The 136,753-nt window shown below is 51.3% G+C and overlaps 9 protein-coding genes, 2 long non-coding RNA genes and 1 other non-coding gene across 23 annotated transcripts in view; 4 read left to right on the plus strand and 8 right to left on the minus strand.

The window, feature by feature from the left end:
* Positions 1 to 14,389: 14,389 nt before the first annotated feature.
* Positions 14,390 to 20,457, minus strand: TBL2 (transducin beta like 2). The gene is made up of 7 exons (XM_033110415.1): positions 20,211 to 20,457; positions 18,624 to 18,754; positions 18,180 to 18,364; positions 17,542 to 17,693; positions 17,074 to 17,200; positions 16,564 to 16,716; positions 14,390 to 16,338 (listed from the first exon to the last, which is right to left on the minus strand). The coding sequence occupies exons 1-7, from the start codon at positions 20,332 to 20,334 to the stop codon at positions 15,876 to 15,878; spliced, it is 1,335 nt and encodes a 444-aa protein (XP_032966306.1). The 5' UTR covers positions 20,335 to 20,457; the 3' UTR covers positions 14,390 to 15,875.
* A 5,468-nt stretch (positions 20,458 to 25,925) lies between these two features.
* Positions 25,926 to 43,569, minus strand: MLXIPL (MLX interacting protein like). Of its 9 annotated transcripts, none has more exons than XM_033110919.1 (17): positions 43,204 to 43,568; positions 39,356 to 39,462; positions 35,619 to 35,701; positions 35,374 to 35,463; positions 35,020 to 35,064; positions 34,273 to 34,474; positions 34,068 to 34,148; positions 30,969 to 31,138; positions 29,169 to 29,697; positions 28,888 to 28,943; positions 28,662 to 28,809; positions 28,401 to 28,510; positions 28,190 to 28,309; positions 27,891 to 28,081; positions 27,687 to 27,810; positions 26,970 to 27,099; positions 25,926 to 26,697 (listed from the first exon to the last, which is right to left on the minus strand). In XM_033110919.1, exons 1-17 carry the CDS (start codon positions 43,500 to 43,502, stop codon positions 26,579 to 26,581), a joined length of 2,604 nt encoding a protein of 867 aa, XP_032966810.1. In that variant the 5' UTR covers positions 43,503 to 43,568; the 3' UTR covers positions 25,926 to 26,578. The 9 variants fall into 9 exon arrangements, with proteins under 9 accessions (XP_032966810.1, XP_032966809.1, XP_032966813.1 ...); XM_033110918.1 differs by having other exon boundaries at positions 28,662 to 28,812; XM_033110922.1 differs by having other exon boundaries at positions 27,891 to 28,018; positions 43,204 to 43,567.
* A 703-nt stretch (positions 43,570 to 44,272) lies between these two features.
* LOC117024679 (uncharacterized) lies at positions 44,273 to 47,966 on the minus strand. Its single transcript, XR_004423493.1, has 3 exons — positions 47,851 to 47,966; positions 46,875 to 47,015; positions 44,273 to 44,367 (listed from the first exon to the last, which is right to left on the minus strand). It is a non-coding gene; the product is annotated as an uncharacterized LOC117024679 (long non-coding RNA).
* A 16,590-nt stretch (positions 47,967 to 64,556) lies between these two features.
* On the plus strand, positions 64,557 to 68,557 carry VPS37D (VPS37D subunit of ESCRT-I). Its single transcript, XM_033110623.1, has 4 exons — positions 64,557 to 64,813; positions 66,149 to 66,320; positions 66,804 to 66,886; positions 67,488 to 68,557. The coding sequence occupies exons 1-4, from the start codon at positions 64,676 to 64,678 to the stop codon at positions 67,848 to 67,850; spliced, it is 756 nt and encodes a 251-aa protein (XP_032966514.1). The 5' UTR covers positions 64,557 to 64,675; the 3' UTR covers positions 67,851 to 68,557.
* A 4,227-nt stretch (positions 68,558 to 72,784) lies between these two features.
* DNAJC30 (DnaJ heat shock protein family (Hsp40) member C30) lies at positions 72,785 to 76,409 on the minus strand. Its single transcript, XM_033110147.1, has one exon. The coding sequence runs from the start codon at positions 76,373 to 76,375 to the stop codon at positions 75,695 to 75,697; it is 681 nt and encodes a 226-aa protein (XP_032966038.1). The 5' UTR covers positions 76,376 to 76,409; the 3' UTR covers positions 72,785 to 75,694.
* Positions 76,410 to 76,498: 89 nt separating this feature from the next.
* BUD23 (BUD23 rRNA methyltransferase and ribosome maturation factor) lies at positions 76,499 to 85,727 on the plus strand. Its single transcript, XM_033110146.1, has 12 exons — positions 76,499 to 76,645; positions 76,742 to 76,779; positions 77,955 to 78,050; positions 78,142 to 78,224; positions 78,324 to 78,420; positions 80,422 to 80,518; positions 81,596 to 81,646; positions 82,383 to 82,468; positions 82,667 to 82,712; positions 82,890 to 82,948; positions 85,235 to 85,324; positions 85,461 to 85,727. Exons 1-12 carry the CDS (start codon positions 76,598 to 76,600, stop codon positions 85,513 to 85,515), a joined length of 846 nt encoding a protein of 281 aa, XP_032966037.1. The 5' UTR covers positions 76,499 to 76,597; the 3' UTR covers positions 85,516 to 85,727.
* On the plus strand, positions 84,686 to 84,816 carry LOC117025372 (small Cajal body-specific RNA 20). The gene has a single exon (XR_004423586.1). It is a non-coding gene; the product is annotated as a small Cajal body-specific RNA 20 (non-coding RNA).
* Positions 85,728 to 86,448: 721 nt separating the features above from the next.
* On the minus strand, positions 86,449 to 103,709 carry STX1A (syntaxin 1A). 2 transcript variants are annotated; one of them, XR_004423495.1, is made up of 10 exons: positions 103,597 to 103,709; positions 95,055 to 95,132; positions 94,597 to 94,696; positions 91,920 to 91,994; positions 91,104 to 91,177; positions 90,903 to 91,011; positions 90,727 to 90,800; positions 89,758 to 89,895; positions 88,122 to 88,314; positions 86,449 to 87,790 (listed from the first exon to the last, which is right to left on the minus strand). XR_004423495.1 is itself a non-coding variant. In XM_033110145.1 (10 exons), exons 1-10 carry the CDS (start codon positions 103,624 to 103,626, stop codon positions 87,713 to 87,715), a joined length of 867 nt encoding a protein of 288 aa, XP_032966036.1. In that variant the 5' UTR covers positions 103,627 to 103,709; the 3' UTR covers positions 86,449 to 87,712. The 2 variants fall into 2 exon arrangements, 1 of the variants encoding a protein (XP_032966036.1); XM_033110145.1 differs by having other exon boundaries at positions 88,122 to 88,232.
* A 4,043-nt stretch (positions 103,710 to 107,752) lies between these two features.
* On the minus strand, positions 107,753 to 111,596 carry LOC117024466 (uncharacterized). The gene is made up of 3 exons (XR_004423458.1): positions 111,546 to 111,596; positions 109,146 to 109,236; positions 107,753 to 107,953 (listed from the first exon to the last, which is right to left on the minus strand). It is a non-coding gene; the product is annotated as an uncharacterized LOC117024466 (long non-coding RNA).
* A 92-nt stretch (positions 111,597 to 111,688) lies between these two features.
* Positions 111,689 to 112,870, plus strand: LOC117024465 (bicaudal D-related protein homolog). 2 transcript variants are annotated; one of them, XR_004423457.1, is made up of 4 exons: positions 111,689 to 111,825; positions 111,994 to 112,228; positions 112,452 to 112,572; positions 112,657 to 112,870. XR_004423457.1 is itself a non-coding variant. In XM_033109806.1 (4 exons), the coding sequence occupies exons 2-4, from the start codon at positions 111,963 to 111,965 to the stop codon at positions 112,801 to 112,803; spliced, it is 534 nt and encodes a 177-aa protein (XP_032965697.1). In that variant the 5' UTR covers positions 111,758 to 111,825; positions 111,930 to 111,962; the 3' UTR covers positions 112,804 to 112,870. The 2 variants fall into 2 exon arrangements, 1 of the variants encoding a protein (XP_032965697.1); XM_033109806.1 differs by having other exon boundaries at positions 111,758 to 111,825; positions 111,930 to 112,228.
* ABHD11 (abhydrolase domain containing 11) lies at positions 112,823 to 115,415 on the minus strand. Of its 2 annotated transcripts, none has more exons than XM_033109805.1 (6): positions 115,397 to 115,415; positions 114,822 to 114,957; positions 113,979 to 114,152; positions 113,635 to 113,805; positions 113,351 to 113,532; positions 112,823 to 113,114 (listed from the first exon to the last, which is right to left on the minus strand). In XM_033109805.1, the coding sequence occupies exons 3-6, from the start codon at positions 114,099 to 114,101 to the stop codon at positions 112,982 to 112,984; spliced, it is 609 nt and encodes a 202-aa protein (XP_032965696.1). In that variant the 5' UTR covers positions 114,102 to 114,152; positions 114,822 to 114,957; positions 115,397 to 115,415; the 3' UTR covers positions 112,823 to 112,981. The 2 variants fall into 2 exon arrangements, with proteins under 2 accessions (XP_032965696.1, XP_032965695.1); XM_033109804.1 differs by lacking the exon at positions 115,397 to 115,415 and adding an exon at positions 115,125 to 115,351.
* A 20,598-nt stretch (positions 115,416 to 136,013) lies between these two features.
* Positions 136,014 to 136,753, minus strand: part of CLDN3 (claudin 3) — a 1,316-nt gene continuing 576 nt past the window's right edge. Inside the window, exon 1 of the mRNA XM_033109752.1 lies at positions 136,014 to 136,753. This exon is cut by the window's right edge and continues 576 nt beyond it. Within this exon, the coding sequence (XP_032965643.1) occupies positions 136,381 to 136,753 (373 nt within the window). The 3' untranslated portion in view covers positions 136,014 to 136,380.

Raw genomic sequence — 136,753 nt, forward strand, 5'->3', positions numbered from 1 at the left:
GGTGATGTGGCTCTCTAACATGGTCACCAACCCAGGAGCAGTGATGACAGTGACCTGGAAAGAATGCTAGGCCATAAAGATTGTAATCAGCAAGCATGGGGGGGTGGGTATTGGGACTAGTAAGCAAGCGTGAGTTTCAGGGTAATTATCTAAAGCAGGGAACTGGGACAGGGGACAACCTAAGCTCAAGAACGGGGACAGGGGACATTCCAAGCTCAAACCACAGGGAGGGGTTTGATCAACTGTTAAGCTCTAGGGCAGGGAGAGGCAAGGCCAGGGACATTGCAAGGCCTCTTTTGTGGGGGTCCCAACGGACCCTGTTTCAAGTTGTGACTGTATTCCTCTGTTGCAGCTGTGACAAAGTATAACAAACTCAGTGCCTTAAAACAGCACAAGTGTAGTATCTTGTAGATCAGAAATCTGACATGGATCTCACTGGACTAAGGTCAAGATACATTCCTTCTGGAGTGTAGGGAAGATGGTGAAGAAAATTTGCCTTCATTGGTTCATGTGAGCTTTTGTCTGTTAGCTTTTATCTGTTCCTGTATGTGAAGTGATTTCTGTGCTGTGATCAGGGGTTGAGTAAATTCCCCCTTTGGTCTCAATCTCCCGAGCAGGGGAGACATGAGATGATGTTTGTTGTTCTGTCTGTGCTGTGAGGTGATAGTTAGCTTAGGGTTAAAGAAATTCTTGATCAGGGGTTGAGAGAATTCCCTCTTTGTTCTGTCTGTTTCGCCCACATCAGCAGAGGAAGTGAAGAAGTAGCTAAGTTATATCAGGACGATGTGACAGGCCGTTGCCAGGCCTTGTTGCTTATCTGGATGAATTGGCCCTTTGGCCGAATGAACAACATTCATATCAGCAACTGCCAGACCCTCCCGGAACTGGCCATCCCGGAGGGGGAGGCAGGAACAGGGAGCTTGGCTCTGGGGTGCATCTAAAGAGATATATAAGATAGACCTCAGTTGGCGGTATAATTATTATTATTATTTCATCATTTGGTCATTTATCATTGGTGATTTTTCATCTTTCTAACATTTGGAAGACTTCCAGCAACATACAGTTTACACCAGGGGATGTCCTGACTTCCAGCCGCGAACCTGGTGAGGCCTGGCGGGTTCCCGGCCTCTCCAGTGTTGTTCCCCACGGTTAGCCTTCTTGAGAACTTGTGAGCATCTAGAAAACTTGTGCGCAGCTTGCAGCTTACAACATCAGAAGACGTTCTAACTTCTAATAACAACAACAACGCCAACAGCAGCAGCATTCTTGGGAACTTGCAAGCAGCAGTGTGGGAGACGCCTGAGTTTCTCTCAGCTACAGACGTGACAAGGGTTTGATTTATGATTTTCCAGTGCTGTTCTCCCCCAGTTTGGTGAGCTTTTGGCATCTACTGTAATAGTTGCTATCCTATAGAACTTATTACTGTTTTTGGATACTCCTTACTGATGTTATTTGTGTATTTAGCCAAGTGATTTGTGATCAATAATAAACGTGTTGGGATCTCTTAAACTTATATGTATGTGTACTCCTTTGACATGACATTGTTATCAATGTATATAGTTTAGTCTTAACCACCTCTACTTTCTGTCATTAGCACATTCTATTAACTGCCTTTGTCTTTTGCTATTGCATATTGCTAAATAAACTGGTTAGATGTTGCTTAATAAATTCATTAGCCCCATTCTAGCGTGTTTCCCTCTTCCTTCTTTTCCCCGCTTGTCATTACGTGGAGGCTGTAGGGGAGAATCCTTTTCCTTTCTTTTTCAGCTTCTAGAAGCTGCCCGCTTTCTTCAGTTCATGACCCCTTCCTCCATCTTCAAAGCCAACAACATCAGGTTGAGTCCTTCTCATGCTGCTATCTCTCTGGTTCTCTCTTCTGCTTCCCTCTCCTACTTTTGAGGACATTGTGTCTCTGTAATTACATTGGGCCCACCCAGATAATCCAGGATAGTCTCTGTTTTAAAGCCAGCTAATTAGCGACCTTAAATCTTCCTTCTGCATGTGCAGTGGACTGAATGTTTGTGTCCCCACAAACTTCATATGCTGAAATCTTACCCCCCAGTGTGATGGGAGTAGGAGGTGGGGCCTTTGGGGTTAAATAGGTCATGAGGATGGGGCCCTCACAAATGGGATTAGTGCCCTTGTAAAAGGGATCTGAGAGCGCTTTCTCGCCCTCTTTCTGCCATGTCAGGACACAGCGTGAAGAGGACCGTCTATGAACCAGGAAGGGACCCTCACCAGAGACCAAATTTACCAGCATGTTAATCTCAGACTTCCCAGCCTCCAGAACTGTGAGAAATACATTTGTGTTGTTTAAACTGCCCAGACTACGGTACTTTGTTAAAGCAGCCTGAACTGACTAAGGCAGCATGTAAACTAACAAATTCACAGGTTCCAGAGATTAGGACACGGATGTCTTTGGGGGTCCATTATTCTGTTACCACATCATAGAGATTTGTCCACACCAGGGGAAATTTAATTTAATGTGTTTTGAAAAAGATGATCTGATGTGTAGCCCAGTTTGATAGCCAAAGCTAGGGTCCTGCTCAAAAAGAATATGCAAAGATGAGTAAGGAGTTCTGACTTGATTTTGCTGTTTGTTTAAATATTCTCCTTACATTTAAATAAATAAATAAATATTTCTTTGTTTGTTTTAATATTCTGTGTTTGAGATTTGTAACCTAGGCACATACAGCCAGGCCTGCTTTCTCCCCAGTCACAGGGAGGAAACATCTTGTATGCTCTACACACACCACATGGAAGGTGCTCAGCAACTTTTTGTAGAAGGAGGGAAAGAAGGGAAAAGGAGGAAAGGAAGAGAGGAAGGAGGGAGGAAAAGAGGGAGCTCTCCTGACACTGGGTCGGTCCAGCTTCCCACCTACCTCTCTGAGAGAGTTTGTTCTCTCTTCTCCTCCAGTCCCTGTTGTTACTTCCAAACCCCTCCAAACAAGGGTCCTTTAATACTCTGTAATACTTTGGCGGTCTTCATTTCTTCATTTCTGAGTACCAGGCACTGTACTTGGCACAGGACGTTGCCTTGCTGACGGCAGGTCACCACATTCTGGCCTATGTTCTGGGTACAGGCACAGCTGGGAGCCAGCATAACAGAGTGGGTTAAGAGCACAATGCTGGATCCAAGTTCATATCCTAATTCTGCCACTTAGGGAAGTCCCTTAACCTCTTTGGTTCTTAGTTTCAGCATTTGTAAAACAGAAATAGCAATACTATCTACCCAACAGGGTTGTGGTGAAGTTTACGGAGCCTAATGTGTATCAGGCACTGGGAACCTCACCTACCACATAATCAGTATTCACTATTGCTACTATTATTGCCATATTCCCGAGGCCTCATCAAGCGCCTTCTGGATGGAAAGAATGCCATCCACCCCCCATCTTGTCTTCCCAGTGGCAAGCACTGAGTATTGGGTGCAGAAACTATGCAAAAGATGGCGTTTGAATTAACGTAACAGAGGAGCACACTTACTTACGTACATTCCACAAACTGAGTCTTTAGATAATAATCATCAAAAGAGTTCCCATTTGTCATTTGTATGTAGGCAACTCTGAGTTTTGGTCATTTGATGCTTTTGAAGCATCAAAAGAAGTAAGCAGCATCCTTACTTCTGAAACCAAACTTCGCTTTTGGTTGGGAAACAACCTCCCCCCAAGCCTCAGTCCATGGGGTTTGGGCAAGACTGACTCCACCCTCTGTCTCCGATGGAGACATGACCCAGATCCGGCCAATCAGAGCACTGTATATCATTAGTTACAGCAATTGGCTCAGGGATGCATATGTGAATTAAGGAGGGTCCTTCTCAGGACTTTGGCTGGAAGTCTTTAGAAAGAGACACTCTCTCCACCAGTGGCTAAGCTGCAAGACTGTAAAACTGGAGCTCCTGGAGCCATATTAATCATCACCTGAGGATAACCTTCCTGATACCGAAGTCAGCAGACAGGAAAACAGAATTCAGACATTGATTTAGGCAGATTCCCGATGTCTCTGCTGAGCACCAGGATCTAGCTATGCCTGAACTCCTAAAATTTTCATTACATGAACCAACAAGCTCCCTTTCTTTTTTTGGCTAATACAAGATGAGTCAGGTTTCTGACACTTGAAACTGAAAGAATCCTGATATAATTCTGATTAACTTATCAAATCAAAACTTATTTATTGAGTGCCCCTTGGATATAAAGAACTATACAAAGTCCTATAATGAATGAAAGCAAGATTGGTTTTTAAAAATAGAATTAATTTTTCCCTATTTTACTTACATTATGATTTTAGAAATGCAGTATCTCCTGTTTCGCTGACTCCCCTAAGGGCTACGGGCAGGTCTCTGTGACAGGCACTGGGGCAGCGGGAAATCCGGAAAATGGAAGACCTTTCTTGAGAAGCATAAACAAGACAGAGGGAACATAATTTGGGCAACATTTTAGAGGGCAGAGATACTAGTTTTCTATGCTGATAATAAACTGCTACAAATTTAGAGACTCAAAACAACACACATCTATTATGTCAGTTTCTGTGGGTCAAGAATCCAGATCTGGCTTACCTGGGTCTTGTGCCAGGCTATAATCGATGTGTTGGCCAGGGCCCAGGTCTCATCTACAGGTGGTACTGGCGAGGGACCCACTTTTAGGCTCACTTTGGTTGTTGGCAGAACAAACTCCTTGCACTTGTAAAACTAAAGGCCTCAGGCCTCAACTCCTACAGGCTAATCACATGGCCCATTCATAGGCCCTCTTACAATAAGCCTGCAAGGGATAAAGGGAGCCCGCTAGCAAGGAGTCCTATATGACATAATGTAATCAACAGTGACACCCCAGCCCCTTTGGCAGATTCTATTGGTTAGAAGCAAGTCACAGGTCCTACTCACACTTAAAGGGGGGGATTAGATAAGAGGCAGGGATTGTAGAAAGTACCTTAGAGCCAAGTCTGCCGAGATAAGAGAGGAGACAATGCAGCTGAGCTGGTGGGCGAAGGCCCAAGCATTAGTCTCCATTGTGTGACAACTCACTGGATCACTTTGGGCAAGTACCTCCAACAATCTAAGCCTCTGTTCCATAAGATGAGCACTTTGGGCCCCAAGTTCTCAAAAAAGATAGAGACACGCAGATGTGTGGGGCATGGGGAGGTGAGAGTCCCCAAAAAGTGGAAAGCAGGAAGGGGCTGAGAAGTTAAGAGAATTGTGGGGCACCCTTGAGAGCAAAGCAGGAGGTTCCTGGTACCCCAAGTTCCCAGACTAGGGACTAGGGGAAGGACATTTGATCTCAGTACAGGCTTGAGTGGGGAAAAAACTCCTGAAGGCATCACGAGGAAGGGAGAGGTTCCTAGAGGTAGCTCTGGGTCCCTGAGGTTACCAGCCAGAGACGATCAAACCTCCTGGGCCATGCATGCCCCTTACTTCTCCCCATATGGGCTGCCAGCTTTGTATAGACAAGTAACAGGTCTTTAACACTTCCAGTTAGTTGGCTTTCACTTCTGTTTATCACAATTCTCAGGAGGAATGTAGGCATTATTATTATTTCCACTTTTCAAGATGAAGCCAGAAAGGTTAAATGAGTTGCAGAAGATTGCATATAACTTGTGTGTGGCCAAGCCAGGATAGAATCCAAGACTTCTGACTCCAGGTTCCATGGTCTTTCCTCTAGTCCAGCTGCCTGTAGGTAAAATTGGAAGAGAAGTGTAACACCACCACCATTGGGGTGGGGTGGAGTAAGGTGTTTACATCCCGTGGGAGGACTTACAAGAACTTTAATATCATAACTGGCAGTCCAACATTTGGATTTTTTTACAGCTTGAGCTCTGAAGCTGCTTGCAAAGAATAACTTTGTCCTTTTGGGCTCAGGAACTGCCCGCAGAGCAAGCAGCCCCTCTGTGCTGATTGTACTTTCTAGTGCATTGTACTCCCTGCATCGCTGTTAAATAATAGGGCCTGTAATATAATTGTGTGATCAAAGCTTTTTTTGTTCTACAGGCCGGAGCTGAAACTAGGACTTCATCTCTGCTTAATCATATATTACCTGTCGTTCTCATCTCCCAAACCCACTTGCTTGACCACTGAGCCAGTTGACTGTTGAAAGTCCAGTTACCCCCACCAATCAGAAAACGAATGATTTAAGTTTATGGTCTTGTTTCCCCTATCAATCCATCTCTCTCTGATTATCGACTCCTTGCAACTTTTGCCTTTATAAACGCGGCCTTTTCCCCTCCATTTTGGAACATGTCTTTGGTTCACACCAAGGGGTACGTCCCTGATTTGCAAATCATATATGAATAAAACTCTTTTCGTTTCTTTTGGAATTTTTGTTAACACGTGGTTCAGATTTCCAGAAAGCTGGCTGCCACACTAGTTCCAGTGCCCCCAAACTCAGAGGTGGTTTAAGAAAAACACTCCTGTTTCTTCCTCCAGTATTCTGAATTCTGGTCACCAAACGTGTGGGCTTTCCCCATACCAACTAATTCTCTGAAACCAGCTGGATGTCCTACAGTTCAATTCAGTTCTGACACTACCTACCTGGAGTAAACAACGGATCCCATAGGCTCAGTCCCACAAAACTGCCTCTCCCACCCCCAGTTCAGGAGCTTCTCACTTACCAGCCGTAAAACGAGGGTTCCCATGACTTCGTCCTCAAGTTTGATTAACTTGCTAGAAGAGCTCACAGAACTCAGGAAAACAGTTTACTTACTTGATTACCAGTTTATTATGAAAGGATACAACTGAGAACAGCCAGATGGAAGAGACGCATAGGGCAAGGGATGGAGAAAGGGGCACCGAGCTTCCATGCCCTCGCTGGGTGCAGCAACCTCACTATCACCTCCACGTGTTCAGCCTCCAGGAAGCCCTGGGAACTCCTGCTGGACTTTCATGGAGACTTCATTATGCAGGCATTATTAATTAAGTCTTTGGCCTTGGTGATTAAGTTCATCTCCACAACCTCCCCGATCTCTGGAGGTGGGGTCAGGTGGGGCTGAAAGTGCCAACTCTCTAATCACTTGCTTGGTTCCTTTGGCAACCAGCCTCCATCAGTGGTTATCTAGGGGCTTTCCAAAAACCGCATTAAATAAACCCAAGTGTGGTCGAAGGGGCTTGCTGGAATTACAAAACACACCCATTTCCCCTTTATTTCACCTCTGGAGCTATTTATGGAGCCAAAAACAAAAAACAAATATTATTTTTAAAAGTTGCTCCTATTGATCTAATCACTTAAGAAATTATAAGGGTTATGGGAGCTGTGAGCCAGGAACATATATTTCTTATTATAAAGCACAACATTCACTGGGGTAAGTGAAGAGACGTTCGGTACCAAGAATGTTAGGATAAGCTAACTGCTGTGACAACCCCCACACGTTCCATGGCTTTAACACAATTCAAATTTATTTCTTGTTCATGGCATTGGGGGTGGCCTGCTCCACATAGTCATCCAGGGGCCCAGGTTCGCTCCATCTACTGGCTCATCCATTTACAGCCTCAGCAATGTCCGCTGAGTTCTCTGCCCCCAGGTAGTTGAGAAGAGAGAGCATGGAGAACTGTAGGAGGGTTTCTGGTGGTCCCAGATTAAACAGAGCACTCCTGCACAAAGTCCAGGACTCATCCTAGGGCTTCACCTAATTGCAAGAGAGGCTGGAAAATGTCTAGCCTTGTAGCCAGGAGAAAGAAGCTGGATGCTGGCGAGCACTGGCAATCTCTGCCACAGTGGGCAAGTCGCTGGCCGTCCTGCCACTCTCATTAAATGAACACAGGTGCGGAAATTGGGGGTGCAGCACATTCACATGTGCCCTAGGCCCCAGCTCGCAGAAGGCTCAGGGGTGCGCTGGTTAGGATGAAATAAGCACTCAAGGACCAGACACCATCACAGCCACCATCATCACCTTTCACATCATCATCTTTCATTTTACCGTTTTTCCTGTCTCTGTGCTCCCAAAGCCTCTGAAACCAAAACCTGGGCTGTCAAACCTACTGGCTGCATGGGGATGGCTTGTATGCATACCTATGTACACACCTAAATATACTATAACCTGCAAACATCGAGGCAGAGGACTTAGCAGTCGTTTGCGATCTGATACATTAGCTGGATCTGAAAGACCTGACAGAGGTGAGAAGGGGCACATCTTCCTAGCCACAGGGAAAAGCGATGACGCCGCCCAGCGAACACCAGGGCGCAGGCTGCTGCGTCACGCAACACCACAATGGCCTCTGAATGTCTGTCATCGATCCCGTCAGCTGATTCCCTGGAATCACTACGGGGAGACAATGGCTCTGGATTCCAGGGATCCCAGAAAGTCTTGCAGAGCCCAGGGGAACAAGCAGGTCTTAGGGGTCTGGTGAACTCCAGACACCCACCCCTCATGGATGGGCATGAAGACTTCTTTGTAGCTGCTGCTTTTTCTTGCCTATCTGGAGAGTTCAAATCATCTCGTTGTGATGGAGGTGAGCTCAAGTCCTGGAAGGCGCTCAGGTGTCTGTAGCCTCCAAACCTCAGGGTTTGGCCTTCCATTTCTGCAGCCTTAATGATCTCCTCATTAGGGAGCTACGAGTCCCTGGGAGAATCATGCTCCAGTGTGCGATCTCACAAGACGTAGTGACCCGAGAAAGTAATGGAATTTCTACTGGCAGCACAATTACATGGTGGATGAGGAAAGGGTGGCCATAGTGAGCTCATTTACTGTTGAACAAAAAGTTATGTGTTTATCATGTTAACCAACAAATATAAAGTGCATACTGTGTGCTCACTTGTTTGGGTGCACTAGGGCTAGAACTAGGCACAGGATAGACTCCTAAGACTATAAAGTCCCTGCCCTCAAGGAACTGAGGCAACTCAGAGTCCATGTGGGGTAACCCCAAGAACAAGCTTGAACTGTATGCTCAGTCCCAGGGTTGAATTCTTGCTTGTCACTTAACATTACTCCACAAGCCTCAGTTTTCTCATCTGCAATATGGGGATAGTAATTGATCCCTCACAAGAGCTGCTATGAAGCTTGTGAGAAAATGTATGTAATGAGAGGTTATTAGTCTTACCATATATCACGTGATGATCTTACTGATTTTTATAAAAGCACATGTTCATTGTAGAAAACAGACAACACAGAAGCAAAACTTAATGCGCTTTTCCCCAAGATATGAGTCTCTGAAACACGACTTCTGGAAGGAGTAGCTATAATTATGAAAGCACACCCACACACAACACACTGTCCAGGGCTTCAGTATCACAGGAAGATCAGCCAAGGAAGAAACTGGTTTCCCTGATGCCCCTGAGGGGCTGGGTGCAGGCAGTGGGAAGATCGCCCTGCTCCTGGGAAAGTAGTGAGAATGAGGGAGGGGGAAGGGAAGTCCCTGCAACGGAACAGCCCGCTGTCAGCATGAGAATGCCATCTTCATCTTTCCATGTATTATGCGCTTTGAAGCCCACAAGCCAAGCCTGTCCCTGCCCCTTACCTTAAGTCAGCCTCTGGGAGTGTAAAGCATGTGCTCGAAATCACATGCTGGGGAGAGGCTGCAGGATCCCTGGGTTAGGTGTTGGAAACGGGCCCTTCAGAGGGAGGTGTCCAGAATGAGTATCCGAGGGGGCACCCAACAATTGTGACGCCCGGGGCAGCTGGGGAAGGTCCCAGGGAGGTGAAAGCTCTTTTATGTGAGGGACTGGCCTTATGTTATGCTGTAAGGATACTAAAATTAATCAGACATGTCACTTGCCTTCCAGACAATCACAGCATAGATCAATGACAATACAACATGGGACAGAGATGGAGGAATGTGGAGGCTTGTGAAAGCACGGAGAAGCCATTAAGTTAGGCTGAGGTAATGGGGGGAAGGTATTTTCCAAAGAGAGGTTCCTGAGGGAGCTGAGGTGATAGCCGTGGGTCAGGGACAAGAGTTGAGGGATTTCCGGTGTCAAGCAGGGAGTGGGACAGCCCTCTAGAGGGTCCCTGGATGGCTCCCCTGCAGTTCCTCCTCCACGAGGCATAAGTAAGAAAATGCTTGCAGGGATAGGAACACACCCTCAGGTAGGGCAGTAGCATCTGAATAACATTCAAAGTCAAGGCAGAAGAACACGGCGCAATGGTTCCCAAAGTTTGGTATCTAAATCACCTGAGAGCTAAGAAAGAATGCAGAGGTCCAGGCCTGTTGAAGCAGGATAGGGCCCGGACCTTTGTAGTTATGCCTAGGTCCCAGGGGATCTGATACCTGCCACAGCTTGAGAACAGTTAGGAACCTGAGCGCTGGGCCCCGACTCCGTGGGTTTGAATCCCAGCTCAGCCACGTGACTTCTAAGTGACTTGGGCAATGCTGTAGATTCCCCATTGGTAATATGGACGTGATAATAGTACATATATCATAGAACCTCTGGGAGGATGAAATGAGTTATCATTACAGCACTGAGAACGGTGTCTGGACGCTAGTGAGTACTCCATGAACGCGTGCCATTATCAAATGTTTCAGCTCTGGCTGAAAGGTGCCATTAGGAAGAAAAAAAAGTAAAGGAGAGGATGAGAGGATAACACAGGATATTCAATAAATTTAACTGAGATTATTTACAAAAACAAATAAAACCCTACTCAATTAGATAGCATAATTTACAAGCCGGTAAGCACTTTGAAATGTTTCAGCGTGGTAACGCTGGGTTCACTTGCTGCAGTAATAGCGCCTACCATGAAAGCAGGAGGAAAAGCTATCCGTGTACCAGGGAGAAAGCTGGTGTGCTCAGCTCCCCATGGCTTCCTTCCTAACACTGTCAGATTGATTCTGGGATGTGACGAAGGAATGAACAAGGTGTGAATGGTTCCTCTACTGGCATCCTGGCTGCAGCTAGTCTACGGGATACTTGGAAAAACTTAAAGGTGAGAAAGTCAGTAATCAGGCCACAGATACCCGTTAAAAAATTCATCTGAGGCTACTTCCACATGTCCAGAACTTTTAGAACTCTTGAGATATACCTGGCTGAACCCCCAGGAACACACAATAAAATACTCACAGCATTCCATTCCTAATGTGTTAAGAGAGTTTAGTAACAGTGAACTAGGAACTGCAGGGAAATAATGAAGTGTGGTTAACACAGAGGTTAATAGTGTTAGACGTGGGCAAGAGGACTCCTGGGGGGACTTATCCTGGCCCCCCTCCTGCTATGTCCCTCCTCATGAGGAACAGAGCTTGCAGGACTCAGAGCTTGTGTCCCCATGTCATCCACCAAACCACAGTCCAGCTACCCAAAACCCTGCCCAGAGGCAAGCCTGCATCCAGGGCCTGCAAGAGCCTCTCCCCTCGGTCCATTCTCACAAAGGCTGAGCTGCCACGGTGCACCCCTAAGGCCCAACTGGTGGGTGGCCAAGGGATGGTGATTCTCACGGATACGATGGCACGTGGAGGTGTGGGCTTGGGTATCCCTTGCAATGTGGGAAAGAACCAGATGGGAAGAAAAGAGGAACAGGTCTTACCCATGGGATGGCCTGCTTTGACACATTGTGGCACAGACCTGAGTCTGAGAATTCTAAATTCAAACTTGACCTTCCAGAGTGTTGAAACTATCATGATCGGATAGAGTGTATTTGAGCTGTTTGATTTATAACTTTTAAATATTAAGACATGGCATGTGGGCTTCCATTTGTGTTCTTGCCTCTGGCTTTACAACTGTTAGGGATGGGCCTGGTAGTTAAAGGTATGTACCTTAGTACCAGAGAGGGTTAAATTTAAATATCTGGGCATGACATTTATTGGTTATGTGCCCTGAGCAATTTACTTGGACTCTGTAGTAATATTGATGTTAAGGCTTTCTCGGTTCCAAGTCAAGAGTAGCCCAACTCGAATTGGTTTAATCACAGACAGGAACTTCGTGGCTTTTCTAACAAGTCCAGTGGTGGAAACTTCGGGTGTATCTGTGTTGCCAGTTGAAGTAGCGTCCTCACTACATGATCTCTCTACATCTTTGGCCCTGGTTTCCTGTGTTACCTTCATTCTTGGACACGACTGACTACACACAGTAACAAGCCTACATCCTACTTACTAAGCAATCCCAGCAGAAAAACAAAGTTATTTTCGTTTTTTTAAAGTTCTGGCAAAGTCCAGGGATCGGCTGATGGGTTACATGCGCACTACGGAGCGCCTGGGTCTATCTCCTGTAAATCTATGGGTCCAGTCAGGGAAGCGGTAGTGTAGCAAATGAAAACGAAGATGTGTTTACTGGGAGAATGGCTGAGGCAAAAACAGCAGCAAGTTCGTAGGAATTAAATTCTTGGCACTCACTATTAGCCAGTATTAATGGGATCAAGCAAATGCAAATGGGCTCAAACTGGGTGTGTATACCGAATAGAAAGCAAGTGGAAACTACTCATTTTCTAACTGCCCTGCACTCTAGAAGCTGGAAGCTTGAAGAAACGAAGACTTGGAAATGCAGGCACAATCTCAGAAGACAGTCACAATTTTGTGTGTATGAATCATGCTTTCAGATGCTGTGGGTGCTTCTGCAATGCCAACCTGTGCCCTTCAGTGGATTTCAGCTTGAAGAGCTGTGGGCTGAAACCAAGCCATGTTCACCAGAAGACGTGTATTTCTGGAATTTTGTAGAGGAGTACATGAATCCCCAAATTATTAAGTTTCTAAATAAAAGGCCAACTTGGGAGTGTTGCATCTCTCTAACGCCGTATGAAATAACCATCACGATAACTCATCACAACAGTGTTTCCTGTGTACCTCCTATCATCTCCAACTACAGAACAATCTTTTAAATATACATATTATTACCTTGATGAAAACTGACTAAGACTATCAATAGGCCTTTAAACAAGTATTTTTGTGGTTTAAATATTTTTTCTATTTTTCATAACTGATAAAAAGAGGTTATAGACTACCATTTTTAGTATTTCCCCAACTTTTTATTTTGAAAAATTTAAAACCCACAGAAGTTGAAATAGCAATATTAAAATATTAATGCTGCTTGCACACACAAGGATTTTTGATGGAAAAAAAAACAGAGCGGCTTCTGCTCTACATTAATATCCAGATACCTTCTCCATTCTTACGAGAGAAGCATCCTCATCTTTAGCGAGAACTTTCTGTCCTCAGGAAGCCTGCATGACTTTTTTTGGTAGTGATTTCACTCAGCTCATTAGAAACACAGGACAGGATTTACTCCTATTTTACAGAGGAGGAAACAAACTCAGCGGTCAAACGATCTACCCGCTCAAGGTCTCAAGTCAGTAAATTATCCAGCTGAACCAGACTTCTGACTTCAGTAACTCAACATTCTATACGGTCACTTCCTCTCCTAGATATACAATGAGAGGAAGGCCAGAGCCAAGTAGACATGCACAGAACGTCATTCTGCTGGCAATCCGAAAGCAAACATGCATCAGGACCCCTGTGCAGGGTTATTGTCAATCAGGAGCCCGTTACTAGGAATGTAAAACCAAAGTGGAAAGCGGGAGTGAGAAGATACACCCAGTACTGAAATTTCTGTCAGCTGCAAATCCCGGTTGTAATTTACTGAGAGCTTACGCTGTCCCAGGTACCGTGCTTGAAAGACAGAACAAATCAGACAGGCAAGGATTCTGCCTTTGTGGAGCTCACATTCCAGTGGGTTAATGAACAACCCAGAAGCTGCCAATCAGAGACTGGTGCGCCACCGCTGGCCCACGTTAGTGTTTTGTTTTGCCCATACAGGCTTAACTTTTTCTTTTTATAATAAATTGCCAACTGTAGCTTCTCTGAAACAGGCAACTTCTGTACTCCAGAATAATAAGTAGCAGCCACCCCGGCTCCCTGTCTAGGACACACGCCCGTTAGAGATTGCTTTAGTCCCTACCATTTCCTGCTGTCTTACACCATTAGACTGGCCCGAATCAAGTATTATGTTACCCACTTGACATCCATAAGCATTTAAGCTGAAACCCCTGAAGCAAACAAATATCCAAACAAGATAATTTCAGATAGCATTAAGTAAAACAAAATAAATAAAACAAGCAAATATGATGGATGCGATTTGACTGGTGGAACGGGCTACTTCAGATGGGTGGTTAGGGAGGGTCTCTGAAGTGTAACTAAAACGGAGACCTGAATTATGACCAGCATGACAAGTGAGCCAACAGAAAAGAAAAATGCCTGCAAGGCGAGGGAACAGCAGGGTCACAAGTCCACCTTGAGGCTGGAAATAACGTGGCGTGGTGGAGTAACAGCAAACTTGGGGTGGTGGGGTGAGTGGTAACGAGATCACAGAGGAAGGAAGAAGCCAGATTCCATAGGACGTTGTGGTCCTAGTGAGAATTTTGGATTTTATTCCAAGTGTGATAGGAAGCCTCTGGAGAGTTTTAACTGGAGAACAAGGTGATCTGATTTACATTTTCTCAAGATCACTCTGCTATGTAGAAAAGTGATTTAATGAGGCAAGAGAATCAGGGAGACCACTGAGGACACTATATTATAGTCCGGTAGGTGCCAGGGGCTAGGACCAGGCTTGTAAGAGAAGATGGAGAGAAGCAGTACATTCAGGATATCATACAATCTGGAGTATAACCAAGAATGTTTTGGAGGGGTGGATGGTGGTAGTGGTAGTGGGGCGGAGGGAGTACTGAAAGGCTGTGGCTTGTTCAAACACTGCCAGTGCAGAAGGGAGGTCCCAGTTTTAGGGAGAGGGAGAAGAACCTGATTTGACTGAATCAATGTTGCCTACACTCAAGCCTTCCTGGATTCTTCATTTCCTTTATCTCCCACACCCCGGCAGTCCTCAAGTCCAAAAAGCCGAACTTCTAAGTACCTCCTCTCGTATCAAATCTATCCCTTCAACTTCAACTTCATATCTACTGCCTCTGTCCTGGTTCAGTCCTCTCCTGCCTTGACTTTTACAACAACCTTCTACAGCTGTAGGTAAGCTAACAAAAAGCACTTAGCAGGCATGCGTACCTCTCTCCCACCAGCCATCTTTGATGGCAGAGAACATGTCCCATTTATATCTATGTCCAGTGCTGTGCTGGGCACAGTAGGCACTCAAATGTTTGTTGAACCGAAAATGGGTCTCCTCCAACAGGATACAACCTCCTGGAAGAGAGGACCCCATTTGCGGATTCTATGACTCTACCACACCACTTACAGCAGAACCAGATATGAAATGTATGATCCCAGACACTTCACCTTCCCAAGGGATATGTTTGTTTCTTTCTAATTTAGTTTCAAACTACAGAGTATGAAACCCCACTTTTACCCAGTAGTTAATAAATGATATTGGATAACAGATGACATATTAATACTCTTTTCCATTTTCCTTCCAAATCTCGGGACTTATACTCTCATATTCTCAAATCTTTGTTAAGGAAGTCAAGACGAGATTATTCTCCATTTTCCAAATAAGAAAACTGAGGCACAGAATGGAATTCCTTAAAAACTTTTGGATGAGGTTAGGGGCTTTGCCTGGATCAAGACTAGCCTTTCCCTGACCCACAGCACCGTTCTGTAATTGGAAGAGATCGCAGTCTCTCAGCCTCTGCGACACTGCTGAGTAGTACTCAGGCGTTCTGCAGGTTTTGCCTCCACAATTACAAACTTCTTTGGATACCAGGGTGTGTTGCCACAAGGTCAAAGACCATGTTCTCTCTCTCTCTCTCCTGTTACCACCCTCCTCAGTGCTCAGTGAAAACAGATTCCACCCGTTGGGCCCAGGAAAAAGAGAAGCACCTTGGTCATTAGCCTGGGAGGTCAAGTAAAGCCAGGAGTCACAACCAGAAAGAAGAGAGAGAGATCTAAGTAGGCAAGAACAGTTTCAATGGGAAAAAGGAAGGGGCCATCATTTTAAAAAATCAGGATACTCCTTTCAAAAGGTTTCCAGCTGTAGCGTACCTGGGAGACAAGCGGCAGCAGAAGGCCCGATCCTGCCTGCTGCCCCCTCCCAGAGTCATTTCTTCAAGGCGCCCAGGCTCTTCAGGGCCTCCTGGGCCTGGGTCAGCTGCTGTTGCAGCCTCTGGCGGGTGCTCTCATTGGAGGCCCGCTTCAGGAGGCCCTGCATTTCTTCCACCACTGCCCGGTAGCCAGGGGTGTTGTGGAAGAGCCGCACTGCCCGGTCCCCACAGGACGCCAGCAGCCGGCCAGTGATGTCAAAGGCCAAGTCAGAGATACACTCCCCATGGACCTGCTTGAAGCACTCCTCCTTCTCACCCCGCCGGCTATTGTAGACGTGAATACTGCTGCCACTGGCCAAGGCCAGGACCTGGGCGTCGGGGGACAGTGCCAGGCGGCACGGCATGCTGCTCGCCTCTTCAAAGCGGCCAGTCCTCAGCAAGTAGGGGTCCTGCTGCTTCTTATACTCCACATCTGTGTCCCACAGTTTCCACGTGCCATCCTTGGAGACAGAGGCCATCCTGCAGCATGAAAAAAATCACAGCTCCAGTCCCAACACACCCTGGAGGGGAGAGCACTGAGACAGCACCAGGGCTTCAGCTAGAAAGCCGACTCCACTGCGAAATCTCCTTCCCGCTGAGGGTCAGGTAACCCCCCCAGTTTGGAGCTGCTGCAGGGAGGCAGGAGGACCCTGGTTGCCAAGCGGGGTTCAGAGCCACTGGTAAAAAATCAGAGGATTCACTCACCTTCGGGAGTCATTGGAGAAAGCAAAGAAGTGGACAGCGGCAGAGTGGCCCTTCAGTTCAAAGGCTCGTACGACCTCCTGGAAGTCGCCTTTTTTCCCAAAGCAAACTTCCCAAACTTTGACATCTGGGGTGAAGCCACACGAGGCCACAAACCTGCCATACAACCCAGGTTCCTTTAAAACTTCATTTTAAGGGCATCTTGTTTCTGCAAACCCACTAAGCCTCTTCCTTGAGGAAGTTCATAATCTTATGTCTAAGTAACACTGTATTTTTAAAGTGCTTTTATACACGTGACCTCATTCACCCTCATAGCCATGCTGTAAGATATGTAGTACCCCCACACCAACCTTTTACAAACTACAGATGAAGAAACAGAGACTACAGACTTGAGTCTCGGTGTCCTGATTCCACATGATGCTCCTTTCACTGTTTTTAGCTGGCTCACTGCTGTCCCTGGCCCCCAGCCCCAACCTCTGCCCGCTGCAGACGCCCAAGTCCCTCGGCCTTCACCTGCTACAAGGGGATATAGCAGCATGGGTATTGTTCATCTGGTTGGTGTTAATGGTAGACAACACTTGACCTTTCAGATTCCAGATGAGGACAGCTGTGTCACTGGAAGCAGTCATGATGAACTTTCCTGAGGAGGGAGGGGAGTGACATAAGCTGAAGTCAATGACCTAACCAACCGTCAGTCTCCAAGGAGACACTATGAAGGCCTCTGCTGCCCAGAGCATCCATGCCCCCCTCCCGGGCCACGCGTCACCACAGATAAGGACTTGGCTGCAGACTGTGGCTCTTACCAGCCTTCCCTGGAGACTTGCTATGGCTCCTCGACTCCAGGGGAAGAAGAGCCAAAGCCCGTTTATCATGCTGGGGCTGAGCATAACGCTGAGAGAGGCAGCATTAACTCATTCACCGCGTCTCACTGGGGCCACTGCCTCCTGCCTGGGCAAGCTCCGCCCTCTGAATGCCTCTTACCTGTGTCAGCAATGCCAATGTCAATGACGGGTGCCTTGTGCTTTTTAGGAAAGTCCTCTGGGGTGGCTGTGAAGGTATAGCCCCCATCCTCTCGCTTGGTCATCTTGAAGACACGGAGGGTGTCTCCATTGGCCAGCCAGACAATGAAGGCTCTAAAGACAGGCAGCAAACAAGTACGTCCTTCACTCATTTGGACATGGAGGCCTATGGGTGCCAGGCCCCGCGCCAGGCACTGAGGAAAATCAAGATCTCCTCTCATGGCCTACAGTCCCGCCTTACGACTTAACCCCTTGTTTCAAAATCTCTTAAAGCTCCTTGGAAGATAGGACTCCCATAGGTTGGCTCCCTTAGTTTCTCTCTAGGGCTTAGAAAATCATTACAGCTTCCAAGACTGGCCTGGAAGCCAGGCTTTGGTACTTCCCAAATTGGAACAGACCTTCCCCTCTCTGCTGCCTTGCTGTGTAGCTGCATAGCCCTCTAGGCAGCCCCAGGCAGGGCTCAAGGTGTCTAGATGCTTTCTTTCTGCTACCCCAAGGGAGACCCTGGGTCCCCCTTCACTATCCCAAACTCGGGATGGGAAGGCCATAAATCTGGGGCTGGGCTCCTGTAGGCAAACCCGAGGCTCCATCTTGCCCCACCTGCAGTCAGGGCTGAAGCGCACCAGGGTGGCATGGTCCAGCTCCACATTGGCTCTCATGCTGCGGTGCTCCCGCTGCAGGAAGTCCTTGGTGCTCCAGATGCGGACAGTGCGATCGTCGGCACAGGTGGCCAGGTACTTGCCGTTGCTGCTAAAGTCCATGCAAGATATGTTCCCACTGTGGCTCTAGGGGAAGGGTTGGAGGAAGTGTGAACAGGAACCTCTTGGGCAGATGGGGAACCCCAATGTACAGCTCTAACTCCAGGGCTCTGTTTCCTGGATTAACAGCAAGTTCCGGATGGGACGTGAAGAGAAGGGATAGGATGGGGCGTCCAAACTGACTTTGGTCAGAGGCAGAGGGGTCTATAACATGTATAGAACACTACAAAGGAAAATGTCTGTGGGGACATGTCTTTGTTGTGTGTCATACATGGTACCTATGTACCTTCAGCGCAGCAGCCAGGAGGCGGTGGGTGAAGTTGTGTTGTTGAGGCTTCTCCTTACGAGTTCGCTGTTGCTGTTTCTGCTTCTTGGATCTCAAGGACTTGTCAAGTGGAACTCCATTTGCTTTTTGGCCTGTAAGAAAGGGCCATGTCATCCATCCATTACTCACTCAATAAGCATTTACATCATCTATTATTGGCCAGGCATTGAGAGGAGCAGCAAGAGATGACCAGATATGGCCCCTGTTCTCAACAAGAGTGATGTGGGCCAAAACAGGCTTTGGAATCAGACCTGAGTTTTGGATTGTGAGGAGGTTGCTTACTGTTAGGTCATACAACATCTCAATATAAATTAGAAAAGGTGCCCTTTGGGGGCTGGCACACTAAGTGGGCACAAAGCACAGCCAGTGGAGTGCAAATCCTTGGCTAGATACCCCTATATAGAGAATAATGTGCACAACCGAATCTGGTAGCCCTGGCCTTGGGTAAGTTACTCAATTGCTCTGGGCCTTGGTTTCCTTAAAGAGAAGCTGTCAGAATAACATATACAAAATGACAAGCAGAGTACCCAACACAAGCATTAAAGGCAAAAAGGACTAAGAGAGAGCTGATGGATGAGAGGCAGTCCACATGTGTTGAGTTACCCTGCACCAGAAATGGTGCCAGGCACTTTTGCATAAAACGGCAAATTTAATTGAGAATCAGGCCAGGCACAAAGTTGGCATGGGTTACATTACTGCCAACACTCCTCAATTCCTCAGGAAAAAACTCCAAAGACGGCCAGCCCCAGTGTGCCCGCTACTTACCTCTCCAGCCTCCTCTGACAGGTGTCTCTCCCCTCACACTAGTCCTACCAAACGCTGTTTGGGGCTCCTTACCTTCGTGCATGCTGCCAGTGCCAGGAATGTTCTTCCTTGGCCAGCCGGCGAACTCTTACACGTCTATTCTTCAAGACCATACATCATGTGTTCCCAGTTCTCAGGGAAGATTTTCTTGACCCCTCCCCCCAAAAAAGCAGGGCTGACCACTCTCACCCCTCGGTTTCCTGTTTCTAGTACTGACCTCTTCTAGAACACCTATTACATTATACTTTTCACTTACGTTTTTACTTTTTAGATGCTCTTCTCCATTACCCGACAGTGGACTCCCTAAAGTAACAGACCCCAAAGCCTACTGAGGTAGTAGGTACTCAATAAATCCGGTAACTAGTCTGAGTGCTTACAACTGAATGTCCGTCCGTCCCCCACCGCGGCGCCCATTTTCATAAAAGAACCAACAAGTAGCGCGCTTGGGAGTTTCTCGCAGCAACCTCGGAGAGAAGCTGAGGCTCAGAAGGCAAAGTGGCTTAGCCTTGGCCACCGAGAAAGCGGCAGCGCGGGACCCAGATTCTAACTAGTCCTCCCGAAGGGGCGCGACCAGCCCGGCGAGGCGGCACCTCTTGTTAGGAACCAAGGCTCATTCCACAAGAGGAGAAACTGAGGCCCAGGGGGAGCCCGGCCCACCCGCGGGCCCAGACGGCAAGTCGGACCACGGGGAGGCCGGGAGCGAGGTCCCCTTGGGTCGCCCCTACCCGCCCCGACCCCACTGACCCGCGGACCGGATCTCCTCCTCCGCGCGCCGCCACCCCCGCGCTACCGCCGCCGTCGCCATCAGGGCCAGCAGCCCGAGCAGCAGCGACAACCCCATCAGCTCCGGCATCTGCGGCAGTTCCATGTTGGCCCGGCTGCTGCCACCTCAGCCTCGGGCTACGCGGGAGCCTGCACGTCTCCGCGGGGCCGCGCACGCACGCAGAACGGGGCCTGGCTGTTAAAGTATCTCGCGGGGCGGGCCTGACCGCTGAAGCGTTCGGAGAGGCGGAACCTGGCTGTTAGACAGTCTCGTGGGGCGGAACCTGGCTGCTGGCGAGTCCTGAGGGGCGGGGCTTGGCGGTCGGCGAGTCCTGAGGGGCGGGGCTTGGCGGTCGGCGAGTCCTGAGGGGCGGGGCCCGGACCTTAGCCCGCCCCAGGGACGGGGCTTGGTTATTAGGGAGGCCTGGTCGTTGAGACTGTTGTGGCGGCTGCAGGGGAAAGACATGCAGGCCCTGTCTAGGCTTCCCCTTAATTTACTGATAATCGTTTATTAAAGGCGTTATTCCAGCCATCACCACACTGGATCCTTTCAAGGAGACAAGGCGGGAATTATTATTCCCATTTAACAGGTGGGAAACTCTTAGCATTGGAGGAAATTCAGATAGGCTTTTACTATTAATGGAGAAAGGGAAAGGATAGTTCTGAAATTGGAGTGTGGGACAGCCTTAGCAAAGACCGGAGAAGGACACATACTGTTAGGGAGGCGGGACATGAGCAAAATAAAAAGTAGTAGATAAGATTGGAAAGGTCTGGAGGGCGGTGAGTACCAGTTCAATCCAACAAGCAGAGATGAGACTCCACTGGTATTACATGGCGAGATAGGGCAAAATCGGTGTCTGGGAGATTCTGCCTGGATGGACTAGTGTGTGCCAAGACTAAAGACGTCCGGAAAACCAGGAGGTGTTTACTAGGATCCAAGGGTGGCCTGGGAGCAGAAAGGAAGTTGAAAAGGAGATTTTTAACAAGACATTTCTTATTTTGAAATAATTCACAGAGAGTTGAGAAAAGTGAACAGTAAGGTTCCATGTACCCTTCCCCCAGTTTCCCCAGTGGTAACATCTTCTATAACTACAGTGCAATATTAAAATCTGGAAATTGGCATTGGTACAATCTACAGAGCTTATTCAGATTTCACCAAAAAGGAGATATTCTGATACAATACTAATTGATAGAGTTTGCATTAGACTCACTTGGCTGAAGAGGGAACAGTCTTAGAGCAGGCATGCCCCATAGGCCTCCTAGCCCTGCCACCCGGAGCAAGTTGAAGTACCGGGGTTGGGAATTCCAGATTCAAACGTTTCCATGCCCACCAGGGAGCCTCTCCTGACAGCCCCTCTGAGGAAAAAGGCTGCTGCAGAGACTGGATGACAGACAGACATACCCACAACCTCGGGTGAGGAAGCAGATCCAGTCAGAGAGCAAACCAAGTGGCCTCATTTCCTTCCCTTTTGTCCTTTGTGTGTGTGTGTGTAGGGGGGGTACTGGCATTGACTGAGCTGTGGGTAGTGGGGTGGGGAGGGAGTGTCCAGAACATCCTGAGGCTTTTCCTCATTAATTTGTTATTTAGAACTGTAGACCATTCATGAACCACTTTTTCTACCACCTGGAGACGAAGCTGTACTTTTAAGAATTTCATTCACCAAGCATTTTGCATATGGTATTTATTGATCCAGTAGCTTGGCATTTTATTAATCTTCTCACATTCCTATCCCACAGATTGAGATTGATGTTCTAGGAGGTGCTTGCTAAGTGACTTTCCAGAGGTCACATAGGTGAAGAGTGAACCTGGGGACACATGCAGATCTGTCAGGGGGAGAAGCAAGAGTAAGGCTCAGCTGTGTATAGCTCAGTCAAGGATACAAGATTCTTTCACATCATGCGTTCAGTTGATCTTTATAGTGACCTTTAAGACAGGTGATGCTACAAAAATAACTTGAAACAGATGGAAAAAACTAGGCTCAATTCAAGTAACTTACCCAAGGTCAACAAGGAAGCCAGGGCTAGAGCCCAGAGTCAAACTTGGGTCCACTACACTCTTAATCTATACTCCTCCCACCGCCCTACTGGGCTGTGGTAAGTAAGGTCTTACTCTGACCCTCAAGTGTTGTAAGCCCAATTGGTAGCCAAGGCCACAGAGGACAACTGATGACACACAGCAGGATTTGGCAAAGCTGGGCAGGTCAAGGAGGGAGATCTGTCGATGAACTCTGAGGGGCAGCAAGACCCGGCTGTAGCTTAAGGGGTGGGCATTTAGACAGATGAAGCAGAGGCTAGGAGGGGATTCTAGGTGGGAAGCAAGGCATGAACAAAGGTATGGAGGAAGAAGTAACCGATTCCGGTGCAGAAGGGAGTGACTATGCCAGGCTGTCTGGGTGAGTGTTGCAGATGGGGTGGCAGGAAATTGTGCGGTGGGAAGGGCCATGTGCAGGGAGACAGGAACGTCTAAGCCTGCCTTCTCATGGGTGGATTAGGCCTTGCAAAGGCAAACCAGAATGATGTATCCCAGGAACCACTGACTCCTTGGAATGTGAAGGGAGGGAGGCTGTGGAGAGAGATGAGCCTGCAGGGGTAGCAAGGCCCAGTTACAAAGCACCTTGAACATCTGTCCAGAAACCCAGCCTCATCAGGGGGAAGCAGAAGCCAAAAAAGTAATGGAGGCATCACTTCAATTTGCAATAGAAGATCTACCTTACATTGATTGCAGTCCTCCCTACCGCTGGCCTGTGTTAGGTGAAACAACAAATTTCCTCATTGTTTAAGCACTGGTACTGGGCCCTGGACTCAGCATAAGTAGAAATGCAAATTGTTAGACTCCATCCCAGACTTGCTGACTCAGAAACTCTGGAGGGGGGGCCTGGCTATCAGTATGTTAACAAGCCCACTTAGTGATGTCTGATGCACACTGAAGTTTAAGAACCACTGATTTAAACTAATTTGAATCCCAGACATTTATAATTTGCAGCTCAGTGCCTCTATCATAGTGGTTTTTAACCTTGGCTGCATTATTGGAATCACCTTAAAAAATGATGATATCTAAACCCCACAGCCAGAGATTCTGATTTAATTGGTTCAGACTGGACCTGGTTGTGAAGATTTTTAACAGCCACCCCCTGCCCCCACCAAGTTACTCAAATGCACAATTAAGTTTGAAGAGCAGCTGTAAGGGACACAGAAGTTTCATGCAAAAGTACTTTAAAAGGTAATGTTCTGTTGTCCAGGGCAGTGGTCATAGAGGTGTATGCTTACAAGGTTAATGGGCTAGGCCTTGGAAACAGGTACCATAAGGTACTGGGGTGTGCGGAGGAGCCAAAGATAACTGCAGCTTGCCCAAGTGTGTGAATAGTGGCAGCCTTCTGGGGTATGGGGCGCATAGGGAGGACTAGGTTTGAGGGGGAAGACCGCAGGGTACAGTCTGGGAAAGGATGAGATCTGTTTTGACTCCTTCAAAGTTGAAGGAGCTATGGAACACGGAAAGGGATGGGTCAGGGTGGCAGTCAGATATGTGCTTATGTAGCTCTTGGGGGACAGCAAGACAGATACACGTAGAGGGTCCTCAGGAGAGAGGCTGAAGGGAGTGGCATTACCCAGGGTTTGCCATAGAAAGAGGGGGAAGTGGGCCAGGGAAAGGGACAGGCAGAGGAAGAGGCTCCCCCCCCAGCAGGAACTGCGAAGGCACTGTCAGAAAGGAGCAATGAGAGCTTGGCAAGAATCTGGGATTCCAAGGGAAAGAGGGCTTCAAGAAAAGTGTCTGAGGGCCCTGGGGAAGACAAGAACATGCAAAGTGGCCACTGGACTTGACAACGAGGGAGTCAGGGGACTTCTGTGAAAGCAGTCAGTGCAGGGGTGAGGCTGGGGTGGAAGGCAGGAGGAGGAGCCCAAAGGCAGGAAGCTGGGGTAAGTGGGAGGGGAGAAGGGAGAGATGGCGGGGTGTGAGTAGGTGAAAACAGCACCAACTACCAGGATTTTACCTTTCAAGGGGCCACTTCAACCTTTGTCTGAAGCAGCAAATGGCGCTTAAAGGTTGGGTGCACCTGTCACTGCACAGTAAAGAGAAGTGGCGGAAAGCAGAGACTACAGTCAGACAATGTGAGTGAGCGCCTCAGTAACCATGCAACCTGGGCTGGTCACCTCTCTGGGCCTCAGTTTTTCACCTGTAAAATGGAGATGATGATGATATTATGCTAACTCTTACATGGTGTTCTTTGCCACACACTGTTTTAAGTACTTTATATATATTTACTCTTAAAGCCTCACAACAGGCCTGTATAGATGTTGTGGGGGTTAATATACATAAAGCACCTAGAATACAGGCCAGACTATTAAGTTCGTGAACTCCTAGAAAACGTGCTCCATACCTCATTGCTGAATGTCACTACGGTCACCATCGAAGTGCTCCCCTTGGGAAGCTATGCACCGACGCCAGCACCTAGTCCACCCTTTAAAGCAATTTTGGAGCTTTTTCTGGAATGGCCATCAGAGCTGTCGTCATATTACCCTCGATGTCCTGAATGTCATCAACATGTCTTACTTTCAATATTTCCTTGATCTTCAGGTAAAGAAAGAAGTCATTGGGGGCCAGATCAGGTGAGTAGGGAGGGTGTTCCAATACAGCTATTTGTTTACTGGCTAAAAACTCCCTTATAGACAGTGCTGTGTGAGCTGGTGCATTGTCGTGATGCAAGAACCATGAATTGTTGGTGAAAAATTCAGGTTGTTTTGTCTAACTTTTTCACGCAGCCTTTTCAGCACTTCTAAATAGTCGACTTGGTTAACTGTTTGTCCAGTTGGTACAAATTCATAATAAATAATTCCTCTGATATCAAATAAGGTTACAACATTGCTGAAAACAAGTTCGCGAACTCAATTGTCAGACCCCGTAGTGCCGGGCATGTAGTAAACATTGGATAGGTGTGCAGTTATCGTTATTAGTCTACATGAGTGAGGGAAGGGCAAAGCCCACGAAGACGTCTTATATCCTGCAAATGCCTCCAGAACTTTTGAGAAGACATGAGGGGATTCAGACTCGCCAGGCCTGAACGGTCAGCTCTATGAAGACAGAGCTATAGCAGCGAACAGAAACCCCAGAGCACAGGCCATCGCCTGGTCCACGGTAGGCCCTCAGGGAGTATTTGCTAAATGGATCAATGAAAGGGTCAATGAAGTATTGGGGCCTTGTACCCCAACTCCCATCTGAAGTATTAGTTCCTTCTAAGACATCCCAACCAAGTGGCCATCCAGTCTGTTTGCACATCTCGCACGGGGGAACATTACTAGTCCTGAAGTAGCACGTTTTCCTTCTGGATGGTTCTGATGGATGGCCCTGTCACTTCCACTCCTGGGTACTAGCTCTTCCATCTTCTAACTTGGAAGGTGGTGAGCCTCTCTGAATCCCCTCCTGGCCATGGAGGGAGGATTTCCAGGACCATCTTGTCTTGTCATCTCTGCCTGGATGACAGCAACAGCCTAAAACTGTTCCTTCTGTTTCTACCCTTGCCCCACTGCGGCCTATTCTCAACTCAACACCCAGTAGGATCCTTTTTAGAAGTTACCTCTGATCTTGTCCCAACTGTAGTCAAAACCCTCCAGGGGCTTTTCAGCTCAGGGGAAGAGCTTTCAAGACCACCTCCCATTGACGACCGACTCTCTCCATCCCAGAGCAAGATATGCTGACAGTTCCCAACAGTTTTTGTTTTTATTGGTCAAGAATTTTTTTTACAAAATCCACACACACATATCCACACACACACAAGATGTCTGCCCTGGTTTGGCTACCCTCTGCCCTGCTGTCTCCTGGGATGAGAACTTCCTGGACTCATCCACCCAGGGACCTATCCTATAAACACCCCCAGGTTACCAGTGAAGGGGCAAAGAGAGGGAACCTCCTTTTCTGCTTCTCTGCTCAGAAAGAGGCCTGTGTCCCACCTGTGGGGGAGCAGGTGAGAGTGACAGGGAAATAGGATTATCCCCTTCCGTCTTCAAGCTCTCTGAGTTGCTAGTTTAGACCCCCAAGTGACAAAGCTGCTAAGGCCTTGGGATCATCTTCTGCTTGAAGATTCCCCACCCCCATTTTGCAGACTGGAAAATGGAGGTCCAAAGAGGGATTATGAGTCCCCTAAGTCACAGTGTTAGTCAGTAGTAGAGCAGGGCCTGGAACTCAGCTCTCCCTGGCTTTCAAGAGGTGGGAAGAAGCTTGGGTCTTGCTTAATTCTCAGGAAAGGGGACATCCAGGGCCTGGGGTAGGAGGGGAGTGCCCAGAAGTTGTCCCTGGAGCCGACGCCCAGAGAAGGTAGCTCCAGGACAGCTGAGTGAGTAGCAGGGTCTGGCCAGCACTATAACGGTTTGCCAAGGGTGCCCTCTGTGACTGCCCGTGTGGCTTGCTCGGGTATACAGCCTGGGTCTGTCAGTATACTGGTAGATGTGCTCAGCTGGCGGAGGGAGTTCAGGACAGCTGGGGAAAGAGAGAGAGAAAGATACCTCCTGGGGCCAGGGCCCTGCCCTTGGCTGCTGAAGACAAAGGGCGGGGGGAATTGGCAAGACTGTCAGCCCCTCCTAGGACCTCTGTCTACCAGTGTCCTGGTGGCGGGGGAGGGGTGGGGACCCACCAGGGGGCATGGTGGGATGGCCAAAACCCTAGGCTATATTGAAGGCAGGCTGAATCTGGGATCTGAGCAGAGTAGAACCCTCTGCCCTGAGGCCTGGAGAGACAGGTGGCTCACGTACTTGGCCGGAGAGCGGGCAGGGAACAGTACTGGTCCAGCCAGGCCAGCGAGGTCTGGCGGAGGCTCTCCAAGCTTGCCGTGGACACCATCCCGTTGAAGGACTCGAAGAGAGGTCGGATGAGGATGCTGAACTAGGCTCAGGTCAAGGAGCAGGCCTGTTAGTCCAGCCAGTATCCTCACCCCCCTCACATGTAGCCCTGACATCTGGCTCAAACCAGGGGAAAGGCCTGGTCAGTGTGAAGCCGTGGACTCCCAGGCCTCCCATCCTGCCACGGCCTGCCCAGCTAACTGGCTCTCAGCTCTACCCTAGCCCTCGCTCCTCCATGGCCCTTCTGGGTTAGACCATCTCCCATCCCTGGGCTTCCTGCCCTGGCTCAGTCAAGGCCTTGACCAGGGAAGGGGGTAAGCAATTTCTTGTCTTTCCTAGGGCCCAGCCCACTCACGCCCCTCAGAGTTCACGTTTTCGCAAACTGCCCTTGGGACTTTCTGTGAGCAGGGCTGTGGTCCCCCCACCCAGTTTCCCTCTGCTCCCAGCCCATCACTGGGCAGTCCTGCTGGCAAAGATGCCAAGGTGCGTGCGGAAGGAGGGGGCAGAACTGGAGCCCCTTCCCCTGGGAGCAGCTCTGAGACCCTGCCTGGCCTATGGAGCTGAGCCTGCAGCCAAGCACAGCCTGGTCTGGCTGCAGCACTCACTCCGCTGCTGGCCAAATGAGGATACCACCCAGAACTTCCAGTTGTGCAGTGTGCGGGTCCGGACATAATCATCAAACATGTCTCGCATCTGGTCGAAACGCTGGTGTGTGATGGGCACCCCGGTAGCTGGCAGTTGCTGCTGGCACCGGCTGGGGGCATGGGGCGGGTCAGGGGTTGGGAGTCAGGTGGCAGGGCTCTTGCCCAGGCCCGCAGGTCCCCATCTACTTACTTAATGGCAGCGTTCAGCTCCTCGATCTGGTCCCGCAGCTGCTGGGCCTCCTCCTGCAAGGCCGCCCGCTCCTGCTGCAGCATGGTGATGTACTCGGCGGTCTTCTGCAGCGTCATTGCTTTGCTGACCTGCAGGCATCGCCAGTGTGGACTCAGGTGCTGGAGCCCTCCAGCCTGGGACCCACTGAAGCACTGAGGGGGTGGAAAGAGGCAACTGGGTGTTCTGGGGTTTGGTTTTGGGTAGGGGGTCCACAAAGTGCCCTGTGGTTCTGGGGGTGCCAGATTGGATTGCGGGCTCACCTTGAGGCTGGGCTGGGCACTGAGCGTGCTCACCAGCCCATGCAGGGTGTCAAACCCCAGCTTGATATTGAAGCGCCGCTTCTGCTCTGCAGAGATGTGGGTGATGCGACGGTTCTCAGTCTTGGGGGGCAGAAAGTGGGGTGAGCATAGGAAAGAGTGTGGGAGGGTTTAGGGGTAGCAAACACCTCTTGGGGTAAGGGGGTAGTTCCACCTTGTCCAGACGGCTCCGGTTTAGAACGGGTTGAGGGGAAGAGACTCGGACACTCAGAGTCCCCAAGCCTGGCATGGAGTTGAGCTCCCCAGACAGCCGCCGCTCACCACCTGTGGCAGGGATAGACAGACCCACAGACAGACCAACACAGGGGAGACGGCCCTTGCTCCGTCCCTCTCATCCTGGCCCCAGACGTAGTTCCACTTTCTTCCTTCTCCCTCCCTCCCCTGGAGTCCCCCAATTCCTGCAAACCCTGTTTACCACTGAGTGCTGGGGGCGAAAGCCGCTCTGCTTTGGGGACAATCAGGGGCCTGGGAGAGGCCAGAGTGGCTGGGCCTGGAGGTGGCCGGGGTGGTGTCGGGGCTGGGGTCGGGGGAAAGAAGGTGCAGGGGAATTCAGGGACCATCTCCTGCTGGGGTGAAGAAGGGTGAAGAGTTGGGGTGAAGCTCGGAGGCTCCCCCCCCACTCCCAGTGCCCACCATCTTACCGGGGTCTCTGGGGGCCGCAGGAGCGTGCTGGACATGAGTGGTGGCTCAGGCTTGGCTGTGCACAGGCAGAACGGTGAGGGCCACTGGGACTGGCCCCAAACCCTCATCTCCAAAGACCTCCTCCGTCCACTCCGAATAGCCCACACCCCTTTCAGGGCAGTCCCTTGTCCTTAATTCCTCCCCACCCTGTCCCCAGCTGAGCCTGTCCCTTAACCTTCACCCTCTACTCCCACATTTGTCCCCATCTCACCCTCAGTCAACCCTACCCCTCCCATCTCACCTGTTGTGAGCAGCTGTGTGAGGCAGGGGTTATTGCCCCCAACAGTGACAGGGGCCAAGGTGGGGGAGCTGGGTTTCTGCCCCCTTGGGGATGGTGTGGGGGGCTTGCCTCTGGACTGCAGGCCTTGGGGCACTGTGAAGTGAGGCCCAAATGGGGTCTCTGGATACCCCGAGGGTAGACGGTCCATGGGGAAGTGGGAAGGGTCAGGGCCTGGGCCAGGCTGTGGGCTGGGTGGAAATGCTGTGGGAGCAGGCAGTGGGGACACTCCCTGTGTGGGAGGGACAGTAGGGAAGGAGAATCTGGGAGGGAAGAGAGGCTCTTCCTGTAGCATCGTAGGCGGTGGAGCCATAGGAGGGAAGAGGGATGGGGGACAGGGCTCCAGGCCAGGCCCCTTGGCAGGAGCAGGGTATTGAAGGAGGGGTAGGGGTGTGGGAAGCGGGGGGAGCTTGGGCTTGGGGTCTTCAGGAAGAAGGAAATCAGAGCCCAGGAAGGCACTGGAGTCCACGGAACCAGGGCAGCTGCTCCGAGCCTGGTTGGGGGGACAGACAGATAGCAGGGGAGAAGGCTAGCCTTTGCAGCCACCCAGGCAGCCTCCTGCCCTGGCTGAGCTCTGGACTGGGCACTGGGAAAGATAAGAGACATGATCCCTGTCCTTCAACACACACACAAGGGAAATTATAACCTAATGAGAGGAGGGAGTGGAACGCATTTATGCACAAATTAGGCACGAGAAAGAGCATCAATCTTCCTGCCCACCCATTCATTCACCAAATAATTTATCCATCCATCCATCCATCCATCTACCTATTTATTCTCTCACCTATGAGCTGACTCATCTATCTCTCCATCAGCCCACTAGGTACTAATACATTCACCAATCCACCCAACCATCTATACTTCCTTCATTCATCCACCACCCCTACATTCACCACTTATGCACCCACCACGCCATCCATTGATCTGCTAAACTATTGATTCATCTATGGATTCATTCATCAGCCCCTCCATCCATCCAACCACTCACTCACCTATATATACATCAATTCATATAAGCATCTACTCCCATCTACAATCCATCTGTCCATTCATCAACATACCCATCCATCCAGACACTCATTTATTCATTCACTTGCTCAATCATTTACCCAGTACTGTCAATGTGCTTGAACTGCGCTAGGTATGGAAGATGCAGTGGTGAGCAAAACATAACCTTTCCAGCAAGGAGCTCACTGCCCAATCCAGGAGAGAGACCCTCAACAATGAACTATGATAATGCCTGAAATGTCTGAGGAGGGAGGGAAAGGCATCGAACCCAGCAGCAGGTGACAACATCCGATTTAGGTCTGGGATTTCTTGAGCCAAAATGGTAGATTCACTGTTTCCCAAACACACTTTCTCAGCTTTCTGCCTCCATGCACTCATTTGAGCTTCTCCCATCCGACTTGCCCTCTACTGGTTTCTTCTGCCCAAATCCAACAAGTTCAGTAAGGCCCAGAACTCCCCCTCCTCCAGGAAGCCTTCCACAAGCAACCCAGCCCTCGGTGGTGCCTGCTCCATGCTCCCCCTGCCCTCAGCCTAACTCCCCCATAGCCATCTTGTCAATTCTATTTCATGGGGGGGTCTTTCCTCCACAGCTGAATTACACCCTCCCGGAGAGGAGAGCAGAAATGTGGTCATTCGCCCCCGCCAGTGTCTCTCGGTGGACCAAGAACAGGACTAGTCACTCAGAAAGTGCCCGGAATACCTCCTGGATATGGGCAGGTGAGCTTGGTAAGGCTGGGTGGGGTGGGGGGAACTCACCTGCAGGCGGTCATGCCCTGAGAGGTGGGTCATGCCTGAGGAGGCTGGGGGTACCTCCACACCCAGGACCCCACTGCTGAAAAGAGGGTCAGCCATGGGGCTAACGCTGGGGGGCTCCAGGAAGTCTGAAGGCGTGGGCGTCTGTGGGAGGCGGTTGTTGGTGAAGAAATCTGTAATTCAGATACACAGGGTGGCAGCAGTTAGGGCTAAGGCCATGGCTAGAAGCTGTGGGAGGAGAGCGGACCTCGTGCCCTGTCCCCAGGCTGGGCTGGGGAGGGGGGGCTTCCACAGGAGATTGTGAAACTGGGAGAGTTTCTGTCTCACTCAGGGGAAGCAGCAAGAGGCTCGGGTGGGATGGGCCTGAGTGGAAGACAGCAGGGAACTGTGTGGCAGGGTGAGCAGGACCCCAGAAGTAGCTTTCCCACTGAGCCCCACACTTGGCTCATGAGGCCCCTTCCCCGTCCCCAGGCCTACACCCTCCCCTTGCTGCTCCTGTTACCAGGCCTGCTGGGATGTAGAAGGCAGGGGGAAGGGTAATAGAGTGTGCCAGGGAGGGAAAGGGGTGAGGTCCAAGGGAGGAGGTCTGGGTGACACGAGTTCAAGGGGTGAGAGGGGTCAGGAGGTCAGTGGGTCTGGGACAAGTTGGTTTGTTGGAAGGTCAACAAGTGGGGCCTCAAGAGTAGAGCCCAGGAGTGGGTTGAAGGGGCTAAGGGGGTGATACAGGTCAGAGATGGGCTCAGGGTTGGGGCTGGAGTATAGAGGGTGCTGGAAAACCAAGACGACTTGGTGGGGAGGGGGCAATCAGATTTTGTGAGGTGCGGGTTGTGTAAGCCCCAGGCTATTCTGGTTTTGGGAAGCAGCTGCCTGCGGCCTAACCACATCCCGGGCCTGGGTGCTGCCCGCCCACCCGCTCCCTTCCGGGCACCTTTCTCTGACCCTGACCAGCCTTCAGTCTGCACCAGCTCCCAAGGCCTCCTGGTCTGGTCAGACGCAGCCCTACCCCCTTGCATGGGCCCCGGCCCCCCAGCCAAGACAGCTGGTCAGGTCTCTCCCCCAGGGGCCACCTGAAAGGAGACCCAGGAGTGGGACAGAGAAGGCCACACTAAACCTTGAGACTGACGGGGTCAAACCTGTGTGTACACCTTTTGTGACTCGGGCCCACATGTCACTCGGGCCCACGTGTCAGTGTGTGATGTCATGCAGCATCTGCCTGTCTGCCTCGCTGTGTGTCTGTCCCACTGTCTGTAGCTCTGAGTCTGCGTGCACCTGCCCTGATGTGAGCTACTCGATGTGTGTATGTCTGCCCTGTGCCCGTGTGTGTGTGTGTGTGTGTGTGTGTGTGTGTGTGTGAGTGTTCTTGGCCACACTGTCGGAAGGGATCTTCTTGTCCTGTCTCCCTTTAACGAAGGAACTGGGTGGCAGGGTGAGCAGCCTGATTCTCCATTCTCCGGAGACGGGGGCCTCCTCACAAGGCCCCTGAAGCCTGAGCTCTAGAACCAGCCACATTCTGGGCCTGGCCCCAGGTGCCAAGAGCCACGGAGCAGCTGCCTGCGCCCTGCTGCGGGCAGCCCTGTCCCCAGGGCTCAGCAGGCCTCGTGGGGCAGAGAGCCCAGCTCATCACTAAGCCACCACCACCCTCTTAGAGTGCAGGCTTGTCCCCACCCGGGCTTGAGAGAAGCCGCTTCCTAGCCCGAGTCACCCACTGAGTCCCTCCCTAGTGTGCTCCCCACACTGACCTACCGTCCCCTCCCCAGCCCCCTCCCATCTGTAAGCACCCCTCACTGAACCCTCTCCTCACCAGCCCCCTCACTGGGTTTCCTTTCCAGCGAGGACCTCTTGGGGACAATCACAGCAGTAGCCCTGGCAGCCCCAGTGCTTCCTGCCCTCCCGGTGCACGGAGCACTTCAGGGGGCTACACTAGCCACCTCTTCTGCATGACACCCCCACCATAGGTTGCCCACATGCACCACCCACCCCAGCAGCCACCCTGGGTTGAGAGAAGTCATTCACTTCCTAGCCCCAGGTTTTGCCCAGAGCCCAGGGTGGGGGCGGCTGAGCTCCTACCTGTGGCAGGGGTTTGTGTGCCCAGACAGGGCCACTGTCCTCCCAGGCTGGTCTGCTCCCAGGTCACTGCCATCAACACTTCTGCCCCCTCACCCCCCACGCCCGCCAAAGGCTGAGGCAGAGGTGGGGGTGGTTCCTCATTCCCTAGTCCCCGCCCCATAGGCCTCCACCTCTTGACTGACAGGCCCCGGACCCTGTGGGGAAGGTGTGAAGGGGTCACTGAAACTAAGCCTTTATCCCAGGAACCCACTTTCTGCCCCCTAGGCCTCGGCTGAGATAGGCTGAGCCCCAATGTCTACCTGACCCCCAGAATAGCTCTGGAGTCCTCTAAATGTAGGAATATCAGGGCTGTCTCCAAGATCTACAGCTAAGTGAAGCAAGCAATGTGGGGAAGCGTGTACCCTGAAAACAAAAGCAGACGTTTATCCCTGTGTGCTTATTTTACACAGATATGAGTATCTCTGGAAGTACATGAGAAACCAGTGACCTTGTGGCCCTGGAGATCAGGACAGGGAGTCAGGAAAATATATTACTTAAAGCAAAAAGCTTTACCAGATATAGTTCCTGGGATTTTCTTAAAAATAACATAAGAGGGGAGCAGTGGGTGAGTTCTATATGAAACAAGACTGGCCAAGAGTTGCTGAATGTTGAGGTTGGTAACGGTTACATGAGGGCTCCTTCAACTCTCTACTTGCGTGTATGTCAAATGTTCTTTAATAAATAGCTTTTTAAATGAATTATGTAAATAAATAGACCCAAACAAATCACAGGCCCTTTCCTTCCTGAGAGAGTCCCAGCATCCACTGCTTTCCTGGGAGCTCCCAGGGTCTGCGGCTTCAAAGCCCCTGTCCCATCCCCTGCCCAGGTACTCGGTCTGGCCCTGCTCTCCCCTGAGGCCACCCCAGCTTCATCCCAAGGCCAGACAAAGAGACACCAGGAAGATCTCTCAGAAGTTACCCGGACCATCCACCCTCCCCAGGAGTGTAGCAATGGCCTGAGGTCAGCCTTGGGCTCTCCTCACACTGCCTGCCCCACCTGAGATCTCCATTAAGTCATCCAGGCTGGGCTGCAGAGGCGTCAGTTCGGGCTGGATCATGTCAGCATTATTGACGTAGGCTGGAGGCGACAGTGGTGACATCAGAAGCAGCAGGCAGGATGGAATGGGGGCACTGGTCCCCGGCCATCCTCCCTTGGCTGCCTGGGTTCTCAAAGGCCTTCTTTCCCGGGTACAGGCCCTCACCGGCCTCGGGGGGCAGCTGCAGGGGTGTGGGGCTGGGCTGAGTCATGGTGAAGAGCGTGTCGGAGATGTCGGACAAGAAACAATCCAGGTCCAGAAGCTGCCGCCCAACGGGCTCCTCCTCCGGGCCCCCCAGCAACACAGGCACCACGCTGGAGAAGAGCTGCTCGCACCATCGGTCTGGTGGCTGCCATCCCGCTTCCGCCTAGGGACACAGAGCTATTAGTAGCAACCCAAGGGCTCCAATGCTCCCACTCTCCCCTAGCCTGAGGACACAGGGGTCTCCCGCTGCCCCTGGTCCTTCCACGTCACCCCCCCCCCAAAGGGATGAAGGGGTCAGCTAGTGTGAGGGCCTCTCTGCACACAGCCCTTCCTCACCTCTCTCTGATGGACCCAGTTTGCGGCCTGGAAGGCTAGGGCCATCCCATTGGCCTCTGACAACTACCCCCAGGAAAGAGGCAGGGATGGCCTACTGAGGAGATCAGGGTCCCCTTTCTGCCCCATACTTTTTCCTGCCGGGGACCTCAAGTTTTTAGGACCCTTTGTTCCCCCATCCCTCCCCACCACTTGCTCAGTCATCCAGAAGGGTTAGGGTCTTCCCACCACTGCGTTCCAAGGGCTCAATTAATCAGAGGACCAGGGCCACGCCCACTCCCCTGATGTCCCGATATCACCAAATCCCACAAACCACCACTGCCTCCGCCCACCCAAAGGGAAGCTGTCAATTCTCTTGGTCCAGAGATCACTCACCTGCTTTGGGGCCAGGAGATCCCCTTCCCTGCTGGACTTACGGAGCTGCAGGAACACACAGAGGTGGACACTGGATTCCTTGGCCCTCCTCCATCACTCCATGCCAAGGCCTCCCCTACTCACAAGCTCCCCCAAATCAACGGGATCCCCCATTTCCCCTCAGGAGCTACTCCTCCCTGGAAGGTAAGGAGGCTGCGAGGAGGCCCTATGGCCACACGGTGGCGATGTCAACCTGGGTCTTAATGGCGGGAGGGGCTGGGGGTCGAGGGAGCCCCTCCAGGGCCCTTCCAAGAGAAGCAGTGGCCAGCAGCCTCAGAGGAAAGGTCTGGGGCTTCTCCCGGGGCCCCCACTGACCCGCTTTTTGTAGTAGATGCGCCACTTGTGGTACTCGCGCATCACCACCTCAATGCGCCGCTTCCAGTAATTTCCCTCCAGGACCACCGCCTGGGAAGGGTCGGGAAGGGATCAGTGCGGGGTGGGGTGGGGGTAGGGGGGCAACACTGACTCCACCCCTCAATCCGCATCTGGGCCGGCCCTTCATGCCGAGCCAGGGGAGAGACCGGAGGCAGGTGGGTGGTGGTCCCTTCAGTCTCAGCTACCTCAGGTTTCCCGTGCTCGTCAGCCTCAGGTCCCTGCAGGGGGGTCACGAAGCCACACACTGGACTCCTCCTCCGCTCCACATCTGAGAGAAGGGCGCTCGGTCAGTGGTGCCCAACTCCCTCATCTCCCACCCCAAGGGGACTGGGACTCAAGTGCCACACTACAAAATCCTGCCTGGCTTTCCATGCGCAGATTAAGTGCCACCTCCTCCAGGAAGCCTTCCTACCTTTCTCCTTTAGCCCTACCAGATTTCCCTTTTCTATGCGACCCTGTGAAATGAACCCAGCCTAGTAGGTAGGCAGGCAATGCTTGCAGAACGGGATTTGGGGGTCACAGGGAGTGAGCTGCCCTAAGAACATCCTGGCCAAGGGCGTCCAGATAGCTCAGCTGGTTAGAACACAGTGCTCTTAAAAACAAGGTTGCCGGTTTGATCCCCACATGGGCCACTGTGAGCTGCGCCCTCCACAACTAGATTGAAACAACCACTTGACTTGGAGCCGATGGGTCCTGGAAAAACACACTTAAATAAATAAAAGATTTTTCTTTTTTCTTTTAAAGAACATCCTGGCCAGACTGGCAGGCCAGGGGCCCAGAGCCCTCAGTTTCCTGCCTCAGACTCTTTGTCGCTGCCCACGCTGATCTCAGAGAACCACCCCTTGTCTACTTCAGGCCACCTACCTGAGCTCTTTTTCCACCTCCTTTACTCCTTTCCCTGTCTCCAATTCTGATCTCTCTCCAGGCTCTTTCCTTCTGGCCTATAAACACATTCCAGGTTCTCCTTTACCTCCCAAACTTTTCCCTTCCCTGTGCTACCAAACAAGCTAATGCTTTTGTTTTCCTCCCAAACTCTAGAAGAGTTATCACTTCTACCTCCATTTTTGCACCTTCCAGATTCATCTTCACCTCTTATAACTCAGCATTTGCCCCAACGCCCACCTCCCAACCGCTTTCACCCTGCCCCTTTCCAGCTTCAGACTCATTTCCCAGTTTCCTAGGGACCCTCCACTAGGATGTCCCAAAACCTGTCACTCTCAGATGTTTGGGTGGGGCCAGAGCAAGCACAGGGTGGGACTGAAACCTGGGGGTGGGACGTGGGTCAGGGACAGGAAGGTTTGAAGTCCTCAGCCAGAGGTCTGGCCTTCAAAACCCTGGAACCCCCAGGCAGTGACTTTCTGGCAGTCCTGAGAAAGAGGGCTTCAGGGGTGTCCATGAGGGTCTGTCCTGCCCGAGCCCTCAGCCAACTTCCTCTGGGACAATTGACAAAGAGGAGAGGGACCACCCCAACATGAAATTTCTTGGGAACTTCAGCATCATTTACAAAGTTCTGTCCTAAAGGACATTCTCCAAAACGACCTCCATGGGATTGCAGTGGGGTTGGGGTGGGGGGTTTCCTGGTTGCTGAGCGTGGCTTGGACAGAAAACAAAGGGAGAGGCCCTTAGGTGTGTGGACTCCCAGGGGTTACAGCAAGGAGAGTCTCAAACAGTATCTGCCCCTGGCTTCCCAGATGAGGAAATGAGTACCAGGAAAGAATAAGTTTGCCCAGAGCCCCCCGAGAATCAGGGCTGAGCAGACCTGGCCGAATCACCTGCCCCCCCCCTCCGCTCACCCCCCCCAAGCTCTGGATGGAAGAGCAATGACCATGTGGCTGCCTGGGATGGGGCAGGCTTTATATACCAATGAGAAGTTCATCCTTTCATGCAGCCACCTAGCCCCTTGCACCTATTCTGGGACAGACGCTGGGACAGGATCCTCGGATGACTCAGGGCACTCACAGCTTAGTGGGCGGGATGAGGAAAGCACACACATACATGAGCTAATGCCGGCTGGAGAGTCTGCCCATGACAGCGGCACAGTGCTCTGGGAGCTCAGAGGAAACTGAGATAATTTGGGGGTGTGGGGAAAAATGGGATCTTGGAGCCCAGGAGACTGCAGAGGGGTGGCAGGTGCCAGGGGAATGAGCCAGGCAGCACTCCAGCCCTTGCTACCTCTCTCCCTTTCCTGAAGCCCACCTGCAAACCTTGGGTGCCCAGAGAGGAGGAGCCTGACATTTTTTTCTCTGCCTGCCTGTGCTGTTGCTATTATCACACAGTAGTGATGGATCTCAGGGTTCACCCTCAGGGAGCCCTTGTGTGTGTCTGCGTGATGCTGAGATATGATTGTTTTGAAAACTCACAGCAGACTTCAGCAGTAGGATCTATTATTATGCCCACTTACAGATGAGCAAGCTTCAGCTAGCGATGGCTAGGAATAGCTAGGGACTTTGCCAAGGTCACACAGCAAGGGCATACTAGAACTTGACTCAAACCCACCTCTGTCTGACTCAGAACCTGGGGTCCTTCCAGCTACTTGTACAATAGCTGTAGACCAGAGTCCTCTGGGTGAGGAACCCAGGTGGCATCCGAAATTTCTGCAGAGAGAAGGGTTTGCATCCCAACCAGCTTTGGGGGGAAAGGTAGAGGGTGAAACCTCAAGGTAGCCAGGTGAGGGTGGGGGAACGGACAATGACACTAATTCCCCAGGCATATCAGCTTCCTGGTTTGGTCAGGGTCTGTTCTCGGATGAGGACTGGAAACCACTCAGCAGGGTGCAGTGGAAGGAGCACGGGGCTCAAAGTTGGAGAGCCTTAGACTTGCAGCCAGCCACAGCTCTGCTCGTTTTATGCTCTGTGACCTTGAGTAAGTCACTTGCCTTCTGGGCCTCACTTGCTCATCTATGAAATGGGACTAATACCATCTCTCTCCCAGGGTTGTTAGGAAGCCTTAAATAAGACGATTTATTAAAGTACTGGGCACATAGATGCATAGAAACCAAAAAACACTCCCTCTCTCTGCTGAGATGGAATGCAGTGGGGCCAGTACAGAGAATACCGTGTATGGTGGTTCGTTCCCTCCTGGGCTGTGTGTTCCCAGCTCAGCGCAGCCTTTGATCCTGCAGCAGGACCTAACTGAGCTGGACAGGTCCCAACACAGGGCCAACTAGTCTGAGGCCTCTCAGCCTCTGTTGCCCTGCCACGGGGAGTGGCAGGTGGTCTTGTATCCCCAAATGAATGACTGTGACCTTCTCAAGGGTACATCAGATTCAACCATCATTTATTGAGCACTTTGTGCCAGACCTGTTCATACCTGTTATCTCCATGCCAACCGTGAAAGGGAGGACTATTGGCCTCATTTTATAGATGAGGAAATAGGTTCAGAGGGGTTAGACAACTTGCCTGCAGTCACACAGCCATCAAGGGGCAGAGACAGGGTGGGAAACCAGCTCTGGGTGACTCCAAGTCTGGAGTCCCTTCCACTCTCCCACATAGCCCTTCTGGGCTCCTTCCCCGCAAATCTCCATGGGGGGCACTAGTTGGAGGTTCAGTAAGGACTTCAATGAAAGGCTGGTGGAGACCCCACTTGCAAAGTAACAGAATTAACCCAGGTAATGTCCAATACCTCTTTCTACCCTGGCGTTTGAGGCACCTGACTATAGTAATGGGATGCAGAATGGGCCCTGAATTGTTCCCCCGATCGCAGCCCACCTTAGGACTTCCAAGGGGTGTCACCCAACTTCACATTGGAGAGTACCCTTAGGGACACATTCCCCGCGACTCTCTGGGGGTCAGAAGCTATTCAGGGGTGATGGTGCTGGGGGCTTGGTCTCCCCCAAAGCATTCTCCTGGTGCTGGCTGGGGGGGTCCTGGGCAGCCCCCCAGCTACATCACTGCTCCTGGGAACGCCCATGGCACCCACTCACACTGGATATACCAGGCCCTCCAGATGGCATTGTTGAGGCGGATCTTGTCTCGGCAGAGCAGCTTGAGGCCTTTGAAATTCTTCCACTTGGGAGACACCAGCTTGCCACTGTCAGAGGGAGAGGGCTGGGTCACGGGGGTGGTGGAGAAAGGGGAAGGTTGGAGGGGGCTTGCGCAGGGGCTGCTCCCACACTCTTCCCGTGCACCGGGCACTCATCTATGGTGGGCAATTTGAAGGACCCTCTCAAATCCTGGCCCGTAATCTAACCTGCCTCAAATTCCTACCCTGAGAGTCAGGCTTTTAAAATACTCTCCCAGGTCTCTACCAGGGGCCCTTGTGTTCTTCGGTGAGACATGCTTATTAATCTACTACCAGAACTAAGCCAGGGCTGGAAGCTGTTTATCAGCTCAGTTCTTGAAACAACAGCCAGTGGCCTTCCAGGCATCTGTCTTACAGTCCAGCTAGCGTGGATTCTCAGATGCATTTCTTACTGAAGGAAACTGAAGATCAAGAAGGGAAAGGGACACGCCCAAAGCCACATGGCAGAGACTCACTCAGGCCCTGCAGCTTTTTCTCCACCAGTTTCGCTGGCCCCCTTAGGTCCAGTATATGTGTAAGGTTTGGGCGGAGAGGGAGTCTCTTCACCAGAGGTGGCCTCCAAGAAGCCAGTCACTGCCTTTTCATTGCCCTTCTGGTGTCTGCCCAGCCTCGAATCCTAGGATGGTAATCTGGAATGAGCTGGAAGGAGTGCCCCTTCTTAGGGGTGTGCCCAAAGCAATACCATTAGGGTGCAAAGGAAGGCAGCTAGGATGGTGGAGTGGTGAGCAGTGGGGAGACAGCACACTGACCCTAACCCTAGCAGTCAATCAAATCCATGAGACAGAAGGGCTCTACAGAGGTGTGGGGCTTGACTCAGCGTCCTGCTAGGCACAGGCCGAGTCTGCCACCCCCAGAGAGCTGACCTAGGAGATCAAGATGCTCATGGTCTTAGACCCCTGCTTGTCCCTCCGTCCTCGTGGTCCACAAGCCAGGGTTGTATACACGTCCCCTCTGGCTCACCTTCCCCAGCCATTACTCATATGGAAAGCTGACGCCTCCAGGCTTAGTCTTTCAGAGCACAGAGCACCAGGCCTGCTCTCTCCAGGGGCCTCTCCCTCATCATGGGGGTGGGGGGTAGCTGGGTGGGAGTCTGACTCCTATAGCCCCTTGGGTGCATGGGTCACTGGGTCCTCTCTCTTCTGGTTTCCAAGCTCCTATGTTTGCTTGGAGTGGGGACAGGGGAGAACTGCCACGCAGGGCCCAACAGGCCTCATTACCCAAATAGAGTACATAGCCCAAGAGTCCAGGCCCGCTGGCTGGCCCCCTCCCTCCTAAGTTAGATAAACACCATCTGTCTGGAGACTTGCGGGGGCTCCTGGACCAGCTTCTTTTGTGGAACCTGGGCTGGGGGGGGGGCAAGGAGGGGGCTCCTGAGTTTATTCCCCTGCCTGTATCCTAGCAACCTCCCAGTCCACTCTGAGCACCCAGTGCCCCCCCCACCTGCCTGCCCTTCCTCTTCCAGAGGTTGTAGTGTTGTGGGCAGGTAGGGCTGGGGGAGATGAGGCAGTGATATAATCTAAGCTCAGAAGGAAAGGTCTGTGCTGGACCTGTTTATCTGAGGGGAGGAGAGGGGCCCAACCTGGAGCAGAAAGCCTGGGGCCAGGGTTCAAGGGCTTCTTATAACCACAGATAATCTGGGAATCTTGGGGGTGGGTTGGGGGAAACTCAGAACTCATAGTTCCGCTCCCCTCCTCCCATGTATATCTACCTTACAGTAACTCCTTTAGTCTCCCTGACAGGATCCTACTTGCTCTCTAACTTCCCTGAGGCCATTCTTTCCATAGCTCTGATTACAGCTCTGGCCAGCTCTGACCATGAACAAGTGTGTTCTTAGAACCTCCAGAACCTGCCTCCCTGGGGCTTCCACCCACAGAACCATAGAACATGGGGATCCTCCTAGAAGAGAAGTCCTCTCTCTGCCCACACTGCCCTTCTGGGGGTGCAAGATGGCCAGGCATCTGCAGGTTGTCCTCCAGGCCCATCTGGCCAGCTCTTCCCAGCACCTCTGGACCCCTTGCCTTGCTGTCCCTTCCCCTTCACTCCCTCTTGGGACACCCTGGTTTCAGCAATCCTCTCCCCTCCAGGGAACCCCTATAATTATGAGACTTTAAGAACTGAGCCTCAGTTTTTTCCTCTACCAAATGGGGGAACCCAAAAGCTCCATCCCCGGTTCTTGGGCCAACCAGGGCAGGCCAGAGAGAGTGAATATTCCAGATGTTTAGGAAAAAGCACAGCTCTCTCCAACCTAGCTGTCCCTGACTGGGATCACACTAGTTTCTAGTCAGCCTCTTAGTGGGGGCAGTTCTTGGTGTGTGCTCTGTCCCCTACCTTGCCACCTTCCCTGAACCTCCCCTTGTGGTCACTCATGGTCTGGGGTGCAGGGTGGGCGTGAGCCAGCCCAGGTAGAGAGGTGTGTGGTGTAAACTAGAAAGTTGCAGTTGGAAGTGGGTGGGAAATGTTGGACTGGGGCGTAGGGGTGCCTGCACCTAGTGTCCCAGGACCTCAGACGCCCTGCTTAGGCGGTCTGTGAAGTCCGAGGGGGAGGGAGGGTAGGGGATGGGAATCTGAACTTTCTACATTGGTCTGGCGCCTGGGACTATCGGGTTGCAACATGACCTGGGCCCGGGGCCAGAGCTTGAGGGCCAAGGTTACATCGCTTCCAGCCAATGGGGTCGCGGCTGGGCAGCTGCGGTTGGGGGTGGGCAACACTCCCCCACAATCTCCACCCCAGCTCAGGCTCCGGGTCAGAGCAGCAAGTGCCGGTCTGTAGCCAACAGTTCTCTGACCGGGAGGAGCGCCGCACAAGAAAAGGAATATTTGCAGAGAAAAGATCAAGGACTGACTATCCCCCTTTCTCCCCTACGGTTTTCGGTTGATAATTTATCCAGGCCCCTCCGCTCGGGGGAACTTTGCTCCAGGGCACTGGGCTAGGATCCAGGTTCACACCCTCCCTTAGGACGCAGGCGTGGAGCTAGAGCCGGGCTGCCGGCGCGCTCTGCGACGCACCAAGCAGGGACCTTAGGTGGCATTAGGCGTCCAGCCTCGGTTCAGCCTCGCGCGGCGACGGGGGTAGGTGAGCCTAGCCTCCCGGAAACAAGCCCCTCACGGCCTACAGCACCCCCTGCCAGACCACGGCTAGGAAACTCTAGGCTAGGCGATCTGCACCCCTCTGGGTCCGCCCGGGGCACCCTCCTCCTACTACCCTCGACCTCGCATATCAAGAACAGGTGTCCCGGCAATTGGGGGGTACAGGGTGGACGAAAGAGTGGGTTTCAATCGACTAGCTATGAACTGGGACAACCTTGGGCGCGAGGACTATCGAAATGGTGCAGAAATTGAGTGGGTGTGGGCCGGGGCGGGAGCAGACCCCTTCAGGTGATCTGGTGGAATGGCCCCCGAGTGGAGGGAGGGATGGCCTAGAGTCCTGGCATTTCTTTGAGGGCAGAGGAGTGGGGACGGGGCGTGGGGGCCGGCGGTGGGCAAAGGGAGGTAGAGGTGGAGGGCAGGCGGTCCGCACCCTGGGGAGAGAGTGATGGTCCTCAGAATGGGAACCAGGAGGTGCGCAGGCCCGGTGGGGGTCAGTGGTCTGGGCGAGGGTCAGAGGACGCTCGGGCCGGGGCAGGGGTATCCAGGATGTGGCCATAATCCAGAGCAGCCGGGGACCAAGGCTCAGGCCCGGGTGGGATGTCGCGGCCCAAGCCGCGGTCCCGCCCGGAGTGCGGAGGCCGTCGGGTCCCAGAGCCGTCCTACCTGTAGGCCAAGCTCATGCACTCGAAGAGGTGGGTGAGTGTGGGATCGATGCTGCGCGGCCCGAAGTCGGCCAGCCGCACGGTCCCCTCCTGGTCGCGCCTCCTGGTCAGCGAGTCGTTGTGCGGCGATGACACCATGAAGTGACCGCTGTGGATGACCTGTGAGCGGAGCAACCCGCCGGCGCTGCGGCGAGTACTCGGATCCTCCGAGTCCGTGTCTGAGTCCGAGTCCGGGCTGGGGACGACTCGCGGGCCCTGTAAGCCCGCGGCCAGACCTGCCAGCGCCCCGGCCATGGCCATCGCCACCTCCGCTTCGCCTAGGCTTGGTGGCGAGGCGGCGCGGCTAGGGTGGCTACACCGACCTTATTAGCATCGTCCCGCCCCTCTGTCCCAGTAGGCCGCTCAAGGGGGTGGGGCCTAGGTGCGGGAGAGCGGACAAGGCGGGGCTAAAATTAGCATAATCAATACGCCAGGTGGGAGCGCGTGGACCCGGAGCCCCATTAAGTCTACAGTTTGCAAGAGGAGGAGCCCCGTATGTCCCCTCCCGCCTTTCCTTCTGCTGTGATCACAGAGTCCTGGTGGAACCGTTCCTACTTCTCCCGAAAGGCGTCTCGGGAATATTCCGTTATCAGTCATTCACACCTGAGCCTGAAAGCACCTCAGTGCCTGAGGTTCCTGCTTCCAAGGGTACACTCTCGTGAAGCCCCTCACCTAACTACAACCCCACAGCCCTCTCTGATTGCCCGGCTCACATTCACCCCCTCTCGGTCCTCCATAGGCTGGAAGCACCCACCCCAAAAGTCTTGTATGACCTGGCCCACCGGAAGGTCTGTACACGCCCAGTTTCCATTATGGTCATCACTACGCCTGCACAGAGCCCCAGAGGGCTACAGGAGTGTGAATTCGAGCAGGATTAGTACCAGTAGTGATAGGTGATGGCTAGCAAGGTAGAGCCTTGGTCACCCTCCCCTGGACATCCATCCCCCCACGAGCCATCTGCCCAGGAGCTCTGGGCTCCCTCCTCTCACTGACCCTGAGGTCCAGCTTATGTTCTGTTTCTGCAGGCCCTCCTGTTTGGTCTGTGGCATTCACACCTGTCACCTCGCTGGCACCTTTAATAATCCTCAGAGGTAGAGTTCTTTGGGGCACCAGAGTCCACACGTGTCTACAAGGGAGCAGCAACAAAGCCTGGTTTAGAAGAATTCCAGACTTCCCACTTAGGGCCCTAATGGGGGGCAGGGGAGGGCTGGAGGTAAATACTAAACCCCCTTGGCTTTGAGGAGGATGTAGCTACATGTGGTCACAGGAGGTGGTCGGGTGGGGGCTGGAGGCTTGGAAAAGGTTCCCGCATAGGGCTTTCTTCCATAGCAGGGTCACACAGCTCCCACAATCAAATGGCAGTGTCCCAAGGGCCCCTTGGACCACGGAGGTACTGAAATGGTTATCCAAGCTGCTCACAGGCCAGCCCTCCTAACCACCTACGTCTCTTGGCTGGGTACTCTGTGTCCCTGCCAGTCACCTCGTGTTCCCAGGAGCCCCAGGTGTTCTCCTCCACTCATTCCCCACTATTCCCTGCAGGAGTTACATTCTCCCAGCCCATCCCTGTCAAATTCTGGGGGGCCTCGGGTACCTACCTCGGCCTGCCTCCTCTGAAGAGAGAATCGTCCCTAAGTGGATGGTTCCCTTTTGGGAACCATCCGTTTTGGAATCCTTGGCACAGAGACCAAATGGGTCATTACTTATTCCTTATGTGCTTGTCTGGCATCTCCTCTGGTTGGTGGGCCCTGAAGCAGGACTGTGTCCTAGGGTCTTGGAACAACCACATTGGGTACCCAGGGACGTGGGGAATGCTTGGAGAAGGGCATGATGCTAAGAGGAGCTGGTGGCCACTGTGGGGTTGAGGGTCGGAAGCAGGGGCCCTTAGAATCTCCTAGCCTCAGGGTCCCTGGCTTAAGCAGAGACCTGAATTGATTCTTATTCTGTCACTAATTCCATGAATGACCCTGGGCAAATATCTTACTGGGGCTCCATCTCTCCACCTATAAAATGAGTTGAATTCAATTATTTCTTAAGGTCGTGCAACCTCCACCACTCCTGGTTCTAAGGCTCTGCTGTCTCCCCCCACCATGCTCCCCCAGGTCTCCTGCCTCCAGGAGAAAACTCTCCCAGTTGAATCTCCTGTGGCTCAAGAGACTCTCCTGAGCTGGGTCTTAGTAGGGTGGATTACCTCCCTCACCCCATGCCTGTCCCCTTCCACAGCCATCAGTTGGCCCTCAACAGGCATTTGCACCCCATTTCTGCCCTCCTCAGGGCCTGATAACATCTTTGGAGGCCTAAGCACTGAAAAGACAATCGCTCCTGGTATAATTCAAAACAAAACACTAAAGTATACAATAAATGCAATGAAGTCCACAAATTCTGATTTCTCCCATGACAACATCTTCAATTAAAATTATATAATTACTAAATTTTTTTTTTCTAAAAGAAATGTTGTAATGTCCCAACCTTGTTGGGGCTTTGAATATATGCGTCCTCTGCCTTGTCCCACCTCCCTAACATATCTGTTTGGCCATTTAAGGAAGCATGCATTCCTCATTCCAGGCACTGCATCCAACACTTTTGAGCCATCATCTCTAACCCTATTGCAATAAGTAATATTACCTCCATTTTACAGGTGAAGAAACAGGCTCCTAGAGGGTGAAGCACTTGCTCAACATCCCCAGCTAAGAAAAGATAGAACCAGGTCTGACACTGAGGTTCAGGTCCTTCGCCTGTGAGGCTGCTGCCCTCTCCTCTTAAAAATGATTCTAAGCAAATAAAACAGAAATAGATTCATAGATGCAGAGAAAAAACTGATGGTTGTTAGATGGGAAGGGGGTTGGGGAATGGGTGAAAAGGTACAGGGATTAGAAAGTACAAATTGGTAATCACAAAATAGTCACGGGGATGTGAAATACAGTATGGGGAATATAATCAATAATGTAAAGATTATGTAGGGTGCGAGATGGGCACTGGACTTATCAGGGGGATCACGTCATAGACTGTGCACATGCCTGACTAACGCGCTATACACCTGAAGCTGATGTAGAATAATATTGAATGTCAACTATATATATATATCGGATATAAAGTACAGCATAGGGAATACAGTCAATGGTATTGTAACAGCTATATACAATGACAGGGGTAGTAGATTTGGGGGGGTTATCACTTTGTGAGAGGTATAAATGTCTTATCATTATGTTGTTTTGTACACCTCAAAATAATATTAAAAAATTAAATTAAATTAAGAAAAATGACTCTAGCCACAGTGTAACTAGTGAAATCAAGCCAGCTGGTGGTGGTATGGGGGTGCCTGGCATAACTGGCCATGGGCACAGCTGGGTCAGGGTGCTCTTGCCCAGATGACAGTGCAGGCTTGTGTGAGCTGGCCCAGCTCACCCTCTCGCTCTCTTTCCCATTTAGCCTTTATCACGCACTGCCCAGTGTTTATAGCCTCTAGATACACACAAGTCTCGTTCAGGGCTGTGGAGGTGCAGGACGCTGTCCTGACTGGGGTGTGAAGAACTGCTTGTCCCGGTGATGCCGCCTGACACCATACTCAGCCTGTCTCCCAGTCTTAGTTCTAAGGATTTCTCCCCGAGACTGCCCCTCCACGTCGGGAAAGCTCACCCATCCTAGAAGTGCCACCTCCACCTCTGACATCTTCCCGGAGTTCCCACAGCCCTTGTTCGGATACGACTCCTTTCACTCGGCTCTGCGTTCACCGTCAGTGGTGCACATGCCTCTCTTTCCCACTAGATGGCGCATTCCCTGAAAGCAAGAATCACACCTTCACAATTTTCCTCTCAAGTACAAATGTGCAAATGAGTATTTGTTGAATGAGTTTGTATTATATCTATCTACTAAGTGTACTCTATCCATCCATACACACACACAAATAATATTTGTTAAGTATATATTATGTGCCTGTCCCAGTGCAAGGTATTTCACTTTTGCAAAAGTTAAAAAATATAGAAAAGCAAAGATTCAGCATTTTTAATATCCATAGAGATAGAAAGCAGACTTGCAGTTGCCGGGTCTCATGGATATGAGGTTTCTTTTATGGTGATGAAAATGTTCTGGAATTAGATAGTAGTGGTGGTTGCACAACTTTGTGAATATAATATGTGTCTTATATCTCAGTAAAAAAAAACACACCTCACTTTAATATACAATTGCATTTGTTGTTAATCTCCTTAACTGTGTGTGTATGTGGGTGTTAGTATTGTGTGTAATTATCACCATCTTACAGAAAGAGAAACTGAGGCTCTGAGAGATGAAGTGATTCCGTGTGTTGTTGTGAGAATTAGCTATAAGTAGCTAATGTTTATGGAGCCTAACCTAACTGGTCTCCGGAATCTTCATAACAGCCACAGCCCCACGATTTTCAGCCAATGTTGTAGACAGGAAACTGAGATTCAAATGCAGGTAACCTGATGTCACCCTGCCTCCCAAGCACCTACCTTCTCCAATTAAAAAGATTAGTGATTATTTGTGGGGATGTGAAGCGAGTAAAACCTCATCCACTGCCGCTGCTAGTGTAACTTGGTACAATCACTTTGGAAAACGATTTGTCAGTATCTACTAGAGCTGAACTTCCACATACCTTCTGACCCAGCAATTCCACAGAGATGTGTGCATACGTGCACCAAAGGACGTGGACAAGACTATTCGGAGCAGCGTTATTCTTATTAGTTTCGTATTGGGAACACCCCAAATGTCTATGAACAGAGGAGTGGATAAATATATTTCAGTATAATCATACTATGGAATATTAACAACAATGAGAATAAACACTCTACAACCAGATGCAACCGTATTCGTAAATCTCACTGAAAATATGGAGCAAAAGAAGACTGATGTGAAAAGTGTATATGCCATACGATTTCATTATGTAAAGCTCCTAAACAGGCTACGGTGTTAGTTGTCAGGGTTGTGTTCAGCCTGTGTTACTAGAAGGGATCAAGAAGGGGCTTTCTGGGGTGCTGTGAACATTTTGTTTTTTTAATCTAAGTTCAGATTATATGGGTGTGTTCACTGTGAATATTTATTGAATTGGACACTTATGACACAAACAATTATTAAAAGAGAAACCGAGTTTGCACATTCATACACATACAAAACCAGGAAGGCTCCCTGAAGCCTGCCTCAGCTGGCAGGGCGGGGGCAGGGTGGAGACCCTTGACAGTTGAGGAAGTAAAGGATGGAGAGGTGGATGAGAGTGAGAAAGAGGAGTCTTAGCTGTGTTTTTCACTGGCAGCAAATTGGGAAGTCATTTCCCCTTTCTGGGTCTCAGTTTTTGCATCAGTAAGTGGGTGAACAAATCATGAAGGAAAAATTGATAAATATGACCACATTAAAGTGAGGAAGTTGGATTGGATTAGTTTTCATATCAGGAGCATCCAATTGTTCTATCAAAAATATGGGTCTCAATATATTAGGAATGAAAAAAAAACATTTTCCTTTGCAAGAAGCACGTTTCATGTTTATAGACTTCCTGCTTCAGCAGTTCATATTGTTTACACATTTTTAAATTATGAACATACCCAGGGTGGCCTGTTGGCTCAGTTGGTTAGAGCGTAGTGCTCATGCAGTGCTCGTAACACCCAGGTCGCCGGTTTGATTCCCACATAGGACAGTGAGCTGTGCCCTCCACAGCTAGATTGAAAACAATGACTTGATTGGAGCTGATGGTGCTGGAAAAACACACTATTCCCCAATCTTCCCCAATAAAAATTAAAAAATAATAAACAGTCAAAAAAAGGCCTATGTACATGACCTCTGACCCCAACTGAGAACTGCTGATCTTTGTGCAAGTGAAGAAGGGGAAGGAGGAAAGGCAGAGGAGAAAGCACAACAGAGTGGAGCTCAAGTGAGTCCAGCTGTCTGTGCACCCATCTATCTGTCCATCTAGTCATTTACCTATCCATCTATTCATCCGATCTGTTCACCTACCTGTCCTTTCATCCTCCATCTATCTAGTCATAATCTGTTAACCATCTCTTCTTCCATCTCTTCTTCCATCCATTCATCTATCCATTTATCCATCCATCTCCTACCAATCTGTCCACCTGTCCATCCAGCCTTCCATCTATACATCTACCTATGCATCTATCTAACCTTCCATCTTTTTATCCATCGTCCCATCCAAATACCCACTCATCTGCCCATCTACCACACACACTAACTGTCTGCTGGTATCAAGCCCTCAGACGAGCCAGGGATGGAGGAATGGGGGGTGCTCAGATACTCACAACATGACTCCTGCCTGTCTCCATGCAACTCAGCATGGGAGAGTGAGTATGCCCACCACTGACTCAGCCAGGGGCAGAAGTAGTGCCCAGCTCTGTGGAAGCTCCCTGGAGGGAGGGCTGGCTTACAGCCTGAGGGTCAGGGAACTCTCTCTAGAAGAGAATATGCTTGAGTTGGGCCTCAAAAGACAAAGCAAGAGTTAGACATGCAGAGAGGGAGAAGGTGTTCTGGGAGGAAACAGCAGGGGCAAAGGCAGGTCTGGGGAACCACAGAGTGGCAAGTCATTCACCTGGGTAGGGTGAGATCCGTCCGCCAGCAGCCCATGTGTCTCTCCAGCAACCACTCCTGGCCCTGCCCCTAAGCCTGGCTTGAATGGGCACTGAGGCCTCCACACCAGTGCCACTCAAAGTGTAGCCCATGAAGCACCGGGTTCCCTTCCCAGTTCATGACAAAATAAATACATAAATTGAGAGTGCTTAGAAACATTTATATCAATTTAATAGAGTCATCTAATACCTGTTGGATAGATTAAAAAAAAAACTGGGCTTATAGTTTATTTCAATTTAATTTTTCTAGTATTTCAATTTTTTATTGTATTTTGCATAATTACATGTCCACGGCAGATTGAATATAAAAATGGGCCTTTTGCCCATTTATTTTGGACTGCAGGAAGTTTGACAAGCATTGGTGGCCAACACAGCTTACACTCATATACCCTTTGACAAAGTGGCTTCATAGCCATTATTTCATTACCCTGAGAGCAGGGCCAGGCGAAAGAGAACTAGTGACCCCATTTTACAGCATGACTGGCCCAGGTTCTCACACATGGTAAGTGGCAGGGCTGAGATTTGAACCCAGAACTGACACCATATCAGGGAAGCCTCCTGTGAGCTCCTGTTCCAGGCTAGGCTGAGCACAGAGGGCCCAGCAGAGGAGGAAAGAAGCAACTGGAGAAAGAACTGCAGACAGGGTGGGAACTACTGTCCAGGGCCTACTCTAGAGTATCTGTGGGTTCTAAGGGCACTGAAGGGGAATAGGAAGACTTCCTGAGGAGAACTGCCTGAAGGTGAGCCTGGGCTTCCCCAGGTGGTCCTAGAAGAACCAGGACAGGCCCAGGGATCTCTGATTCGGAACACGCGGTGGGGCTAGTTCTAGGCCCAGCCCACTTCCATCCCTCTCCATCGCCTTTTCTCCTTTTCTCCTTCTGCATACCTCTCCCCCTCAGCCTTGGGCCGTCCATCTATGCACCCAAAGCCCACCCAAAGTTTAGCAAACAAAACTACTGGTCCCTACCTGGCCCTTGGCAGGAACCACAGCATTTTCAGACACTCTCTCCTCTGTTCCTCAGGGAGAGCAGATGGACCGGGATTATGATTACTCCATGTCACTAATGAGGGAACAGTCTCAGAGAAGTTAAGTCACTTGCTTGAGGTCACAGAGCAAATAATCTACGGCTCTAATTCCTGACCCTGTACTTTTTGACTAGTATGGTGAAATAGAGAGGAGAGGGAAGCCATTTCCATAGGGTCCTGGGGTGCAGCACATGGTGTGGCGGGGGTGGGATGCGTGGTGTGCAGGGCAGCTAGGGAGAAGAAAACAGTGGTGTGTGGCATGACCAGTGAGGTAATCTGTCTAGAAACTTCCCCTTCTCCAGCACTTTGGCTGTTTCCTGGGCAGCCTTAAAACCCTATCCCAGGCCAAGAAGAGGCAGGAATGACATGATGGGGCAACAGCCTTTCTGTTGGTAGGCAGGGAACATGAGATTATATTTTTGGAGGACCATTTGGCAAAATCTATTACACCGAAAATGTTAGGACTCTTTGAACCATCAAGTCCAGTTGCAGGAATTTGTCCTGTTAAATATTTCCATTAAGTGTGCAAAGGAGGTCCTAGCGAGGCATATCTCTCACCCAGAGTCACTGAGCTGACTGTCACCTGCCCACCCACCCACCAGCCAGCCTGCCCCATATCTCAGGGCCAGTCATGAGGATACATCACCTATTTATCAGCACCAGGGCCTGCCCTGGGAATGTTCTGGTCTTTCCTGCCCTGTTGGGAACTCCCTACACAAGGTCAGCTTTCCCTACTTCAAAGAGGAAAGCCAAATGTGAGCTGCCTTGCCCCTTGAAGCTCAGGAGTAGAAAGGCAGGTGGGGAGGTGCGGGAGGTAGGTACAGACCATGTGGATACCCATGAGCACCCAGGAGACACCCCTCTTGTGTGCTGCTTCAGAATGCAGAGTACACGTTCACCCACAGCTACTGCCCAACAGTCCAGGCAAGTCCACTTAGACCCAGGTTACAGATGAGCACAGTGAGGCCCTGGAAGAGACAGGGGCACCAGGAAGCGAATCAGAGGCAGCAGTGGGAGCAGACACCAGAGTTTTAGAATCAGGCTGCCTGGGTTTGAATCCTAGCCCTGCCATTTCCAGGCTGTGTGACCTTGAGCCAGTGCCTTGATCTCTCTTGGCCCGTTTTCTGTAAAGTGGAGAGAATATCTTTTCTCTCTCAGGTTATCAGGAAGGAAACAGGGACAGAAAAGCTCTGCACAGTACCTGGCACAGTGAGGGAGCCCCTTGTCTTCTCCTTCGTCTGCCTCACATCCGAGCCAAAATCCCTTCTTTGGCCCTGACCAGGGTGTGTCTCCAACACAGAGACAAACCTGCCTTTACCCACCACAAGACCAGCAGCAGGGTCAAGGGCAGCCCCAAAGGGAGGCCCCAGGGATGGCATCTGGGCAGGTGTGGTCTGGGCGAGCCTCAAAAGCTCAGCCCCTCCTGCTTCTGTTCCCTCTGCAGTTTGTCAATGCTCATGTGCCCTCCACCTCAGTTTACAAATGTCACCTCCACCAGCGCTGCCACATATAGGCCAGGTGATTTCATTCAGAGCATTCTAAGACCCCGAGTGGGGCACTGACTCCAGCTCTCAGGGGCTCTCTCACCTGGGCCCAGGTAGAGTCCTTAGCCCAGCCTGAGCCCTGAGCATGATTCCAAACTAAGCCGTGGCCTGGGGTCAATTGTGTCCTTCGGGGGCATGGAGGGCCACATGTAATCAGAAGGCTCATCCTCTCAGGAAAGGGAACCTCCCCGTTGCCACAGCTCCAAGCTCCTCAGCTGGAAATTCCCTCCTCCTCCAGGAGTTGCACCAGCCCAGAGGCTGAGGATCTGAGCCTCACTGGTGGGCCTGAGCCCACTGCTTGGTTCCCAAGCCTGAGGTTCCCAGGCTGCTGTTCCGAGCCCTCCCCTGGATCTGAGGCCTGGGCAGGAGATGGTGCCGACGCCGAGAGTAAGAGGAGAACTTGGACAACATGGAGGCCTGGGTAGATCCCTGGCCCGACCTACCACCTGACCGAGCTGGCCCTGTAACGTCCTCCTCCTTGTGAAGGACCAGAGAGACCTTGCTTGGAGGATAGGGTGGCCCTATCTTCCTGGTGTCCCATTTTATTCTGTCCCTGTCTCCACTCCAGTGGCCCAGGGACAAGACTTGCCATGTCCCAGAGGGAAAGCTAGGTCCAGAGAAAGGAAGTAGTGTGCCCAAGGTCACACAGCCAGACACAGACAAGAACCCAAAGCTCCTAAGCCCAGCCCAGGTCTGGCCATGGCCTCCTCGCCCACCAGGGTGGCCTCAGGAGACATACGTGGGGACAGGCGCCTGGGAGCCAGAAGGAAGCCCTGGCCTTCTTGGGCCAGACCAATGGGAGTGTCCTTTGCCACTTCTTTAGCCCCTACCAGTTGGCTAAAAGCCTGGTGGCCGTGAATCTAAGGGCTTCCCTGCCCCACCGTGACATCTGGCTTCTCCCTGCCCAGCCAGGGTGAGCTCTGGGTCCTTGCCCCTGATCCCAGGGCCTACCAGAAACCAGTTTCTCTACTGGTTCTTCTCTACACCTGCCAGGCCCTCGCCTCTTGCCTCCCTGGGCCCACACTGAGCTCCAGGGAGAGCTCCTTAGACCACCATTCAGCCCCAGTTCAGCCAGTGGGACCCAGGAGGCAGCGGGAACCTGTGAGCACCCCACTCTCTGCAAGCAGGATGAACTCTTGGATTCTTGATCCTGAGCCCTCCCTGGGGTTGGAGCTTGCCTCTCTCTCTCCCCCTGGCAGCAGAGCCTGAGTGAGGGGGCGGGTCCACAAAAGTATTAATCCCTGTGCCCAGCAGAACCATAGAAGTGCCCTCCCCATTTGACAGGTGGGAGACTGAGTCCAGCAGAAGGCAGGTACCGCCTTTCCTTACGCTAGGCACCTGCACTCACCTGATTCTTTTTACGCCCCTCACCTGGATAACTCGCGATCTGAGGGTGGGGTGGGTTCCAGCCAGGGCCACGGGACGGTTCCCGGGTCGGCGTCCCCGCAGGATGCTCGGGGTGGTGACGGCGGCTCTCAGCGTCTTCTCTGCTCCGGTAGCAGAGGGCTCTGTGCTCTGCGCTGCACGGCTTTCAGCTGCGGCTGTGGAGGCGGGCACTGCCCGGCCCCACCCCACCCACCACCCCGGTCCGCTCAGCGTGTCCTTCGCCCCTTGATTTGGTGCCTCCTCTCCTTAGCACGTGGGTGGCAGCCGCTCACCGCCTGGAGGCCTGTGGGGCAGCCGTGGCCATGGCCAGCGGCCCAGGTGCTGCCAATCCCCATCTGGGACCAGCTCATGCCCGCTCACCTTTAACCTCCGTCTCTCCCCCAAGGCTTGGTGCCTGGTTCCCAAGCCGCCGGCTGGGTTAGAGAAGACAGGAGGAGGAGCCACAGGTGAAGGGCCAAGCTAAGGGAGGCAGAGCCAGGCTGCCTCAGTTACCTCCCTGAGCCCCACCCCGGCTGGAACCCCATCCCAGTTCCTAGTCCCTAAGTTCTCTCTCTCTCTCTCTCTCATCCTCTCCTCCCCCAGCTGGCTCACTGAACCCCATCCATTCCCTACGTACCACCTCCACCCTGTGCCCCCTCCTGAGCCACCTCCTGCCTCTAAGCCCTTTCTCTCTCCCCATTCCCCTTCCCTGAGCAGCCCTCCTCCTTCTCACAGCCCCTGCCCTTACTGAGCCCGCCCCTTCCACAGCTCTCTACTCTCCCTGAGCTCCCATTACCTCCCAGAACCCCGCTTTCTGACCTCCTTTCCCTCTCCTGAGTCACTCTCTCCTCCTCATCCTCCTTCCTCTCCCTGAACCACCCTCCCACCCTGTGAGCCCTTCCTGGAGCCTCTGTCTTGCGTACTCCCTGAACCCCACCACTTTCCTGACTGCTCCTCCCTCACCCCCTCCTGCCTGCCTCCTGGAGCCCACCGACTTCCTTCATGTGATTTTGGTTCTGGGTCCTCAAATTCCTCCGGACTCTTACATCCGTCCACGAACACCCTGAACACCCACCAGGTAGCGCCCTGACAGGATGAGGCCAGGATTCTCATCAGAGTCTAGCAAGGACACGTGCAAGTCCTTAGAGGCGCTGCTGAGTGGGTTCCACCTGAGAAGGGGGGATTCAGGGCCCTAGCTCACCTGCCAGCTCCAAGGGACTTCGTGGGGTGGAGGGGGCAGGGCCCAGGCAGTCTGCCGTGAAGAGAAGGAAGAAGGTTAATGGTTGATATTCCAGATGATGAACAGGTTCCTATTGGTCCCATGAGCTTCCTTCCTTTTTTTTTTTTGAAGCTGGAGATGGGCAGCAGAGTTTGGGGGAGCCTTGCCAAGCATGACACTGGAGTCCCTGCTGATGGTAGAAAGTTGAGTGCCGGGTGCTGTGACATGGGGAGGTTGAGAAGAGGCCCTGGGTTATTCAGGATCCTGCTCACCCTCCAGCCTCAATTCACGCTGCCCTGGGGTGGGCATCTCGAGAAGGGCAGCTGAGGAGGATGCTTCCTACTCCTTCCAAACCCCTCATACTCCTTGTGGCTCACCTTGGTCTTTCTCTGCTCACTCTTCCCTCTCCTCCGTGAGCTTCCTTTCACACGGTCTCGCACTGTTGGGCCTCAGTCCTGCTACCTTGGACAGATACCCGCTCACAATCAGAGGCAGGACCCAGAAAATGAAATCAGGTAGCAAGTGCGTGTACATGCCTACGTGTGTGTGTGTGTGTGTGTGTGTGTGTAAGGGAAGTCGGGCTTGAGCCAGGGCAGGGGCAGCACTGGGGTATAACCCTGGTCCTGCCACTAACTGGCTCTGCAACTGAACAAAGTACTTAACTCTATCTCCCACAGCCTCAGTTTCCCTGTACATAGGGTTGCCAGCGTTATCAAATAAAAATCCAGAATGCCAGTTGAATATGATCTTCAGATAAACTATGAATATAGATATATATTTTTTATTAAATGAACTATTTTTTAAATTGGGAAATATTGGGGAACAGGGTGTTTCTCCAGGGCCCATCAGCTCCAAGTCCTTGTCCTTCAATCTAGTTGTGGAGGGCGCAGCTCAGCTCCAAGTCCAGTCGCCGTTTTCAATCTTAGTTGCAGGGGGCACAGCCCACCATCCCATGTGGGAATTGATCTGGCAATCTTGTTGAGAGTTCATGCTCTAACCAACTGAGCCATTCCACCACCCCTCCAGAAGCTCAGTGGCAGCTCATTGTCTTCAATCTAGTTGAGGAGGGCGCAGCTCACTGGCCCACATGGGAATCGAACCAGCAACCCTGTTGTTCAGAGCTCGCGCTCTAACCAACTGAGCCACTCGGACGCCCAGTGAATATTTTTTAAGTATAAGTATGTCTCATGCACTATTTGGGGCATACTTATACGAAAAGGTTATTCATACTGTTATCTACAATTCAAACTTACCTGCGCATCCTGGATTTACCCTACCCATATGTGAAACAGGGAGGGCAGGAAAGTTTGGATAAGATCTCTCTCTCCAGGATCTTTCCTTGCTCCAGCTACACCCTGTGAAAAACCTCATGCTGACCTGGAAGTGGTCCTGAGGTGTCTGCATTCCTTGCAGAACAAGGTAGAAATGGAAAGCAGGATGGAGGGCATGGCTGTGGTTACAGGGCCTTCACATCAGAGAAAGGGAGAGGGAAGGAGAAGTTCCTTGAAGTAAGCCAATCCTGGAAAGTTTCCTACAGGAGGAAGATGTTCATGGTTACTTTGATGCTGAGAAAGAGGAGAGGTGGGTTAGATGACCTCTGGTAGATAGCTCCCTTTTCCTTAATGGAAGCTAGGGAGGAGGCATGGGGGTCCCCTCACTTAAGGAAGTCTCCTGAAGATCAATATAAAGTATCTACACCTTATATGAAGATTCTCTAGAGTGAGGGCAGGGTCTCATTTCAACTCAACACATCACTACCCCTTGTAGCGAACGTCTGCCATCAGATGGGATGGATGTTTTCTCCCCATTTTACAGATGAGGAAACAGAGGCACAGAGCGGTAAGGTAATTTTTCTGAGGTTCATATAGGTGGTCGGTGGCACAGGTGGAATGTGAGCCCAGGTGTCCTGTCCCTGTACCTGCTGTGCCATAGATCATGTAGTGGGGGCTGGCACTGCAAAGATGACATAAATGCTGTCCCTGTTCTCAGGGGACCTGTAGTCTAACAGTGGAGGACAGGTGAGACTTTAATGACTCTGGTACAGGCCAGGCTAGGATCGGGGCTGTGACAGTATATGCAGGGACGGAGGACTGATTCTGCTGGTGAAGGAGGAGATGTGTGCTAGGCCAACAGGATGGGGCGGATCTTTAACAACTTCAGGACGAGGCTTTGGAAGAAAGGCTTTGCAGGTGGAGGGACATCTTGGGCAAAAACAGGGGAGGTATGGAAATGCGGCAGAAAGATGGGGAATAGTCCGGAGTCTGGCTTGACTAGAGGCGGGTCTATAGGTCAAATATCAGATCCAGGAAAAGAAAAAAGGGAGAGAATCAGGTAGGAGCACAGGCATCAGACAAAGAAATGTAGGCTTCATCCCTGGGGAGCCAAGAGTGTCAGGCCAAGGCAGGCCCCAGCGGGGTTTGCTAGGGGTGAGGAGGGGGCAGCAAGGGAGAAGCAGTGCAGGGGAGAGCCCAGGGCCATGCAGGGTTGGTGCCTCAGCCCAGGAGTGGCCAAGTTGCCTGAGCTGGCTGAAGACCAGGCGACCCACTGGGGAGGTGGACGGAGGGCTTGTGGAGCGAAGGGACCAATTGTTGTTGTGATTTCTGTGTGTCTTTCTGCAAAGGGCTTGGGTCTCCTTCAACTCTGAATCCAGCCTCAGAACAGGACCTTATACAAGAGAGCATGTTTGTCAATATCAGCAGAATTGCATGAAGAGGATTTGGGGACAGATGGAAGGTTTAGGGTGAGAAATGTGGAGGCTTCAGGAGGTTTTCCTGTTTTGAGCCTCATCACCTCCTAAACCAAATAAGGAGGTAGGGGAGACTGAACGTGGACGGAGTTGGGAGACACTGTATTGAAGGGTCACCACTGGGTGACATCCGGCAGGCTGTTGTCCTTAGGATGGCAGGTAAGGTCTGAGCCTCTGATGTGGTAAATGACGATGCTCTGAGACAGCTGAGGATATCAGGCTGCTTGTTTCTTGGATTGATGCCTCCTATGTGCCTAGCCCCGTGCTGGTGTGAACATGATCACAATGGAGTAGGAGGCTGTCCACTCAGCAGCAAGACAAGATGGCTGATGGCAGAGCCTTCACTTTCTATGAGGTCCAAAAAAAGCTACAAATAATATATTGTTTAGGTGCATGTGTCTATATAATAAAACTATTTTAACAAAACAAAGGGACTACACACCTCTTAGAATGGTTAAAATGAAAAAGACTGACCATATAAAGTGTTGGTAAGAATGTGGAGCAACTAGAACTCACATACTGTGGTGGGGATGTTAAAACAGTTTAGAAAACTAGTAGTTTCTTAAAACGTTAAACATGCATCTGTTGTCTGATCTAGCCATTTCACACCAAGGTATTTAGTCAAGAGAAATGAAAGGATATGTCTATACAAAGACTGTACACATACAAAGACTTGCACACAAATGCTCATAACAGCTTTTTTTGTAAAAGTCTGAAACTGGAAACAGCCAAAATGTCCATCGACAAATGAATGGATAAACAAATTGTGGTCTATTCACACAATGGAATACTATACTGCAATAAAAAGGAACGACCTGTTGATAAATGCAACAGCATGGATGAATATCAGAATAATTATTCTGAGTGAAAGAAGCCAACCCCCCCCCAAATAGTATACTTCCATTTATATAAAATTCTAGAAAATGTAGTCTAACCTGTAGTGACAGAAAGCAGGTCAGGGGTTAACTAGGGATGGGGTTGTGGGGTGTGGGAGAGACTGGAGGGAGGGATTACAAAAGAGTATAAAGTCACTTTTGTGGATAATGGATATGTTCATTGCCTTGATTTTGGTGATGCTTTCAAGGGTGTATATGTATGCCCAAACTCATCAAATTGTACACTTTAAATGTGTGCAGTTTATTGGGCATCAATTATGCTTCAATAAAGCTTTTTTTTTTTTTTTTAAAGCAAGAGAGTGATAAACCCCACGTTAGGAGTGTGGTTACCTTGGGTGTGGGCAGGCACAGACCTGGGTAGGAGAACCCAGATGTAGGCGGTTGGTGATGTGCCAGTTCTGGATTGGGTGGTGATTTCACTGGTGTTCATTAAATATTGATAATTCCACAAATAAATAAAATAAAAGCAGGCCACATATGGGCCAAAGATGAGAGTGTATTAAAAACAACAACAACAAGAATTAGGATTAATCTATATCTGTGTACCTGAGGTCCATGTTTTAAAAAGGGGGTGTATGTGTGTGCTTGGACAACTGGATATCCACCTGAAAAAGTTTGAAGTTGGATCCCTACCACACAACACATACAAAAATTAACCCAAAATGGATCAATGACCTAAATGGAAGAGCTAAAGCTATAAAAACTATTAGAAGATACATAAAGGTAAATATTCATGATCTTGAGTTAGGAAGTACGTTCTTGGATATGATGCCAAAGCACAAGCAACAAAAATAAAAATAGATACATTGAAATTCATCAAAATAAAAACTTTTGTACTTCAAAGGACACCATCAAGATAGAGAAAAGACAACCTACAGAATGAGATACAATTACAAGTCACACGTCTTATAAAGAACTAGTGTCCATAATATACGAGGTGTGATTAAAGAAATATGGTGAATGTTCAAATTAAAAAAAAATTATTACAGTAAAAGACACTAATGCCCCTGAAAATACCATTAATGCCATTAATGCCCCTGAAAATACTTCCCCTCACTTCAAACACAATTATTTCATTGTTCTTGCCACTTTCTGAAGCAGTTCTGGAAGTCTTCTTTTGTGAGTGTCTTTAGTTGCGCTGTCATAGCTGCCTCGATGTCCTGAATAGATTCAAAACGTTTACCTTTCATGGTCATTTTGACTTTGGGGAAGAGCCAAAAGTCACACGGTGCCAGATCTAGTGAATAAGGTGGATGAGGACACACCGTAATGTTTATATTTGACAGAAATTGCTGCACCAGAAGCGATGTATAACATGGAGGCTTTCCATTGTGATCACAAAATACGGTCAATAATGCTGCCAAGTGCCACCCAACAGAGAGGCAGGGACCTATCTTCAATACAGGAAGCAGCACGCTGAACCTTAGTAACAGTGTGTGACAAGTTTCAACTTGTTCGGTGCAGTCAGTTGGGTGTGAGCTATGGTTAAGAGAAGGTATACTTTAGAGTGTGCGTAAATCGTCCTCTATCATGACAACGCTCCGTGTCACACATCGTTTCTGGTACAGCAATTTCTGTCCAATAAATACATTACGGTGTGTCCTCATCCACTTTATTCACTGAATCTGGCACCTGTGACTTCTGGCTCTTCTCCAAAGTCAAAAAGATTCAGGACATAGAGGCAGTCACAACAGCGCAACTAAAGACACTCACAAAAGAGGACTTCCAGAACTGCTTCAGAAAGTGGCAAGAATGATGGGATAATTGTGTTTGAAGCGAGGGGGAGTTAATGGCAATGTGTCTTTCACTGTAATAAATTTTTTAATTTTTATTGGGGAATATTGGGAAACAGTGTGTTTTTCCAGGGCCCATCAGCTCCAAGTCGTTGTCCTTCAATTTAGTTGTGGAGGGCACAGCTCAGCTCCACGTCCAGTGCCGTTTTTAATCTTAGTTGCAGAGGGCACAGCCCACCATCCCACGCGGGAATCGAACTGGCAATGCTGCCTGTTGTTCAGAGCTTGCACACTAACAAACTGAGCCATCTGGCTGCCCTGTAATAAATTTTTTTTATTTAAACATTCACCGTATTGTTTGATCACACCTTGTACATCTGTGTACCTCCACTCAGCTTAAGAAATGGAACTCTCTCAATGCCATTGAAGTCCCCTCTTTTTCCTCTCTGATTCCATCCCTTTCTGCCAGACAGCCATGCTCCTTATTTTGGTATTTATTATTCCCATGCTTTTACTTTATACATATCTTTAGCAATATGAAGCATAATTTTGCATGTCAAAATTTATGTAAACAGTATTATACTGCATGTACTCTTTTTATACTGCATGTACTCTGAGGCTGCCTGTTTTTACTCGGTGTTGCTTGTGAGATTCATCCACATTGACCTGTGTAGCCATACTCTGCTCATTTCCATTGCTTAGAGTACGAAGTATTCCACTGTATGAAGGTATACCAGTACCTTTGTCATTCTCCTGGTATTGGACATGTGGGTTGCTTCCAGGTTTTTGTTATTACAAGACAAGCTGCTGTGAACATTCCTGTTCTTGCCACCTAGTCCAAGAGAGTGAAAATTCCTAGGAGTTTGTGTTAGTTTCCTATGGCCACTGTAACAAATTATCACAACACTAGTGGCTTAAAACCACACAAATTTATTATCTTACAGCTCTGGATGTCAGAAATCTGAATGGGTTTCACTGGGCTGAAATCAAGATGTTGGCAGGTCATGCTCCCTCTGAAGGCTTAAAGGAGAATCCATTTCCTGGCCTCTTCTGGCTTCTAGAGGCCGCCTGTATTCCTTGGCCTGTGGCCACTTGCTGCATCTTCAAAGCCAGCAAATAGTGTCTTCAAAATTTCTCTGACTCTGACCCTCTGTTTCCATTGTCACATCTCTTTCTCTGATTGACTCTCCTGCCTCCCTCTTATAAAAACCTTTGCTATTCCATTGGATAGATAGCTAATCTCTCCTCCTCAAGATCCTTCACTTAATTACATCTGCAATGTTCCTTTTGCCATGGAAGGTAACATATTGATAGGTTCCGGGATTAGGGTGTGGACATCTATGGAGGCCAATATTCTGTCTACCACAGAGGGAACAACTGAGTGGTGTGAGATGAGCATTTTGAATTACGTGTTTGTCAATCTGCTCTCCAAAGTGAACTGATTCTCTCTCCTACTAGTGGGGCATAAGCGTCCCTGTCACTCCCATTTTCACCAACACTTGCTGTTATCTGACTTTCTACTTTTTGTCAACTGACGGTTACGAAATGGCTGGGCTCTGATTGCTGTGTGTTCAAGAAAGAGACTGTGGTCAATGGTGTCAAATGTGAAAAAGAGGGGCCCCGGCAGTGTGAATGTGGTTGGTGACCTTGGCTAGAGCAGTGCCTTTAAAGTGGTGAGAGGGGCCTGAAATCAGACCAAGTCCAGGAATAAGGAGAGTGAGGAAATGGACACAGGGAGAGCAGTGTCTCAGTCATATAGGGGTATGTCTCAGTCAGCTCCGGCTGCCACAACAGAATATCACAGACTGGGGGACTTCAACAGCAGACTTTTATCTCTCACAATTCTGGAAGCCAGGAAGACGAAGACCAAGGTGCCAGCAGATTCAGTTTCTGGTGAGAGCCCTCTCCCTGACCTGCAGACAGCTGCCCTCTTGCTGGCCCTCACTTGGACAAAGAACTCTGCTCTCTTTCTCTTCTTTTAAGGACACTAATGCCATCATGGAAGACACAATTTCTTGACTTCATCTAAATCTAATTACTTCCCAAAGGCCCCCCTTTCAAATACCATCATATTGGGGATTAGGGCTTCAACATACAAATTTTGGGAGGACACAAACAGACTGAATAGTCTGTAACAGGCTACTTTCAAAATATTGGGGGTGAGTGTGAAAGGGAGGTATCAGTCTGAAGGCAGAAAAAGAGAGATATAACTGATGGAGTAGAGCAAGGCAGGTAAAGGTGAGACCCATAGAGAGGGCAGCTGGATTGACTTTGGAAGGAGGAGAAGCTGCCATTCCTGGAGGTGGGCGAGAAGGAAGGGCACTGAGACTGATACAGAGAAAATCCAAAGAGGTAAGGCAGGAAGCGGCAGAAGCTTCTCCCGGTGATGGGCAGTGGGTTATGTACTAAGACAGGCAGGAGTGGGTATTTGGGTCTGAGGAGTTTGGTGAAGGTTTACAGAGGACATTGCTGTGGAATAGTCAACAGGGTACTCACTCAGCTGAACAAAGTGGAATTGGTGACAAAGTGGGGACAAGCTGAGGCAGGGGCCTCCTGACAGGTCTTACCAGCATCTCTTAGGGTGAAGAAGCCTGGAGCCCAGAGTAGGAGGGGCCAAAGAAGGGCCATGTGGGAGGACTGCCTAGGAGAACCCTGGGAGCTTAGTGGAAATGGTGGGTGCTAAGGAGGCAGAGCAGAATCAGGGAGATCATAGCCAGGAAATTGGGAAGTGAGGAGGGGCTCTTGATAATGCCCAGGACCATGGGAGAGCAAAGACTGTGGGAGCCCAGAGGAGAGGGGCACACAACTCAGGGTAGGTGAAGAGGGCTTCCTGGAGGTGGTGGTGTTCCAGATGAGTCTTGAAGGGGAAAACCAAATTTCAGTTATCATAAAAATGTGGACGAAGTGTTAGTTTTACAACCTGTCAGCAAGCTTTGCCTGTCCCACTCCATCCGTTTTGTCTCTCTTTCTCTGCCCAGTGTGCACTGGCTGGATTGGAAGAGTCCTTGGGCTCTTTTAGCCCCTATGCCTTGGCTTCTGGTTTTCTCTTTGGTTTTATCATTTTCTCCTTCAACTTCAGAACTCTTCTTCATCCTTGAAAACCCAACTCAAATATCACCTCCTGTGGTTTGCCTTTCTGATTGCCCCGTCCCACCCCTGTTCTTTCCTAGCAGCGTGGTGAGGTGGAACAAGCTCACTCATTACTGTTTGATTTCAGACAAGTGACTTAATCTCTGAGTGTCTGTTTCCTGACAATGGTACTGGCCAAGCCTAACTGTGAAGATAAGGTACATGACATCCTCTGGCATCACGTGAGAATCCCACAGGAAGCCACAGTGTGGTGATACCTGACATTCTGTCTTGCACTAGAGTAAGTTGAGTGCCTAATTCCATGAGTTCCCTGATAGCAGACATAGTGCCCCCACAGCTCCTAGCCCAGTGCTCAGCACAGACGGGCATCATGTGCTCTGTGGATCCTGCACAGAAGGGAAGAGCTGAGATTGCCTATCATTTACCTGTAATGTGACTTTGGAGAGATGACATCATCTTTATGAATCTGTTTCCTCATCTGTAAAACAACATATTAGATATTCATTTACTACAAGTAAGGCCGCAGCCCGACCCCCGCGCCCCCCGCCCGCACCCGTTCCCCCCCCCTCCCCCGCGCTACCTTCCTGCTGAGCCGCACGATCCGGTCCAGCTTGGGCTCATCCTGAAGCAGGTCCCGGAGCTGCCCGGTGCTGAGGATGTAAGGCACTCAACATTCACTATCTCATCCTCACATTGTACATCATCACCCCGTTTTACAGAACAGAAAACTGAGCCTTGGGGAGGTGACTGACTTGTCCAAGTTAGCCGTAGGGCAGGAGTTCCTGGCGCCCAGCCAAACTCAGAAAATTGTTCCGCGAATCTAAGGGGGAAATGTGAAACAACCCTGCAAATTGTAAATGCCTGGGGTGGGAGAGTCCATGCCTGGGGGCGTGGTGAATGATGGCTGAGTGAAATGCAGAGAGAGGCGGCCTCAGATTATCCCGAAGGCGGCGGGAGGATGGGTTCGCCCGCCGCTACGCTGATGCCGGAGGCGCGGCGCAGCGCTCCTCTGCCTGGGTGGGTAGGGGTGCGGCTCGCCCCCTCCCCGCCCCACCCCCAGCCCCCACGCCGCGGCCCCTTTAAGAGAGGGCGAGGCGCCCTCTGGCGGCGGAGCGGCGCGCGCGGCCGAAGCCGGAGCCGGATCCCGGAGCCGGAGCCGGAGCGGAGCGGAGCCGGGGCGGAGCGGGCCGAGCGGGCCGAGCCAGCAGCCGAGCTGGGGGCGCGGGCGGGCGGCATGTACCGGGCCCGGGCGGCGCGGGCGGGGCCGGAGCCCGGCAGCCCGGGGCGCTTTGGGATCCTCAGCACCGGGCAGCTCCGGGACCTGCTTCAGGATGAGCCCAAGCTGGACCGGATCGTGCGGCTCAGCAGGAAGGTAGCGCGGGGGGTGCGGGCGGGGGGCGCGGGGGTCGGGCTGCGGCCTGCCGGACCTGCCGAGCGACCAAAGGGCCTCACGGACCGGGCCGCGGGGCTGCCGGTGGGCGCGGGAGCCTGGCACGTACGAGTGGGCCCCGCGGAGCCGCCCCCGGGGGAGGGGGCGCCCGGAGCCGGCCTGGGGCGGGTGGGGCGCCAGAGACCCAGGGAGGCACCCGTGCACCCCCGGGATGGCCGCGAGGCGTGTCCTACAGCGGATGCTCCGGGGAGGTGTGTTCCGGGGGGCAGGGTGGCTGTGTTGTGGGGCGCCCTACACCCACGTTCTGTAGGGCCGGAAAGGGGAGGTGCCTTCCATAGGGAGAACTAGGGGCCTGTTTGACACCTGGGGGTACCTTTGGGGGACAACCCGCATTCCAGGGGTGCAAGAGGGGGCTTTGTGTCTTTCTTTGGGGAGGGGTACTGAAAGCTGAGCTGTGTATTCCATAGGCCACCATAAGAGAAAGTTGTATATTTCACAGGAGATAGGCCCAGGCTGGTTGGCTGTGGTGGGCAGAAAGGGAAAGTGTGTGTTGAAGGGAGGCAGAGGGGGCATGTGCATCGTACAGGGGACAGATGGAGGGTAGTGTGTTTTCCAGGGGCTGGGAGAGGAGGCTGGGCGCTCCTGGAAACAAGGAAAAAGCATTCTCCAGAGCCAGGAAAGAAAGGGGGGGTCTGCTTTCTGCAATAGAAGGAAAGCTGGGAGCAGGTGCTAGGGGATTGGGGAGGAAAAGGGGGTGTGTATTGCTTGGGGATGTGGGGATTCCACTGGAGGGCAGAAGAAGGGGTGTGAGGGGAAGAGAGGGTGGCTTGAGGGGGTACTATGCAGGGACAGGGAGAAGACCACTCTGGAGAGTCAGAGCAGGGGTGGGAGTGTTTTCTGCACAAACACCTGAGGAGGAAGCAGACAAAGGCCTGGAATGAGAGGGAAGCTGCCCATGCATGGAAAATGGGACAGAGGAGGGAGGGGGACTCCTCAGGGACCTGAGCAGACATATTAATTGAAAAATTAAAAATTAACTAACATTTGTAGAGGCCTTCATCGTTTTCCTCACTTCAGTCTCACCGTAGCCCTATGAGGTGGCCCTTTTTAGCTCACTTTGTAGAACAAGAAACTGAGGCCCAGAGAGGAAGCTCAAGGCAAAACCCTGTCTGGGCCTCTTGCAGTCCCTCCACCTGTTGACTTGCATCCTGAGACGGGTGCCTTCGGCCTGGCCCGCGGGCACTGTCACCCAGGGTGGCGGTAGGTGGACATGGGCAGACTCCCTGAGTACACCTCTTGGCTCTTCTCTGGTCGCAGTTCCAGGGCCTGCAGCTGGAGCGAGAAGCATGTCTGGCCTCCAACTACGCGCTAGCCAAGGAGAACCTGGCATTGCGGCCCCGTCTGGAGATGGGTCGGGCCGCCCTGGCCATCAAGTACCAGGAACTTCGAGAGGTGGCCGAGAGCTGTGCAGACAAGCTGCAGCGACTGGGTGAGGGGAAGCTGAGAGAACCGCCTGGGGTGGGGGGCAGTTGGCAATCTGGCTGGTTGGCTTTGGGAAGTGTAGACTCCAAGGGTGGGAATTGGGCAGACCTATTCCTGGGTCATGTTTGAAGGGTGCTACTCTTGGAAAATGGAGTTGGGGAAGTGAGCAGTTGGTGAGCAGAGCTGGGTTGGAGAGGCCAGAGGGGGTGCTCTGGGCGGTGGGAAAAAAGGGAGCCCAATACCCAAAGGCCTGGGGTGCTCTAGGAGACAAAGCTTCCTCTTTTGCGCTAAGACTAGGGGGAGAATCTTGGGGGAAGGTGCGCAAACTGATCACATGGGCATTGTGTACAGGTCCCAGAGAGGGGAAGGGAAGCACAGAATCACACACAGGATCAGTGAGAGTCAGGATTGGGCCCTGGGGCTCTGGCCTGTCTTGGGTGACAGGCCCTGAGGGCAGGGGCTATTCACTCTGTCCCTCTGTGGCCCTCAGAGGAAAGCATGCATCGCTGGAGCCCCCACTGTGCACTCGGATGGCTGCAGGCTGAGCTGGAAGAGGCTGAGCAGGAGGCTGAGGTGAGGGGGAAGGCGACTGGGCCTGGGGACAGGTAGAGACCTAGCCGACCATCCCCCCACTTCATTCTTACACTGGAGGCTTGAGAGCTCCTCCTCCAGGAAGTCTGTCCTGAGTGCCCCCAGGAGAGCCCACCGCATTGCTGTCCTCCCTGTACAGCAGGGCCCCTTCTTCCCACTCTCAGATCCCCAGCCCCCCCTCCACCCACCCACCCCCAGCTTCTCTGTGAATGTCTCAGGGCAGCGTAGGCTGGGTCTACTGAGGAGCTGGGACAGACTCGTCAGTGCTGGGTTGAGAGCGCAGTGCTCAGCGAGTCAATGGAGGTGGGGAAGGAGGGGCCCTGGCCTCCATGAGAGATACCTAGTCTACTTCAAGTGTGTCCCCATCTCTGTCCTGCCTCATCTCTAAGGAAATCAAGGCTTGAGAGTAGAGGACATTTGTCTGCAGTCGCTCAGCAAGTCAGAGGCAGGCCCAGGCTGGAATTCAGGTGGCCCATCCCCCAGCTGTGGTCAACACTGGAAGGGATTCAGGGTGAGAGGGAGAGGACCAGTCAGTCCTCAGTCTTTGCTTCTGCTCCTCGCAAACTGTCCTTTCCTGTCCCAGGAGCAGATGGAGCAGCTGCTGCTGGGGGAGCAGAGCCTGGAGGCTTTCCTGCCCGCCTTCCAGCGAGGCCGAGCCCTGGCCCACCTGAGGCGGACCCAGGCCGAGAAGCTGCAGGAGCTGCTGCGGCGCCGGGAGCGGTCTGCCCAGCCAGCCCCCACTGCTGCTGCGGATCCCCCCAAACCCTTCCCTGCTGCAGCTGTCCTGCCCACCGGGGCTGCCCGGGGGCCACCAGCAGTGCCCCGGAGCCTGCCCCCCTTGGACTCCCGCCCAGTGCCCCCGCTGAAGGGCTCCCCCGGGTGCCCCCTTGGCCCAGCCCCTCTGCTGAGCCCTCGGCCCTCGCAGCCAGAGCCCCCCCACCGGTAGGATCCAGGGTATGGCCCCCACGATGGGGGCCCAGACAAACTTGATGCGTGGCTCCTCCTCCTCCCCAACTGCCTGGGTGGGGGGAGGGGCAGGCCCCTCCCCCTGGCCTCAGGTAGGCCCTGGCCCTGGAGGCTGAGCTGGGGAGGAGGGTCACCTAGAAGATGCCCTGAGAGAGGGCTGAGGGTGGGGTGGGCAGGGTGTTGTGCCTCTGGCGCTGAGGAAACTCTGCCTTTTTTTTGTCCCCAGTTGGGGCCTCCCGGGTGATGGGCAAGCCCCAGTGAAAGAACTTGACTCATGGGGACCTGGGAAGGTGCCCACTTCCCCCAGGGGACCCTGCCACTCCACTGGCCTTGCACGATGCCAAGGCTGACAGGAGTGTTGTCCATCATGTCCTGAGCCTACCTTTCTCCCAGTCTTGGGGCCCACCGCCTAGGAGCCAGGTGGTCAGGCCCCAGCTGCAGGGTCAGGGACATCATGGCCCTGGGGCTTTATGTGCCCCACGTATGCTCCAGAACCTGGGGCAAGGTAGGTCAGGGGCTTCCGACCTGCACAGGTGAGAGTGGGCCATCCCCAGGAAAGACCATTCTGTATTTTTCTGTCCCGTCTCCTTAGAATGGAACCTTTTTGAGGGCAGGTCCTTGTCTTTGTATGTTCTGTCCCCAGCCCCGCCTCCCAGGGGCCGTCAATAAATGTGATGATGAGGATGACGATGCTGCCCGACTCCTCTCTGCCCCCTCAACCAGCCATTCTGCTGTTGCAGCCGCTACATCGCAGCTCCTGCACTTCCTACTCTTGAGATGCCCTTCCTTCCTCTCTGCCCATCCAAAGCCCAGCAGTCCTTCATGTCCAGCACTACTCCTGCCTCTGCCATGAAGCCTTCTCTGATTTCCAACCCACGGGAGCCTTTCCTCTTAACTCCCCAGCACTTCTGGCCAGCACTCGGCTTCCTCACTGTTTTCCAATTGCCTCATATGTACGCACCTTTTCCTGGGTTGCCTGTAAGCCCAGTCAGGGTGGTACCTGCTCCTTCTCTGGCCTGCTAAATGACCACCCCCACTGAGCGATGGAGGGGGTTCTATAGCGTTGAAAGTATCTGTCTTCATCTAGGGTAAACACGAGGTGGCCAGCTTGGCTGATGAGTGTGGGACAAGGTGGGAGGGCAGGAACATGCCCTGAATCAGCTTAGGTCAAATCTGATGAGATGAAGTTTGGCAGGGAGGCATGAAGATCTTGCAAATGAGTGGGGACAGTCAGAGTGCTGTAGAAGAAGCCAATGTGACCTTGGTCTACATTAATAGGAATACAACCATTTAAAAGGGGATTTTCATTGAAATTTTACACTGTAAGAGGGATCCCTCAAAATAGCACCTTTGGAGTACAAACGGTAAGAGGATTGGGACTAAGTCCCAGGTGGAAGAGTTGAGGGATCTGTTTGAGATACATGTGACGTTTAGCCTTTGTAAAGGACCACTCCTCGTAGAGCCAGAAGTCAGAGGCAAGACCAAAGGGTGGAAACCACAGGGAGCCAGATTTTGGCTCAGAATGAGACTGTCAGGGCTGCTACTGGAGGTAGATGGTCCCCATCCCTAAAGTTGGGTGAGCAGCACCTGAGTGACTGGATGGGATCTTTAGATTTAGGCAGTAGTTGAAGGGACTGGCCCATTTGAGCTTTGAGAGCCCTTCAAGTCCAAACAGATTTGCCACATAGGGGCGCAGTCAAAGCACTGCTAGTGCCCAGTTGAGAACCTCCATCCCAACTGGCCTTGGTTCTCCTCCCCTCACTGCTAGCCCTCGAGCTGCTGGAGGCCGAGGGACACCAGGACCACAGGGTGCTGGCCTGAGGTGACAGAAGACAGACTGGTTCTGGGAGAGCTTCCGAATTCTAAGCCCAGCCTGAGGGTAGGTGGGTCCCTCTTGCCATGGCCTCCCATTCCTGATCCAGGCTTCCAGGCAGTTTTTTGTTTGTAACTAAATGAAAACAAGGGGCTAAGGCTGGGCATATCTGAGCCTTCCTCCACTATCATGAACTGGGGAGCAGCCTCCAGAAGGCAGAGAAGTTCAGCCTCCCCTCCCCAGGGCAGGTAAGGAAAGAAAAACCCAGGTAATGGAGGGACAGGGAGAGGAGAAGAGCGTTAGCATGGAACTGGATGGGGGTCCTTCAGAAACCCTTCCACACCTCACCGCCCTCAGAGCTGCCTGATTGAGGAGGTTCAGACTGAATACAGAGGTTCCTCAGGATGCAGCTCCCGCCTGAAAAAGACCAAGGCGGAGGGACACCACCAGAGGAGAGGGCCTAGTTCTGGCCCATGGGAAAGGCTGAGAATTGGATGGCTAATAAACTTTATTAACTCCCCCTACTTGAAGGTACATGGACTGATCTGGAAGGTTCCCGGGCAGGACTCTCTTCCTGCTTGAAACCTTTTGGAATTCTATTTCCAAGTTCTAGGGCCCCAGGGAATGTTTCTGGCTGTAATCCTCTGTGATAACAAACTCCAGAGTCTACATCAAGAAGCCCATGAGAAAGGTCCCGTGAGAAAGGTTTTGGCTTTTCCAAATCAAAACCGAAAAGTTGCCCAAACAACTCCCATCCTTTTTCGATAAAAACAGAGGGCCTGTCCCTTAAGAAAGTCTGTTATGTGAACCTCCTTATTTAGGAATCACTAGCTTCTGTATATTTTCCTAAACTTCTCCCCTTGTTTTCCAAATATGAAACATAGTAACATTAAATTCTTTTTTTTTTTTTTGTCAATCAAGGCTTGCTAACCTAAGCAGGCCTGAACCAGAGTGGGTTCACATCATTACCACTGAATTGTGTGATCACTGCAAAGCCACGGCTAAGAACTTGCCCCTGATCTCCAAGTCTAGAGAGAATCAATCAAATGGTTTCCAAGAGACCAAGTTGGACTAGCTCTGGGTTTATCCCAATTTATACAAGGATTTCACACAAAAGATTGAGTGTAGGAATTAGTGTTACTGTAGCAGAGTACCTCTGGCTTTGGCCAGGACCTTGCCACTACTGTAGATGTCTCCAAAGATTCTTCTTTTCCCACAATGAAAATAAGATTCATACTTTACTTCCCTGCAGAAAGTATGGGCTCTTCGATATGATGTAACCTAGGGATCTGCAAACTCAAATGCCTGTGGGGCCAGGAAGATCACAGGTGCAAAGCAGTCCATTTCCATAAACAAATACACCCTCCCATTTCTCCAGAAATGCATGATCCTTTTTAACAATTTTCCCTCTTGCTAGACACGGATAGAGGCATATTTCTCTCACAGTGGTCCAAGTGTGTGCGTGCAGGCCTCTGACACTTCCTGTTGGTGGGAGTGCAGGTCCTATAGAAATGGGGGCAGGTGTCCTATGCAAAAGGCAGGTATGTTACAGCTTCTGCCAGGCAGTAATGTAGTTGTCAGAGTGAACTCAGTGGCTATACTGCTCATTTTTTGAGATATCAGAAATCTGTATTATGCAGTCTCCAAAATTACGAATGTTGACTGACGTTATTTTAAGACACTGTGCCAGCCACAGCCAAAGTGTGTGCAGGTTGGCTGTGGTGAACCATGAATCTCGGTCTGTTCTTAGTCTTCCTGAAACAGGCCTCCTGTGTCTCGTAGCAGTCCCCGCCCAGGACTGAGAGTGTGAACCCTGAAGAGGCAAAGGCATGATGGGAGGGCCGACCTACCTCATGACCAGTGACAGGACTCCAGGTCTGGACAGGCAGAAGAGAGTGGTGTGATGGCTAGATCCAGTGACATTATGACCTCAGGACACATGGTGAAGGTGAATTCGCTGCCCTGACTTCTTGGGGATGGGAGCACTGAGTGTTCTTAGCATATGCAAGTTCACGAGGTCCAGACTCAGGTCTCACTATCATCCTAACACACTGACAGGGACATTCAGCTGCTCTGCACACACCCTGTGGCTGCCGGGGCCACAAGCTGGGCCTGAGAGCAGGTGAGGCTGGCTCCTATGGTCCTGATCCTAGGCCGGTGGCAGTGTGACCTCATCACAGCGCTGAGGAACTGAGAGGAGACAAGGGCCAGGAGAGCGCCCACTGTTCTAGTGCACCGCATTCGAAAGAGTGAATTGAGGTAGCACCACCACTTACCTGCTGTCCCTTCTCTCAGCCTCTCTTCATGGGGTATGTGACCTTCCAGGAAGCCCAAAGGTCCAAGACACAGCCTCCCACTCAATATTTTCCCAAAAGTGAGTGTGGTGGCCACTGGCTTGGGCTCCACCCTTGGTGCCTCAGCCTCAGGCTGTGGATATAAGGATAATGACCAAATGGACAACTCATTGGCCTAAAGTAGGCTACTCTTACTCGTTCTGGCTCATGCTGGAACCACTCCAGCGGGCAAGTTACATCCTATGAACAAAATGCCAGAACCTCAGAAGGAAGCAAGAAATTCTACTCTCTCAGCACTGGGATCTAGAAAGGATTTCACCCAGCAAAAAAAAAGGGGGGTGGGTAGCAGGGTAGCAACAAAGGGAAAAGCAGTCTGGCTCAGGAGAAATCAAGTCTTGATCAAGTCCAAAGACAGTATCATGAATGCCTGGACACGTACACCTGTGACCCTGTCTTCTTGTCTGTCTCCCCAGTTAGGACCTGTGTATGCCGCTCACTCAGCCTTGTACTGCACCCCCAGCCTCGCCCCAGTGAGCACAGCCTAGGGCAGGCTGGGCTCCTCTCGTCCGTCTCCTGTCAAGATGGGACTAAAGCTGAGCATGTCAGAGCCTTCCTCCACTATCAGAAACTGGGGAACGGCCCCAGAAGGCAGGGACTAATGTCCACTGCCTGGTTCAGCCTCTCCTTCCCAGGGAAGGAAGGGAGAAATGTTACCATGGGGACCAGTTTTGTGTGTTTTTTTGGGAGGGATATCCTTCAAAACCTCCCAACATATCCCCCACTTCCATAAAGAGCCCAGACTCAATTTAGGGAAGGTAGGGAGTGGAGTCTCTCAGAGCTTGGATCTGGCTTAAAAAAAGTCCTGAGCAGACAGAATGGCACTAAACGGTAGAGCGGGCCTCGTTCTAGGTCTCAGGAGAAGCTGAGTTAGCTGGTTAATAATATTATTTACTACCTTGTTTGGAGTTGCATGGAATGTTCTAGAATGTTCCAAAAATTTCACACATTTTGGACCCCCCCCAAAAAAAAACCCTTCTGGAACTTTCTGTTTCCATGTTCTGGGGCCCCACGAAATGTTCTTAGCTGTGATCTTCATAGAGAGAAAACAAACTTGATAGGTCTACGTCAAAGAGGCCATGCAAAACGTCCCAGCTATTAGTAACCACTAGTGCTTTTACAAACAAAACCCAAAAGAACCCTAACCCATTTTGACAAACTCTGATAGAATCTTGCCCCAGGGACACTCTGTTATGCTCCAACTCCTTGGTTTAGAACCACTAGTTTCTGCACATTTTCCTGCAGTTTATATTTCAAAAAGAACAGACCTTCCCTGTTGTTTTTCAAATACAAAACATAATAACATTAAGTGTTCTTTTTCAAAGTACATATGCCTCACCCCCAAAATCAAGGCTGAGCAGACAGAGCTGTCTTGAACCAGGGTGGGCTCAAATCTTTACTACTGAATCATGTGGTCACTGCAAAGACATGCCTCAGAGCTTGCCCCCAACCTCCAAGGCTAGAGAGAATCCAACTGTTTCCAAGAGACCAAATTAAACTGGCTATGAGTTTATCCCTTGGTTGAGAATCACTAGTTTCTGTACATTTTACGAAGCTTCACTTCCTGCAGTTTACATTTCAAAAAGAACAGAATGTCCCTGTTGTTTTTCAAATATGAAACATAACATTAAATGTTCTTTTTCAAAGTACGTATGCCCGCCATCCTGCACCCACAATCAAGGCTCAGAGTATAACTGTCCTGAACCAGGGTGGGCTCAAATCTTTTTTTTTCTCGTTTCTTCCACCTCCCCCTCCCACTCCAGTTCAAGCCGTTGTTTCTCAGTCTAGTTGTGTAGGACACAGCTCCCTGGCCCATGCTGGTATTGAGCCTTGCGCCCCCACCCCCCGAGGCAGCCAGTCGCCAGTCATCGGTCAGCCATTCACAGCAGCTCTTGCCGGCTGCCGGCCACTCACACTAGCTGCCGGCCACTCATGCTGGCCACCAGCTGCTCCTGGCAGCACACGGTAGCCCACGGCAGCGCACAGCAGCCTCTGGCAGCTCAAGCCAACGTCCGGCTGCTCATGGCAGCCCAGCTCCAGGGAGTGCTGTTGTTCAGTCTTAGCTGTAGAGGGTGTAGCTCACGAGCCCATGTGGGAATTGAACAGGCGACTTTGGCGTTAGGAGCACCACTCCAACCACCTGAGCCACCGGGCTGGTCCCGGGCTCAAATCTTTACTACTGAATTCTGTGGTCACTGCAAATCCATGACTAAGAGTTTGCCCCCAACCTCCAAGGCTAGAAAGAATCAAATGATTTCCAAGAGACCAAGTTGAACTAGCTGTAGATTTATCCCAATTTATACAAGGATTTCACACAAGAGTGTGAATGCAGGAATTGGTATTAATGTACCAAAGCACGTCTGGCTTTGTTTAGCCTCTACGGGGACCTGCACCCTTATCGTACATTTCTTGGACAGGTTTTCCTATCCCATAGCTTTACACTCAGCTCCAGTACATAAATGCTCGAGCACAGCCACTCACTCCCCATGTGCAGTGATTCCGGGTTAAGAGACTCTGACTACTACTGCTCCAGCCAAGTGATGACTGACCAACTGCTTAGCACAAACTACAAACAGAAAAAAAGAAAAAGTTTCAGCCAGCTCTGAACAAGAACAGACTTTCCACCACATTCTCCTGTCCCTCAGTAGTCCCACCAACTTCAAATCCCGCACAGCCTCAAGCAGCCACATTTCAAGGACTTGGCTTGTGAGGCCTGAAATAAGCACTGCAAGCTAAACAGGATGGGTCACACTCAAGGACTAAAGCTCCCAATTTGTTGTACTATTTCTGGGAGGGAATGGGCTTGCAGTTCGCAATGGGGCTAGCTGGTAAAGGGATGACCAGGTGACAGGCACACTGTCCCAAGGATAAACTTGACTCCACTAGCATGCTTTAACCACTAAGCCCATTAGAACTACTGATAATAAAGTGTGACAGATCTCAAGAGAACAAATGACTTGCTCTCTGCTGTCATGCCCACGAAGTAACTTCTCCAAGGTCATTCCTTAGATAAGTACGGGCACAGGACCACTCACTCCTTATGCTCAATGACCTTGCTTTCCCACTCCCACACGCCACCAACAGAAGCGATAGCGGGGTTTGGCGCTGACCACAGAAGCATGGCAAGGTTTCCACATATCACATTCCTAGCTGACATCAGATCTCACCTGTGGCGTGGGTAACTCACTGAAAGACAAGGTTCTTACAAGCCCAGAATTTTCTTTTGGCAGCCAACAATTGGTCACATTGCATGTTTCAAGGTTACAGAGGAGCCCCGTGGTACACACATGGGGCAGGAGCAGACAATTCTTGCTCAGAGCTTTACCGTAAAGCCAGAGCAAGTGTTCCAGAAGTTGGCAACATCAGGAAGGAAACCTCTGAAAGCAGGCACCCAAAGGACTGCAGAATACCCTTCACTCTCGGACGTTCAGGGCTCTTCATTTTGGGGCCTCTTTCTTGGGCTTCGAAAACCCTCCTTTTCTGGACCGTAGGGGTAGGGATGTGCAGGACATCGGCTAAGCTGGGCGGGTGGGGAAGAAGGAGAGCGGTTCCTTCGGACCCCAGCAGAGAGGTAGACTATGGAAGGCGAAGGGTTCAAGGCTGGAAAGGCAATTTTCTGAGGGTTGACTGGGGGCTGTTCCCCTTCCCTCCTCTCTCCAATTAAAACCGCAAGGTCATGATGATGAAGACTGTGAGGAGAAGCAAGACGAAAGTCGTGTCTCGGATCTCGTCCCAGCGGAAGCCTTTATTAGCCCGGTCCTCCTGCTGCTTGCGAAGGGCCTCCCGCCGGGCCCTTAGACGCCGTTCACGCTCTAGCTGTTCTCCGTAGTGCGCCTGATAGAAGGCGTCAAAGTTGAACATGGTGCGGTTGGCGCCCGGCGCGGCCTGACCACTGCTGTGGCTCCGAGAGGAGGGCGGTGGCGCGCGGGGCGAGCCCGGGTCCGCTGCGGACATCTTAGAGGGCCGGACGCCAGGTCCACGCAGGTCTGCGTCGCTGAGCAGGCCTCGGTCATACTTGCGGCGCAGGGTGGCACTGCCCAGCACCACGTATGCCTGGGAGATACGCGTAAAGCGCTCGGCAGCCTCGGCACTCCCCGAATTGCGGTCCGGGTGGTAGAGGAAACTCTGCCGGTAGTAGGCCGCCTTGATTTGCGCCTGCGTGGCCGTGGAGGGGACGCCGAGCACTTCATACAGCGCCGTGCGCGAGTACGGGCCGTCGCCCCGGGAATACGTCCTCGCTTCTAGGCCCAGGCCCGATACCCGGTTTTGTGGAGGTCCCCGGACCTGCCACAACCTCCACAGAACCAACCACGGCCACCTCAGATTGCGCTTGGCTGCCATCTTGGCTGGGTCTGGCGGGCGGTGCTAAGATAAACTGGCCAATGGGAGGCGTGCGTTTTTCGCAGCGTGTCGGCCCTGTAGCCAATCGAGTAAAAAAGAAGGCGGAGAGGGGAGTGGAGCATGCGTATTGAGAGATGGGCGCAGGGCAGATGTTATAAAAGCCGGGCTCGGAGAGCCGCCTCCACCCCACCCCAGCACTAGTTGTGCCGCTGGGGCGTGAGTATGTCGTGTCGCCGAGGCAGGCCGGAGCTCGGCGGGCCCCCGGAGCTGGTGAGGCCTGTGGTCCGCGGGCACTTCTTTCTCCTCTAGGTTCTCTGCGTCCTGGTTTCTTCCCCTACTCCCCTTTTCTCTTTCTTTTTCCCGCAGTATTACGACAAGAATGAAGCCCGGAAATACGTGCGCAAGTAAGGGAGCCTGGATGTTGCGCGGCGTTGGTGGTCGGTCGGGAACCCTCAGGTTGCCCTGATTTGGGGCATTGCTTTAAAAGCACGCAGAATTTGTGGGGGAAGGAAGGGATCTGGGTTGATACCATTCTTTTATAATGGCAGAGTCAATTTTAGTGAAATCTCTGAACCATGTGGGCCTCAGTTACCTCGGCATTGTGCTGGGCGTGATCGTGCCTTTTTCTAGGTTGTTTTCCAAGTTACTAACGTGACAACTCGTTTTAAGCCTGTGGTAAAATAGGTAGGAAACAGAAACAGTGGCTACGTGGAGGGGTTACTGCTGTTGGGAGGAAGGAGCTAATATTCACTGAATGTTTATTATGTGCCTCTCTTTACATTATCTCACTAAATCCTCATGACAACTGTTGGTGTAACATCTGAATTTCATAGAGGGTAGTTACTTGTTACACAAAGTCATTTAACAAGTGAAGGGTAGAGCAGGGACTTCCAGACCTACCTTTCTGATACACTGTCCTGAATAAAATTCTACAGATACTCGATCTTGAGAAAACCCTATGTACTATATAGGCCCGTTCTGTTCAATATGATAACCAGTAGCCATCAGCCTCCTATGGAAACATGTCTAGCCTGAATTACTTAGGATGAAGAAAATGTAAAATATTTTATTGATAATTTTTTATGTTGATTATGTGTTGAAATAGTGTGAGCATATTGGGTTAAGTAAAATGTATTAGGTACATTGGTGGGGTTAACTATTAAAGTTAATTTTACACATTTTAACTGTGGCTACTAGAAAGTCATATGGCTTGCATTATATTTCTCATGGACAGCACTGTTAATAGATTTTGTTGTGCATTGTTGATCCTTATATATGAGAGTAACTGGTGGGTAATTCTTCCAGAAAACATGTTCTTAGGTAATACAACATCAAAGCCTGATAGATTTGAAAATACTCAGTGGTTGGTCATTAGCTAAGTGATCTGGTAGTTATAACTTGTGTCACAACAAAATAACATGTTACTGTATCACGTGGACATTTGGGGTCACCTTTAAATAGTTTTAGTTGAGTTTGTTGACCAGGAAAGAGCACTTTGTTCTTTTTCTTTGGCATTTTTTGGTCTGGGTGCAGTTTTAACCCAGAATATTACCACTTACTTGTGTTTCTGCCTTCACAGCTCTCGGATGATTGATATCCAGACCAAGATGGCTGGCCGAGCGTTGGAGCTCCTTGATTTGCCTGAGGATCAGCCCTGTTACCTGTTGGATATTGGGTGAGATTCTGGGTCCCGGTTCACATTGTCCAGGTCCTGGGGCATCGTTGCTACTCACACTGTTGCATCCCTGTGTGATTGTGTCTTCCAGCTGCGGTACTGGGCTGAGTGGAGATTATCTCTCGGACGAGGGGCACTATTGGGTGGGCATTGACATCAGCCCTGCCATGCTGGGTAAGTAGGTCTCATTTAGCACTGCGATGGACTACCCTCGTGAGGATGGAGCAGCTATACATATTGTCTGTTTCCCTCACGCACTCTTCTCTAATGTAGATGCAGCCTTGGACAGAGACACAGAAGGAGACCTGCTTCTGGGGGATATGGGCGAGGGCATCCCTTTCAAACCAGGCTCCTTTGATGGTTGTATCAGGTCAGAATCTTCCATGTTCTGCTTTTAGTACTGCAGGCCAGTGCTTCCCATACCTGACTGTGTAGCAGAGTCACACAGGATACTTAAAAATACACGTGCCCTGGAATTTTTAGATTCATAAGGTCAGAGCAAGGCCCCAAAATACGTGTTTTTTTATGTTTCGAAACTATTTATTCCAGTGATTATCTCACATTGCCAGGTTCAGGCACCACTGGAGCAGATTCTCTGTCTGCTTTGAGTGTGTGTGGTAGGGGAGGAGTGGTTTTCTGAGCCACTAGGAGCCATCTTGTGGGCCCCAGGACCCACTTATCTTATGGGCCCCAGCAGCCATCTTGATGCCTTCTTTTGGAGAAACTGTAGTGTAGAGTGGCCTAGACTGCTGCAGTCTCTTCAGCTTGGGAGTCTTTTCTGGAGTATCAAGGTCAGGTTTTGAGCACGTACATAGTACTTTGGTAGTGAATCTTAGATCATTGAAGCTACTGTTAGAAACATGATGTTGGTGTTTGTTCTCTATGGTAGGAGTTGCATAGTATTTCCTGTAGTATTTTGTTAATGAAGTGGAGGTACGGAACAGGAGAGGAAGTCATAGTTTAATCATTTTGTGGCAGGGAGCCCTCCTGTGAGCAGTAGGAATGCAGTGCAGGGAGAAATTTGGATTTGAAGATTTTCTTCTAGGATAAGGGATTAGCTTATATCTGGGAACAAGATTGGGGAAAAAAAACAATTCAAGGATAGCAGTTGCTTTTTAGTAATGATTGGGTGAGATGTTCTAAGCTGCAGAAAATCAAAGGCCAGTGGCATGGTCTGTGTGTTTTATTAGTAAATGGTCATTTTTAGTTTGTTTTTAAGAGATGAGATGTTATGGCAAGCTTTTTCCTTTTTTTTTTTTTTTAACATTTATTATATGTAAGACGTTGTATATAGGGTGCTATGGAGTTTGTGGAACTAAAATACAGCCCATGCTTTTAATACTCTGCATGGTTTATTAGGTGCTATAAGACATGGAGCAGGTTAAACGTGAGGCTTAGTCGGGGGTGTGCTGTAGGGAGTCACGGAACCCACCAGAGTTGTGAAGAGAGAAGCAAGAGAGCAGAGGAAAACCTTGAGAAAGGAGCAGGGCTGGGGTTGGGCCTCCAAGGCTGGGAGGAATTTGGATAGTCAAGAAGAGGTTTTCTGAGTGAGGGAATAGTGTGAGCAATGGCTTGGAAGTGGGTGGGGAGAGGAGCCTGATAGATCATAGGGATGGATGAGAGATTTCATGGAAGTTGAGATTGTGTGGGGTTGGGTCCTAGAGAGCTTTTAACTCCATTCTGAAAAGTTTGGGCTTTATTCAGTAGTTGATGGGGAACTGGGGAGTGACAAGATCAGATCTGTGTTTTAAGAGGATTATTTAAGAGAAGAAGAGAGGTGAGATAAGTTAGGTTGTTGAAACAATTGAGACAGTAATAAGTGCTGACATAGGAGAGTGGTTGAGGGAAGCAAAAGCTGGGAGAGGCAGAGGGACAAACCAGCAGGGTTTGGGGTTCTGTGGGGGTGTGTGCACAGCACTGAGGAAGGGAATGCCACAAAGGAGGACGTAGTAGCTGCTCGAGGTTTTAAATGGGGGGATTGTGGAGACACTTACCAGGTACAGTTGAAGGAACTGATTTTGGAGGAGAGTGTATGGATGGCTGTGTGTAAATACTGTAAAGCATGTGGGTTGGGTGGGTGGCAGAGAGAGTTGATACAGTGAGTAATTTTGAACTTGAGATGCTTGTGGAAACAAGGTTAAGAAAATGTTTCTTTGGACTGCCTGCGAGGAAGTTCATGCTGACCTTCTGTACCCGCTTAGGTCCCGTGTTGTAGAATAGTGACCTGGAGTGGACCTGCATGTGCCAAGAAAGGGAGTGGTGGGCAGGAGGGTTTTACCTGGAGATCGAGGATGTGTGGTGTTTGTCCTGAACAGGTGGGGGAGCAATGTGTGCTAGTCCCTTTCCTGACTAGGTCCCTTCCTTGTTTTAGCATTTCTGCTGTTCAGTGGCTCTGTAATGCCAACAAGAAGTCCGACATCCCTGCCAAGCGCTTGTACTGCTTTTTTTCTTCTCTTTATTCCGTGCTGGTGAGTATGAGCTCTCGTCTGGGCTGGCTGCGTATCCCTGCCTTGTCCTGCAGGTGGGGTGATAAAGTAGAGGCATCCCACGGCAAGGCCATTCAGATGGGACTGCACGCGGTGGCGGGACCTTATTGTGCTTACTTCTGTCCAGGATCTCAGCCTAAACAAAGCTCAGTGGGCTGATACAACCTAATGAAATGCAGAAAACGCTGATGTCAAAGTCTAAGACCGATTATAATCCCTGTGTCACTGTGCTGAATTTTAGTCAGAAGTTGCTTTGGGGACATAGACTTCACAGAGTGAGGGGACGTCATGCCAGGCCACACAGAGCTCACCTTCCGGAGTGCCCACACCCTCCAACTCCCACCCCTCCCTTCCACTGCTGATGCTCACGTGGGGAGCAGGGTGGTTATTTACCACTGAGAGAGCCTTTATTAACTTTATAACTGGTGGTGGCGATTTCCATTGTTTACTAGGATTAGATGATAGTTTGAGATTCTAAGCCCTAAAAATGAGTTCTTTTATGTTTCTGAAGGATCCAGGAGTTCCTTGGTCTCTGGTGTCCTTACCTCATCCCTGGCTTTCCAGGGTGGGTTGTTCCTGCAGATGGCAGGCTGTCCTTGTGTATCATGTGATTTCCGTCCTGTTCACACACTGGGGTTAATCCTGAAGTTCTGAGGGTCTTTGTGTTGGCCTCTCTGCTGAGACGCTCTTCCCGCGTAGCTTTCAATGACCAGCTCCCTGCTACATTCAGGTCTCTGCTCAAGTGTTCCTCTGAGAGAGGCCTTCCTTGAACCTAAAGGAAACTCAACAGTCTTTGGTCATTCACCATCCTTTTTCCTAATTTCTTTTTCTTTTTGGCACTTAATCACTACTTCCTGTAAATTAGATGCTTCCCCCGTTAAATTGTGAGCTTCAAAAGTTCAGAGGCTGTGTCTTTTGTTTGTGGCTGTATGCCCAGCCCTAAGAACAGTGCCTTGTACGTAATGGAACTCGGTCAATGTTTACTGAATGAGGAGGAGAGTGTCTGGGTCCTGACCCCATGGGGTATTTGTGAGACAGTGATGTCTCTGCTTCTTACAGGTCCGTGGAGCCCGTGCTGTTCTGCAGCTGTACCCTGAGAACTCAGAGCAGGTGAGCTCTTGCCTACTGAAGGTGAGGGAGGGGTTGTCCAGAACAGGTAAACTCCCCATGTCCTGCACCTCACTCACCTGCCCTCCTGCTGTTGGGAGATGACAGAACAAGGAACTGAAGGCTGGTTGGTAGGAAAAGGAAGGAATGAGAACCCAAGAGTGGTCCCTGTGGCTCCTGATAGCATGTTTTATGACCTGATGTCCTAAGGAAGAACGGGGGTATCTGCTGGGATGGGATCGGGCGTTGTCGTCTCTTAACAGATAAGATGGTATCACAGGTAATGTGATATGTTACTGGTTTCCATACCACCTCAGCAGTTGTCTGTTCTGTGGAGTGTCATGCAATAGGAAGGAGGAGGTAGGAGGTGCAGACTCTGAGAGACACACGATGTGAGTCAGAGCTGTCAGAGCTGTCCCTGACTCACACCATGAATAAGTGTCTCCCAATCGGTGGTCGTTCATTTTCTGAGACTGGAGTGGGGAGATGGGTCTCTGGGCTAGAATTGCTTGTTCTCTAATTCCACCGAGGGAGGTGTATGCCATGGCTGGTTCTAGCCTACACGTTCCTCTATGTGACTTTTGGGCCACATTGTTCAGTTGGGAACAATCTGATAAAGAAGACCTTCAGTTCTCCTAGGCAAAGCCTATCCTGGCACCAGACTGGCTTCTTAACGGGAATGAAGGAAGCGTGTGCTCCAGTGGCCTCCCTGTGTGACTCACCGCTCTTGTCTCCTCAGCTGGAGCTGATCACAACGCAGGCCATCAAGGCCGGCTTCACTGGTGGCGTGGTGGTGGACTACCCCAACAGTGCCAAAGCGAAGAAGTGAGTGGTGGGGGCCAGGGTGCTGCCTGCGCTGTGGGAGAGGGGGTGGCGGTGTGGACACGGTGCGGGGCTGGGTCCCCAGGGCGCAGAGAGGAGGCCTGGACTTTTCCGCACCTGCTTATGGAAGGGAGGGTGAGGGCTTGCCTTGCCCCGCAGGGCTTTTTGAGTCCAGCCTTCACCTCGTACTTTCTTTTCCAGGTTCTACCTCTGTTTGTTTTCTGGACCATCGACCTTTCTGCCACAGGTGAGGTACCCTGCTTTGTAAGCCCATGTTGTGGGTTCCCTTCTTGTGGGACTGTCTCAGGTGTCCCACAGGTGTCCCTGTTGGAATGTCTCAGGTGTGGGTACCCGGGCCTTCTGGGGTGGGGTAAACGGGTTGAGAAATCTCTAGGGTGATCTAAGAGCACTTTGGCTCCCGCAGGGCCTGAACGAAGTTACGGATGAAGAGGAGGCCAAGGGATCCACATTCACGACTGAGAGGTATAGCGGTTGTTCAGCCCTGCATCGGGTGCGGGGTGCTGCTGCTAGGTTTATTAGACGTGGAAGAGGAAGGTGGAGATGGGAAGACCACCCGTTTCTCTCTGCTTTCACCACGTCTCTGCCTCACATGTGGCAGTGATATCACGGTGGTCACAGAAGGGGGAACCCCTTGGGACTGCGCCTGCTCCTGCCTTGGGATGTCTGTTGGCAGCCCTGCAGCCGTCTCCACTTCTTCTCTGCCTTCTCTCTCGCCATGCCTGGCAGTCTGTCCCCACCTTCCCTGAAGCGCATCCTCCACTTATTTACTCTCCTGGGCCATTCCCATCGGCACACAAATGTGCTGCACAATTCCTCGTCTTCAAAAAGCCTCCCATAGCTCCGTAAGAACTTTGAGCTACTACCGTTTATCTGCTTCCCTTTATAACAAAACTGCTTGCCTCTTATTGCTTCCTCCCCCCCGCCCCCGTCTCTCAGTCCTCTTCTCTGGCTCATGCTTCTGTCGTATCATAGATTGCTCTTGTCAAGGCCACTGCCAAACTGTCTTGCCAAATCTATGGTCACTTCTCAGTCTTCTTTTCCTACTCTGTCCTTAACCCGCCTGCTCAGTAGGAGCTGATACTTGCTTAACACTTTCCTCAGTTGGTCTCCCACCCACTGTCCTGGTTTTCTCTTAACCTCACTGGTTGCCACTTCTCAGTCCACTCTGCTGGCCCATCCTCTGGGGCGCAGTCTGGACCCCTTATCTCTGTGCTGCCTTAACTTCCAGGTTCATACCTTCCAGATCTATATCCTTGGTCTCACTCCTACCTCTGATTTCTAGGCCGTCTTCTAAGTATCCATCCTTAAACTTCCCACAAATGTCTCGAACAAAACAGCTCTTGGTTTGCACCCCTAAGCCTCCTTCCTCCATTCTTGACCGTTCTCATTCATTCCTGTCTCCCTTGTATCTCACATGCAGCCAATCCGTCAGCAAGTCCTGCACCCCACCCCTCAGTGTATATTGTGGACCCTTTTAGTTCATGAACACTCTCTGCAACCTAAGTCTAGGTCATGTTGTGTCATTCCTTTGGTATAAAATGTCACCCATTCCCCCTTGCTTGCTGAGGAGAGGGCACATTCCTTGCTGGTGGTCACACCTCCATGAACTGCCCCAGCCAAGTGGGAGTGAGATTCTGAGATTTTTTTTTAAGTTGTTTTGTTAGGTCTTGCAGTCTGACTTCCACTTAGTCCACTGGTCCTCAAGCAAAGGGGAGACTTACGTAGGAACCAAATTACTCAATCCTCCGCAGACCCTCACACTTTCATTTGGGCCCTTCCTCTTCTGTGATACCAGGCACCCAGAACTCTTCTGCTCCCTAACGTTCGTTCCTTTCAGTTTCTCCTTTTCACGTATTGCTTATCCGGAATGCTGCCCCCACTATCTGCCTATAGAAATACCAGCGTATCTCCGTGGCCCTTGTTTTTCCCAGAACCTGTGCTTTTCCTTTCCCAGCACTCCCTTCGCAGCTCCTGGGCCTGTCTGCACTTGCTTTGCCTAGTGAGGATAGTCTGCCACAGCCTTGCCATGGGCGCTTCCTAGCCATTGTAGAGCACGCATGGCCGTGCATTCAGGTGCTCGGGAAGTGGTGGCCATTCAAATGGCAAGCAGCCCTGCATGCTGTGAGTTATGCTGGAAACAGTTTGATCCCAACTGCCAGGTGGGGATGTGGTTTGGGAGCCCAGGCTTCCCGTTCTCAGGGCCTCTCTCCCGTGAGGCTGTGGGGGGTCTCTTTTCTCCTCAGCTGGGGCTGGAGGCCAAGATCAGCCTTTGAGGATCATTGTCGGGGCTGCCACAAGCGGGCAGCCTTGTTTTCCTACCTCAGACAAGTGTAGTTGCTGGGAGTCCCTACTTGATGGGATATGCTGATGCCACAACCACACTAGGGCCGTAAGTGGCAGCAGTGGCATGGGGCCGCTAGCATTCTGTGGATACTGCTGGGCTCTGGTGAGCCGTTACCCCAAGGTAGCCTCATCCCCTGCCTGCCCGCCCGCCCCGTGGGCAGGATGTATGCAGACACAACAAGCAGTCTCCTACCACAAAGATGCCCGTGAGGGAGGGAGGCCTCGTCCCTGCTGCCCTCCTACCAAACTGCTGGAGGTGGGTGGTACAAGGCTGGGGGATGTCCACAGTGGGACTTCTGTTGTAGAAGGGCATCGGGGAAGCTCACCCTTGTTGCCTGCCTGAATTAACTTGGGTGCCAGCCGGGCCGTTCTGTCCATCAGCTCATAGCTGTGTCTCTTGCACAGGGTCCGGTACAAGATTGCGAGGCGGGGGTTGGTGAGGAAGAGCCGTGAATGGGTGCTGGAGAAGAAGAATCGGTGCAGACGACAGGGCCGGTGAGTACCTGGCCTGGGGATAGGTGTGGGGCAGTCTGTGGCCACTAACGGCTCACCTATGTTTGAAGGGCTCCCAGGGATTGTTCTTTTTTCTGAGACTCTTCTGTCCTTCCCACCTGTTATTTCTTCACCACAGGGAAGTCAGACCTGACACTAAGTACACTGGCCGCAACCGCAAGCCCCGCTTCTGAGCAGTCAGCTGCATCCAGTGGGACAGCTCGGGGTCCAATGACGAGCTGTGCCGTCCAGCCCAGGCACTTGTCTCCGGAAAGTTTGCTGTATTGAAGTGCCCACTTCATACAGCTGACAAAATCGTTTTAGAAAAGTTCTGAAGTATTTTCATTAAACAAAGTTCTGAGAGTATTTTATTTTTTATAAAAGCAATAAACCACTTTCTGTGGGACTCTGGCATTTTCCAGCTCTGTGATTCTAAACAAATTTCTCAGATTCCTCTGTTGGTGGAGGTACTACTTGACTGCACAGGTCCGAATTAGGTTTAAAGATGTGTGAAAACACTCTTAACCTACAAGGAACATAGATAAATGCCGTTAATTTAGGGCTTATAACACTAGGCAAAGTTGGGAAGGATGGGCAGGATGAAATGTATCCATGGTACCCATTGGCTGGTCATTCAGGCAGCAGCCCTGCATGGTATGAGTCACGCTGGAAACAGGCCTGTGCCCAGTGCCTGGTTTCCCTGTGGTCTGCAGGGCTTCCCCGGCCCACGGTCCAGGCTGCCCTTTGGCCTTGAGCTGCATGGGCAGCTGCTGACCCAGCTCAGGGGCTTGTCTCCTGTCTGATCACTCGTGGTCAGCAGGGCAGGTCCTACCTACCCTGGGGCGTGTAGGGGACTGTCTAGCAGACTAAGAGAGGGGACCCATTGGTCACTTGTGGCTTCTAAGAAAAGGGAAGATCTGAGCCCATAGACATCAATCAGGCTTTGAGCAGGAGCGGAGACATTCAGGTTTGATGCAGGGGCCAGAGGGTCTGGAAGTTGAAGCTCAGCGAGGAGTCGGGGACCTGAGCCTCTACGCCCCTTCCCCTTAGTGTCACACACATTCACCCCCCAGTTCTAAGGCCACGGCATTGTAACAGTAAGAAATCTAGAGCAGAGGCATGGTACAGATACAAATGTTTATTCTACATAAAAATTTCACAAAATGGGCAGCTGGTTGTACCAAGACCTTTGGTGAAGGGGTAAGGTGGGGAGGGAAGTCGCGGTTAAAGAAGGCAACATGGACAGTGGTCAGTCACGGCAGGAGCAAAGCTGAGGGACGGTGGGGCTCACACGCGGCCCCACCCCCACTGCATGCACTCGCATGCACACTCCTTGCCTGTCAACGAGGAAGAGGGGCACGTTTCTAACTTGAGAATCCCCGAGATGGTGGGGGGGGGAGGTCCCCCTCCCTGGCTGGCTGCTGAATACTGCATCCAAGACACCTGACATTCACGTGGCACATCAATGGGGGGGATGGCAAGGGCAGGATGTGGCTGCAGACCTGAAGTGACATCTGACTTCCCGGAGCACGAGAGCAGGGACCATTGTCCCAAACATGCAACACAATGGCTTGAGGACTGGACAAAGGCCTGCTGGGCAGGATGGCTGGCCCTCTGCCTTAGCTCCAAGGGTGGCTGGAGACCGGGTACCCGCCAGCCTCTTCCAGAATGTTACCGGGATCAGGCACAGCCCAAAGGGGTTGCTCCTGGGGCCAAAGGGATGTGGGAAGGGAGGTTGAAGCAGCCAAAGACCTTTTGGACTCTGCCCCAAGGTAGGGGAGGGAGCCTGGTCTTGACACTGCCAGAAACCACCTGGCCACAGCGCCCTGAGCCTCCCTGTAAGTGACCAGCTGTTAGAGGCTTAGAGCTGGGCTGTCTCTCAGGACCGTCCCTCCCCTAACCTGAAAAGCAGCACCATGTGGCCAGCTGGTCCCCACCCCTCAGGGGGTTGGGCTTGGGACAGCTGGAGAGGGCAGGGGAGATGGGTGGGGCAATGGGACGCAAGGTTGGGGTCCAGAGCCTTGAAGCCCAGACAGGGCAGACCCCAGGTCAAGAGTGAAATCACAGAAGGCAGGGGAAAGGAAGCGTGGCTACCCTGGGCAGCGCTGCCCGGGAAGGGTGAGGCGGCCAGGGCCTGAGTCTTTCCCTTGCTGACCCCTCCCCACCCACTGGCTGTTAGCCAGCCCGGCTCCCCTCTGCCTCCTCTGTACAGACGCACACTTACAAAGATCATGCACACGACGGCTCAGGGCAGGGTGGGTGTGGGGGGCCCGTGGCAGAGTAGGAGCAGTGTGGGGTGGAAAGGAGAGGGCTCCGAGCCAGAGGGTGGCAGCAGCCAGGGGGCCTCCTCGGGGTGGACCATCCAGAGTGGAGTGGCAGGTGGGGTGGTTTCTATCCGAAGATGCCTCCAAAGATGGAGGCGATGACGATGCCCAGGACAACGCAGCAGATGATGATCATGATCTTCTTCTGCACCAGAGAAGCAGGAAGGAAGGAAGGAAGGCCTCAGCTGGCAGGTGTGGGGGGTGGGGGAGTGCAGGGCTGAGGGGGGAGGGTAACGAGGGGAGGGGGGAGTGCAGGGCTGAGGGGGGAGGGTGAGAGGTGAGGGCCGGGGAGTGCAGGGCTGAGGGGCAGCAGGGAAGGTGACAGCCAGGAATGGTCTGGAGGGTGGTTATAATGCACTGAGGGCCTGGGAGACGAGGGAGGCTGTGGTCAGAGCTGACAAGTGGCCTAAAGGCAGAGAGGGTAGGAGTCTGACCACGATGGGAGGCCAGGGCTGGGCAGAGCAGGGGCTACTGACCCGGCGTGCCTTGCTCTGGTACTTGACGGCCTTCTTGGTGTCAGACACGGCCCTCTCCACGTAGTCCACCGCGTGTTCCACATTGTACTCAATCCTGTCAATCATCTCCCCCTGCAGGGCCGGGGGCACCCCAGCTCCAGAGGTCCCACCTCAGGGTCAGGAGGGAGCTCAGGCAGGACTTCGGGAAAGTACCCTGAGGTGAGAGAGAGCAAAGGGGGTGTGAGGAGGATGGGGTACAGCTTCTCACCTATGCCTTTCAGGCCAGGCACCCTGGGCCGCTCCCGCCTCTCCCCACAGAGCAGCTATCCTGTGAGGGGACCAGCCATGCAGTCTCAGCCAAGGGCGTGGGGACCATGCAGAGAATGCTCAGCTGGGACCCTGACCCTGGTACTTGGTGCTGGACAGAGGACAGTGCTAGGTAGGTGAAGGCAGGGGCAGGAGTGGGGGTCTGGCCACAGCTCACAAAGTGATCAGGGTGAGCCCCCCATTCCATCCTCGCCAGGCACGATGGTCTTCAACCTTTCAGATCGCCCTGCCCAGCCCCATAGCCCTCTTGGGCCCTGCAGTGAGGTCCCATGCAGCCTGCAGAGGCCACTGCCCAGGACCCTGCCCAAGACTCCTCGCAGTGGCACGCTGGCAACCGACAGCTAGCTCTCTCCAAGGCCACCGCTTCCACAGGTGTCCATGTCACTACAGTCTCTCACCCAGATGGCAAGGGCAGTCTCCTTCTGGCCTCCCTGCTTCCTAACTCAGGTCACGCCACTACCATACCTAACACCCTCCAATCTAGAAGAGACTCCAGATGCCCAGTGCGTGCCAGGGCCCCCGTCTGCCTCGTCCCCACCGGCCGCTGTGCTCCAGCCTCATGGCCCTCCTTTTCTGCTCCCAAGTCAGGACCACGGCGTTGCCGGTCCTTCTGCTGAGCCAGCTCTTCACTCTTCCCTGGGAAGGCTCCAGACTCCCAGACCACCCCGCAGAGGCCTCCCTAAGCACGCCGTCCACAGTGGTCCCAGCGTTGGGATCAAGTGTGGCCCTCGGACCAGTAGTATCAGCACCAGCCTGGGGCGTGTCAGAGATGCTAACTCAGGGGCTCTCACCCTGACCTACTCATTTCTGGGAAGGGCGACCGGAGCAGGGAAGCTTACAAGCAAGCAAGCCCTCCAGGTGATTCCTGGGCCCTCTCAAGTTAGAGAACCACGGCTCTATCACAATGCCGCCCGAGCAGCTGACACAACGGGAGAACATTCCAGTTGTCATTTACTTAGGCTGCTCTTCCATCCAACAGACATTAGTTCGGGAAGCAGGCCCTCAGCTGTCCTGGTCACTGCTATCCCCCCACCTCTTAGAAAACTGCCCATTCCCCGTGCCCAAGTGACAGATAGCTGGTGCATAAGACAGGACAAGGTGGGAGGGCCAAGCAAAGCCATGCAGGGTCTGGGGCCTGGCGGCTGAGCCATGCAGACAAGGTCTGTCAGGTGGTCAGGCCCTGGAGGCGGTTTCAACAGCAGGTGGTTATTTACCTGAAGACGGTCCCTCCCAGGCAGGGCAGCGTGTTGGGCAGAAAGGGTTGGGGTCAGCGCAGCCCTGGCTGCGGCGCGGGCGGGGGCGGGGGCGGGGGCAGGGGCGGGGCACGCACCTGGCTCTCCACAAGCATGGCCATGTCCATGAACATGTCGTGCAGCTCACGGATGCTGTTCTCCAGCTTAATGATCTCGCTGTGCCGCGTCTCGATCTCGCTCAGGGCCTGCTTCGAGATGCTGGAGTCCATGATGATCTAGGGGACACGAGCAGTGGGCTGGAGCAGTGGGCTGGAACTCGGGCGCCTGCTGCAGGGCGGGCCAGGACAGCAGGGGGCCGAGTGCCAAGGCAGCTGGGCAGCTGGACGGGCAGTGGTGGAAGCAGGGCTGGAGGCTTCCTCCTTCGCCGTAGGCCTCGCTCCACTTTCCGCTCAGCTCGTCCTGGCTGTGAACCTACCTTCTCTGAGACTCGATTTCCCGCCTCTCATACGGGGTTATGAACACTCCCTACCTGTGCTTGCGCATGGTAATTGCTCAGTGGTGGTTCTTATCACCAGCCCTGTACAGAGCTCAAGACGACTGCCCCGTGGGCCCCGTGGGCCCCGGCCTTGAACTGCCTTTCTCCTGTCCCCTCCTCCTGTTCTTCCTCCCGCACTGCATGTAGCTGCCCCTCCCCTCTCCTGGAACCCACATCCCCAAACTACCTCCCCACCTGTGTGCCAGCTCCCTCAGGAAGCCCCCTGCTTGGCAGAGCACAGAGCTTCTGCACTTGAATGTAGAGACGGCCACAGGCACTATGTCCTCCGAGAGGGGCAAAAGGTGGAGGCTGGTGGGAGGAGGCCCTACGCCAGTGGTGAACGGGCAGAGGGAGCAAGGAAGTGGACCCAACGGGGAGAAACGAGCAGAGCTTTGCCACTGACATTTGCGTGCCCTCCACCTGGTCCCTTCCTCTCTGTGGGACTTGGCCTTCTCTAAAACCTTCCTCACAAGGCGGCTGTGTCTAAATACTGTCCAGAGCAAGCGTGTAGCTCACACACCAGGGTCATGGTAGGAGGGCTTCCCGTGGGAGGTGCAGGGTCCACACTCACCCCAGAGGCAAAGATGGCCGGGTTCCCACTCTCCAGCATGTCCTCCAGCTCCTCACTGGTCGTGGTCCTGCCAGCTGCAAGCAGGGGTCACACTGAGAGAAGCCCTCCCGAGGGAGTTCAGCAGCACCCCTCAGCTGCAGCCCACCCCTCAGCCCCAGCCCTGCCCCCTCACTCACTGATCTCCAGCTGCCTCTGGATGCGGCCCTTGCAGCGCTCCCGGTAGTCAGACTGTGTTGCGTTGTACTCAGACATGACTTCCACAAACTTCCGGGACAGTGTGGAGTGCTGGGGGTCCGAGATAGGGGTGCAGGTGTCAGCCTGGCCCACAGGCCCCAGAGCCTCAGACGCCTGCCGCCCACCAGAGTCCCAGGCCACACCTGCGTCTTCCGGATCCGCAGGTCGGCAGATGAACGGTTCAGGCCTTCCTCCTGCTCAATGCTCTGCTCGATGCCTGGGGGAACAGATAACTGCTGAGCCATAATTGGCCCCCATTCACCACCGACCTGACCCACACACCCAGAATCTGGCTCAGGATCCCCCCTGGAAGACGCGTGGCCTGTAAGTGGGGTCACACAGAAAACAGAGGAAGAGAGAGGGCCAGGCACTGATGGAGGAGGGGCCAACAAGGGCCTTTCCGGGCACAATGCATGTATAGGTGTGTGCACATACGTACCCCCACTTGGGAGGCCTCAGGCACACACCAAGCTGTGTGTGTGACCGTCCACTATATGCTAGGCCTGGGGGCTCAGGCCTGCGCTGTCCTCTCTTGCTCACAACGGCTGGACGCCCAACAAGGGCTCAAGCCCAGAGTGGTGAGAGCCAGGTTCCCACCACCTTCAGGACACGCCGCTCCTAGGCCTGTGCATTGCGGGGGTCCATGTCTGTGCTCACATAGGGGCTTCTGTTTGGGACCAGGCAGTGTTGGCCACTCCTCTAACCCTCTGTGGGTGACGTGAGGCCCAGAGTGGAGCACTCCCTGGATGAAGCCTCAGGCATCTGTCCCGAGGCCCTGCCCAGAGCCTGGCACAAACAGGCCTGGCCAGTAGCTGTTGAGTGAATGGCACATGATGGTAGCCTCATAAAGGAAAGCAAGATCCAATGTATCCCCTGAGAGCTGGTGAAACCCCGTGGGCTGCGTGGAGGAAGCAGGCCTGGACTTCCCCACCCTAGTCAAGGCCAGAGCCCAGACTCACTCTTCAACTTGGAGCGCACTTTGTTTGCTGTCTTCTTTATGTCGGACATGAGTTCCTCCAGCTCCTCCTTTGTCTCTGTGGAGGCAGAAGGATAGGAACCCAGGCTCACCCTCCTGCTTAGGGGTTCTGCTGATGGGGGTGTCTCGGCAGACCCTGGGGCTCCCCACTTCCCTGAGTAAGGCTCTGCCTGCCTCTCCAATCCTGGGCCAGGGCCATAGCAGCTGCAGCCTCACACCCTCTCGTGCTGCCTTCCAAGGAGCCTCCCTTCTTCTTTTGCTGGCTCTCCCACCCCCTGCAGATAACAGATGGGGCTAAATTTAAGGCAGAAATAATTGTGGAGCAGCTGGTGATGCTGGAGTTGGCACTGGGGAGCACTTACTTGATACTGCCTGAGTCGCAGGCAGGGGGCTGGCTCACCTAATGTTACCTGGTGGTAAGCATCCAGCCAGTGGGCGGACGGGCCAGGGGCCAGCGAGGCGGAAGCCAGCCCCCACACCAAGCACCCTGGGTGGGGCAGACTTTTTTCCACTCACAAAGCCCCCTCCCCAGGTGCTGAGATCAGTGGAAGCCAACTGCTGAGTGCCCAGTGGCTGGATGGGGGTAGGAGGCACCTAGCCTAGGGGGGAGATGGAGAAGAACTTCAAAGAGGTGGGCCTCCTGGGGCACAGTTGGACATGGAGGTAGCAGGCAGCTGGGCCTATGAGACGGTGAAGTTGGGGGAGGGCTGGTGTTTCTGGCCCTTGTTCCAACAGGAACCAACTCCCTAAAGCTGGCGGAGGCTATGGGGGAGCCCAGGTTGCCCCACTCCCTGGGAGAGGCTGCCTGGCAAAGTGGGGCAAGATGGCTGCTTCCCTCTGGGGTGCTCGGGGCAATGGGTCCTGGCATTGCCCCAGCTTTAGGGCAGCCCCAGGACTGCACTTCCAGGAGAAACCACAGCTGAGCTCCTGGCTAGACCCTTCTCACCCACCTTCTACTTGCCTCCAGGGCTGGGGCTTCTACAGGGCCTGGGGAGGGGCATTACAGTGGACGATCAGGTGGGGCCACTCCCAAGTGGAATGTGAGTGAGGTGGAGTGGGGGGCTTTGGGGAGTGGAGGAGGGCGTCTCATTCATATGAACAGAGGGAAACTTGGTTACCAGCTGCTCTGACGTCTCAGCCTTTTTAGTTCAGACCCAAAATAGCCCAGCCCGGATGGCAGCCCCCAGAGGAGGCAGAGCAGCCTCCCAGGAAAGCCTCTCCCTGCCATCTTTCCTCGTGGCTCCTCTGTAACTCTGCTCACCTCTGCCCTACAACCTTTAACCTTACTCAGCCCACACCAGTGACGCCTGACAGCTCAGCTCATGGGTGGCAAGTCCGAGCTGCTCACTACTGACTGTGTGAGGAGAGGTGCTGAAGGTGGCACAGGGGAGTTGCGGTGGGGACCTGGGCAGCTCCACTGCCCCACGCCCCTCCCTTTCCAGCAGGCGACAGGCCAAATCCCTAGCTCTTTGTAGTTCCTGCCCCACAATCAGCCCCCTTCTCACCAGGAGTGACCCACCGGGGACACACGCTGACCCAGATACACATGGGCACACAGATATCATGTCACAGCCGTCCCAGAGGCTTGTGACAGGTGCCTCTGGGGAGAGGGGTGAAGCATGACTGCACTGGGTATACGCCCTGCTTTGGGTGGTCTCCTTCCCCTTCCCACCCCTCCTGAGACAGTCATCCCGCCTTCCAGCTGACTCATTTTGCCTTCCAAGGGCTTGGTACGGGGCTTGGTTGGTGTGGCATTGGCCTTGGGTTCAAGCACACTTTGGGGCTGTGGAGAAATTTTTTTCTGGGTGCTTGACGATGCTTGTGGGCTGGGGGTGAGGGGCCACAGAGAGGGAGGCAGGGCTGGAGATGAGGCTGAAAGCAAGTTCTAGGTGCCTTGGGTGGCAGGCTGTGAGCCCTGGCCCCCGTCACTGCCTCTCTGGGGCTGAGGGTGAGCCCCGTCCAGGGGAGGGGGTCTCCAGCCTGCTGCGTGTTGTCAGCCTGGTACATAACAGTGTAGTAATCAACACCCCAATAGGAATTGTGACAGCCAGGGCAGGGGGACCTGTCTGGGGACAGAGTGGAACGCACATACACACACAGGCTCCTTGTGCAGAGGGACAGGTGACTTCCTGGAGCCCTGAGAATGTCTGGCTCCGGAGTACCAGTGGCCAGGTGTCAGGGGTGCCAGCTCTTTCCGGAAGCTCTGCCTGCTTGGCCGGCTTGCCCTCCCACAGCGCTGATGCCTCAGAGCTGCCATCTGCTCCCCAGGGAGGCGAGGGAAAGGGAGGGGCTGGGAGGAGAGGCCTCCTATTTATCAGAGGCAGCTCCCTCCTTCCCTGTCTCCCTCCCAGAACCCCAGTGCTACAGCCAGCCCAGTAGCCTTAGGAAAAAAGCCAGCTTACCAGGGGAGGGCAGGCTGGCTACCTGACCCCAACCAGGCCTGAGGAGAGCCACCCCTCCCACGACACTTGCCTGAGACCCAGACCCAGTGAGTGATACTGGGCGCTGACCACCCCCAAGCCGAGGCCTGGGAGAGCTGGTTTCCTGAGGTTCCCAGGGAGCCCTCCCCAACCTGGCCAGGCCCAGTGCCACTCCCGGCAGCAGGCCCTTCCTGGAGGCCTCTGGGGCCTGGAATCCACCCCTCACTCCTACACACTCACTCTCATCAGGGTTGGGGGAGGCCAGGATGGCACTGTGCTTCCGCTTCACCTCCTCCACGTTCTCTGAGATCTTGTCAATGAAGCCGCGGATTTCCTCCACCTGTGGACCAAGACAGGGTGGTCAGGAGGAAATCTAGGGACAGGGCTTCCTGGGCCTATGGCTTGCCCAGAGTGGGGCCAGAGGTCAGGCTCAGGGCCAGGCGGGGCCAGCCTTCGACTGGCAGTGGTGGGGGTGGCTGCTCCAAGTTTCTTCCACACCGGGGTGGGAAGGAGTGGGCCGGTCCAGTCCCAAACTTTGCTCTCCCTGGGGTTCAGTCTCCTTAACGTCAAAATGGAGGTGCCCGCGAGCTGCCGAGCCAGGCACGGGTGTGTAAGAGCCTTGGGCCTGGCTGAGAAGGGAGCCGTGCTCACCCAGGGCCTGCCCGTGCATGGGGAGAGGCGCTGTGTGCTGGGCCCACCTGTTCGAAGAACTCATCCATGAAGCGGTCTCGGTCCACGCTGACAGTGACGTCGTCATCGTCATCGCTGTCCTTGGCCTGCACGGAGGTTTGCACACATGAGCGGGCCTGTGGTAGGGCCACGAGGTGCGGCTGGACCTGGGACCCCACACTGCCTGGTACTCATACACAGCAGGCTTGCAGGCTGCAAATCCAGGGCCCCGACCACCCTCCTCTGTCCTGCTGGCAGGGACAAGGCCTGGCTGTGCCCCAGCTCCCAGCCACACTGACACCTGGGAGATCCCTGGGGACCCAGCAGAGGAAAGAGGCCCTGCCTGCCAAGTGGGTGACGGGGCTCAGTCACTCTCTCCAGCCCAGGGACTCTGCCCCCTGCCCAGCTGCCTGCCTCTGCCCCAGCACCTCCTTCACCCTAGGGTGCCACTCGGAAAGCCCTGCCACTGACTGGGCAAGAAAACCTGAGGGCTGGTCCCCGGCCAATGGCTCCAACTCTCAGATCTTGCCTGAGACAGGCTGCTTGGAAGCCAGGTTGTCTACTCTCCTGGCTGGACTTCCCAAGCTCTGTTTCCTGGGAGGGCCCCGGAGGGGAATGCCTGGGCTGTGCCAGGCCTGGGCATCAACACCTCCCTCCTAAAAGGTTGGACGGGTCAGACACAATGCCCCCGACAGGCCTGAGAGACTGCCTGTGCAGGGCTCTGCCAGCTGCCAGCTTTGTCCACTCAGCCCTCTCAGGAGCTTCTCTCTCCGGCTCAGTCTTGACATTGGATCTTGACCCTTTTTCTTTCCTGGCCCAGAGCTGGGCCCAGCAGGCACAAGAGGCCAATCATGTTGCCACTTGGCTCAGGGCCCGCCTTAAGCCTCAGCCACAGCCTCAGCCCCACCCTGCTGCCCCAGGAGCAGCCATACAAAAGCCACTACCCACATCACGCCCCCATCACAGGGTGGGGTAATTACACCTCTGCTTCCCCAGCATGCTGGCTATGCTCATTACTGTCCACCCCATAACTTGACTCCGCCAGGGTCAGCCCACTCTGCTGGTAAGGCCAAGGTCCCTCTCCACGGCCAGGATACCCAGGGCAGGACCTGCCCTCACCCCTCAGACCATCTATCACCCCTCACACTGAGGTTCTTGGGCTTGGTCATGCCTTCTCATTTTTTTTTTTTTTAATTGGGGAATGTTGGGAAACAGTGTGTTTCTCCAGGGCCCATCAGCTCCAAGTCAAGTTGTTGTCCTTCAGTCTAGTTGTGGAGGGCGCAGCTCAGCGCTGAGTCCAGTCGCCATTTTCAATCTTTAGTTGCAGGGGGCGCAGCCCACCATCCCCGGGATGGCGGGAATTGAACCGGCAACCTTGTTGTTGAGAGCTTGCGGTCTAACCAACTGAGCCATCCAGCTGCCCCACACCTTCTCATTTTTCAAGACCCCACAGGGAGGAAGCACTGGCTTGCTGGGCACGGCCCTCACACCGACGCTGTCTCACGTCAAGGACACAGGATGGAGGCAGGCGGAGGTTGAGGGGATGGAGAAGCGGAGGGACCCATCAGGCTGGGCCCCACCTGCTGGGTTCTGGGCCCAGCACAGACACGGACTGGCTGAGGGACTCACCCTGTGAGTCTGTTTGCTCCTCTACAAAATCGGGACAATGAACCTGGATGCAGGGAGGGAGGGCTGAGGAAGGGTGGGGAAGCATAGCATGCTCTGGAAAGGGCTGTGCCGGTGGGACTTTCAGGGTCCCACTACCCCACAAAAGTGGCGTTTGGGTAGGAGTTTTATGGAGACGGCTCTGAGCGGCCCCTCTGATCAAGAGATCATACCTCTTTCCCCAGAAGTTAAAATAATCCTGGCTCCTACAAGTGCTTGCTGCTGTTACCAGGTGGTCCCCTGCCCCCACACACCAATCCCACCTATAGACACAGGGAATCTAGGAGCCATTCCCACACTTTTAGACCATGCCTGGCCCAGGAATTTCCCTAGGGAAACTGAGGCAGAGTGCAGTCTGGAGGAGCCCAGTTCCCTTTCAGGTTGGCAAGTGGCCCCAGGAGCTCCTGTCCTTCAGCGTCCTGCCTGACCTGTTCTTCTGGTGCCCAGAAGACAGGAAGGGGCAGAAGGAGAATTTTCCAGCTCCCTTCCCAGAAAGAGTAATGACCAGCTAGGACCACAGACAAGGGCACCTGAGCCAGCAGAGATGAGAGTCACTGCCAGAGACCCCTGGGATGTGGGTTGGTGCCCCTCTCTGGACCTCAACTTGCCCACCTGTGAAATGAGGACATATCTTCTTCAGTCATCCAGCCAGCTCTGACCTGCTACCTCCAGAGCCTCCGCAGAGGGCTGAAGGCTGGACTCAGGTAGCTCCTCAAAGGAGGTTGGCAGGAGAGACGCCCACACCCTCCTCCAGGCTCTCCTTCTACGAGGGCAGAGCTGGGGAAAGGAATGCTTGGGGACAGGGTCTGACGGGACCCAAGTGAGGGCATTCAGATTGGCCTCAAAGCCAATTGGGAGGTTTAGGTCCTGACCTCACTGCTTTGGTCAAAGCAAATCCATGGCTCCAAGCAAAATTTTGAGGAGATGCTCCAAGCGGACCCTTCCTTACCAAATCCTACTACTTCTTCCTCCTTAGGACTTTTCACCCCCACCCGCCTCTTTATCTCACTGCCCCAGCCTGAAATCTGACCCCAGCACACCTCACCTGTAACGGGCTCCCTGCCCCTACAATCCACCCACTGTCCTCCTTGCTTTCTCCATGCAGTTCCTGCTGCCTGGGATGCTAACATTACCCTCATCCTCAGATGCCACCTCCTTCCAGAAGCTTTCCCAGCTACCCTGGGGCAAGGCTTCTAGAAGGAGGCTTCCTCTCACTCCTCTGGTTCCCCACATCCTATTCACATCCCCACTGGAGCCACAACCAGACTCTTAGGCCCTGAGGGACCTGAAAAATCACCTTGGCCACAGCTTCCAGTTTCAGTTTGCATGCCTCCTGTGATGGCGAGCTCACTAGCTTTCCCAGGCAGCTCTGCCCATCTTGGTTAGAAAATCCTCCCTTTCCTGTGGTTTGGTCCAAGCCACAAAGAACCTGTTGGTGCCGTCTCCCTGGGCTGGCTGTGCATCCACATCTTCCCTGGGTTTTTCTTCTCAAGTTGACCATTCCCTCCCCTTCAGATCCTTCCCAGGGGCCCTAAATTGTAGCTCCTGCTCCAGACTTGTTCAGCTTGGCCTGTCTTTGCCTGTAGTACAGAATACAAACTGAATCTGCTGCTGACTGTGGTCTGAGCAGTGCCAAAGAGCTGACCCATCCCCTCCTTCTTTCTACATATTTTACCTCTGTTAATGCAGCCAGAGATCACAAAAGTGATCCTATAGCACTTGCTGCCAAGGAAAACCCCAAGCCCCTCCCCACCAGTCTTCTTGGTTGGATTCTGGGCTCAAGTGAAGGAACTTCTTTCTGTTCCATTTCTTTATTTATTCTGATCCTTGTTCTAATTTGTGAGAATCTGAGGGCTCATGACTCTGTTACCTCCTGCAGCCTCTTCCACACCTAGGCCAGAGCCCTGTGGCACCTTTCTAGAGATGTCCTCCAGATTAACACAGACCCCTAATCATTTCTCACTGGACACTGAATGAATGTCAGGGAAGTAGGATGCCAGCCCCCCTACCGCCCCTACCCCCAACTCAGACATGCTCCTGACCAAAAAGGAACTTGGAACTCGTGTCTTCCTAATGTCCTGGGCTGGCCAGGGTGGACCTCATACACATGCACCAAGTGGGTACCCAGATATCCGTTGAATGATTAGGGCCCCAGCTCCCTTGGGAATCTACCAACCCTCTCTGAGTGGCCGTCACAGCTCTGGAAAGAGGGCTGGGTTGGAGGTGGGGACATGGGAGGCTTCTCCATGGAGGAGGCAGCTGGAGTCATGGGGGCAATTACAAGCTCCAAGGTCCAAATACCTTTTGGATCAACCCACCCAGACATCGTGAGGGCTCCCTGCCAGCTACCTGGCCCAAACTAGGCTCTACCTCTTTCTCCTGAACCCCCTCCTCTGAAACCCCCTGCTCAGAACCCCCCATTCCCGAGGGCCCCTCAAATCAGAAACCGGGGGGCATCCATCTTCTTCCTCCTCCTCTCACATGCAACCAACATCCGATTTGTCCTGGTGTTTTCTCTTCATCCTTCAGTGGTCCTCAACCCTGGTCCAACACCAGCGCTCCTCGGGAAGGTTTGGGAAAAAACACCTTCCAGGGTCCTACCCCAGAATGATCGAGTCAGAATTTACGGAGGTGGGGCTGGTGAAGCTAGGTTCATGGTCTCCTAGGACTGAGAACCACTGGTCTGGTCTCACTCCCCTCGGACCTGCTGGCTATCTCGCTCAGGCTTCACCGCCACCAGCCTAAGCAACCAGGAGTGAAAGCCAGGCAGGGTGGGAGGGGTATTGCCCGCACCACAGCAAGAGAAGATCCTGCTAGAACCAGCTAGAATCACTGGCAGGAACCCTAAGCTTCCCCTAGTGGAGGCCAGGCAGCCCTGGTGGTCTCTCTTGGCAAAAGCTCTAGGATTCCAAGGATACCTTCCTGGAAACACGAGTTTGCTTCCTCCAAGAGGCTTGGAGGCCAGGCAGCCTCCAGCCGGTCCCCAGGAATGGCAGCAGGCCAGCCAGCGGGTTGATTCATTCCTGCTGAGCAGGAGTTGCTGTTGTCTGCCTTGAGAGCTATTTTTTCCCCTTCTCCTTTTTAATGACTAATCAAAGTCAATATCACTAGAGCAAAGAGCCCCAGAGCTGAGTCAGGGGTGTGTGAGAGGCTGAGCTGGGTCTCCAGGAAAGAGGGCTCTCCAGTCTGATCCCGTCACCCTCTCCCCATCCTGTGTACTCCCTCCTCTACCAGACAGATCCCTGCTCCCAGCAGGGTCTGTGCCTTAGCAGAGCCCCAGCACAGCTCAGGGCGGCAGCTTCAGGCGGTGGGAAAGGGCTGGGCTCTGCCCTCAGACATTGTGTGACCTTGGATAAACCCCTGGTACTTCCTGGACCTCACTTTTCCAATTTGTAAGATAAGAGAATGAACTACATAGCCCCTGAAAGCCATTCCAGCTGCACCCAAGATGAAAATGTGCCCAAATCCACTGTTTCTTCTGGGAAGAGGTAATTGGAAGGAGGGAGGCAGGGAGACAGCACCCTGGGCCTGTTCTTACACCTTCCACTCTGCAAGGCGGATCCTGCTGGCTCCGTTGTACAGATGAAATGAGCATAGAGGTTACGGCACAAACCTGCCTGGTGTTAACCCCGGGACCCCCAGTCTCTTCCCAGGAAAGAGAAAAAAGTAACTGGTGGGCAATAGGAGGCACTGGGCTTCCCACCCAGGCCTGTCCTGGCTGCTCAGCAGGCTGGGCCCTGCTCTGGACTAGGTGTCAGGCCCACCCGTCATTCTCTCCTGATTGGGCATTCCCACCTCTCTGCCTTTCCTCACGTTGCTCCCTCCTTTTGAATCACCTCTCTCCTCCCCTTCAAATCAAACTCCTTCTCTTGGGCCATCCTAAGTCCTCTTCTTCCAGGAAGGCTTTTTCTAGGGTCTGGCCATGCTGACTGTCCCTCCTCTCTCTGTCCTCTGGCTCCTGCAGCAGGTTCCATGTGTCCCACAAGGCCTAGTATGTAGATAAACACTTTCTGGGGCAGGCAGGCCTCTGACTTGGAAGAAGCAGGCAGCCGCATGCTAGGCAGGGCTGCCTGGGTCACCTCGCCCCCAAAGTCTCCTGGTTGTGTGACCTGCGCTAGTGTTTGTCCCTTTTAGGCTTCCAGTTGCTCTTCTGCTCTCTAAGGGCTGCCTACAAGGTCAAGACCCCCACACTGGCCCCGGTGAGCCCTTCATTCTCCATCTGGACAGGAGGATCAGCCCTGTGAGAAACGGGGGCTGGAGGCCTGGGCCTGGCCTGCAGAGTGCTGAGGAAACATGCCAGCTCCTTCCCCAAGTGTGACTTTTATAAATAAGCTCCCTTTGCCTGCCTTCCTTCCAACTGTGGTGGTGTTGGGTGGGGAAGGAGGACGAGGAAGGGATGGATGCAAGGAGCTGTGTCAAGCACCACCTCCGTCTAGCCCAGCCAGTACTGCTCTCTTGGTTCCTAGGGTTCTGATCTGAAAATTCTGACCCCTGGGGGTCAAGTCTCCCCCACGAGTCAGGAGACCCGTGACCCACCCCCGCCCCACCGCCTCTTGCCCTGAGAATTTGGGTTCTGGGTTTTCCTGTGTCCACTTCATAGATGGGAACTCGAGGCCCAGAGGGAGACTTGTGGGACTGGCAGGGCCAGGGGAGATTAACTGTTCTACCCCATCCAGTGTGGGTTCTTGTCAGCCCCGACCCCCCAGGCTGCTGGAAAGACCTAATGGACAGGGCTACTCAGCAATGAGGACAGCAGCCTTCATGGGCTCCGAATGCCTGAGGGGTGGGGCCTACAGAGGAAGCCTCCATCAATTCACACAGAAACCAGGCCTCACCATCTAAGGGCCCATCCTGGCTAGTGGGGTGGGGGGAATGTCACAGAGACACATACCGTGTTTCCCCGAAAACAAGACCTAACCGGCAAATAAGCCATAGCATGATTTTTCAGGATGACATCCCCTGAACATAAGCCCTAATGCATCTTTTGGAGCAAAAATTGATGTAAGACCCGGTCTTATTTTCGGGGAAACATGGTAGCAGAGCAACAGAACTGGGTTCAAGCTCCCTACAACCCAAGCTTTCCCAGGGGTCCCCCAGTCCCAGCCAGGCCTAAGTCTGCCTGTCTTCAGGGATTAGGGAAAGCTCCTTTCTACCATCCCTCTTGATCTACCAGGCAAGCCACTTGCTCTCCTGTGCCTTAGTTTCCTCCTTCAGCAAAGGGGATGAAGGCTGATGAACCAGAGGTCCTGTCAGATGTAGACGACGGTTCCCTCTGAGCATTGGTTCCCACATATATTCTTGTCCGCCCCACCAGGCGCCCAAACATCAGCAAATGCACCCGCAGCCATTCATTGCACAGATAACACTCTTTCTGACTCAACAGAGCACAGGAAACTTGAGGGCAACCGCAAGGGCTGGCAGGGAAGTGTTTAGACACCACATACGACATGAGGGACCGTCTTCTTCCTTTGAAACCTCCTGAGGTTTTCCCTAGGGGCTGGGCATTTAGCCAGGAAAAACACGGATCTGACAGCAGGGTAGGCGCTGGCAGCCAGAGCGAGGGGGAAATGGAGGCAGGCGAGGACAGGTCTCAGACCCAGGCTGCGGGGGCAGGGCGGGACTATAAGACTGGTATAATGGGGGTGACCCAGGCACAAACATAGGGAGGCTCTGAGCAGTGAGGACAAGCCATGGGATCAAAAGCCCAAAGGATACTTGAAACTTTCCATATGAGGGGATGTAGGTCTCTGGCTCCAAGCTGGACAGCAGGGGTAGGGTTCTGGGGAGCCATTGAGCTAGGGCTCCCCCAGAGATCAGCAGGCAGGGCCTGCCAGCAGGGTGGTCAGCCAGGGGATCAGAAGAGTCAGCCAGATCTAGAGCCCTGATGGCCCTCCCTCCCCACAGGCAAGCTTCATCTCCTTCACTGCCCCCCACAAACCCCAGGCTTGCCATCCCTAAAGGGAGAGGTGTGAACGTCGGGCCAAAGGACAGAGGACAGGGAAGGGGGCGGGGCTGTGGATGAGGAACAGGAGGCAGGGGTCTCTGTCAGGACTGGGAAGGGGTGGGCTCTGACTCAGAACCTTTGAGCATCCTCCTACTCCCCGCAAACTTCGCCCCAGGAGCCACACCCCGGGGGCCTCCGAGACACAGGTGGAAAAATAAGTTCAGGTCGGAATCTGACCAGAAAACCCCGGAAAGGTCTGGAAACGCCAGCCCTGGCTGCCCCGAAGCCAGGAAGGTGGACCGGGGGCGGGTCTGACGCGTTCCGCACCCGGGCGGGCAGCAGATCCTGATCGCGACCGGGTGGGGAGCTACAGGTGATGGGAGCTACAGGTGATGGGAGGTGATGGGGGCGGCGGGGCGCCCCGCGAGCCAGCGCCCGCCAGAGAAGCCGGGCCCCACCCGACCGCCGGGTTTCCGCAGCGCATCCCGCGGCGGGGCTCTGGGCAGGGGATCGCCCCGGCTCCTTCCCACCGCGGTCCCGCCGTCTGTCTATACCAGAGCGGGGAAAGGAAGGTCAGTGATCTGGCACGGTGTGGGGACAGAGACCGGACCTGCTCCGCGGACCGGGAGAGAGGTCGGGCTTCTGTCCTGCCACCGATATCCGATTAATACCCCTCTGACCCCCTAAAACAAGGGGACGCCCAAAACTTTATTCAGTACCCCGGACTCCAGCCGCCAGCCCGCGGGCCAAAGGGGCCGAGTTCACGACAGTCCCTGACCCCGAGTAGGTCCGGGGGGATGGACTTGTTGTGGGGTCGGGGTCCCCGGCTCCGCCCCAGTCCCTCCCGCCCCGGCCGGGGACGCAGGGGCCGCCGCCCGGGGGACCGCCGGAGCCACTCCAGACGGGTTGCGGCCTGTGCGCTGGGCGGGCGACGAGCCGCGACGCTCGGGGACCGGACTCACCGTGCGGAGCTCCTGGGTTCGGTCCTTCATGCTCCCGGGAGTGGCCGCGGAGCCGGCTGCAGCCTTGTGAGCCCCGCATGCGCGGCGGCCGCCCCGCGGCTGCGCAGCGCCAGCCCGGCCCCGCCCCGGCCCCCGGGACCCCGGCCCAGCCCCCAGCCCGGCCCCGCCCAGCGCCGGCTCCGCCTCGCCAGGCCCCGGCCTAGCGCGGAGATCTGGAAATCCTACTCCTTGCCCCCAGCCCCAGCAGGGTCCTCTGTTGGGTCCAAGCCCGGGGACCTAGCCCCCTGCGTTGTAGATGCCTGATGCCTGCCTGGGATTGGGCCCCAGCTCCCCTGCTCCCTCACCTGCCCCAACGCCCCCTTGACTTAGCTGCTCAGCATCCCTCGTTCTGGACCCTGGATCTTCACCCCCAGAGCCCCTCACATCCCTCGGGATTTGCTGGAGGTGGGATTCCCCCCTCTTGATTTTATTGCTTGGAACCTCCGGCAGCCCCTTCCAAACACCTCCTTCAGAGTTCCAGCCTCTGAGCCCCTGCCCTTCCTCCTTTCTCCCGTTATCTCACCCACATTCAGGCTCTTGCCCCCTCTTTCCCCAGGATTTTTCAGTTCACAGGTCTGATGCCGGATGACCTCTCCTTTTCCTTTAGTTTCCACTCCTAGCAGGATGCAGGAACCCTTCTATTCTTAAGGAAGGGAGATTTAAGTTGTAGCACTCTTTCCTTACCCCTTTCCTGCTTTCCCAACCTTGAGCCTCCAGCCCCAAGCCTGAGATCCTCTTTCCTGTCTAAAAGCTAGGGCCCAGCTCCCTCTGGCTCACTGGGAAGACCTCAGCAGTACTGTAGAGGGATAGTAGCTGGGGACTAGTCAGTAGCAGATGCTCCTTTTCTGGTGCCTGCTAGCATCTTGTTGGGCCAGCAGCCACACACACACCCCAGCTGTCCCTTCTGTGCCCTGGCCCACACCGTCTTGACCTCAAGCCAAGCACTGCCCCTTCCCTTTCCCAGGGCTGCCAAGGTGTTGCTCTGGAGCAGGGCCAGCCCCCTGATGCCCAGTGTGTCTGGGCTGGCACTTCTCCCAGACTGTGGGCACAGGTTAGTTGTCTGGCAGACAGTCTGGAGACACTGTTCCAGCCATCCTTCCTTCCCTAGAAATTCTGGCCCAAGACTGGCTCAGATGTAGCATGGCATGAGACAGCCACACCCCTTCCAGTTGTCCAGACCTCAACCTTGAGTATCCCACAGGACAAGCATTGGCGGTGCCTCATTTGACCTATGCAAAACAAAGACTCACGTGCTAGATGGACTTGCTCAGGGTTACAGGGAACAAATGGCAGGGAAAGTACTGCCTGACTTCTGGTACAGAGTGCTTTCCTGTGTGTAGCATGATTCAGTGGAGTGGGTTATGGGTGCACCCCAGAGCCCAATGTCTAGCCCTGCAGGGAGAGGGCAGGAAGGGGAGACACAGGTCTTGCTCTCAGAGAACCCCAGTGTCAGGCCAAGCATCACTTACTGAAAATGAATGTTAAATGGTAGCATGCAAAATAAATAAAAAATGAACATGTGCCTTTCACCTTAAACTCTGCCTTTCTGATAGAGGTCTTACCCTCATTCAATCACTTATTCATTCATCAAACATTCTCTTGAACACCATGTTCTGGTATCATTGTTCTGTCAGGTGCTCCTAGTGTAATGGGAGAGACAGACATGATTTCAATATGTGAGGGATCCAGGGAGGCTTTCAAGAGGCGGTGTGATGCTCCAGCTGTGTGTTGGAAGAGTGGGGTTGCAGTAGGGGGTATTGCAGGGTTTCTGGACAGAGGAAGGTGTGTGCCCGAAGACACTGGGGTGAGGGCAGCACTTGGAGAATCTCTGGAGCCTGCTGTGGTGCTCAGGTGTGAGGGTGAGCATGGGTGGGAGATGAGTGAGGGAGGCCTTGAAAGTTCAACTTTATTGTGCAGACAAGGAGGAAACAATTAAGGATCAGACTTTTATTCCTGTAATCAAAAAGTACTTAGTCACCCTGCAACTAAGATTGAACATGTCACCTTGAGCTGAGTTGCCAATGAGCTCCCGGATGGCTCAGTTGGTTGGGGCGCGTCCTCTCAACCACAAGGTTGCTGGTTAGACTCCCCCAAGGGATGGTGGGCTGTGCCCCCTGCAACTAGAAAATGGCAACTGGACCTGGAGCTGAGCTGCGCCCTCCACAACTAAGAGTGAAAGGACAACAACTTGAGGCTGAACGGCACCCTCCACAACTAAGATTGAAGGGACAACAACTTGACTTGGAAAAAAGTCCTGGAAGTACACACTGTTCCCCAATAAAGTCCTGTCCCCCTTCTCTAACAAATCTTAAAAAAAAAAAAAAAGTATTTAGTCAGCATTTACTATGTGCCGACTGTTCTAGATGTCGGAGATGTGGCAGAAAACAGGACCAACAAAAGCCCTTTCACAAAAGTTCTTTCCCTCATGGAGTCCACATTCTAGTAGAGGAAAGTGATGGTAAACAAACAAATAAATAACATAGAATGATGATAATATGCGATGGAGAAGATAAAGTAGGAGAGAAGAGATGGGGGGTGCTGGGTTTGAGGTGGGATTCCAATTTTAAATTTGGTGGTCAAGGAGGGCTGAGACGGTGGCATTTGAGTATGAGGTCAGACAATTAAGTTCGTGAAATCCTAGAGAAGGTGCTACATACTTCATTGCTGAATATCACTATGGTCACCTTCGAAGTGCTCCCCTTGGGAAGCTATGCACAGATGCCTGAGCCTAGTCCACCCTTCAAAGCAATTTTGGAACTCTTTTTCTGAAATGGCCATCAGAGCTGTCGTCATATTACCCTTGATGTCCTGAATGTCATCAAAATGTCTTCCTTTCAATATTTCCTTTATCTTCAGTAAAGAAAGAAGTCAATGGGGGCCAGATCGGGTGAGGAGGGAGGGTGTTCCAATACAGTTATGTGTTTACTGGCTAAAAACTCCCTTATAGACAGTGCCGTGTGAGCTGGTGCACTGTCGTGATGCAAGAGCCATGAATTATTGGTGAAAAGTTCAGGTTGTTTTTGTCTAACTTTTTCACGCAGCCTTTTCAGCACTTCCAAATAGTCAACTTGGTTACCTGTTTGTCCAGTTGGTACAAATTCATAATGAATAATCCCTTTGATAGCAATAAAGGTGAGCAACATCATTGCAACAAGTTTGCGAACTTAATTGTCAAACCTCATAAATATCCAAAAGGGGTGAGGAAGTGAAACATGTATGTCTCTGGGGAAAAGCATTCTGGGCAGAGGGAACATCAAATGCAGTGACCATGAGCATGGAACGTGTTGGAGAAACAGCAAGAAGGCAAGGATGCTTGGAGCACAGTGAGTAAGAGCTCAGAGGAGGCAGCGTCGGAGAAGTCTAGGGAAGGGCCTTGTAAGCAATGGCGACTTTGGCTTGTACTCTCTGAGTAGGATGGAAGCCACAGGGGGGTTTTGAGCAGAGGAGGCACGTGATCCATCTTGGTCTTTAATAGGATTGCTCTGACTGCTCAGTGGAGAGGAAACTAAAGGGGACATGGAGGAAGCAGGGACATCATTTAGGAAGTGTTTGCAATGATGCAGGTGGCTGGGACAAAGGTGATGACAGTGGTGGTGGTGAGAAGTGGTCATATTCTGGATACATTTTAAAGTCCGAGCCAACTGAGGAAAAGAGATCGATCTCAAGGATGACTACGGTCAGTGTTTTGACCTGAACACCTGGATGGTGTGGCAGTTTGCAAACGTGGGAGAAGAACTAGAGGACAAGCAGGTTGGGGTAGAGGTAAATCAGGATTTGGGGTTTGGACCTATTAAGTTTGAGTTGCCCATTAGACAGCCCAGGATGGGTGTGGCCAGCCTAGAAGGTTCTTAAAACAGAGGCCCCCCCAAAAAAAACAGAGGCCCCTCTGCAGCAGTGTGGAGGACAGCTGGAAAGGAGTCCAGGAGAGACACCAGAGACCATGACTGTCTGAACAAAAGTAGGACCGTCAGGCTGGAGAAAAGGGTCAAAGGGATTCAAGAGATGTATTTAACATGATATACTTTATTTCAATTATCAAAAGAATATGTTTGTTGTGAAACATGAAAACAATGACAGATATGAACTAGAAGCACCGGCCCTGGTGACGCAGATAAGAGCAGAATTGACACTTGGGGGAGGAGCAGATGGGGGCAGGTGAGGAGTTCAGACTGGGACGTGTAACCCAGACATCCAGGGAGACCTGTAGATGGTCGATGAGGAGTTGGTGTGGAACACCAGCTGGGGACTTGGGAGGCAGGAGTATCCGTTTCGGGTAGAGATGGAAGTTGCAGGCCACAGTCCAGACTGGGAGAAACACCTTGACAGTGACAAGATAGTGACAGGGAAGTACAGGGCTTTACGGGTCTGGAGGCAGCTTGTGTAAGATTCAGGAATAGGGGGTGCAGAACAGGAAGGGGCAGCCAACCCAGGCTCCGTGGCAGGGTAGAGTGTGTGTGTGCATGTAACTGCATTGTGTGTGTGTGTGTCTATGGTAGAAAAAACAAGGGCTGAAGGTGGAAGTGAAATGCTCCTCACAGGTGAGGGATGGGCAGAGGCAGAGGAGCCAGAAACACGGCAGAGTTTAAAATAGAAACTGCTGCACAAGACGTCATGGGTCTCCAGAGCAGCTAACTCCCTGAGACCAGCGACCACTTCAGAGAGGCGGGGCATTTGAATTGGGGTGTAAAGAATGACGGCCAGGTGAAGAATAGTACTTGATGCTACTGTAACATTTATTCCCGTGTGGATATATTCTGTGTTGGGTGTCTGTCCCCTCATTTGATATGGACGTCTGAAGAGAAGAAACTGGGTCATGTTCTCATCGATTCCCCAAGGCTGGCACAGAAGGTGTGTTGGTGGAATGAGTAATAAACACCTGGGATGAGCAGTGTTCCTATAAAGGAGCACTGGGGGGAAAGGCTGGACATTTGGGAGCTTTCAAGGCCTCGGCGCAACGTGGGGTTTCCATCCCACAGGCCCCTTGCCCACTGGATCCCTGATGTTGGTAACTGCTGCCACCTGCTGGGGAAGGCTGGTGTTGCCTCGCTCAGGCCATTGCAGCTGAGCACCTGTGTGCCCAGGTTGGGAGGAGAAAAAACAAGGGCTGAAGGTGGAAGTGAAATGCTCCTCACAGGTGAGGGATGGGCAGAGACAGAGGAGCCAGAAGCAAGAAAAGGCAATGGAGTGGGGTGAGAAGGTAGCCTTACAGAAGGTGGGCCCAGGTCAGGAGGGCATCTAAGTCAGGGGGAGCCTGGTTGTTTTGGGAGATTCGATACAGACAGGGGGATTGAACAGATTATTAAATATATTGAAGACATTTGGGGAAATGGGGTAAAATATGGGAAGGGGGAAAGCTGGGATAAATCCTGTGCCATTGGACTGGAATTTAAGCTCTAAATGTAAACATTTTTTTTCCATATATGTAAATTGTATTTGTTAGGGTTTTCCAGAGACCCAGAACCAATAGAAAAAATATATAGAAAGAGATTTATTATGAGGAATTGACTCACAGATGATGGAGGCTGAGAAGTCCCACAGTCTTTGTCTGTAAGCCGGAGACTTGGAAAGCCAATAGTGTAGTTCCAGTCTGAGTATGAAGGCCTGAGAACCAGGAACACTGACGATGTAAGTACCAGCACAAGAGCAGGAGAAGACCGGTATCCCAGCTCAAGAAGTCAGGAAGAGAAAGAATTTAACCTTTCCTCTGCTTATAGTTCTATTCAAGCCCTCAACAGATTGGATGAAGCCCACCCACACTGGGAAGGGCCATCTGCTTTACTCAGCCCACCGAGTCAAATGGTAATCTCACCCTCACAGCCGCACCCAGAAATAACGTTTAACCAGAAATAATTTTTAACCAGTCACGTTGACACATAAAATTAACCATCACATAGATAAACATAGATATAAATGTGTGTTATGTGTGTGTATAAATGTGTGTCTATTGAGTGGGCCTGGGAGTAGAGATTACCCTACTGGCAACAAGCACACCTGCCACCCAGACCTTGGTTTCAAAATGCTATTCCCCACCAAAAAGAACCAGGTATTCTTCCACAAATGGCTAATTCGAGAGCTGGTGCAGGGAAAAATAAGATGAGCCTGGAATATCTTGTTGAGCCAGAAAGAAAGGCAGTGTTCAAGGAATGGTGGCACATACCCAAACAGCAAGAGGTCAGCAAGGGGCACCTATTGACCAAACCTGGGACAATTTGAGCATTTAAATAAAAGATAGGAATGGGTTATAATGCATTGAATAAAATAGGAAACGATGATCCCATCTGATATAAATAAATAAATAAATAAATAAATAAATAAATAAATAGGGGTGATGAAAAAATTATTTTTTGGGGGGGAATATTGTGTTTCTCCAGGGCCCATCAGCTCCAAGTTGTTGTCCTTCAATCTAAGTCCAGTCACCGTCCTTCAATCCGACTCCAAGTCCAGTCATCATTTTCAATCTTTAGTTGCAGGGGCGCAGCCCACTATCCCCTGTGGGAATTGAACCGGCAACCTTGATGTTGAGAGCTCGTGCTCTAACCAACTGAGCCATCTGGCCGCCCCAAGGAAAAGTTCTTTACAATAGAATACCAACAAATAATTGTAGAAGAAATGATGAAATTAGAAAATCATCATTTGTGAACTATTGTAGTAATAATTAACTTGGGCAGAAAAACATCAATGGATGCTGAAACCTATGGGTGAAAATGGGACGGAGAAAAGGAAGTTTCCATGTCTCAGAGTACCTCCCTTCCCCAATACTTATTGAGCATGATCAAGTGATCAACATTAATACTACCAGTCATGGTTGCAAATGACATTGGATATGAGAATACAGCATCATTTCCGTGATATTTCCTCCCAAAATGTAGTGATCTAATCATGAGGAAGGATGGGACAAATGCAAATTGAAGAATGGTCTACAAAATAACTTCCCTGTAATCTTCAAAAATGTCAAGGTCATGAAACTTGAAAGGCTGAAAATAATGTTCTGTTCTAGATTGAGGGAGACTAGAGAGATGTGACAACTGTGTACATTGCTTGATACCATATTACGCTTTGTTTTTTTTTAACCATAAAAGGATATTTTGGGGGGACTCTGAAGAGCAGTTTCCAAATAAAAAGTTAAAAAAAAAAAAAAGCCTGGCAACAGTGTTAGCTCTTCTTCTGGCTGACTGCTGCCCGCCGCAGGATTCATTTTGGATAAGCTCCTGTGGAACCCTTTGACTGACTGGGGGTGAGGGGCCTTCTTTGTGCTCCCACTGCCCCTGGACTCTGACATCCTTGTCTAGCTGTGCTTCACCCCTGCTAGCCCTGGACGTCCCTGAGAGCATGTGTCTGGATCATGGCACAAAGCAGCCTCTCGAAATACTGAATGAATCTCAATGAAAGGGGTGTATTTGGGAATACAGAGCAACCCCACCTCTCCACCTGGGGTTCAACTAAAGAAATTGTCATGTCCGGCTGTTGGAGTGTACCTGGCTGAGTGGGACCCACAAGCAACTAGGAGTCATGTCTGAAGGGGTTTTCCTCGGGGGTCTTGGAGGAAATATTTAGGGCCTAATTCCCAAGATGTAACCTGGCGGAAGAGCCTCTCAACAGGGAAAATTCCCTTTTACATCTTTGACGTCACTGATGTGCTGAATGGTCACATTGAGAGAGGCGTGGGACACTGAGACCCTCTCAGAGCACGGCAGACCCACCCACGCTCAAGGATCAGAATGGTGGAAATGTTGGAGGAATGAGCAATATTGCTAGGGAAGATGGACATTCAAGATACTAGGAAGAATTTACCAGGAATAAACTTTTTCCTTCTGTTTTCTGCTGAGGTGAGGTTATAGTTATATGTGTGGATGATGCTATTCAAGGTACCAAGGTGCCAACCCTTCAGGTTGGGGAGCTAGAGCACGTACCTCTCTCAGCATTGGAGCGGCCCTTGCTGTCCTTTCTCTTCTCCTGATGTGGGTAGAGCGCCCCCTTGGGGTGAAGAACACAGGAGACGCTCTAGGCCTGCTTTGAGGGTTCCAGGATCTAGGAGGGGAGGCAGAGGGCTGGCCTGCCCATCTGGGGCGGGGCCTGACAGGAGTGCCTTGCCAGGAAGGGAGGGCAAAGGGCCATGTCCCGTACCTGCCCCACCCGGCTGACAAGAGTCCTGGTCACCAGGCCACCCTCTCCGTCTAGGGCCCTCGAGGGGTAAGTGTCCTTCTGAATCCACCCTGTCTCTTTCCTGGGGATCAGGTGAGAATTCCTTTCCTCCCTGGGGGTCCAAACACTTTGCCCCCTATGCTTACCCTTAGGCCAGGCAGGGGCCACACCTGCCACCCCTCAGCATGGGCACAAGTCTCCCTGCTCTACTTTCAGAAGTCCATGAAACTGGGGCACTGGGTGGCAGATCTGGAACATCTCGGACCCTTCTCCTTCTGACATCAGCATCAGGGATAAGACCAGAGCGGAAGGACCTCATCCAGGCGAGCCACAGATCACTGTTCCCGCCTGTCACCCTACAACAGAGCCCAGTGACTGGAGCACTGGGGGACACCCAAGCAGAGCCCTCGCTGGATCAAGTACTCCAGGAGAGGGATGAAGCCATTGCTAAGTGAGAGGCAGTTGTTTGTGGGGGTTGGGGAAGCAGTGGGTGGCTTACCCTCAGGACTCTGTGCTGCTATAGGAGGGGAGGGGGGAGTCAGGCATTCCCGGTGGAAAAGCCAAACACCCATCCAGTCATAAGGCAGGGGCTGTGGCCACAACTACCCACCCCCAGGGCCCAGCATCGGATCTGCAGAGCCCAGGCCTCAGGCTGTCCTCCCTGCCACCTGCAGGAAGCAGGCAGTGGAGGCTGAGCTGGACACATGCAAAGCCAAGTTACGAGCTGTGGAGGCCCAGCTGCTGGAGGTCCTGGAGGAGAAACTGAGACTGAGGCAGGAGGTGGAGGCCTGGGAGGTAGGGTGAGAATGCCGGCTGGGCATGGGAGGCACAGGGAGATGGGCCCAGGGTCTGCCCCTGGACCTGCTCTCCTGCCTGCAGGAGGACATGCAACAGCTGGTGAGGCAGCGGGTCGAGAGTCAGCTGCACAGAGAGTCCAGAAGCACTTTGAGAGCCCCCATGGAACCTGGAGCTGCCAGGGCCCCCTCGTTCCGATTCCCCCTGGTTCGATGGCGGCGTTGGCGGTGAGAGAGCTCAACCCAGGACCTTGAGAGCTGTGTCTTTATTCATTAAACTTAAGGTCTGACTACCTTTACATACTCATGCCCTTTCAATGCTTGCCTGAGTCTTTCTGTGCAGAAATATGGAGCAGGCCACAGGGTCTTGAAGCCTGGGTTTCACACATGCCCCTTCTGGCCAGCAACTCTCAGGTCAGAAAGCCTCGTATGGCAGCCATGAAGTCCTGTGGGCAGGTGGCGTGGATCCAATGGCCAGCATTACGCACGGTTTGCATCTGGACCCGAGGGAAGAGTCGTCTAATCTCAGGGTAGTGGCTGGGACTGTCCATCAAAGAGAAGGCCACCAACAAGGGGTGAAAGTGGGGAGACGGGGAGAGAAAGAGAGAAGTGGAGGCAGGGCCGGGAGAGATGGAGAGCCATGTGAGCTCACATGTCCCATGGTGTTTCTAAGCTCTCAGGATCCCCCTGCCCACCCCCAAGCCCTCCCTGAGGTAGGCACCCTGGGCTGAAGGCTGGATAAGTAAGGCATGCCCTGCCTGCCACCCAGCCGGGCTTACTGTACGAATTTGGAGTTTCCACCAAGGAGGAAGAGGGTTGGCCCAAGGTAGGCTTCTTGGCATTCTGGGAAGGCCAAGATCTTGTCCACATGCTGGGCCAAGGCATCCAGGTTCACCCGCCACACAAAGCGGCTGTCTGCCTCCACCAGGTTGGTGAGCAGGAACTGCCGCACGGAAATATCCTGTAGGGGGTGCAGTTGGGGGAGCTCCCTGTGACACCTGGGGTGACCACTCTTCCCTTGACAGGTCCCAACCAGCACCATCTGGGGGCTTGGGGGCATCACCTGGATAACAAGGCTGAGCTGTTCATCGGCTAGTTTGCGGGCACAGGAGCGGGATACTTCATCTGGGATCTCTATGGCTTTCATGGCTGCTATGTAGGTTGGAAAGGCTGAGCTGGATGTGGTCTCCACTGGGCTGATGTCCACGGCAACCAGACGTTCCACTAGATCTGGCTGTGGGAGAGAACCAAACTGGGGACTCAGCCTTAGGGCAGGCACAGTGGGTCACAGGCACAGTTCCTGGACCCTGAACTTGGCCATCCAAGGCTCCTTTGAGTCCCAGGTTGCCTGCTGGGTACTCAGAGTCTATAGTGGATGAGAGGAAGCCCTGGATAGGGACAACTCACCCTCTGGAGTGCCAGCAGCATGGCTGTCTTGCCTCCCATGCTGTGGCCAATGAGGACAGAGGGAACCAGGCCCAACTGGGGCAGGAGGTGCTGCATGTCCTGGCTCATGTCTTCGTAGCTCATTTCTGGGCTGTGGGGGCTGTCACCATGGTTCCGAGCATCCACTGTCAGCACCTGGGGAGTGAGGTGAGAGGGGGAGCACTGGCATCCAAATTCGGGGTGCAGACAGGCCTGAAAGACAGGCAGGTTGAGGGGGTGGAGAGCCTGGGGAGAGATCCTGAAGTGGAAGAAGGGCTCAGATGGTGAGAGGGCTCAGTTCCCTAGGGAGCCCAGAAGAAGAACCTGCGGCCACTCTGCCACAGAAGGGAAGGCCCAAGGAGTGTGACCACATCTCTGAAGGTCTGGCCGGGCTGGGTGGCAACCCCAGAGAAGGCCGACGCCAAGAATTTCCAACAGTTGAAGCGCAGAAGGATGGGCTGCTGTACGAGGTGATAAGCCCCCTGTCATCCCTGGTGAACAACCAGGGGCTGGCCCTCTTAGCGGGGAGGGTGTTGGCACTTAGGCATTGGACAGAGACGGGCATAGCTCAGTGTGGAGCATGCAGCTGGAGATAGACTGGATGGAATGAAACATAAGGGAATGAATGGGGTCCATCTAGGGCCTAGGTCTGTCCTGCGGGATCCATTCTTAGGTCAACCTCTCCTTTCATTTCTTCAGAGAGCTGTCAATGCTCAGCCGGGGCCCAGCAGCGAGGGCAGAGAAGCGGGCCTAGCCTCGCCCTTATCACTGGTCCCGCCCACCAGGCCCCGCCTCCCACGGGACCCCGCCTCCCCGGAAGCTCACCCTCCGGCCTGTCTGCTGGGCCAGGGCCTTGGCGATGGAGTTAAAGTTGGTTTTGCAGCCGAAGAGCCCATGCAGGAAGACGAGGGCCGGGAGGGCCGCCTCCCCGTCCAGAAGCTTGTAGGAAAGCGGCACAGGCCTGAAGGGAGGAGCAAGGATGGGGGCAGATTCTGAACCGGCTGGTGAAGTGGTTTGGGAGGAGCAGCCTGAGAGGGGGCGAGCCCATGTGGGGAAGGTGGAGCCATCGGGGCGGGACCAGAGGGGAACGATTAAAGGACGGCCTCCCACCGGGCGCCCTTGACTGACCTCGGCTCGGCACCGCCTCGGCCGCTGCTGCTGGGTGCGACATGAACCCTGGAGAAGCTGGTTCTGGAAGGGCTGAACCCCCTATAGGGGAGTCTCTTGGCGCAGGCCCAGTAGAGCATACCCGGGAGCCACTACTACCCAGCACGCACCCCGCTTGCAAGTCCTGTACCCTAGCTCCGCCTCCCGCCTTTGCTCGGAGCCGCGTTCAGTTCTGCCTGGAGCTCCGCCTTTTCCCCGCCCCCTATCGCAAATTCCTCCCCGCCTTTGCTCACGTTTCTTTACGTAATCCCAGAAGCTGTCAGTCCCCCTCCAGTTCCACCCCTTGCGCCGCCACGTTATGTCCTCAGGCACAGTGACCACCCGCAGGAGTGCTGCCCCTAGCCCCGCCCCTGCGAAGCTCCGCCCAGCCCCTCCCTGCGTGCGGGGAGACAGGACCCTGCTTTCTGGGAATCCGGTCCCAACCTGTCAGGATGTCCTGGGTTTTGGCGCGAGCTCTGGGCAGCCACGGGACAGGTCCTTGGCAAGCCAAGGAGGCTCTGCCTTGGCCCGCTCCCGTCGCTGCACCTGGTCTTCTTCCCTGCCCTGACGCACCGTCTGGGGTGGGTGCCATACTTTCTGTGCCGCAGGTGCGCGGGCGAGAAGTGCGCAGTGCTCCAGAGCCCGAGGCCCAGACAGGCCAGACGGAGCATCTCTTACCCATTCTGAAGTCGTGGACTCTAGGAAGAGCTGGGAGGGACTCTGGAGGTTATCTTTAATCATCCCACATCCCCACACTTTACAGGTGGGGAAACAGGCAAACGGGAACCCTCGGGTCTGCCATTCGTGATGCGAGTCAAGATGGGAGGCCAAGGTCAAACCCTGGCCAGGGGTTTGTACTGGTGGGGGCTTCTGAGCTGAAATGGCTCAGATCTTCTCCCACCTCCTCCTCATCGTCCCCCCCCCCACACCCATTTACCAATAAAGAAATATACTATCCTCTCAGCCTTAGAAATCAACACATCCTGCAGAGAGATCACGTTCCTTTGGAATCCTGACCCGCTGCCATCTTCTCTCCCCAGTATGGGATCGTGGTGGCACTGGTAGTATTGTCTCAGGTCTCTGAGCTCAGGTCTCCTCTGGCTTCTGCTGCAGTCCATTTTTCAGCGGTTGTAAGAGTACCTGCTCTTGCTACAGCATTCTGCTCAGAAACCTTCAGGGACTCCCCATCCCTAAAGCTGACCGTTGAAACTTCATCACCGAATTCCAAGCCTCTCACAGTCTGATCCTACCTACATTTCTGCCTATGTTCCCCATTCTCTTATTGCCCAATGAGGCACCCTGAACTACATTACACACCTCCCTTTAGTTTACCACCCTCCTCCCCCACACTCCCACTGCTGGGATGCTGTGTCTGCCTTCCAGATAGCCAGTTGCCTAAGTCCGGTATAATTGCCATCTCCCTCTCAAGCCTTCCCAGATTTCCCCCTTGAAACTAATCTCTTCCACAACATGTTCTCAAAACATTTGTCGAGTCTACTACACAGTATTATAGAACTTACCTTCTCTGTGTCCACCATAGGCTGGGGGCTTCTGGAGGACCAGAGCCATGTTTTGTCCATGTTTTGTTTGGTGCAAACTGCAATAGTAATTTTACTGAATGATAATGGAGAGATTCAGGGCACTGAGGCTTAGCTCGTGGCTGGGTCTGTGACCCCTCCAGGAGATGACACCTGGGCTAGCCAGGGTTACCCCCGCCAACCCCATCTTTAGGGGAGGCTGGATGGAGTTCTGACCAGTAGGAGGCATCCTAACTCTAAGGCCTAATAAATGCCTTGCTGAGTGAAATGGCCCCCATCAGCCCGGGGCCTGGTAGGTGTTTTGTCTAATCTGAGGAGAGCTTTGAAGTCACTGGAGACTCTACACACACCAGGTGGTATGATCATTTCTTGTCAGCATAGTCATTAGGGAAGTGATAAGGACACCTGAGCCCTGGATGGAGGCTTTTCCAGGGCTTGGGAGGCTTGGTCCAAGGCCTGGGGAGGGAGGGGGGTGCTCAGAGAGTTGATCAAGCAGTGTTTTTCTAGAGTTGGTGGAAGAAGGGGAAGGGGGTTCACCTAATATTGGTATTTCAGAAAGATAGTATTTCAAACCACCCCCACCCCAGCCTACTGTCCAGCCCAATAACCTGAGCCTGGCCCAGGACGCTTGACATCAGCCCAGAGTCAGATCCCTGGATCTAGGGGCAGAAGCGATATCGAGGCATTCTCGAGTCCTGGGCCCCAGGACCTCAGATGTGTCTGCTTAGGGCAGCATCAACAAGCAGAAAAACCAGTGGGCTTGAGGTTTCCACTGATGATGGTGTGTTGGGGAAGAGTCAACCTGGGGCCTGCCCACCGCTCCTCAACTCCTTAGGAACGAGCCAGTGGACTGGCTGTTGGTTGGTGAGGGTCTCTCCTTTGGGGGAGTGTCAAGCCGCTGGAGGGGAGGCCTTCTGAATCCCTGCTATACTGAGGTGGTGTGGGGGAGGGGGAGAAACAGGGTGAGAATGAGAACCGCGAGGAGGTTGAGTCTACACTTCTGCGTCCCTGTTCCCAGTAGTCCCGACTCCCGTGACGTGGAATGGTGTTTTCACTCTCATTTTACTGCTGTGAAAATGGAGATACGGAGGTGAAGCAACCCAGCTCCAATCACTCAGCCCGTGCATGGCCCAGCCCGCATTCCTTCCCGGCCTGTGTGACTCCTAGTGCAGTGTTCCGCCCTTCTGGCTGGGGACTGCAGGCCCAAGGGGTGCGGCCTGCGGGGGCGGGGACACTGCACCCCGGTGGCGACGGCGTTGAATGGGTTAAGGCGGGGAGGCGGCGGGTGTCGCGTAACCGCACCTGGACCAGTATCGATCACGTGGCCAGGGTTTCACCTGCCCCGCTGAGCAGGGACAATCAGGCCGCTGTTTCGCGGTTGGTCGCTATGGTGACAGAACTGAGGCTGGGGAGGTCACGAGGGCAAATTCCTGCCGGTCAGCAGGGTGGGGCAGGAGTGTCAGTCATGTTGGGTCTGGCTGAGGCTCTCAGAAGACCCCTTCAAGTTTCTCAGGGGGCTGTCCCCAGCGGGCCCCTATGTGACTCCCACCCAACCTTCTGCTATCTCATCCCTCCCCGCCACGGCCCCCCTCCAGTTTAGCTTCTCTCCACAGATTTTGAACCTGAGTTTATTAACCTGCCAGGACTTTCATCTATATTATCTTGTTTAATCTGCACAAAAGCCTTTTTCCCTCGTGGGAGTGGTAATCCCTGTGCCTCCCCCAGACTCACTGAGTACTTTGAGAACATTCTCTCCTTCCTTCAACAACCAACGGACACTTTTGGAAGTCTCTACTATTACGTGCCTTTCTACACACAGGAACCTTTCTAGATACATACAACCACAAGCAAAACAAACTCGTGGAGCACACACTAGTGGGTTCTGTGGAGTATTTATTTTCTTCAGAGCAGGTTGGGAAGGCCCCTGGGGACCGTTGTCAGAAGGCAGGGACTGCACGTGGTCATCCCATAGCTCTGGTGTCTAGAACATCTCTGGGGGCCTCTCTGCCACCCCCAGGCCCCTCCTGTTCCTTCCCTCCATGCTTTGCCCCCGGTCCACAGATCCTCCAACTCTTGCTTGTATCCACTCATTTCTCTGCTCCAGAACCTCCAACAGGCCTTGGTAAGAGCAATGCTTGTCAACCTTTTCTCTATCCAGTCTCATGTGCACAGTCACTGCAGACCGAGTAATAGTCTCATCACAAACACAGATTCTTAAAGTGGGTGGGGTGAGCACACCTTCCCTTTTGGAGTAGAGGTGGTAAAGGGAGTCCTTGTATTTTGAAAACCAACAACCTCCACTCCCCGTTAACAAACATCGGCCTGCAAGGTATGCTCCAGCCTCGTTTGCCTGCATAATGGAGCCTTCGCTTGTTGAGCACCTACTATGTGCCAGGCACTGGGGATGCCAGGGTGAACCTAGATCAACTTGTAGACCTGGAAGTCAGGTGAGGACTAGTAAATATGCACAGGAAAGTGAGAGTAGAAAGCTGCGGAATCTGATAGGCCCTGGGGTCACGTAAGGTGGCTCTAAAGAAGTGATGTTTCTTTAGAATGGAGCATCTGAAGGCTGAGTAGGAGTCTGCCAGGTGAAGGATTTACAGTGGAGGAGGGTGTTCCACAAGTGGGAACACCATGTGCCATGGCAAAGCCATCCTATCTCCCAGCGTAGAATCTTAGAAGTCATTCTTGTCACCTGCTTCCTTACCCCCACCCCCATCCACTCCCTCACATAGTTCTGCTGATTTTTATCTCCCAGATAGCTCTGCTATCCATCCACTTCTCTCCTTCTCCATGGCCCCATCTCCCCTGCATTGCTGCCTCCTCACTGGACCCTCCAGTCCCTAAATGCTAACCAGCAAGATCTTGTATTTCGATTAATCTAGTTTGTTCCTTCCTACGTTTTTCTATTTTTCTGTGCTCATTGCCCCCCTGGGGATAAACATATGTGTCAGACCAGAAAGTAGAAAAGCTGGTTTATGAGTTTCAAAAACTGAAGCCCTGAGGGGAAGGGAATGCATCAGCAGAGACAAGTATCTTGGACAAGAATGGGAGGGAGAGTCTGCCACCTGCTTCTTGGCAGGGTCCCCAGAGAGGAATGGCTCATGGTTTTATAGGCAGGCAGGACCATAGGCAGCTTGCAGAATATTCCCCAGTCCCAAGGCCAAACAGATACAGTGTAAACCACGGGAAGGAAGGGGTCAATGAGACAGGAGGATTACGTCTCAGCAGTGATCACTGTTGCCTGAGGGCTAGATGCTGTCCAACCTCCTCCTCCCCACCAACCTCCTTCCTTGCCCTTCCCCACCACCCAGCAAATCTGGCCCTGCTGAATATCCTGGAACTGCGTCCCAACCTCAGGAGGATTCAAGCTCAACTTGTTTCCAACTTCCTAGGGTGAATGGAGCATCCAGGATATAATGTCATTGTATGTCTAAGTTGGTGGACTGACTTTCATAATTGCCACTATGCCACACACATTCATCAACTGACTTTCTTTATAAATCAACAATCCAATAATACATTTAACAAATATTTACTGAGCACCTGCTAATGCCAAGTGTGAATTATAGAGCTAGGAATATGGCAATTACATGGCCCTGTTCCTCAAGGAACGCAAACACACACACAGACACACATGCACAACACACACACACACACACAAACACACAAACAAAAATCACTGGCTTTTCTTCTCTCCATTGGGGAAGACAGGCCATAAACAAAGAAATTTAAACAAAGAAATAAATATGTAAGGGACCGGCCCAGTGCCTCAAGTGGTTGGAGCTCCATGCTCCTAACGCCAAAGGCTGCCGGTTCGATTCCCACATGGGCCAGTGGGCTCTCAACAACAAGATTGCCAGTTCAACTCAAACAAGGGGTGGTGAGCGGCGTCCCCTGCAACTAAAATTGAAAGGACAACAACTTGACTTTTGGAAAGAGTCCTGGAAGTACACACTCCTGGAAGAACAGGAATAAAGTCCTGTTCCCCTTCCCCAATAAAATCTTTAAAAAAAAAAAAAAAAGCAGTATTTCTCATTCACCAAAAATAAAAGAAATAAATATGTGATAAATTCAGAGAGCAGGCTGCTATGTTCAAAAATAATTGGGGGAGGAGATAATTAAGTAGGACAATAAGGAAAAAATTCAGGTAAAGTGAAAGCTGAAGAATAAGAAGGAGGTAGTCATATGAACACCAGGGGAAAAAGTGTTCTAGGCAGAAGGAATAGCAAGTGCAAAGGCCCTGAGGTGCACAAGACCTTCTCCTGTTAGAGGAAGTTGGAGCAGAGAAAGCAAAGGAGAAAGCATATATGAGGTGGCTGTGATTGGTCCAAGCAGGGCCTGGTAGGAGATCTGGTCTTCATTCTGAGAGAAATGAGAACCAGCAAAGGGTTTAAGCAGGAAGAGACATGATGATTTACATTTGTATAGGGTTGTTTTGCTGTATGGGAGAAGGTGGGGGACAGATTAAAGGGGAAATGGAAAAGGGGAAGGACAAGCAGCTAAGAGGCTATTGCATTTGTCCAGTTGGGACATGATGGTAATTTTTGATCGGGAGGAGGCTGTGGAGGTAGAGAGAGAGAGAGAGATTTTTTTTTAATGATTAAAGTTTATTGGGGTGACAATGGTTAGTAAAGTTACACAGGTTTCAGGTGTACAATTCTGTAATACATCATCTATATATCATATTGTATGTTCACCACCCAGAATCAGATCTCCTTCCATCACCATATATTTGATCATGAAGATAGATAGATTTGAGATATATTTTGACTTAGTATTAATGGGATTTGATGAAGAGTTGGGTAGGTAGAGAGGAAGATGGTGAGAAAAAAGGAAGGAACCAAGGACAACTCCCAGGTTTCTGGACTGAACCCGTGAGTAGTTGTGCTGTTTACTGAGTTGGGGAAGGCTGGAGAGGAACATTTTCCCCCCTCTACAGGGTACTAGCTGCAGGGAGTTCCACTTGAGGCATGTTAAATTTGAGATGCCCATGAGATACCAAAATAGTCGGCCCTCAGGTCTCACATCCATGGATTCAACCAAATGTGGATCAAAAATATTTGGAATAAAATTCTCATAAAGTTTCCAAAACAAAACTTGAGTTTGCCACAGGTGAGCACTATGCTGACTCCACATGACTGAAGTGATACGTAAGTGTACCCTGCTGTAGCCTCTATGCAAATGCTGCACTATTTTCTGTAAGGGACTTGAGCGTTTTTTTGATTTTGGTATCTGTGGGGGTCCTGGAACCAATCCCCTGCGGATCCTGAGGGACAACCCTAGTTAGCATTTACTGAGTGTTTAACATGTGCCAAGCACTGTTCTAAGTGCTTTATATCCCTTAGCTTATATCCATTATATCCGTTAACTCATTTAGTCCTCCTAATAGCTGTGAGAGGGTATATGTATTATTTATGATTCCTCCTTTGTAACTGAAAGAATTGAGTCACAGAGAGGTTAATTAATTTCTCAGGATCACACAGCTTTGAAGCTGCAGGGCCAGAATTCAATCCCAAGTGGTTGGGATCTAGGGGCCATACTGTTAACCGCTGCCTGCCACGACCTCTGAGGTATTCAAGGAGGCAGCTGGACACCTGAGTGGGGAGTTTGGAAGAGATGTCTGGGAGCCAGAGGACGTGAAAACCATGGGAATAGGAGATATATATATATATATATATATATATATATATATATATATATATGATATTAACACATTATTCGAGAGATTGTTTGCAAATATATTCTCCCATTCAGTTGGTTGCCTTTTCGTTTTGTTGATGGAGTCTTTTACTTTACAGACACTTTTTAGTTTGATGTATTTTATTTAGTATGTAGTCTTATTCATTTATTTTTGCTTTTACTTCCCTTGCCTTTGGGGGTCAAGTTCATAAAATCCTCTCTGAGACCAAGGTCTATAACTTTAGTATCTATGTTTTCTTCTATGTGTTTTATTGTTTCAGAACTTATGTTTAAACCTTTAATCTATTTTGAGTTAATTTTTGATATATGGTGTCAAATAGAAGTCTAGTTTCATTCTTTTGCAATTTTCCCAACACCATTTATCAGAGAGGTTTTCCTTTCTCTATTGTGTGTTTTTGGCTCCTTTGTTGAAAATTATTTGCCCGTATACATGGGGGTTTGTTTCTGGGCTTTCAATTCTGCTCCATTGTTCTGTGTGTCTTACTTTTCTGCCAATATCATACCGTTTTAATTATTGTAGCTTTCACTATAATTTGATGTTAGGGAGTGTGATATCTTTGGCTTTGTTCTTTTTTCTCAGGATGGCGTCGACTATTCAAGGTCTTTTGTGGCTTCATAAAAATTTGATGAATTTTGCTTTATTTCTTTGAAAAATGCCATTGGGATTTTGATGGAAATTGCATTAAATCTTTATATTGCTTTAGGTAATATGGCCATTTTAACCATGCTGATTCTTCCAATGCATGAGCATGGAATATCTTTCCATTTCTTTGTGTTTTCTTCAATGTCTTTCAACAATGTCTTATAGCTTTCAATGTGTAGATCCTTCACTTCCTTTGTTAAGTTTATTCCTAGATATTTGATCTTTTTTGTTGCAATTCCAAATGGAATTGTTTTTTTCTTTCTTTTTCTGATATTTTATTGTTAGTATATAGGAACACAATGGATCTTTGTACATTGATTTCATATCCTGCAACTTTACTGAATTTGTTTATTGTTTCTAATAGTCTTTGGGGGAGTCTTTAGAGTTTTGTATAAATAGAATCATGTCATCTGCAAAAAGTGATAATTTTGCTTCTTCATTCCCAGTTTGGATGCCTTTTATTTCTTTCTCTTGCCTGATTGCTCTGGCTCAGACTCCAGTACTATATTGAATAACAGTGGTGAGAGTAGACATCCTCGTTTTGTTCTTGATCTTAGAGGAACACTTTCAGGTTTTTACCATTGAGTATGATGTTAGCTGAGGGTTTGTCGTATATGGCCTTTGTTATATTAAGGTACTTCCCTTCTATACCCATGTTATCGAGTACTTTAATCATAAATGCACATTGTATCTTGTCAAGTGCTTTTTCTGCATCTATTGGTATGATCATATAATTTTTATCCTTTATTTTGTTTATGTGGTGTAACATGTTGATTGATTTGCATGTGTTGAACCATCCTTGTTTCTCTGGATTGAACCCCACTTGATCGTGATGTATTATCTTTTTAATGTTTCATTGTATTCAATTTTCTAGTATTTTGTTTAGAATTTTTGCATTGATGTTCATCAGAGATATTGTCCTGTAATTTTCTTTTTTTGTGTTGTCCTTACCAGGTTTTGGTATCAGGGTAATGTTGGCCTCATAAAATGTGTTAGGAAGTATTGCCTCTTCTTCAATTTTTTGGGAAGAGTTTGAGAAGGATAGGTATTAAGTCTTCTTTGAATGTTTGGTAGAATTCACTAGTGAAGCTGTCTGGTCCTGGACTTTTGTTTTTTTGGGAGGTTTTCAATGGCTGTTTTGATTTTTCTTACTGTTGATCAGTCTACTTAGGTTTTCCAATTCTTCATAATTCAGTCTAGGAAGGTTATATATTGAAGGTTACACAGTTCTAAGAAGTTGTCCATTTCATTTAGTTGTCCATTCATTTATCTAATTTGGTGGCATATAAACTTTCATAGTATTCTTGTATAATCTTTTGTGTTTCTGTGGTGTCCGTTGTAAAGTCTCCTCTTTCATTTCTGATTTTGTTTGAGTCTTTGCTGTTGTTTTTCTTAGTGAGTCTAGCCAGAGGTTTGTCAATTTTATTTATCTTCTCAAAGAGCCAGCTCTTTGTTGCATTAATTTTTTCTCTTGTCTTTTTGTTCTCTATTTTGTTTAATTCTGCTCTAATTTTTATTATTTCCTTCTTTCTGCTGACTTTGGGCTTCATTTGTTCTTCTTTTCCTAGTTCTTTAAGGTGAAATGTTAGATTGTTCATTTGAGACTTTTCTTGTTTCTTGAGGTAGTCCTCTTAGTACTGCTTTTGCTGCATCCCTCAAATTTTGATACGTCATATTGTCATTCTCATTTATCTCTATGTACGAGGTATGATCAAACAATATGGTGAATGTTTAAATTAAAAAAAATTATTACAGTAAAAGACACATTGCCATTAATTCCCTTCAAAATATTTCTGCAAAATAACAACGTTATGGTGTGTCCTCATCCACATTATTCACCGGATCTGGCACCATGCGACTTCTGGCTCTTCCCCAAAGTCAAAATGACTGTGAAAGATAAACATTTTGAATCAATTCAGAACATCAAGGCAGCCATGACAGCACGAAAAAGGACTTCCAGAACTGCTTCAGAAAGTTGCAAGAACAATGGGATAAATGTGTTGGAAGCAAGGGGGAGTATTTTGAGGGGTGTTACTGGCCATGTGTCTTTTACTGTAGTGATTTTTTAAAATTTAAACATTCATTATATTTTTTTGTTAAATTGGGGAGCATTGGGGAACAGTGCGTTTTTCCAGGACCCATCAGCTCCAAGTCAAGTCGTTGTCCTTCAGTCTAGTTGTGGAGGGCGCAGCTCAGCTCCAAGTCCAGTTGCCATTTTCAATCTAGTTGTGGGGGGCACAGCCCACCATCCCATGTAGGAATTGACCGGCAACCTTGTTGTTAAGAGCTTGCGCTCTAACCAACTGAGCCATCTAGCCGTCCCAAACATTCATTATATTTTTTAAATCAGACCTCATATCTTTTGATCTCTTATTTCTTCTTTGACCCAGTAGTTGTTCAGTAGCATGTTATTTGATCTCCACATATTTGTGGGGTTTTTTTCTCCAGCTTTATTTTTGTAGTTGATTTACAGTTTGAAACCACTGTGGTAAGAGAATATGCGTGCTATAATTTCAATTTTCTTAAATTTGTTGAAATACTAGTTTTGTGCCCCAAGATATGGTCTATCCTTGAGAATGTTCCACATGCACTAGAGAATTTCTAATTGTCTCATAAATTTCATAAACTTTTTAACAGTTTGAATCAGAATTCAATTAAGGTAAAGTAAACAACTATAATTGGTTGATATATCTTTTAAGTCTCTTTTGATCTACAGGTTTCCCTACATCTCATTTTTTTTCCTTGAAAATGTTTTTTGGAAGAACCCATTTATTTCTCCTACATAGGTATCTACATCTGGGTTTTGTTGATTGTGTTCTGTGTAAATGTGTTCCTCTCTCCTTTGTGTGTCCTGTAATTAATATTGGGTCTAGAGAATTGATCAGATTCATATTTGGTTTATTATTTCTATTTTTCTGCAAGACTAGTTAGCAAGAGGTGTTGTACTTGATTCCTTTTTTTATGGCAGCCAAGTTGTACTGTTAGGTGCCTTTGGCTAGAAACCCCAAGTGAAACAGGCTGAAGCAATCAGAAAAGCTGCATCTCCCACAATCAGAGATATAGGGAAATGCCCAAGGGCCCCAGGAAGGAGACAGTTATTAGACACAAAATGTTTCCAGGATTCTAGGTTTCTCCCTTCCAGATCTTCCCTGCTGTCTCATTGCCTGGAGCTGTCACATGCCCATTCTAAACCAATCACCATGGAGGGAGAGAGAACAACTATGATTGGCTTAGTCTAATCAGGAGTTAATGCTGGTGGAATCTGTTCCAGTTATCTATAGCTGCATAAAATGAAGACGTTATATTCTTGTACACCATGTGAGTATTTCTGAACAGTTTTCTAGAATTGGAATTGCGGGGTCTCAGAGTATTTTTTTATATTTATAAGGGACTTCATATTTTATAGAAGTGGTCACATTGCCCTTCAAAAATCGGTTATTGTATAAATATGTACTTCACCAACAGAGAAAGAAGAAAACAAAAGGGTTAGGGAAGTGCAGTGGTTAACAAGCTGGGCTCTATCAGGCCAGAATGCTTGGGTTCAAAGCCCAGCTCCTCTGTGTAATATCTGTGTGAACTTTGGGCAAATAGTATAATAATCTTGTGTCTCAATTTTCCTATCTATAAAATGATGATGATGATAATACCACTATTCCCTCAATACTTGCACTTAAACATTGTTAGCTATTATTATTCTCTGTCACATGGGATTTCATAATAGTGCTGGTTATTGTCCCCAAATCCATTCTCTGCCTTCTCTGCACCTCTGGGAGGCTGACCTTATAGACTGTATCATCCTTGCCTCCTGGCTTCTGAGGGTGAAAGAGAGAGATGCTGAGCTATTTGTCTCCCCATTGCTCCCTGGTTTGTTATGGTTCCAACAGAGGCTGTGTCCTTCTACAGCTTACAGTCCAATAACTCTTTTTTCCATGGTTCCATCTTTCAACTTGGATCCCGTACTCAGTTTCCCCCATTTGCTCCTTTAGGCTTGGAGGTGGTAATGGCTCTTTTAAGTTTGCCAATCTGAAAGAGAGGAAATCTTGTTTCATTTAGAGAAGTATTATTTAATAGGGAAGCTATGCATCTTTTCATATGTTTATTAGCATAAATATTTTTATAATTGCTTCTTCTCCTTTGCCAATTATTCTATTTATTGTTATACTTTCTGTTGTTGATTTGCAGGAACTCTTTTTATATTAGCTATATTGACCTCTGTTACATATGATACAAATATTTTCTCCCAGTTTGTTGCTTATCTTTGAAATCTGTTTATTTCTTTTCCTCTATATACATTTTTTCATTGTGATTAAAAAAAGTAACATGAAATGTATCATCTGAACCATGAAGTACATTCACACTATTGTGAAACACATATCCAGAACTTTCTCATCTGGCAAATCTGAAACTATACCGATTAAATAACAACTTCCCAAATTTATGGTGCTGGAAAGAGAACTGACTCTGGGTGGTCAACACACAATGTGATATATAGATGATGTATTACAGAATTGTACACCTGAAATCTATGTAACTTTACTAACAATTGTTGCCCCAATAAACTTTAATTTAAAAATCCATAATAACAACTCCCATTTCCCTCCTTCCCCCAGCCCCTGGTAACCATCATTCTACTTTCTGTCTCTATGGCTTTGACTACTCTATGTACCTTGTACGAGTGGAATCATACAATATTTCTCTTTTTGTTACTGGATTATTTCAATTAGCCTAACATCCTCCAGGCTCATCCAAATTGTACCATATGAAGTCTGACAATTAAGTTCACGAACTTGTTGCAACAATGTTGCTATCCTTATTTTGATATCATAGGGGTTATTCATTATGAATTTGTACCAACTGGACAAACAGTTAACCAAGTTGACTATTTGGAAGTGCTGAGAAGGCTGTGTGAAACAGACAAAAACAGCCTGAACTTTTCGCAAACAATTCATGGCTCTTGCATCACAACAATGCACCAGCTCACACGGCACTGTCTGTGAGGGAGTTTTTAGCCAGTAAACACCTAACTGTATTGGAACACTCTCCCTGCTCACCTGATCTGGCCCCCAATGACTTCTTTCTTTACCTGAAGATAAAGGAAATATTGAAAGGAAGACATTTGGATGACATTCAGGACATCAAGGGTAATACGACGACAGCTCTGTTGGCTATTCCAGAAAAAGAGTTCCAAAATTGCTTTGAAGGGTGGACTAGGTGCTGGCGTCGGTGCATAGCTTCCCAAGGGGAGTACTTTGAAGGTGACCATAGTGATATGCAGCAATGAGGTATGTAGCACTTTTTCTAGGATGAGTTCGCGAACTTAATTGTCTGAACTCGTATTTCAGAATTTGCTTACTTTTTATATTGTGTATATATATATCATATTTTGCTTATCCATTAATCCATAAACATTTGCATTGCTTTCTACCTTTTGGAATTGTGAATACTGTTATGAACACGGGTATGCAAAATATCTCTTTGAGACCCTGATTTCAATTCTTTTGGGTATATTGGATCATATGGGAGGCTTTACTTTAAATTTTTTACTCCATACTGTTTTCCACAGTGGCTGTACCATTTTACATGGCCACCAACAGTCCACAAGGGCTCCAATTTCTTCATATCCTTGCCAACAGTTATTTTCTGTTGTTTTGAGAATAGCCATCCTAATGGATGTGAAGTGGTATCTCACTGTGCTTTTGATTTACATTTCCCTAATGATTAGTGATGTTGAGCATCTTTTCAGGCCATTTGTGTATCTTCTTTAGAGAAACATCTGTTTAAGTCCTTTGCCCATTTTTGAATCAGTTATTTGCTTTTTGTTGTTGAGTTTTAGGAATTGTCCATATATTCTGGATATTAATCCTTTATCAGCTATATCATTGGCAAATATATTCAAACACCATTCTGTGGATTGCCTTTTCATTCTTCATACTGTCCTTTGATGAACAAAATTTTAAATTTTCATGAAGTCCAATTTGTCTGTCTTTTTCTTTTTTCCCCTGTGCTTTTAGTGTCATATCCAAGAAATTCTGTGTTTCCCCAAAATAAGACCTAGCCGAACCATCAGCTCTAATGCATTTTTTTTTTTTAAGATTTTATTGGGGAAGAGGAACAGGACTTTTATTGGGGAACAGTGTGTACTTCCAGGCCTTTTTTCCAAGTCAAGTTGTTGTCCTTTCAATCTTAGTTGTGGAGGACATAGCTCAGCTCCAGGTCCAGTTGCCATTTCTAGTTGTAGGGGGCACAGCCCACCATCCCTTGCAGGAGTGGAACCGGCAACCTTGTGGTTGAGAGGACACGCTCCAACCAACTGAGCCATCCGGGAGCTCAGTGGCAGCTCAGCTCAAGGTGCTGTGTTCAATCTTAGTTGCAGGGGGCACTGCCCACCATCCCTTGCGGGACTCGAGGAATTGAACTGGCAACCTTGTGGTTGAGAGCCCACTGGCCCATGTGGGAATCGAACCAGCAGCCTTCGGATTAGGAGCATGGAGCTCTAACCGCCTGAGCCACCGGGCCGGCCCCTCTAATGCATTTTTTAGAGCAAAAATTTACTATAAAATAAGACTGGGTCTTATATAACATAAAATAATATAAGACTGGGTCTGATATGATATGATATGATCTATGATATAATATAATATAGTATAATATAATATAATATAATAATACCAGGTCTTATATTAATTTTTGCTCCAAAAGATGCATTAGTTCTGATGGTCCTGCTAGGTCTTATGTTTGGGGAAAAACGGTTGTTGCCAAATCCAATGTCATGAAGCTTTTGCCTTATTTTATTCTAAGAGTTTTATAGTTTTAGTTCTTATGTTTAGGTCTTTAATTCGTTTTGAGTCAATTTTTGTACATAGTGTTAGGCAAGGATCCAACTTCATTGCTTTACGTGTGGATATCCAGTTTCCTCAACACTGTTTGTTGAAAAGACTGTCTTTTCCTCATTGAGTGTTCTTGGCAACCTGGCTGAAAATCATTTGACCAAATATGTAATAATTTATTTCTGGGTTCTCTATTCTGTTCCTTTTGTCTATTTGTCTGTCTTTATGCTAGTACCACACTGTTTTTATTACTGTAGCTTTGTAATATATTTTGAGATCCAGAAGTGTGGGTGCCCCAACCTGTTGTTGTTTTTGATTATTCAGGTCTCTTGAGAGTCCTGAATATGAATTTCAGGATGAATTATTCTATTTCTACAAAGAATGACATTGGATTTTGATAGGGATTTCCTTGAATCGGTAGATTACTTGGGTAGTATGAACATCTTAGCAATTTTAGGTCTTCCAATCCATGAACATGGGATGACTTTCCATTTATTTGTGTTTTCTTTAATTTCTTTTGGTAACGTTTTGTAGTTTTCAGCGTACAAATCTTTTACCTCCTTGGTTAGGGTTATTCCCAAGTATTTTATTCATTTTGATGCTATTGTAAATAGAATTGTTTTCTTAAGTTCTTTTTCAGTTTGTTCATTTAATTTATATTTTTTATGCAATCAAATCTGATCATCTTTTCTTTGACTCTTTCTGGGTTTTTTGTCTTGTTTCAGTCTTATGAAAGTTTTTTTCTGTATTGTCTTCTAGTTCTTTCATAGTCTTGTTTTGTGAGACCTTTAATTCTATTTAAAATCCTTCCAGTCCCTTAGTCCCAAATGGTTCTTAGAAGCGCACCCAGACTCCATGGCATGCCTTAAGAGGCCCTGCATTCCCAATGAATTGCCAATTCCCTAGTGATGATTAGGACTTGGATAAAAAGGAAGGCAGAGGGAGAGGGACAGTAAAAGGTGCAGAGACTGGAACAGCAGAATATACTTAGGGGAACAGCTTCTGCTCTATTGTTGGGTCTGGAAAGGAGGCAGTGAAGGGCTTGGAATGCCAGGCAGAGAAATTTGGATTGAATTGTAACTCCATGTCCCTACTGAATTTTTTCAACCTTTTCTCTTATTTTCCTATATACAAATTTTCTACTTCAGCCAAGTTGGCCTTCTGGTCACACCCATGCATATTGTTTTTGTGCCTTCCTCCTTGCCTTTGCCCAGTCAGTGACTCCTGCCTGGAAGGCCTTCTCCTCTTAGCTCTGCCCATCTAAAACCAACTTATTCAAGACCTGGCTCACAGACCCCTCCACAAAACCTTCCCAGACCGTTACAGCTCTTTGTGACCTCTGAGTACTTCTGGAACCAAACTGCTGTTCCTTGATTACACTTAAGACAACCATTTTCTTCAAATTGCACCAGGGGCATGAGCTTTGTTTCTCCTTTAGTAAGTGTCAGCTCCATGCTGGGCATTCTGCTACACTGGGGACATAAACAAAGGTGAACAGGATGCATAGGGCCCCTCTCCCAAAGAGCTAAGGGTCTAAGGGCAGGAGAACAACAAGAGGTGATTCTGGCACAGAGAGACAAATGCCATGGGGTAGTCCTGGATGCATAAGACTCTATGGGAACAGGCTGGGTATCAGGGAAGCTTCCCTTAGCTGAGACATGAAGTGACCTCCAAGCTTGCCAAGAAGGTGAGGTGAAGGTGGGGAAACTGTGCCCAGAAGAGAGATCACCTTGTGCTGAGGGTCCAGAGAGTGCAGGGTTTTTGAGGAAACGAAGGAGGTCTAATCAGGTTGGGCCTTGGTGGCAGTGGGACAATATGGAGAGTGCAAACAGAGACAAAGGCAAGCATGGCTCTGCCCTCGCAGGACTTCTTAAGGCATGCCACGGAGTCTGGGTGGGATTCCAAGAGCCATTTGGGAGTAGGGGACTGGAAGGATTTTAAGTAGGGGAGTGCTATGGTCAGATTCAGGACTGTGCCCCTTGGAAAATCACTTGGTTATTCTGAGGCGAATGGCTTGGAAAGCGGCATAGCTGGGTTGGGATTGTGGAGAGGGAGCCTGGAGGCAGGAGATCCTCTCAAGGCTGTTACAGAAAGGTGGTTGTGGCCTGGTTGGAGTCATGGCAGTGCAAGTGGGGAAGAAGAAAGGTTGACAAGTTTCACCGGTGAGGGGCTGGTAATTGACAGGAGTTGGCAGGGCCTGAAGCCCAGTCACATCAACTTGTGAGCCTTGGTGGCTTCACTGTGTAATGCCTACTTTGCAGGGTTCTTATGGGGGTAAAATAGAGCAGGGACTGTATCACCTCTCTACAGGTGAGAGCAAGAGGTGGACCGTGACTTGCCCAAGGCCCCTCAGCAGGCACCAGAACCAGTGCTCTGGCTCTCTTCTTTACCTGCTCTGCACAGCATACTTGTCTTGGCACACATGACCTTAAATGGAGCCCTGGTAGGGGAGGGAGGAGGAAGGTACTGTCTGTTCTTCCAGGTCTGCCGCAGACCTTGAGGGAGCCACAATAAATGCAGTGTTTGATAAAGCATTTGGCTTTTGGTCTCTGCAGCAGGAAGAGCTAGAACAGGTGTGGCAAGACCAGGGAAGCCTGCGGCACCGCAGTGGGAGGTAGGGTGGGACAGAGCCCCAGGGCCTGGCAGGGGGCTCCAGGGCTGTGGATTTTGAAATCTGGGGACTTTCTCAAGACCTAGCCGTTTCTCTCATGTTCCCAGGAACCTGCCTGGCTGAATACACCAAAATATTTACTATACTTACGTTAATTAAGGTCCTACTGTGTGCCGAGCATCATACCAGGCACTTTTCATACACAATGCGTTCATTTCACAAGCTGGTGCTGGTTTGCACTGGGTGCTGCAGACAGAGAGAAACTCAGGACAGTGCCCCTGACCTTGGGAAATGACCTTCTGTTGGGGAAATCTGACAAGAAACGAAACAACTCTGTGTAGTATGCGCTGTGATGGGATGAGAAGAGGTCACGTGGGAACCCAGAGAATGACTTAACGAATCCTCAACACAGCCCAGTGCTCCTATCACACCCATTTTGTAGATGAGGAAACTGAGGCCCAGAGGAGGAAACTGCTCTGCTTTCCTGGTCAGTTTGGTTCTGACTAATTTTCTTCTGTGAGGTGTGATAAGGATGAAAAAGACAAGTTAGAGAGGCCCTCATGGATCATCTGGTCCAACCCCCTTGTTGAAATGATGGGGAAACAGAGATCCAGAAGGGGAAGGGAATTGCTCAGAGTCACAGGAAAAGGAGCAGAACTAGAAACCAGCCTACTCCCAATCCAGGGTGTTCCTTGACTCCAAATGCCTTTCTCTTTTCCGGCTTTCTGAAGAACTCCTGTGACCTCTCATGTGGGTCTCTCCTCCACCTTGTGGTCTGTATGCTGAAAATTCCACCACCTCTGTTTAGGACCTAATCTCCAGAAAAGATAAGAGGAGGTTGAGTTAGGACAGATCCTGAAGCCAGGCAAGGATGCGTGTGCCTGCTCCATGTAGAATCGAGTAGGCTACATCACTACCCCCTAGGTGGCCCCGGGGAGCCCAGGCTTGGGGAGAGACCAGGGAGCCCGGGGAGGGTCCAAGGCCCCAGAGTTCTTCCCACCCTACCCGAGGATCGAGGATCGGGTCTGTCTCTCTTCTCTGCCACATCCCTCTGGCTTGGGGGCTGATGGGGGAGGGGTTGCTGGCTGGCTCTGGGCCTAGGCTGCAGCTCTGCCTGTCCAGGCTGCTCTCTTGAAACTGGTGGTAAGTAAGTAAACTTGCTCCTGCCTGCAGGGCTCTCTGGGAAAAAGAAGCCTCCTGGTACCTCTCAGTTCTGGCTTGGGCCAACCCGGCTCCCTGACTTCTCTGGCCAGAGACTAAGGGGGGTGAAAGCAGATGCAACCCATCTGCCCACCCCCCAAATCCTATGTCTCCTATGTCAGGCAGGCCCAGAGAACATCTCTCCCCTCAGTACCCGCCCCCGCACCTATTGCTAAGCCTCCTCCCTCTCCGAACCCCCTCCCCTTCATTGACCCCCTTCACTGGGTCCCCTCCCCTTCAGCGGGCTCCGCCCCTCACTGACCCCCTCACTATGCCCCCTTCACCTCACTGAGGCATCACACTCTGAGCCCCTTTGCCTTGGCTGAGCCCACATGCCCTCTCCAGCTCTCCCTAGGACCCATCTCCATCAGTTGTCCTCCTCACCTTCATATTCAGTCACTCTCCCTGTTTCCTCCCTCCCAGGCTAGAAGACTGGTTCCCAAAGGGGAACCAGTTGGAGAGAGAGTAATGGCAACCCCAAGTCCTTTACTGAATCTCACAGAGTATGACCTAAAGCTAGGGTACTCTTATTATTTATATTAATCTACTTCCTTTTCCTTGGGTCATACAGGGTGACAACATGTCAGTTTCCTTAACTAGAGGAAAACATTTTGGGAGCAAAGTGGAATATTCTACTGCAAAATCTGGCTGCCACAGGGACCTTTTGCTTTAGCTTTGCTGCAGGCAAAGAAGTTCGAGATACAATAATTTTGAAATAATTTAAAGTCTCCCCAATCCCAAATACCTGTCCCATGACCCTCGTTCCCCGTCAAGTTGCTAACTTGACCTAGATTTCCTTTATGTGCAAATCTCTGGGACACAGAGTCTACATGTTCTGTTTTTGCTTCTCATCTCTCACTCACGTTTCTGTCCACTGTGTCTGCCCCCACACCTCTTGTAAAGGCCACCAGTGACCACCTCGCTGCTTTTAATCCTATGGCTGCTTCTCAGGCTTCATCTTGCCTGACCCCTTTTGCAGCCTTGGACACCATGGCCAATGTCTGGCTTCTTGAATCTTTTTTTCTCTTTGGTTTCTAGACTGACCTCATCTACTCACTTGGTTTCGGTTCCCTTCTACATGCTAACAACCAAGTCGACCACTCCTGAGTTCCAGATCTTTACATATGACTGGCCATTTCGTGGGCATCTCTGCCTAGTGGTTTTACAGGATTTCCAAATTCTGTACACTCAAAACTGAAACCATCCTCTTCCCCCGACAACCTGGTCTCCTATTTTGGTAAATGGCACCACCATCCAATCACTGACCTAGGACGGAAAATTATGGTTCTACTTCTTCCCTCTCCCTCACCCCACGTATCCATATCCAAATGATTCTCAAGTCCTGCTCATCTTGCTTCTGTAACAGCCCCTGCCAGGCTCTGCCCCCCGGCCCCGCTGTCCCTGCCTTATTTCTGCACTGCATCATCTCACATCAGGATGGCTATATAACCTCTTAGATAGGCTCCCACCTTCATTGGCCTCTTTGAAAACCAGCTCTGCAGGGGCAGCTGGAGAGGTTATTTTAGAGCATAACTAACCAGGTGCGTCCCTTCCATGATTCCCGTAACACCAGAGAAAGGTCCAAAGTCTGTCATTCCGCCCATGAAACTCTCCATGCGTTGGTTTCCTCTGGGCCTGGACCTCTTCATCACTTCCTCTCTCACCTCACTATCCATCCAGCCATGCGGAATCTCTATTTCTTGGCCCCGGACACAGGCCCCCTTTCCTACTGCCTGAACCTCCTTCATTTTCTCTAAGATGCCAGTGTTTCCCCACCTTGTTTACCTCCAGCATTAGAGTGTCACCAGAGGGTTCTGAGTTCCTCCTCTTTCCCTCCTTCCTGGGTCCCAGGAAGAAAATGAGGGCCCTCACTCATCTTTCCTTCAGGTGAGAAGATTCTGCCCAGCTTTACTTTTAGTAAAAAACAATAGGCCTTTTTGTTCTGCTTTCGAAATATGAAATCATAGCATTGAATATGCTCTTTCATGCGGCACAGGGGAGATTAGGATGTGCAGCCATGCTGTAGAAAACTGATGCTCCAAGCACAAACCCAAATGGCACAGCCTGGAGAAGAGGGTCCCTGACCCCCTCCCCCACCCCCATGCCTCTCTCTGGAACAACATGCTGGGAGTGCCCAGGCCTGTCTCTCTAGATTGGTCCTTAATCCTCTGAATCCCTAGTGAGTAAGCCAAATGCCCACCTAGAGAGCACCCAGCTCAGTTTACAATCCCACTTTCTTGGTTACCGAACCTCTGTCCCTCTAAGCTTCATCCCCAGCAGAATCCAGCCAAGGCCAAGCCTTGCAGGGAGGTGGCTTGTCGGCGGTGCCCAGGACAAGGAGGCGCCGGCAACTGCAAAACGAAAGGCTTTTATTAAAGAACATCAAGCGGCCCTTTTCAAGACGGCCCGTCTCTGCCCAACGCGGGCTTTGGGGCCGCGGCCCAAGTGGGAGGGCAAGTAGGGGGGCCACTCTACCCCGTGCTCCAGAGGCGGAGGTTTCATTGTCTATGCGGGCTGGTCCCCGGCCTCCGCTGTCCTGCTCCCTGTCCCCGAAGGGGTGGCAGCTGGGGAAAAGGGACGCTGGGCTGGCCCCTCCCAGTCCAGCGAGAGGGGCTGCCTGACATCTGGGGTGGGCTGCTCTCCCACGCAAGGCGGCTTGCTGGACTGATGGGCGCTGCAGCACGTGGGGGTGGTGGGGTCTACGCGCTGTTGCCCCTCAGACGTAATCCTTGCGGTCGTAGGCTGTGCTGGTGCCAGTGCCCGGCCCCGTGGAGCGCGGCGCCGAGTAGAGGATCTTGGCGGGCGCATACTTCTTCTCGCGCGGCGGGCACGAGCAGCAGAGCAGCGCGCCCCCCAGCAGCTGCATCGCTGCGGCCGCCCAGCCCACGTACAGGCCGGCGCCTATCTCGCGCTTCTGAGCATCCGGCACGAGGGGGTTGTAGAAGTCCCGGACGATGGTGTTGGCCGACCAGGACACCGGTATGAGGGTGAGCAGGGCGGCCAGCAGGAAAAGCACGCCCGCCACGATGGTGATCTTGGCCTTGGCAGTGTCGTCCTGCACGCAGTTGGTGCACTGAGCGCCCACGAGC

This window comes from Rhinolophus ferrumequinum, chromosome 7 (assembly GCF_004115265.2).
Source record: "Rhinolophus ferrumequinum isolate MPI-CBG mRhiFer1 chromosome 7, mRhiFer1_v1.p, whole genome shotgun sequence".
NCBI lineage: Eukaryota > Metazoa > Chordata > Mammalia > Chiroptera > Rhinolophidae > Rhinolophus > Rhinolophus ferrumequinum.

Coding starts and splice junctions, on each gene's coding strand:
- ABHD11 (XM_033109804.1), bottom strand. CDS start 115,243: ATGCTCTACTGGGCCTGCGCCAAGAGACTCCCCTATAGGGGGTTCAGC. Junction 113,806..113,978: donor TGCTGCTGGCACTCCAGAGG/GTGAGTTGTCCC, acceptor TCTCTCCCACAG/CCAGATCTAGTGGAACGTCT. Junction 113,115..113,350: donor GGAAACTCCAAATTCGTACA/GTAAGCCCGGCT, acceptor TTTGATGGACAG/TCCCAGCCACTACCCTGAGA.
- DNAJC30 (XM_033110147.1), bottom strand. CDS start 76,375: ATGGCAGCCAAGCGCAATCTGAGGTGGCCGTGGTTGGTTCTGTGGAGG.
- TBL2 (XM_033110415.1), bottom strand. CDS start 20,334: ATGGAACTGCCGCAGATGCCGGAGCTGATGGGGTTGTCGCTGCTGCTC. Junction 18,365..18,623: donor TCCTGGCTGCTGCGCTGAAG/GTACATAGGTAC, acceptor CCCTTCCCCTAG/AGCCACAGTGGGAACATATC. Junction 16,339..16,563: donor TTCTCCAATGACTCCCGAAG/GTGAGTGAATCC, acceptor TTCATGCTGCAG/GATGGCCTCTGTCTCCAAGG.
- BUD23 (XM_033110146.1), top strand. CDS start 76,598: ATGTCGTGTCGCCGAGGCAGGCCGGAGCTCGGCGGGCCCCCGGAGCTG. Junction 76,780..77,954: donor GCCCGGAAATACGTGCGCAA/GTAAGGGAGCCT, acceptor CTGCCTTCACAG/CTCTCGGATGATTGATATCC. Junction 78,225..78,323: donor CATCAGCCCTGCCATGCTGG/GTAAGTAGGTCT, acceptor TCTCTAATGTAG/ATGCAGCCTTGGACAGAGAC.
- STX1A (XM_033110145.1), bottom strand. CDS start 103,626: ATGAAGGACCGAACCCAGGAGCTCCGCACG. Junction 91,995..94,596: donor CTCCCCCAACCCTGATGAGA/GTGAGTGTGTAG, acceptor CTGCCTCCACAG/AGACAAAGGAGGAGCTGGAG. Junction 87,791..88,121: donor ACCAGAGCAAGGCACGCCGG/GTCAGTAGCCCC, acceptor TCTCTGGTGCAG/AAGAAGATCATGATCATCAT.
- LOC117024465 (XM_033109806.1), top strand. CDS start 111,963: ATGGGCACAAGTCTCCCTGCTCTACTTTCAGAAGTCCATGAAACTGGG. Junction 112,229..112,451: donor AGGGATGAAGCCATTGCTAA/GTGAGAGGCAGT, acceptor TGCCACCTGCAG/GAAGCAGGCAGTGGAGGCTG. Junction 112,573..112,656: donor AGGAGGTGGAGGCCTGGGAG/GTAGGGTGAGAA, acceptor TCCTGCCTGCAG/GAGGACATGCAACAGCTGGT.
- MLXIPL (XM_033110916.1), bottom strand. CDS start 43,502: ATGGCCATGGCCGGGGCGCTGGCAGGTCTGGCCGCGGGCTTACAGGGC. Junction 34,475..35,019: donor ATCTCCTGGCCCCAAAGCAG/GTGAGTGATCTC, acceptor CTGTGTCCCTAG/GCGGAAGCGGGATGGCAGCC. Junction 31,139..34,067: donor TGACTTAATGGAGATCTCAG/GTGGGGCAGGCA, acceptor TCTGAATTACAG/ATTTCTTCACCAACAACCGC.
- VPS37D (XM_033110623.1), top strand. CDS start 64,676: ATGTACCGGGCCCGGGCGGCGCGGGCGGGGCCGGAGCCCGGCAGCCCG. Junction 64,814..66,148: donor TCGTGCGGCTCAGCAGGAAG/GTAGCGCGGGGG, acceptor CTCTGGTCGCAG/TTCCAGGGCCTGCAGCTGGA. Junction 66,887..67,487: donor AGGCTGAGCAGGAGGCTGAG/GTGAGGGGGAAG, acceptor TTCCTGTCCCAG/GAGCAGATGGAGCAGCTGCT.